This window comes from Lissotriton helveticus, chromosome 9, assembly GCF_964261635.1.
Source record: "Lissotriton helveticus chromosome 9, aLisHel1.1, whole genome shotgun sequence".
Taxonomy (NCBI): Eukaryota; Metazoa; Chordata; class Amphibia; order Caudata; family Salamandridae; genus Lissotriton; species Lissotriton helveticus.
This window is the reverse complement of record NC_136070.1, coordinates 147,187,476-147,307,615: the sequence shown is the minus strand read 5'-3', so window position 1 is coordinate 147,307,615 and position 120,140 is coordinate 147,187,476. Positions and strand designations below refer to the sequence as shown.

The 120,140-nt window shown below is 45.6% G+C and overlaps 1 protein-coding gene across 1 annotated transcript; it reads right to left on the bottom strand.

Moving 5' to 3' along the window:
• Positions 1–57,196: 57,196 nt before the first annotated feature.
• LOC144781042 (acyl-coenzyme A thioesterase 1-like) lies at positions 57,197–99,531 on the bottom strand. Its single transcript, XM_078659660.1, has 3 exons — positions 98,934–99,531; positions 98,628–98,830; positions 57,197–63,375 (listed from the first exon to the last, which is right to left on the bottom strand). Exons 1-3 carry the CDS (start codon positions 99,388–99,390, stop codon positions 62,776–62,778), a joined length of 1,260 nt encoding a protein of 419 aa, XP_078515786.1. The 5' UTR covers positions 99,391–99,531; the 3' UTR covers positions 57,197–62,775.
• Positions 99,532–120,140: the final 20,609 nt, after the last annotated feature.

Genomic DNA, 120,140 nt, shown 5'->3' with positions numbered 1-120,140 from the left:
ATTTATATAGCGCTTATTACCCCTGACGAGGCGTCAAAGCGCTTTTTCGGCAAGTAGCACGCTACTCCGGAACCCTTAGAGGATTAGTGTTGAATTGGTATAGTGAAACATGCAAGTACATTTTAAGTGGTGGATAGGTTAGTCAGTTAATTGGATTTGGAATGATAGCAAAAGGATAGAGGAGGACAAAGGTTGTATTTATAGCGCTTGTTGACGCACGCTATTCAGGATTAGTGGTGAATTAATATGGTGAAATATGAAGTAATTTCAGTGGTGGATATTAGTCAGTTACTTGGAATGAGAAGGTTGGTGGAAGGATACAAGGGGAAGAAGATTTGCATTCATATAGCACTTGTTACCCCTGATGAGTGTTGAAGCGCTTTTCTGGCGAGTAGCACGCCACTCCGGAACACATAAAGGATTACTGTTGAAAATTAGTATAGTAAAAAAAATGAAGTAATTTGAGTAGTGGATATGTTATTCAGTTATTAGGGTAGTATATTAGTATAGTTTAATTTGGAATTTGAGAAGTAAACATGTTAGTCTGTTAATTTCGATTGACAAGGATTGTGGAGGGATAAAAGAGTGAAGTTTTTTTTCTTTTTGGTCTTAGCAGTAGGAGGAGGCTTTTGGGTGAGTAAAAATGAGTTTTGGAGGGGAGGACTCAGATGGAAGAGTTTAGAAAGGTTTGTTTTAGGGGATCGGTATAGTAAAAGAGGTGTCAGATGATGCAAGGAGGGGTAGAGTAGGAGAGAGTCTAGAAAGGGTTATTTTGGCAATCATAGTAGTGGTATGGGGTTTGGGATAAATGAGAGAGTGGATGTAGAGGATATATTGATAGATGTATAGGATGAGAGATAGGGTAGTGCATTGGAAGGAGTAGTAGAAGAAGTTTGAGATGAGTCAGAAGATATATTGAGCGAAGTATAGGCTGAGAAATAGGGTAGTGCATTGGAAATGCTAAATTAGAAGAACGTGATCAATATATAGATCCATAATTACATTGAAAGTATATAGATACATAAAGGAGGTAAGTATATGTAGATTAAATTTATTGATAGAGGCACAGGATGAGAAATAGGGTAGTGCATTGAATATGCTTTTTCAGGAGAAAAGTAACAGACACACAGATCCAAGTACATGGAAGGTAGATAGATGCACAATGGAAGTATGTACATGTACACCACAGATGATTTTGTATTTATTTATTATTATTATTATTATTATTATTATTATTTTCTCTCAACAGCATAATTATTTTACATGTTTATACAAAGTAATACACAAAGATAGATACATATCTATAGTGAAACAAAAATGCTTGTATACAGGAGATATGCTGTAAATTTCTGTTTGCGTATGGTGCTTATGTTGGGATGAGCCAAATCTTGAGTAGTTTTCTGAAGATAAGGTGGTTGTCGGTGGACCTTATGTTGGGGGGTAAAGAGTTCCATAGTTTGGCTGCTTGAACAGAGAAGGATGTGCCAGCCATGTTTTTTTTCTTGTATGGTGGGATTTTGAGGCGAGATGCTCCTTTAGAGCGGAGGTTCCTTTGTTGAATGTGTTTGGTGATTTCATTCCTGATGAAGAGTGGTCCCATTCCATGTATTGCTTGGTGGGTGATACAAAGCAGCTTGAACGTGAATCTTCTGGCAACCGGCAACCAATGCAGGGCTTTCAAGGCAGGGGAGATGTGGTCTCGCGGTTTGATATGCAAGAGTAATCTGGCAGCCGAGTTCTGAATCCGTTGTAGTCTTTTCATGGTCGTTAAAGGTGATCCGTGGTAGAGGCTATTGGTGTAATCGAGTTTGGACAGAACAAGGGAGACGGTAGCTTGGACCTTGTGTGGAAATCCCAAATGAGGGAAAATTTGTTGCAGCGTGTTTATAGTAGCAAAGCTTGATCTTGCTAGTTTATCCACTTGGCATTCATCGCCAGCTCAGAGTCCATGGTCATTCTGAGGTTTCTTACTTCCTTTGATACTTTAGGCAGTGATCCCAATTCATCAGGCCATGCGGCAAGCGGGTTATAATGTTTCCAATCGCCACACGTGAGTAGTTCAGTTTTTGAAGCATTCAATTTGAAATAGCTCCAGGTCATCCACTGATCCACGGCTCTGAGACAGCTGAAAATTTGTGATTTTCCAATGTCTTTGGGGCATTCCAGTTGAAGGAGTATTTGCGTGTCATCTCCATAGTTATAGCACGTAAGGTGAAATGTATTGATCAGTACTGGTAATGACTTCATGTAGATGTTGAAAAGCATGGGTGAGATGATAGAGCCTTGAGGGACCCCTGCTTTTGTGGAGTACGGTTTGGACGAAAAAGGTGGGGTATGGATGACATTAGTTCTGTTTCGAAGGTAGGACGCGATCCAGACTAGAGCAGTTCCCTCTATGCCGGCTTCATAAAGTCTTTGTTTTAGAGTGTCATGGCCAACCGTGTCAAAGGCAGCTGAGAGGTCCAAGAGGAGTAGCGCAGCAACCCCGTTGCGGTCAACTGTATTCTTTAGGTCATCCCAGATGGCAAGGAGGGCAGATTCAGTGCCTCTTCCCGGACGGAATCCTGTTTTGAAGTCTGAAAGTATGTCATTCTCTTCAATGAATTGTGACATCTGGGCGAACGCTGCTCTTTCTATCAGTTTGCCCAGGTACGGTCCATTTGTAATGGGTCTGTAGTTGTCAGGGTTCAGTGGGTCCAAGTTTGTTTTCTTCAGTAAAGGGCTTATGTATGACTTTTTGAGTTCTTCTGGAAATATTCCAGTAGTTAAGGAATTGTTGATGATTCTTCTTACTGGAGTGGCAGCAGAGGTTGTTAAAAGAATTGTCTTGAAAGTTTGTGGCGGACAGGGGTCAGGCCCGCTTGCTTTGACCAGGTCCATAAATTCATCATGTGAGATGTGTTGGAAGGAACGGAGAGGCTTGATTAGAGCATTCTTGGATTGTTGTTTTGTACAAGGGTTAGTGCTGGTGCTTTGTTTCTGTTTTAAGTACGATTCCAATGTGTCTGCTTTGTCCGTGAAATGATTTGCCACTTTGTCTGTGAAATCTTGAGTAACAGGATGAGTTCCTTCTAGGCAATTTGGTTTGCGAAATTCATTGAGTATTTTATAGAATTCTTTATTTGCACATTTAGTATTTTGAATTCTGTCTGAATAGTACCTTTTCTTAGCTTTTTTGATAGCAGACTTGTATAATCTGTTAATTTTCTGTAGGTGAAGTTTGTCTTGTTTGTCGTATGTTTTGAGCCAGGTACGTTGTAGCTTTCTAATTTGTTGTTTTATGTCTTTTATTTCTATGTTACTCCAAGGCGCTTTTTTCTTTTGTTCTGTTGTGTGATTTTGAGTGGTATCAGGATGTCAAAAGCTTCCTGTAGCCACTAATATAGATTTTGAACAGAATTTATGGTTTCCAGATTTGTACTGGATGTTAGTTGTGTTTCCAAATGTTCCAAATTGAATTTGTTCCACGGCCGATAGGTGGATGGATGTAAGGTAGTTTTAGGTGAGTCGCTTAGCATTGTTTTATGTTGGAAGGCAATCAAGTGGAGGTCTGACCATGGGACTGGAGTTATAGTTTGAAAGGTAACTAGTTCAGTATTAGCAAAAATGACATCTAGGATATGTCCAGGGGTGTGTGTCGGATTGTGGACAATCTGAAGCAGGTTCAATGCGCCTAGGCCGGTGATTATAGTTTTTGGATGGGTCATATTGGGTTTATCAAACCAAATGTTAAGGTCACCCAGAACGCATAGGTTGGAGTGTATTGTTATCAGGTTTGAAACTGTGTCTAGAACTGCGTCTGGGATTGTTGCCTTGCTAGCTGGAGGCCTGTAAATGAGCAGGAAGTTACAGGAGAAGACGGTGTAGGATTGCATCTTGTTAGAAGAGCCTCACAATTCTTTATGGAGGTGTTGTCAATTTTAGTGATATGTATTGTTTGCCTGAATACAACAGCTAGACGACCTCCTTTTTTGGCTATACGATTTTGGGTGATTATTTGATAGCCTAGAGGAATGGCTTCATGCAGGACTGGAGCCATATCTTCTCCCAACCATGATTCGGTTATGAATAGTATATCTGGTTTTGCATCGATAAGAAGGTCGTAGATATGATGCGTGTTTTTAGAGAGGGATTGAGCATTTGTTAGTAGACAGTTTGGTGAGTGGCCTTTGGTGATAGTGGGACTTTGTTTGGTAGAAGAGTGATCAGTATTGTGTGGGTTTGTAGCAGGTGTGTTTTTAGTGCTGGTATTAGCTGTATTAGGATAGCAATCATGTAGCTGTTCTGTATCGTGCTCCTCATCCAGCATGCTAAGAAGGCATTTTGATGGGTCTGCATGTGTATGTGTTGGAGATGGTGTTTGAGAGTGAGTTGGAGTGCTGTGTTGCTTTTGTGGTGTAACATTGTTGTGACGTAGACATGGGGAAGCAAAGTTGTGAGGTGTGGCATGTTGCTTATATTTTTTGCGTGTGTTTAAGGCGGAAGGTGAATGAGTCAGGGGAGGTGGTGCAGCATGTGGGTCATGTAGTAATGTTCTAAATTGTCCAATGGATGAGAGGCGGTTAGAAGAGAGGTGCTGTATTGCTGTATCTGTGTTAGGTGTGGTGGAAGAGTGAAAGCTTGGCATTGAAGTTTGTTCCTTTGTGTGGTTTGAAAGGTGGGTATATGTTTGTATTTTGTGATGGTAAGTATTATGGGGTGTTGCGCTTTGAAGATCTTGTTGTGCTGGTGTGTGTGATATGTTTTGCTTTTGAGGAGTAGTGAAAAAAGGGTGCTGATGTATATGTTTCATGCAACGGATTTGGTTGTGTAGTATTGTTTGTGAGAGGAGGTTGTGACGTAGAGGGGTGGTGATGTGTTTATGGGTAGAGTGTATGTTGTGTGTAGGAGGGAATGAAGTAGAGGTGTTTATCTTAGACCGGTTTGTTACATTAGTTACAAAGTGTGGTGATGTGCATGGTGTGTGTTATGTGTTAGTGTTATTATGGTAGAAGGGAGAGGAGGGTGTTTGTTGGACAACTGATGGAAGGATGATTATATGTTTGTTAGTGATAAAAGATGGTCTGTTGGGTGTAATTACAGCAGGGGGAGTGTGTCTGAATGGGATGTAGTTATGTATGGTGTTGATTGGCGTTGTGTTAGTGATGAGTGTATTGGTTAGTGGTATAGGATAGTGTTGTGTACTGTTTGTTGGTGATGGTGGATATGTGTGGTAGTTGGGATAGTAGGGTGTGTAGATGTGGTTTGGTTTGGCATGGTGAGCAACAAAACGATGGACTTAGTCCCAGATCTCTGTACTGGTGTGAATGTATGACATTGTTCTGCATTCTGTCCATCAATTGTTCTTTTTACATTCAACATGTGGCATTTAACTATTTTGTAATACATATACTAGGCACCTATATGGAAAGTCAGAAGCAAGTCAATGTAACCATGTTTAATGGGTAGCACAAACACTGTACTCCATTTTAGCAGGGGTAACATATTTCTAATGCCAGCAAAAATAGGGGGCCAGAAAATGGGGAAACATTTGGGGTGACCATGCAGAAAAGGTGGATTTCCTACACTCTTCATTAACATGTCTACATAAACACTGAAAACAGAAATGGCATGCTAGAAAACAATAATTCTTGAAGCAGGAGCATTTTTCTAAATACCAAACTAATCAATGGAAAAACACCTTGTGGGGGTTCCCCTCATATTTAGAGGTGCCTGGTGGGAAGAGAATGGGCATACTAAGATTGCCAAGGGTGCAAGCTCTGTCTCTACTGTGGTCTGCACCACTCAGCTTTACAAATATTGCAAGACTCAAGGCAAAAGCTCCTTCACTAAGAATGTGGTCATGAAATTTCCAGCACAGGAATACTGCAGAATGGAACCATTCTACTGAGAGCAACGATCAACATAATGCATTCTTTCAGTGACAAAAGGATCTGTGATCGATCCAGGTACTTCTTGTACTAGGGTCCATCCAAGTACACTCCAGTATTTTGCCCTAGAGACATTTCTGCACCCCTATGCCATTAATCTAGGTTTACCCCAAAACAGGGATACACTATTCCGCCTTAGTAGTAGTAGTTAGTCACACCCATAACAAATATACATACATTAACAATAACAATAGTCACCCAAAAGATGTGTGTGGTGAGTTTCTCTCTTTTCAGACTGATGCTCTTACCAGTCGCAAAAATTAGAACAAGTAATGTGGGGTGTTGGGTGGATTTTTCTAGGGAAAGCTCTCTATTTGTAACATAAGACAATGACTTAGCGGGCAGTTTGCTAGCCATGGTATATGCTCTGTACATAGACTCTGCAGTGTTTGCTAGTGCTTGGTCAATCAACAGGGGTCTTGATAGGCAGGGTAGTAGCCCTTTTTTCCTCCCCTGCAGTCCCGCACATTTTGTTAAGTTTTCCAACATCTGTGGTCTCTTTTCAACCCCCTACCCAATGCTTGTGCCTGCGAGCTGAAAACGCAGGTTGCTCAGACTCAGTGTTACCGTTGTGGATACGAAGCAACTGTCAGCACCACAGAGAGACAACATGAAGCAATAATGAAAAACTAAAAAAAAAACATTGAACATTCATGGTTAATCACACTCTGTCATATAAAATAGTAACGTGCAAGACAGCTCATAGTCAATGTTTGTAGCCATTCAATATATATGAAAAGGAACCAGAGAGTGACAGTAAAATGAAAAGGCACTTCGAACAGGAATACACCCAACTAGACTTTATTTGTGTTACCCAAATATACTTTCTTTCTTATTAAAGTGATTTAAATTACCACTGCTTTCTCAAATTGTTTAACTTTTATTTTTTAAGAAATAGCAAAAATTAAAATCTCCACAGACGGACGGCATTAATGAATAGTCATTATTGTAAAACAGAGCCACTGAGGATCCAATTCTGTAAACATATGTGGTTGCTTTGAGTGATTATGCTGACATCTGCAGTTCTGTGATTCTGTAGGTTAGATTGGTTAATTAATGTTTATTCCTATCAATGTCCAGTAAGCTTTCAATTGCGAGCCTAATGTTACTGGTAAATTGAAGGGTTAAAATTTGTAATTGAAAAAGGAAAAATAAGTTGCCTTTATCAGCTTCTGAAACAAGGACTCAAATTAGGATAAAGGTAAGTGCAAAGAATAAATGTAAAGTCCATCAGCTTTAGGACACATCGGCATCAGACCTGAAAGGAAACATGCTTGCAGGCCAGGAGGCCTAAACTTAGGCATAAAGGCGTCGTCAGGCCATGGGGAAAAAACAGTAACATGAAATGCAAAACCATCAGTAGACAGACTTAGGGGAAAAACCTTATTATTAACATAGAGCATTAGGCCGGAACATCTGCAGTAGGCATAAACCTGTAAACATCACATTAAACATGCACATTAGCATTGGTATAATCATACGCAAGGATGCAGAATTAGGCAGAACTCCAACGATGTAAGCCTGCGGGGGAAAACATTACCATTAGCTTTAGGCAGGACCAGAAAGCATCCTTGCATGGCACTAGGCATAAAAGCACATTAGCCTGTGACATCTGGTTGACATGAACCCAACATCACAAGACATACACTATACAGCCTAAACAGCCTTAGCAGGGGCATAACACAAAATTAGCATATGCATCAACCTAGGAGCATGCGTCATCTCATTAGCGTAGATCACATTAGACTGGCCTTTAGGAAAGACCACAGTAATCCCCTGCTCGCCCTGTAACTGCATGAGGCATTGAATTACATTAGGCATGACCATCAGCATAAATACATTGTGCACAACCACATTGGCATGAGGCATAAAATTAACAGCATGAATCAAGGTATGAGCCCGTCCTAGGCATATAACATATTATACCTCTTATCAGCAGCAACATAAGTACATGGGGCATCTCCTTAGGCAATATTCCTATTCAGGTGGGGCACAAACCATGAACCTAAGTCACCCAGGGCCTGCACATGTGAGCCTGGGGCCATAATATGGGCAGAATCACATCCTGCATAACATTGGGTACGACCATATTAGCAGGGACCCCCCTTAGGGAAAATCATTAGGCAATATTCAGCAGTAGGCTAGACATGTCTTGCTACCAACATTGCGAATTAGTCTTTTGGCGCCACTGTGCCTGGGGAGCCCCCTCCTTCCAGGGACTCTAAAAGGAAAATTGCCCAAACGGTGCAACTGCCCACTGCCCGGTGAGGCAGTTGTGGAAAGCAACACTCAACACGGGTCGCCAACAGACTATTGTCAATGGGGTCAGGCACTGACCATGTGCCCAGACACACACCCCCAACCACGGGATGACTGAGCCCCACTCTGGGACTCGCTTCAAGTATGCCCAAAGTTTCAATAATGGAGGGCACAGGCGCACAACACTTGGAAGGCGGCCCCCTCCTCTTCTCCCAAATCGACCCCCGCAGCCCTAGCCATCCAGGCCCACTCACCAGCAGTCCGGGGCCTCTTCTTCTGCTGCTCCGGGGCTCTGCATGGCACACGGGGCTCCCCTCAGCTCCTGGGAGCCCTACCACAGCAAAGTTTCTCCTGGCTTCACCCGGGCCCCTCCTGGGACCCGGCTCTTGGGCAATGAGCCCTCCCGGCCTCCTGGCAGCCGTCCTCACTCGTGGCAGCACGCGGGGCTCCCCTTCCACTAAGGGAGCCCCGCCGACGACCGGCAGCACTTCTGCTTGCTTCCAGCTGGCTTCACCCGGCCCCCTCCTGGAACCCGGGACTTTAATGCGGAGCCCGCGAGGCTCCGGACTCTTCTTTCACTGCTGGGCCAGCGCGGGGTAGGCTCCCGCCTGGCTAACATGGGGCTCCCATGTCCCTCCTGGAGCCCTGCAACACCACCGCTGGATTCCTCCTTCCTTGCGGCAGGCCCCGCCCCCAGCAATGATGCGGCCGTGATCTCGGGCAATCCAGAAGTGCGGGGTGGCCTCCTGTTTACTTAAAAAATAATGTCAGGGGCGCCAAAACCGCAGGGTGGGCTCCCGCTGGTTTTCAAAGATGCAGGGACGCGGCAATAATGCAGGGTAGGCACCCGCTCAATGTAAGGCATACAGAGGGGTGGGCACCCGCTGTAAGAAAATAAATAGGCTGTGGGGTTTTAGGTTTAAACCTATAATAACTGATAAAACCCCACTGAAAGAAAAATAGCCCTCACCGGTGAAAACATATAAACACTGAAAAAACATCTGCACAACCACAAACTAAATGGCATTCAAAGAAAGGAAAAAGAAAGTGAAAGAGTCATTTTGTTCTTACTGAAGGGGTCAATAAAATGTAACTTTGTTATACAAGCTAGCAGTAAGAAAGACAGGCTAACATTATTCTGCTTGAGTTTTGTTCTTTCGGGATGCCACTAAAATATAGTTTCTTCTTCCTTTTACTTTTTTCAGTTTTATGGCCTTTGGTCTAAAGATGCAGGGTTGAGTTTCACGTTTTAGGTTTAGTTTAATTATTTTATAAACTGTAGAGAATCAGGACATATCAAACTCACATTTGATATTTTGGCTGCATTTGATTCTTTCACTGATAGGTAAAATGGCTAGTTTCATAGAAACTTTCCTAATGTGTGTCATCACATTTACCCACAGAGAATGGGTAAAAACCCTTAATAAATCAGACCATAGTTTCTAGTGGGTCAGTATTGATAGTAGGTGAATTGCCAACACCTCAGGGTTTAAACATTAAATGCAAGGTATAGTGACAAGTATATATATAACCAATCATCTGGGATAGTGGTGAAAACATGACACAGACTTTTGGAAAACATGGAACACAGTGTCACTTGTTATGCTCTGCAAAGAAGGTTCTTTCCAAGTTCAACAAAGATTGGAGTGATATTGTTTGTATTTGTAGTGATTCAGCTACGTATATAAAAAATGTGTGTGATGACCTGTCAAAATTGATACCCGAGCTGAAGTGATTCCCTGTAGGAGATCCTTGCCACTTGTTAGATGGTATGCTGAAAGCATCTTTACAACCTTCAAAGTTAACGAGGGATGCTATTGACTTTTTAGTCCATTCTGGTGCACTGTTTTCTTATGCCCAGTAACTAAAATGCAAATATTTATAAGTTCGTGCTTTATGTGGCATCAAAGAAAGAGTCTTTCCAACTGTGTCCCTTAGCTGACGGTTCTCAGCCCAAGGGGCTATGAATGCTTAGAGGGCCTTTTCACAGAAGTTTACATGGGAAGGAAAGCGCGAGCGCACATGACCAAAGACTCACTGAAGAAGTATTGTATGGTGTACTACAATAAGATTAATTTGAAAAAATCTCTTTGGACCTCATATACACTATACGTACACTATCTATATACCATGTTCTTTCAGTGCAGAAAGCAAGCAATGAAAAAAGCAAAAAGTTCCATAAACACCGGAAAAACACTTTTTCTGTTGTTTTTAGTGGCGTGAAAATGTGTAACGACTGATAACAAATGTTTTTTAAGATATTTAAAACACTGAAAAAACCCCACCAGAATTTACCAAAAATAGAAACTGAAAACAGGACAGCCTAAAAATAAAGTACACCGGCGGCAGAAACACGCAGTAGGCTCCCGCTGTTTCAATTTGGCAACAGGCAGCAATCACGCGGGGTAGGCACTCACTGTGAGAGATAAAATGTAGGTGCGGGGTGGGCACCCGCTATGGTTAAATCAGCCAAAAAAGCGGCGCAGATGCGGGGTGAGCACCCGCGAAAGCAGCAAACGACGGGGTGGGCTCCCGCTCGCAATTGCAGCACCATCAGGTCCTGTCCCACAGCGGCACGCCAGCACATCGATCGCAGGTTCCTCAATGGCAACAGCACTCTCAGGGCCACATCGTGTTGCAGTCCCAGTGCTGGGGAGGGCAGACACACCTCTTCTCTTGGCACTTTAGATGTAGCGCTCATGAGGAGCTAGGTCCCACCAGCAGCCTCAGGGACAAAAGATAGCGCTCCTCACCTCCTGGGAGTACAGGGCAGTCCACTATATAGCGCTCCCACGGTGCTAGGTCCCACGAAGAAGGGTTGTAGTGCTCAAAAGACGCTAGGTAGGAGAGCAGCAGGCACTACTGGGCAAGATCAGCAGTCAGTGGGAACTCATCAGGACAGGGTCGCAGTTCCTAGGGACCGTCATCCTCTGTAACGTGGCACTCCTCCTGGTACAGCAGTCTTTACTCCAGAAGCGGGGCTCTCCCCAGCCCTGTGGACAGCAGAGGGGTACAGTTGGGCACAGGGGCCAGCGCATAGGCCCATGTGGTGGTACCTCCTGGCAAAGTGTCCTCTCTCATTCAGGTCCCCGCTCAGACTGAGCACATGGCATCCCAGCTCTGCTATTTATACGCTCCACACCCCACCTACCAGACAGTGCCAGAAGCTTCTAGAAGCGTCTGGGGAAACTGGTCCTAACTGGTCTAGGGGGAGGTGTCCAGTACCCTGTCTGCCAGGTTTCCCTCCAAAAGCGGGGATTGCTGGGAAACAAACAACTAGACAGGCAACCCAGCTTCAGGCAGGCGGCACAGACACACAGCCATGGCGTCCATTTTAAAAGTAGCATTTCTTCACAAAAGTACAAATAAATCTGCGCACGTCATTGCGCAGCGGGTTTTACTTCACCAATGGTAAAAGGCTAGGGGACAAGCGAAATAATTCAGTGAAAAAGGGCCAAGTCCAATACAACCCCCTCCCAGCCAAAAGCCAGGGTAGGCCGATCAATGCCTTGATGGGCTTCCCTGCTTGGGGCGAGAAAACGTGGACGCGGGCCCACAACTACAGGGGCACCCACAGGTTCTCCGCCACTCTGGAACCCGATGGTTCCCTCTCTCAAACCTCCCTGGACCAACTAAACCACCCCACTGGTGCTCCCTAGTCGGTTGTGGCCTGGACCGGCCCTAGGTCATCCAGATGTCTCTGGCCCTTGCTCTGTCACAGAGTGGGGGGCAGTATCCCCAGGCCTGTAGTACCCGTTTGCCTCTCTCCTTCTCCTCTGTGCAGTTCCAAACTGCCACTAGTCCTCCCACCTGGGGTCTGCACCCTCAGGCTGACCAGCAATCAGAGCTGAGGCTCTCCTCCCTCTACCTCTCCTTCTGGGGTTCCGCACTCTCCTCCTAATCGGGGAACCCTCAGAACACCACTCTCTCCCCAGTCCAGGGCTTTGACCCTGCAACTGATCCACCAACCTAGGGTCTAAACCCTTAGGTTGAACCAGTGCCTGGGGCGAGTCCTCCCTCCCCCTGCACCCCCTCCCAGAGTTCCGCACCTCCCAACTGGAGAAGTACCCCTGGAGGACAATTCTGGGGGGACACTGCTTACAGATGTCCTACCCGCCAGGTCAGGCAGTACCTGCCCTGGCCTCCCAACTCAGGATCTAAGCCCTGTGGCTGAGCCGGTGCCAGAGGTGAGCCCTTCCTCACTCTGCACCCCCTCCCAGAGTTCCGCACCCTCCCACCTGGAGAAGTACCCCTGGAAGTCAACTTGGTGGGACCCTGACTACAGGTGTCCCACTCACCCACACCAGGTTCAGTCCCTGAACCTGGCATCCCAGCCCAGGATCTAAACCCTGTGACTGAGCAGACCTCAGAACCTCCAGAGCTCTGATTACAGATGCCCCTGGTTCCCCTGGCACTAGGGGCTCCCCTTCAATGGATGGCCTATCAGGACAGCCTAAGATCCCTACCTGGGGCTCCCTTATGAAACTCTCCAGGCCCTGAGGCAGTGGTTGGGGCACTTCGGGACACCTCCCCGTCTCACTCCTTCCTGTAGATAGGACTTAAGGCCCTACAACCCTCACTATCCTGTGGCCTAGCTGGGCTATTCTGCACCTCTCCCACCTCGCTGGGCTGGAAGATCCCTGCACCATTCCCTTCAAGATCACTTCCTAATGCCTTCTTAGACACTCTGGTGCTCACCCAGAGGTCTGCCTCCCATTGCAAGCTCCGTGGGGTCAGAGAGTCGACACTGTAACAGGTGTTGGCGCAACCTGGGAAAACAACTCCTGAGCACATGCTCCCTGATAATCTGATGGAACAGCCCTTCCCAATCGATCACCGCACCACACTCCATACACTCCTCCAGTGCGGTCCAACACACGTCCACATACTCCCCCGAAGACTGATGGAACAGTTTCTTGCCACCCCTAAATTCCAACCTGCCCCCTCCAACGGGGGATCAGGAACCATCTTCCGGGCTCTGGGAGTAGGACTTCCCTCACTGGAATCACTCTCGCTGCCACCACTGGATCCCACCCTTACTGATGAATCCAGACTCCTGAAACCACTCTCAGGGGACAACCTACCCTCCCGAGGTAGTCTCTCTCTAGCAAAGGCCCTTACAGCCTCAGCCATCCTTTCCTGTGCAAGGACCGTTTCGGTCTCCAGCTGTTTCTCTTGCACCCTCAGCTGTGCTATCTCCTTGGCGTGCTCTAACCTGAGCCTCTCCAAAGCAAGCTGGTGTTCCCTTTCTTCCCTCCTATCCACCCACTCCTCTGGGGACAGGGACAGGGAAAGGGATGGGGCAGTGCCCCCAGGACTGGACCTAGCACGGGACTCCCTGTCTATGGTGTCCTCATTAGCTATTGGCGTCTCCACCCTGTCATCTTCTTCCTCCTCATAGTCACCACCCTCCAGGGTTATGGACTGAGCACCCGCACTCTCAGGGTCCTCCTTACTCCTGGAATCCTCCTCAGGGTCTTCCCCTAATCCACCACTCAGATATGCGGAGGGGTAATCTGAAAGGTCCCCACAGAGCTCTACGGGTTCTCTCCTTTTAAAAACTTCAAAGAGGAACAATTTTCTGCGGAAGTCACCTTCTATTGGTATCCCCCTCTCTCTGCAGAAATCCATCACTGCCTCCCCAATCTACTCCCAAAGTTCATCCTTGTCATAGACCAACCCCATCCTGGCGAGATACACCCGGGGTACACAATCCACAGTGCAACAGGGGAACACAATTCAAAAACAACACTTTCATGAGGAAAGCACAATCAGGAAAAATAATCCCCGAATCCTGTGATTATTTTAAATGCTCAGTTTGCAGTGCAACCCGTTGTCGCTGTGGTACTGCGCAAACACAAGTCCTATCCCACCACTGAACACCAATGTTAGAAAAGGGCAGCGTGGTGCAGAGCGGGTGGGCCAAACTCCGGAGGAAATGTGTAAAGCATCCGCGCAGCACACACAGGCGACACACAAGGCACCCTACAAAAAGAGACTCCACACCAGGTTAGGTGAAAAACAGTATGTGTATTGTAAAAGAAACACATCAGAAGGGAATCGCAGGTGCAGATAAACTGTGCCAGCCTGCACCGGGTAACAATTCACGGGGGACTCTTTACAAGGCAGGGCCAATCGGGCAGCTGCCAGAACAAGCACAAGGTACAATTAGGAGAAAGGTAAGTGCAAAGAATAAATGTAAAGTCCATCAGATTTAGGACCCATCGGCATCAGACCTGAAAAGAAAACATGCTTGCAGGCCAGGAGGCCTAAATTTAGGCATAAAGGCGCCGTCAGGCCATGGGGAAAAAACATTACGATGGAATGCAAAACCATCTGTAGTCAGCCTTAGGGGAAAAACATTATCATTAACATAGAGCATTAGGCCGGAACATCTGACATAGGAATAGACCTGTGACATTACATTAATCATGCACATTAGCATTGGTGTAATCATAAGCACGGATGCAACATTAAGTAGAACTACAACGATGTAAGCCTGCGGGGAAAAACATTACTTTAGGTAGGACCATAAAACATCCTCGCATGGCACTAGGCATAAAAGCACATTAGCCTGTGGCATCTGGTTGGCATGAACCCAACATCACATGACATACAGTATACAGCCTAAAAAGCCTTAGCAGGGGCATAACACAAAATTAGCTTATGCGTCAACCTAGGAGCATGCTTCATCTCATTAGCGTAGATCACATTAGACTGGTCTTTTTTTAAAGACCACAGTAACCCCCTGCTCGCCCTGTAACGGCATGAGGCAATGAATTACATTAGGCATGACCACCAGCATAAATACATTGTGCACAACCACATTGGCATGGGCATAAAATCAACAGCATTAATCAAGATATGAGCCCACCCTAGGCTTATAACATATTATGCATCATATCAGCAGCAACATAAGTACATGGGGCATCTCCTTAGGTAAAATCCTATTCAGGTGGGCACAAACCATGAACCTAAATCACCCAGGGCCTGCACATGTGAGCATAGGGCCATAATATGCTAAAATAACAGTTGATGGACAGACTGCAGAACAATGTCATACATTCACCCCAGTACAGAGATCTGGGCCTACATCCATAGTTTTTTGCACTCCACACCACCCCAGTTCAGACATGGCAATATGCAAACCAGCCTTGACCCTGTGCCTCATGGGAACAGTCCAGCCCGAACTGCCAAGCCATGTCTCTCCTGGACCGGAATCAGGCATCCTAGGACCGGTTTCTGGCTATCAGCCGTCTTCAGCCAGGATAGCTTGACTCCAGTGGTGTGGAGAGCATGGGACTCATGTCTGAGCATACCCATCCCACTCTGGGTGACAAATGCAAAAATAACAGTTGATGGACAGAATGCAGAACAATGTCATACATTCACCCCAGTACAGAGATCTGCGCCTAAATCCATAGTTTTTTTGCACTCCACACCACCCCAGTTCAGACATGGCCATGTGCAAATCAGCCTTGACCCTGTGCCTCATGGGAACAGTCCAGCTCGAACTGCAAGCCATGTCTTTCCTGGACCGGAATCAAGCATCCTAGGACCGGTTTCTGGCTATCAGCCATCTTCAGCCAGGATAGCTTGACTCCAGTGGTGTGGAGAGCATAGGACTCACGTCTGAGCATACCCATCCCACTCGGGGTGACAAATGCAAAAATAACAGTTGATGGACAGAATGCAGAACAATGTCATACATTCACCCCAGTACAGAGATCTGGGCCTAAATCCATCGTTTTTTTGCACTCCACACCACCCCAGTTCAGACATGGCCATATGCAAATCAGCCTTGACCCTGTGCCTCATGGGAACAATCCAGCCCGAACTGCCAAGCCATGTCTTTCCTGGACCGGAATCAAGCATCCTAGGACAGTTTTCTGGCTATCAGCCATCTTCAGCCAGGATAGCTTGACTCCAGTGGTGTGGAGAGCTTGGGACTCACGTCTGAGCATACCCATCCCACTCGGGGTGACAAATGCAAAAATAACAGTTGTTGGACAGAATGCAGAACAATGTCATACATTCACCCCAGTACAGAGATCTGGGCCTAAATCCATCGTTTTTTTGCACTCCACACCACCCCAGTTCAGACATGGCCATATGCAAATCAGCCTTGACCCTATGCCTCATGGGAACAGTCCAGCCGGAAATGCCAAGCCATGACTTTCCTGGACCGGAATCAAGCATCCTAGGACCGGTTTCTGGCTATCAGCCGTCTTCAGCCAGGATAGCTTGACTCCAGTGGTGTGGAGAGCATGGGACTCACATCTGAGCATACCCATCCCACTCGGGGTGACAAATGCAAAAATAACAGTTGATGGACAGGATGCAGAACAATGTCATACATTCACCCCAGTACTGAGATCTGGGCCTAAATCCATCATTTTTTTGCACTCCACACCACCCCAGTTCAGACTTGGCCATAGGCAAATCAGCCTTGACCCTGTGCCTCCTGGGTATAGTCCAGCCCGAACTGCCAAGCCATGTCTTTCCTGGACCAGAATCAAGCATCCTAGGACCGGTTTCTGGCTATCAGCCGTCTTCAGCCAGGATAGCTTAACTCCAGTGGTGTGGAGAGCATGGGACTCAAGTCAGAGCATACCCATCCCACTCGGGGTGACAAATGCAAAAATAACAGTTGATGGACAGAATGCAGAACAATGTCATACATTCACCCCAGTACAGAGATCTGGGCCTAAATCCATCGTTTTTTTGCACTCTGGATTTAGGCCCAGATCTTCTGTCCATCACCTGTTGTTTTTGCATTTGTCACCCCGAGTGGGACGGGTATGCTCAGACGTGAGTCCTGTGCTCTCCATGCCACTGGAATCAAGCTATCCAGGCTGATGAGGGCTGAAAGCACAAAACGGGTCCTTGGATGCTTGTTTCCAGTCCAGGGAGGACCTTGCTTGGCAATTCCGTCTGGACTGTTCCCATTGGGCACAGGGTAAAGACTGATTTGCATATGGCTGGGTTGAAACTGGAATGGCATGGTGAGCAAAAAAACGATGGATTTAGGCCCAGATCTCTGTACTGGGTGAATGTATGACATTGTTCTGCATTCTGTCCATCACCTGTTGTTTTTGCATTTGTCACCCCGAGTGGGACGGGTATGCTCAGACGTGAGTCCCGTGCTCTCCATGCCACTGGAATCAAGCTATCCAGGCTGATGAGGGCTGAAAGCCAGACACCGGTCCTTGGATGCTTGTTTCCAGTCCAGGGAGGAGCTTGCTTGGCAATTCGGGCTGGACTGCTCCCATTGGGCTCAGGGTCAAGACTGATTTGCATATGGCTGGGTTCAAACTTGTAATCCCTGGCTGCCTGCGGGATTGGGTTATGATCGCAACACCAAGACCTCAGAACTATAACACAGAAATAAGGCAACCACAGACCGTATGTATGTAATACTGATTTATGGGACACCCCACCACGTTCCAGGTACTACGATGTAACATCCAGCAGGAATGAAAACGGGTTAACACCACCCGAGATCACACATGTACTTTCACACCGTCCTCCGCATGAGCGCCGTTCCTGACACTCCCCAACGGAGGGCACTGTGCTAAGTAGTGGCCGACAATGCCACTCGAGCCTGTACTCAGTGTAACTACTGGTACACCGTCTTTACCGTCCCCCGCAAGAATGCCGGTCCTGGCCTTCGCCAACGAGGGGTACAGTGATGCCTTGGTTAGAATCACCAATGGCGAATGGTTCCAACTCCTAGGGTAGTACTAACAACAGTAACTCCCACGATGGCCTTAAGTCTTTAGGACGGGGTTGGTTCGGGTATTTAGTCAATGACCCACACTGTGAGCAGTAACCCTCACTGGTTCCCCTCGCTGTATTCCTGTAGGGCACACCTTTAGGTTTGGCGTGTCATTGAAATGCGCAGGAGCAGCCGCTCGACTCGCGTCCGGTTACCCGGGATTCCGGCAAGGCTATGATTGACCCGGTCTAGGGCTAACATACAAGAACGCCATAGAGCTCACGCACTCTGCAGGTCGCTGCAAAGCTGCCGCTTGAACTACACGGAGACCCGATCTCGGCACACTACTTCAGATAAGCAGAAGGAACGCTGTTCCTTACCTCACGGTGTCTCCCCAGTCTTCGGCTCAGCTCGAAAATATCCGACGTTTGTTCTTGGTGCCGCCGTAGTTTTATACGCCTCTGGGGTTTGCGCATGCGCCGCGCATGGCCTCACAGGATTTGTAGTTTTTCTTGGGTCCAATAATGGGATTGGTAGTTCCGTTCATCTTGTGTTGCGGTACTGTTGTCTTCCTACCGCTTGTTCCCCTGCACTCGTCGTGAAACATGACAAAACTGGAATGGCATGGTGAGCAAAAAAACGATGGATTTAGGCCCAGATCTCTGTATGGGGTGAATGTATGACATTGTTCTGCATTCTGTCCATCACCTGTTGTTTTTGCAGAGGGCCATAATATAGGCAGAATCACATCCTGCATAACATTGGGTATGACCATATTAGCAGGGACCCCCCTTAGGGAAAAGCATTAGGCAATATTCAGCAGTAGGGTAGACATGTCATGCCACCAACATTGCAAATTAGTCTTTTGGCTCCACTGCGCCTGGGGATCTCCCTCCTTCCGGGGACTCTAAAAGGAAAGTTACCCAAACGGTGCAACTGCCCACTGTCCGGTGGGGCAGTTGTGGAAAGCTATAGTCAGCACGGGTCCCCAACAGAATACTGGCACCGGGGTGGGCACTGACCATGTGCCCTAACACACACCCCAACCACGGGATGACTGAGCCCCACTCCAGGACTCGCTTCAAGTATGCCCAAAGTTGCAATAATGTATGGGGAACTGGCGCACACACTTGGAAGGTGGCCCCCTCCTCTTCTCCCAAATCAGCCCCCGCAGCCCTAGCCGTCCAGGCCCACTCACTGGCAGTCTGGGACCTCTTCTTCTGCTGCTCCAGGGCTCTGCGCGGCATACAGGGCTTCCCTCAGCTCCTGGGAGCCCCGCCACAGCAACGCTTCTCTTGGCTTGGACTTGGGCAAGGAGCCTGCAGGGCTCCGGACGTCTTGGCCAGGCCGCGGGGCTCTCCTGTCTTCACCCCCTGGCCTCCTTGCAGCCGTCCTCACTCGCGGCAGCATGCGGGGCTCCCCTTCCACTACGGTAGCCCCGCCAACGACCGGCAGCACTTCTGCTCGCTTCCGGCTGGCTTCACCCGGGCCCCCTCCTGGGACCCGGGACTTTAATGCGGAGCCCGCGAGGCTCCAGACTCTTCTTGTGCTGCTGGGCCAGTGCAGGGTAGGCTCCCTCCTGGCTAATATGGGGCTCCCTCATCGCTCCGGGAGCACGGCAACACCACTGCTGGCTTCCTCCTTCCTCGCGGCAGGCCCCAACCCCAGCGATGACACGGCCGCAGCGGTGATCTCGGGCAATCCAGAAGTGCGGGGTGGCCTCCCGTTTACTTAAAAAATAATGTCAAGGGTGCCAAAGCCGCGGGGTGGGCTCCCGCTGGTTTTCAAAGATGCAGGGACACGGCACAAACGTGGTGGTGGCAATAATGCGGGGTGGGCACACGCTCAATGTAAGGCATACAGCGGGGTGGGTACCCACTGTAACAAAATAAAGTACACCAGCGGCAGAAACACAGGGTAGGCTCCCTCTGTTTCAATTTGGCAACAGGGAGCAATCACGCGGGGTAGGCACCCGCTGTGACAAATAAAATGTAGATGCGGGGTGGGCACCCGCAAAGGCGGCAAACGGCGGGGTAGGCTCCCGCTCCCAATTGCAGTACCATCAGGTCCTGGCCGACAGCGGCGTGCTAGCACAGCGCTCGCAGGTTAGTCAACAGCAACAGCAGGCTCAGGGTCACAGCACGTTGCAGTCCCAGCGCTAGGGAGGGCAGACACTCCTCTTCTCCTGGCACTTTAGATGTGGTGCTCACGAGGCGCTAGGTCCCACCAGCAGCCTCAGGGACAAAAGATATTTAAAACAGGGGGTAACCAAGTAACCCTTTGGCATCTGGGTAAAGACATACAATCAACAAAATAATAATGCCTCGGTATAGGTAATCACGCTAAACAGTAAGACGAAGTGATACCTGAATTATCTCTTCCTGCGGACATAAATCCCTAGAAACTTCTATATATTTCAACCATCCATAGTCAAAAGCAAAACAATATGTACACAAGTGTTCCTGAATAAAGCATATTTTGCTGTATTTATTCCATACATTCCATGAAGAAAATCATCTTTTTTCTTTTTTAAATATATATAAACAGATACATCACATAGATATATATATATATATATATATATATATATATATATATATATATATATATATATATTAAACACACAAGTTTGTCCCTCACTTGAAAGGCCCACAAGCAGGTAGGTGTAGATTCCGTTTTAATGTGCAGATGACATCGCATACAGAGAAAAACAAAGTCCAGTTTAAAATTACTGCAGCCTGACGCGTTTCATGCTCTCCTGAGCATTTCTTCAGAGGCTAATGAAACTCTGTGTGGAGCAAGAGTCATTTTAATCCATTGCCAACGCCCACCAGGGCAGGTGCAATGGATTAAAATGACTCTTGCTCCACACTGAGTTTCATTAGCCTCTGAAGAAATGCTCAGGAGAGCATGAAACGCGTCAGGCTGCAGTAATTTTAAACTGGACTTTGTTTTTCTCTGTATGCGATGTCATCTGCACATTAAAACGGAATCTACACCTACCTGCTTGTGGGCCTTTCAAGTGAGGGACAAACTTGTGTGTTTAATGTTTTACTGGCCGGTCCTGGTCGGGGAAGAGCCCTGCCACAAATCTTGTGGTTCTTGCTGGAGCCAGATGGCACACAGCGCGAGGTGAGCAGATGGGGCGTTGTGCAGATTAATACTGACATCGTTAACATGAAGGAAATAATTTCCGGGCCCACTGGGGTTCAATTGAAGTAACCTTTTATCTTACTCTGGGAGCAGCGCACAAGCGCAAAACATCAAACTTCATGTACCAGCAGGCTCAGGGGAGCCTACACCCACCAGGGCAGGTCCAATGGATTAAAATGACTCTTGCTCCACACGGAGTTTCATTAGCCTCTGAAGAAATGCTCAGGAGAGCATAAAACGCGTCAGGCTGCAGTAATTTTAAACTGGACTTTGTTTTTCTCTGTATGCGATGTCGTCTGCACATTAAAACGGAATCTACACCTACCTGCTTGTGGGCCTTTCAAGTGAGGGACAAACTTGTGTGTTTAATGTTTTACCGGCCGGTCCTGGTCGGGGAAGAGCCCTGCCACAAATCTTGTGGTTCTTGCTGGAGCCAGATGGCACACAGCGCGAGGTGAGCAGATGGGGCGTTGTGCAGATTAATACTGACATCGTTAACATGAAGGAAATAATTTCCGGGCCCACTGGGGTTCAATTGAAGTAACCTTTTATCTTACTCTGGGAGCAGCGCACAAGCGCAAAACATCAAACTTCATGTACCAGCAGGCTCAGGGGAGCCAACGACCACCAGGGCAGGTGCAATGGATTAAAATGACTCTTGCTCCACACTGAGTTTCATTAGCCTCTGAAGAAATGCTCAGGAGAGCATGAAATGCGTCAGGCTGCAGTAATTTTAAACTGGACTTTGTTTTTCTCTGTATGCGATGCCATCTGCACATTAAAACGGAATCTACACCTACCTGCTTGTGGGCCTTTCAAGTGAGGGACAAACTTGTGTGTTTAATGTTTTACCGGCCGGTCCTGGTCGGGGAAGAGCCCTGCCACAAATCTTGTGGTTCATGCTGGAGCCAGATGGCACACAGCGCGAGGTGAGCAGATGGGGCGTTGTGCAGATTAATACTGACATCGTTAACATGAAGGAAATAATTTCCGGGCCCACTGGGGTTCAATTGAAGTAACCTTTTATCTTACTCTGGGAGCAGCGCACAAGCGCAAAACATCAAACTTCATGTACCAGCAGGCTCAGGGGAGCCAATGCCCACCAGGGCAGGTGCAATGGATTAAAATGACTCTTGCTCCACACGGAGTTTCATTAGCCACTGAAGAAATGCTCAGGAGAGCATGAAACGCGTCAGGCTGCAGTAATTTTAAACTGGACTTTGTTTTTCTCTGTATGCGATGTCATCTGCACATTAAAACGGAATCTACACCTACCTGCTTGTGGGCCTTTCAAGTGAGGGACAAACTTGTGTGTTTAATGTTTTACCGGCCGGTCCTGGTCGGGGAAGAGCCCTGCCACAAATCTTGTGGTTCTTGCTGGAGCCAGATGGCACACAGCGCGAGGTGAGCAGATGGGGCGTTGTGCAGATTAATACTGACATCGTTAACATGAAGGAAATAATTTCCGGGCCCACTGGGGTTCAATTGAAGTAACCTTTTATCTTACTCTGGGAGCAGCGCACAAGCGCAAAACATCAAACTTCATGTACCAGCAGGCTCAGGGGAGCCAACGCCCACCAGGGCAGGTGCAATGGATTAAAATGACTCTTGCTCCACACGGAGTTTCATTAGCCTCTGAAGAAATGCTCAGGAGAGCATGAAACGCGTCAGGCTGCAGTAATTTTAAACCGGACTTTGTTTTTCTCTGTATGCAATGTCATCTGCACATTAAAACGGAATCTACACCTACCTGCTTGTGGGCCTTTCAAGTGAGGGACAAACTTGTGTGTTTAATGTTTTACCGGCCGGTCCTGGTCGGGGAAGAGCCCTGCCACAAATCTTGTGGTTCTTGCTGGAGCCAGATGGCACACAGCGCGAGGTGAGCAGATGGGGCGTTGTGCAGATTAATACTGACATCGTTAACATGAAGGAAATAATTTCCGGGCCCACTGGGGTTCAATTGAAGTAACCTTTTATCTTACTCTGGGAGCAGCGCACAAGCGCAAAACATCAAACTTCATGTACCAGCAGGCTCAGGGGAGCCAACGCCCACCAGGGCAGGTGCAATGGATTAAAATGACTCTTGCTCCACACGGAGTTTCATTAGCCTCTGAAGAAATGCTCAGGAGAGCATGAAACGCGTCAGGCTGCAGTAATTTTAAACTGGACTTTGTTTTTCTCTGTATGCGATGTCATCTGCACATTAAAACGGAATCTACACCTACCTGCTTGTGGGCCTTTCAAGTGAGGGACAAACTTGTGTGTTTAATATATATATATATATATATATATATATATATATATATATATATATAAACCGTTTCAATTTCCTCTACAAATGCCAGTTTAACATCAGGTAGTGAGGTGGAAAACGAGGCTGCAGGATCCTCCACGGTGGGATCGGTGAAGTTTTCATTGGCACAGGAAGTAAGTTATTACAAAAGGGGATGATGGACGGAGCGTTTGAGCAAATCAAACACTCACCCCCAGTCAACTGATCTGGGTTTAATGCATCACCATTCTTTAGCCCACTCAGCCACCCCAGTTCCGACATGGCCATATGCAAATCAGTCTGACCCTGTGCCTCATGGGAACAGTCCAGCCCGAACTGCCAAGCCATGTCTTCCATGGACCGGAAACAAGCATCCTGGGACCGGTTTCAGATTCATAATCCTCATCAGCCAGGCTATCTTGAATCCAGTGGCCAAGTGAGCAAGGGACTCACGTCTGAGCTTCCCCTGCCAATTTAGGGCGAACAAAAAGATACAAAAGGGGATGATGGACGGAGCGTTTGAGCAAAGCAAACACTCACCCCCAGTCAACTGATCTGGGTTTAATCCATCACCATTCTTTAGCCCACTCAGCCACCCCAGTTCCGACATGGCCATATGCAAATCAGTCTGACCCTGTGCCTCATGGGAACAGTCCAGCCTGAACTGCCAAGCCATGTCTTCCCTGGACCGGAAACAAGCATCCTGGGACCGGTTTCGGATTCATAATCTTCATCAGCCAGGCTATCTTGAATCCAGTGGCCAAGTGAGCAAGGGACTCACGTCTGAGCATACCCTGCCAACTTAGGGCGAACAAAGCGATACAAAAGGGGATGATGGATGGAGCGTTTGAGCAAATCAAACACTCACCCCCAGTCAACTGATCTGAGTTTAATCCATCACCATTCTTTAGCCCACTAAGCCACCCCAGTTCCGATATGGCCATATGCCAATCAGTCTGACCCTATGCCTCATGTCCATCCATCATCCCCTTTTGTACTTAACTGGTGAAAAATATCAATGTTGGTGTGATAGGGCTATATTGGTTTATAAGAAAAGCAATTTGCTAGCTCTAAAAGCCTCTTGGCAAGAACAAAACTTAAAACTAATGGCATGGAGAAGTGCCAAGTTGTTATCGGATGATGAGTACAAATTCATGAAAAAAGACCATCCGGTAATTCCGACCTTCTATTTAATACCGAAGGTGCACAAAGACATAACAGCACCACCTGGACGCCCAATTATATCGGCTATAAATAGTTCCACGGAGAATATATCACGCTACATAGACTTCTTTCTTCAGGAGTGGGTGAAATGTTTAAAATCGTACGTAAAAGACACTTCTGATTTTATCAGAAAATTGAACAATGTTTTCTGGAGCTCAAATTGTTTACTGATAACACTCAATGTAACTTCTTTGTATACATCAATTAAACACTCTGACGGAATGCGAGCTGTAGAATTCTATTTAAACAAGAGACCGATTAACTTTTCGGCACACAATAGGATGCTATTATCTATGATCCAAACTTGCCTTGAACAGAACTATTTTTTATTTAACAATCAAATGTACCAGCAGGTTAGAGGTGTCGCGATGGGGGCATGCTTCTCCCCGAGTCTGGCATGTCTTCACATGGGACTCAGGGAGGAGCAGGTCTTGGGTGGCACATTAATGGTGGAGATGCAGGAACACGTACTCTTATATTTAAGGTACATAGACGATCTGTTTATGATATGGCGAGGGTCTCTGACAGAAGCCCATGATTTTGTGGGGGAACTGAACAAAAATAATTTAAACTTACAGTTCACGTCACATATAGATGCCAGGTCAGTGGTGTTTCTTGATACAGAGGTATACATAACAGACACTGGAGTAGCCACTAGGATGCATAGAAAACCCACGGCTGGGAACACCGTACTGCATGCTTCTAGTCAGCATCCCCACCACCTAATTAGCAGTAATCCCTTTGGGGAAATGCTGCAAATTAGGTGGATAAGCAGCTCAGATATAGAGTGCCAAAAAGCCCAGGAGGAAAGCAAGGCTCGTTTTTTGTCCCGAGGCTATTCTGCAAAAACCATACAGCGGGCAATTAACAGATCATTAGCTATCACAAGGGAAGAAGCATTAGCGGTTAAGGACAAACCTAGTGTGTGTTTAACCAAAGAGACAACTATTAAGCCCAGAGTCGTTACAACATACAGTAAACAACATAAGGAAATCCGGCGGATTTTCTACAAAAATTGGAATTTAATAACAGGGGATCCTGTTATTGGCGAACATGTAGTGAGCAAACCCAACATAACATTCAGAAAATCCATATCCATGTCTGACAGATTGGTCAGCAATTTCCTTGAGAAACCGATTTCTGACACTTGGGGCGCCCTCGGTGGTGGTTTTAAGAAATGCGCTGTTTGTAAAGCCTGTAAAAATGGATGTAACAAAACCCAATATACGGTGCCATTTATTAGTAAACCAGTACTAATCAAAAAATGCATGTCATGTAGGACTGAATTTGCAGTCTATGTGCTGCAATGCCCTTGTGAGTTACGATATGTGGGCAGCACTCGCCTGCGGGTACACAAACGGGTATTGCAGCACATTAGGGCCATCGTGGGTAAAGATCAGTCATACCCGGTGGCCCGTCACTTTGAGAGTTTCCATAAAAGTGATCCATCAGTTCTACAATACTATGCAATTGACTGCGTAATGCCACTCAAGAGAGGGGGACATAGAGATGCAAAGCTCCGTCTGTTAGAAACGAGGTATATAATCGAACTGGACAGTAAGGCCCCGCGAGGTCTTAATGCGAGTGAAGATTTATATACATGTCTCTAGTTCTGTAGTTAAAAAATATACCTGAACAAGTGTGTCGACGTGATTTTTAACCATGCATTTTATTAAACATCATCCTTATTCTAATGTCTTATACAATGTCCATTATGATGAGGTTAGCTATTTTTACATCTATGGTGGTGTGATAACCTACAACAACAAAAATGATTAATAACCTCCTTTCACACCCTTCAAAGACTTTTATAAAATGAAATTTAGATTTATTATGTTAAGTACTGCACTTTTAGGCACTTATGTTTGGGGTTCACGATGAGAAATGGTAATATACAATTGGAGCCCAGATGAATTATGATGGATAAGAATTCTCAAATATAAAATTTGTTGGTGTCTATCAAATGGACATTAACATGTTTCTATGACGGTTTTCAAAAACATAACGTATATCAAAGGTTTCTTTTTGATAGAAATTTTATTTATATTGCTGAAATTTGCACATTACATTTGCTGCTAGGTTGTAATTTGAAATCGGAGGATTTTTTTCTAAAAATAGACACTTTGTCTTTTATTGTAAATAATGTATATATAATGAAATTTATAACAAATTGAGTATATATTTTTCTATATGCATTTTCCTCTAATTTGTGTTTTTTAAATACGGTACAAACAATGTATATAAAATGTTAATTTATAATTGCACAAATTTGCACAGCATTTATATTGCACAGTCATTGATAATCATGTCAGGTGGTAATTTAGCACTGTGCCAATTAAGCATGGGCGGATTTTGCGAATTGGCAATCCGCGAAATTGCGTATTTACGGATTCGCAATCCGCAAAATCTGCGAACTCTCGCGATTTTTTTTTTGTGTTCGCAAGTGTTTCTGCCATTTCGCAAGGGTTTTTTACCAGTTCGAAAACGCGATCTTACTTGTCGGGTAGCAACGGTCGCGACCATGTTGTTTCTACGTCTGGTTCATCACAGCACCCTCTGTTTCACCACTGCCACCCTTTGTTTCACCACTGCCACCCTCTGGCTCACCCATGCCACCCTCTGGCTCACCCATGCCACCCTCTGGCTCACCCATGCCACCCTCTAGTTCATCACTGTAGATTATGGGGGGAAAAGCACACCTGCCCTGCCTCAACTGACATGAATGAATTAGGGGCTGATTAATGTGTCACTGAATTTGAACATCCAGGCTGGCACCTGCTTCCTTATCTGTATTTGCTTTCTGTTGCAGTGTAATTTTTTTAACAGGACCTTTGTTGCATACTTGTAGCTATTCTCTGAGCCTGCTGTGAGGGTCAGAGCAGGGTCATAGAATAGTTGCTAGTAGGCAATTGAACTCTGAAGGGGCCCCTCAGGAAGCACTACAGGGAATGGTTACTAATGATAAGATTGAACTTTTGCACCTGCTGAGTGCTTTCAGTTTTGCAAAAATCCAAATATCCAGCAGCATCCACAAAAAGTAATCCTTCCAGGTCAAGATCCAAATCAAAGTGACCAGCACATGAAGAAAGCACTGGGAGGAGCCTGCTGGACAGGAACAGGAAGTTGGAGACTGTGGGGCACTTCCTTCCTCCCACCCTCCCCCCCCCCAAAATGGACTCCTTGCAAAAAAAAAAAGTGCAGGCAAATGTCAACCTGAGGAGTTATTCTGATAAAAATCATAATTTTAAAGGTTTATGCTGCCTGCTGGTGGATTTCTTGTGCGAAATTGCAAATTTTGCAATCTCGCAATTGCGAGATTGTCGCTGCCCGCCGCATCTACGTGTTCGCAAGTGTTTACTCCCGCGAAATTGTATAGTTTTCTAGTTGGCAAGTGCAACCAAGCAAAAAATCCGCTTCGCACGGATTTACGAATTTTCGGCAAGTTCGCAAGAGTTCGCGGATTGCGAATTTGCCGAAAATCCGCAGGCCCTTGATATTTAGCGCCACCCCCTTTTTTGTCTGTGAGCTCCATAAGTATCCTCATCACTGTTTAGCAATGTATCATGTGATCAAGCCTCTGGCTAGAGGCGAAACGCGTCATACGGACTTGCTGGGTGTTATTCATTAAGATGATGGAATAAAACACTGATTAGCACCAGAAAACGGGTCTGACTTGTTCGTTTTAAACGGTCCAAGCTGAGTGACTGTGATGCAGCAGCGTCGAGCGAAGTGAAGGGAATATATATATATATAGAAGAGATTCCCGGACTAAGAGGGGACGACATATCCAAGAGTATTTCTAGGATAGTCTGCATGGTGGAGAAGTTCCCGCCTGGCCTTTCCTCCTTTGTGACCGGAACGAGTAATGGATGCCGGTTAGCTCTAGAAGCACGACGGGGAACTGGTAAATTTGAAAATTATGCACTCAACTGCCCTAGTCCTGATGAGGCCCACAAGTAGTGTGGCTGAAACGCGTCGACAAACAATTTAAGACCCCAAACAAAATTAAAACAATATGTGTCTATGTGATGTATCTGTTTATATATATTTAAAAAAGAAAAAAGATGATTTTCTGCATGGAATAAATACAGCAAAATATGCTTTAATCAGGAACACTTGTGTACATATTGTTTTGCCTTTGACTATGGACGGTTGAAATATATAGAAGTTTCTAGGGATTTATCTCCGCAGGAAGAGATAATTCAGGTATCACTTCGTCTTACTGTTTAGCGTGATTATCTATCCCGAGGCATTATTATTTTGTTGATTGATTCAGGGATAAAATACAGCGCTCCTCACCTCCTGGGAGTACAGGCCAGCCCACTATATAGTGCTCCCACGGCGCTAGGTCCCACAAAGCAGGGTTGTAGTGCTCAAGAGGTGCCTGGTAGGAGAGCAGCAGGCACTACTTGGCAAGATCAGCAGTCAGTGGGCACTCATCAGGATAGGGTCGCAGTTCCTAGGAACCGTCATCCTCTGTAACGTGGCACTACTCCTGGTACAGCAGTCTTTACTCCAGCAGCAGGGCTCTTCCCAGCCCTGTGGACAGCAGAGGGGTACAGTTGGGCACAGGGGCCAGCGCACAGGCCCATGTGGCGGTACCTCCTGGCAGAGTGTCCCCTCTCATTCAGGTCCCCGCTCAGACTGAGCACATGGCATCCCAGCTCCGCTATTTATACGCCCCTCACCCCACCTACCAGACAGTGCCAGAAGCTTCTAGAAGCGTCTGGGGAAACTGGTCCTAACTGGTGTAGTGGGAGGTGTCCAGTACCCTGTATGCCAGGTTTCCCTCCAAAAGCGGGGGTTGCTGGGAAACAAACAACTAGACTGGCAACCCAGCTTCAGGCAGGCGGCACAGACACACAGCCATGGCATCCATTTTAAAAGTAGCATTTCTTCACAATAATACAAATAAATCTGCGCACGCCATTGCGCCGCGAGTTTTACTTCACACATGGTAAAAGGCTAGGGGTAAAAGCTAAAACATTCAGGGAAAAAGGGCCAAGTCCAACACCTTGTTTTCTTCTTTAATAGATATTGGTGAGCTGAAGTATCTTAGACACATTACTGCATTCTACTGTATAGTCCTTTTCTCACAACCTACCTGTACACCTGAGTACCTTGGCAAGAATCATCGTGGCACTCTTTCAACACAGAACCAAGTACATGTTACATAAACATGTGGCAACGCTGCGCCTCTGGGACTATCAAGCAGAGGGTAAAGTACACGGAAAATGGCCGAAGTATCCAACTTGCTTTTCTAACCAAAAGAGTCAATTCAATTAAATTAAATTCATAAAACGTTATTCAGCTGTTAACGCAGCCATAAAAATACAAGCATAAAATAAATTACAATTTTAACCCAAACAATCAGTGCATATGCAATACATCATAAAATCACATGACAAATAAAAACATTGACGTGCATAAAATCATGGAAAATCGCTGCGTAGATTGGCGATGGGCATGCAAAACCACCAGCGCCTGTCACCAAAATGCAGACTCCTATGTCAATTAAAGTGCAATTCGTAAGCCAGTCCTTATTTTTCGACAATGTTCCGTTTTAAAACTGACTGTTATTGTTCAGAAAAACCACGTTGAGCCAGGATAATAAAAGTGCTATTAAACATTGCTGGAAAGAGCGTGGTCAGAATGCATAGTCCCCCTCTTGCCATTGGGCGCAGGGTCAAGACTGATTTGCATGTGGCTGGGTTCAAACTGGAATGGCATGGGGAATAAAAGAAATGATGGATTTAGGCCCAGATCTCTGTACTGGGGTGAATGTATGACATTGTTCTGTCCATCAATTGTTCAGTGGCGTAACGAACCTTGAGGGGGCCCCCCTCCAGGGTACGTGAAGGGGCCGCCTCCGGACTCAATCTAGAGCTCCCCAGCAGAAGTGTGGTGCTGACGGGACCCCCTGGAGGGTGAGGGCCGCCCCGCACCGCGGGGGCTGCAGGGGCCTGTGTTACGCCCCTGCAATTGTTGTTTTAGCCTCGAGTGAACCGCAGCATGCAAAAATGAACGGACACAAAAGCATGTTTCAGCTTCTGGTAACGCCCTTAGATATTGACACACTAGCCTTCACGGTCTCTGATTCTTGATCTTCACTAAGTGGAGCAGGTGTTGCTTGGCAAATCTTATATAATAACCACAAAATATATTTAAATGCAGCATAGATTAGCCAGAACGATCATTAAAAGGGCACGGTTGAGGATCAAGGTTGTGCTGAAAGCACAGCAAGTATTTAACAGTGCCAGCTCTAAACTGGAATAATAATGCTCGATCAATCTTCCTCCAACATTCCACAGATAACTGGGAAGGGGCTTTTCTAGACATAATGGCAAATAGCTTGCAACCCTAGGTTTAAGGTATTCTACATCCAGCCTCTGACCTTGTGTCTGTGCTAGTAGGAAGGCTTGGACTTGATTTTCCCAGGTAAGGAGAGGTTTGCGGTCTTAGAAAAAGGCATGGCCTAAGCTGATTTCCTCAAAGGCGTTCTTCACATAAGCCAGTCAGGATATGGACAAACCTTTATCACATGGTAAGCAATTGTTAATTATATCTCTTGTGAGGGCAGTTCCTCCGTTTTCCACACAGACATCCAAAGCAAGGGCAGCGGGTATGAAATCTATCAATTACATATCCTAAGCCCAGTTTGTAATGGCAGATCAAGTGTGAAGTAGGACGGGGGATAGACAATATCTTCCTACAAAAGCAGATTTCCTCTATTTGGATAGCCACACACTCACCTATGCCCCTGATGTCTGGCCTACATGAAGCTACTTGGACACACTGGTTGGTATGAATCTTAACCAGTGGACCTAGAGGCCTGCCTCCTGGTGACGAAGGGAGCCTGAATAGTGATCCAACCGCCTGTGATGATTTCTCCGTAGGCTATGCTATATTTGGGGCCCAGGAACCTGCTGCACTAAAGGTAACCCCTAAGTATGAAAAAATGTGAATGCTGAAAATGTGATTAGAGTCCACTGAACTGCACTTTATACCGCACGCCATTACAAATGAGGTAGTAAAATGTGTTAAAACATCAAAAGTACCCATAAAATGTGCAAAGGAATAAACCAGGAGGCGTAGGGTTATCGGCGAGCGAGCAATTATCACTGGATCGTCCTCATACAACAATGCTGGCAAAGGAGCACCTTTTATCATGGGCACATCCTGGATTCCAGCAGCCAATTCGTGTTTCAGATTACTTATATACAGGATAAATAACAGGAGAGCAAGAACGCACCGCTGATGAACCTGACGCTTGATATCTAGTTTATTGTACAGTTCCTAATTATGGCCAAATCTGACCTTGGCTTTCGTGTTGCCATGTAAAATAGCTAGGAAACAAACCAATGTTATATTCAGGCCCATACCCAGTAGGAGTTGCCAGAGCTGTGACCGATTGACGTAGTCAAAAGCTATGGAGAAGTCCAAGAAGGCAAGATAAAGTAGAGTTTGTTTTCCCACTGTATATTTTCCCAGGATAAAGTTTTAGTTTAAACACTGTTCTATGGTGCCCACCCTCCTCCTTAAGCCATATTGACAAAGGTTTAAGATGTTATTATCTTCTGCCCATTCCAACACCCTATCGAATTCGAATTCCAAAGTACTTTATTTGGTTAGAAATATAACCATAAAAGCATAACACATAATATTACATTCACAAGAAAATAAAATAGCCGAAAATTTCATTAAAAAAAAAAGCACCCTATAATATGTAACCCAGCCCAGGATCTTCGCAGGTTCATCAATGAGGGAAATTGGCCGGTAACATCCTAACAGATGTCGACTGCCCTTCTTGAATATTCGAACAATAGTTGAAAAAGGCCACAAGATTGGTATGTTACAATGGGTTAGACTGTTTAAAATATTTGCATTAAAATATCCTGCTACATACTAAAGCAGTTGGTGGCCCTTACTGGAAGCGGTCTCCAACATGAATTTAACAAACTCAAATATAACAGGGCATCTCAGTTTAGGGGCACTTACAAAATCATTATTATAAACATTAATAAAAAGTAAAGTCCCAGCCCCCTTGAAGACACCTGCTTGAAATCGGAGCTAGTGATATTTACAGCTCTGCATGGCCACCGAGCAACAACTTAATTCACACACTCAAACCTCTGGACGGGCGACCAGAACGGGATGAAGTGGCTGGTACGCTCAAACATAGGAACCCATCATAGGCAATAGTATTGAGCTCCCATGTTTCCCGAAATAAAAGAATGTCAAAGTTTTTCACAAATGCTTGCCAGGTCAGGAGATTTATCTTAGTATGGATGCCAGCAATGTTCCAGCTCATTATGCTTAAGGAAGCACCTTATGTCACGAAGACTGGAGAGCTTGCTCTCAAGCATGTGCGGCAACAGTCGGAGATCGGGGCGGGTGTATCCGCAATCACACTATTTAAGTTAGACAGGGCTGTCCAGCCACACATTTTTTTTTTTTTTATATAGCGCGAACTAGAACCGAACCGAATCAGTTATCAGAGCGCTTTACATAGCACCAGTTACGTTACATGAGGACACACTTTCATTTTAGGCACGGGGAGATTAAGTGATTTGTCCAGAATCACAGGGGGTTTTTGGCGTCGTTACCGAGACTCGAACCCAGATCCCCAGGTCCGAGGTCGAGCGCCTTAGCCGTTAGGCCAACCCCTCTCATCATTTAGCCGAAAGACAAATCCTCATTCGAGATCTGGGCACAGACAGTCAATCAATTTAGTTGAGGCGTGAGAGGGGTGCATACCTGTTGTAGGTTAACGTGCGGTGACTCGGCCAAAGATAATGATTGATGGGGAATACATGCGGCAAATGGATAAAAGGTTTGCAAAAATAACCTTGGGGTAAGGAAGAAATTCTAGTGTGAACTGATGGTCTCTCCTCATAGTACCTTAATAATAACCCTGGGCGTAAAACTCCGCTCCACTTGTAGAGTTTGCTGATTTTTGGCAACTCTGCATTCCACATAGAGTTGCTGGAAAACTCTGCAATTTCGCAACAGAACAGAGTTTTTTTTGTGTTCGCACGCCCAAAATATGTTTTTGCGCACGCGGGAGCAACTTACCGGGTGCCTGTGAACGCTGGTGAGATTTCCCATCGGCTCGCGAGTGCCACGAAATCTGCTTGCCGGACGCACGTTTGCAATCGCGAACACGTCATTCGGGCGCACCATCGGACTTCCGGTGGAAGTTTTGTGGAGAACGCGAACCCGCAGAATCTGCATTCTGGAGAAGGTTTTTTTTTTAACCCCTTCCACGCTCATGACGAGCTGGGCTCGTCATGAGGTAGCCTCCTCGTACGCTCATGACGAGCCGAGCTCGTCACGTAACATGCGCTTTACAAAATCTCAGCGTGCGAGCGGAATTCCGCCCGCACGCATGCGGTTAAGCGGAAGGAAGGGCCCCAGATCTCCAACTTCCTATTCCTGTCCAGCAGGCTCCTCCCAGTGCTTTGTCCATTTCCTGTTCACTTTTCATTTGGACTTGGAGCTGGAAGGATCACTCTTTGTGACTGCCGCATCATATATCATTGGATGTGAGAACTTTTGAATTTGAGATTTCACAAGTAAGTTGTAAAATTGGTGTTGTTTGATTGGAGCATTGCACCTACTTTTTTTTGTACTTTTCATTGATTTTTTTCCACATTTATTGTGGTGGGTGGCCTGTAGTTTCAGTGGGGGCCTAGTTGTTTCTTAGTAAGTAATTTTACTTTTTTTAATAAAAGAAACATGTTGCACAGTTCACTACATTTTCTCCAACTTTTGAATTCAATTTGCAATATTTATTTAATTCACTAGCCCAGTAGGCCCAGAGCTACTTATAGGTGCATGAAACAACTGTTTCTGTGGTGTCTGTTGAATGTAAATATCATTCAGGGCATGGATGGCATTGGATTGAAATGCCAAATGTGTTTTGTTGGGTATTTCACTTTTCTTTATCTGTGTTAAATAAATGCCTTTGTTGAATGTGTGTGGTTGTTGTGTGACTTGCAAACCTTATTAGCCCTGTGGATTTTTGTTTTTCGCATTGTTGCATTAAAGCTGTGTTGTTTAGCATGCCTCCTTAGTCTGGCCAGAGTGTGAGTGTATTTGTAATAGTGGGCCAGCATTTGCCTTGGCTGAGCCTAACCATGTGGCCAGGGGCCATTTTGTAAAGTCTGTGTCCATATAGGCCTGCTTGAGTTAATTGTTTTTCAGGTTTCCTGCTTGCTGTTGTTGTGAGTGACCATGTGGCTGGTGACCATTTTGTGGTGGTAGTGTGCTTTTGCCATAGGCCTGCATGTCTTTTCTTTGTTTCTCTTGGCTTATTGCTTCTTGTTGTGGTAGCTTGGCCATGTGCCTGGCAGCCATTTTGTGAAGGCAGCCAGTGTGCTTTTGCCATAGTGCTGCATTCTCGGTCTTCCCTTTCTTGTTGTGGCCTGGCTATGTGGCTGTCTGCCATTTTGTGAAGGCAGCCAGTGTGCTTTTGCCATGGGCCTTCATTGTTTGTCTTCCCTTTCTTGTAGTTGTGGCCTGGCCATGTGACTGTCGGCCATTTTGTGAAATCAGCCGGTGTGCTTTTGCAATAGGCCTGCATTGTCGCTGTTCCCTTTCTTGTTGTGGCTTGGCCATGTGGCTGGCTGCCATTTTGTAAAGGATGAGAAGAAGGCTGTGGAACACCACAGTCTAAAAACGGAGCACAGCGACACTGTACGTCTCAATAAATCTTAATAACAAATTATTTTCCTTTGTTCAAAGGGTCAAAAGCCCATACTTTTAATCAAACTCCTTTGAGTGATTGTAAATCAGTATGAAAGCCCAAATTCATTAACATATGTAAAACACAATATTACAATCACATTGTGTCTTCATTTGATAAAGTTTCTACAGAAATCATATACTTATATCAATGTACATAATTAGCTGATGCAAACAAGTTCAAATACGAATCCCAATGCATTTCGGGTTCGACAAAAGAACCCTTCTTCAGGGGATATTTTGAGAAAACGACGAAGAACAGGTAGTTTCAGAGTGTGTTTCTCCACAGGAACCTGCAACACAATTGAAACATGTTGGTACTTTGTACCCATATTTGCAAAAAGTATATTCGTGGTTGTACATTAATGACATTCCTTAGATAGAATTTGCACTCTAAATGAGAAGAAATAAGAAAAAGGAGCAAAAAGGAAATGTGTATTAAAATGCGACCAAAAGTGAATGATGTGGACTCCTGGTTAGCAATAGATTCTACTAAAGATTGAATGCACACAACTGTCACTTGATTAAAAACAAGTTTCCAACATTCTGCCATGCTGCAAGCTTAGGTCATTAAAATGGAGCATGACACATTCTGTGAATGTCTTACCTATCGAAAAATGTGGTGAGATGCCAAATGTGACGATATGAGTGGTCAAGCCAGTAGCTCAATATCAATACGTCCCAGTGTGTGATGAAATTGGATCTTATCGCACCCTTCGTATCTAAACTGTAACGAATAAGATATATACAATGTAATTCCACTATTTTTGATGTGCACCAGTAGTCCTAGCAGTAACTTAAAAGACAAGAGCTCTTACCCCGATCCATCCAAAGTTAACAACCTGACCGTCGTCCAAAAGCGTGTGTTACAAGATCCCGAAGGTGCCGTACCAAAGTCTGTAAAGGACCAAAAACCGACCCAAAAGTGTTAATAAAGAGTGCTCACAGTCTGCTAACATTATCGTGCTGAATGTCCACAAATTGAACGTTAAAACTCACCGGGTTCATAACAAAATCCTAAGTTTAACAGCGTGGTAAACCAGCGTGTGTCATTATTCTTCTGTGTTGAGTCAAAGAGTCTCTCCCTGCATGCTTAGCGTTTAAAGGTATAGCATTTAAAGGCGTAGGCTGCCAAGATTGTTTTTTGACTCGCGTACGAGTCCCAGTTCGAAACCGTCGTTGTTAGACGTGATAGTAATGCAAAACAGTGCCTCCCTCCTGATTATAAAATAAAATAAAACATATCAAGAAAAATCAAACCCGACTCAGTGGCAATGAAGCCACATTCGCCAAAAGTGTCAACATGTTACAGCGATCTACGCTGCATTGCAAGTGCTGTTCAATTGGTAACTTTATTGTTCACTCAACTACACCATTTCGTGTTGCTAATGTTCCAAACCAACGAGACGCTGCCAAACTGTTTCCGAATTTCTGCCGTGTGAACTGCAAGGCGCTCCAAGCCCGTGATCTAAACAAAGTGACCAAATATCAAACAGCACGTGTGTCTATGTGTTTGGACACCAAAATTGCTAACTTATGTTGTAATAGTATCAGAAGTCACAGGCCCATGTGTGATGCTAAGAAGTATAAAAAATAACAAATGAGAAATGAAGTCGGAATGTAGAAAACAAGCTCTGAGGGTGTGAAAGTAGAGTGCAAATTCTTTACAAAGGTGGTGCATCTGTGCAGTGCATGTTACATTTTATAAGAAGCAAATCATTTCGTAATGATCCTTTAATCCTCCCGGGGTCACAGTACCCAGAGTTATGATCCAATATGTTTCTCTACGTGCTAACGCATTATTAATGTCAACACCAGATTTGGAAATGATATGTTCAAGTACCGTGAAATGTAATTGAGGTATCGTGTGTGATGCCTGCAACCAGTGAGCAGCTAGTGGTGATGTAGTGTTATGATTGCGGATTCTGCTCTTATGCTCAACTATCCTGGTTCTAATTTTGCGACTAGTTCTTCCAACATAAACGAGGCCACAAGGGCATTTGATGACATAAATAACTTGTTCAGTATTACAATCAGAAGTGTGTCGCAATTTCAACTGTTTGCCTGTCTATGGATGCATGAACACGTCACTCACAATTACATTGCTGCATTGTGCGCAATTGTAACATTTGCGCATGCCTTTGTGATTAGATGTACGTGTCTCTTTTGGTTTCAACAATTCCCTTAAGTTCCTTGGTCTCGTATGAGCAAAAACGGACCCAATAAAAGATTTTGAAAATCTGGTTCATGATCTATGATTTCCCATCTTGCTCTGATGATTCTTTTTATCTGAGTAGCTTGGTTGGAGTGTTTTAATACAAACACTTCTCGTTTTTGTTCACCTCTCTGGCAAGGTTGTAACAATTCATCCCTCTTTTTTTTGGAAATGCGTTCTGCTGCTTTCTCCAGTATTTGTTGAGGATACCCTCTTTCCTTAAATCTCATGGACTGTGCTTGAATCTGATTCTCACAGATAGTGTTGTCCGAGGTGATTCTCTTAATCCTCATGAACTGTGATAATGGGAGATGTTGTTTCAATGCCAAAGGGTGTGCACTAGAATAATGCAAGGCATTGTTTACATCAGTGGGTTTCCTGTATACCGATGTTACTAACCCCAAAGGTGATTTGATGATCTCAATGTCCAAAAAATGGATTCTTTTTTTTTGTATATCATAAGTAAATTGGATTCTTGGATTTTGTAAATTCAGTTGAGTAATGCAGTCTTCCAATTCTGTTTGGGAACCTCTCCAGATGACAAGAATGTCATCTATATACCTCAAAAAAACTGCAGTGTGGGATTGCCAGCTCTGGTTTGTCAAAATATGCTTGTGTTCGAAAAAAGTCATGAAAGTGTTAGCATATGAAGGGGCTCCGGGAAAGCCCATGGAAGTTCCGGTGCGTGCAAATAGAAATTCTCTTTCCAACTGAAATAACTGTGGTATAAAGCAAAGTGTAAAAGTTCAAGTAGGAAGATTGATTGATCAGTACTCAAAGTCAAATCAAGTAGTCTCCACTCGACAGCCTCAATTCCCTCTTTACACCCCTTGCTGGTCTGCCCTCTGGCTTTTTTTGCTTTTCCCCTTCTGGTGCGGCTTCTGGAACTGTTGTGACCTTTGTCGGGTGGTAATTTTGATGCTGGACCTTCCCCTAAAAAAGGCGGTTGTGATGTGGATGTTGAAGCCAGATCCTCAGAAGGTGCACTTCTCTGTGATTGTGCCATGGTTGGTTTAGGACGTTGTACCGTGAGATCTTGATCGGTTACTAAGCTCTCTTCAGATGAGTTAGGATTGGTGTTGTGTTTCTTGAAAAAGCGTTTTTGGGCATAACTCTCTGCCCAAGAGTAGACCTCATCTAACTTATAATCGATGGTATCCCGCCGAAATTTACGAATCTTCCTTTCATGGACTTCTTTCGCATGTCTGTCTAAGTTGTAGTTGATGTCTGTTAATACTTTGATCCAATCCTCAATATCCATTTTCTGGGAAATTTCGTCCTTCAACTTATCAATATCAGAGGTTAGTTCAATTAGTATAGATGAGATTTCCTCTATGATCAGAAGTATCAAGTCGAGAGAACATTTATTGAGGACGGCGTACCATCTCGACATGAATGCCTTGTTGAAATTGAACAGCATAGGTGTAAGAGCAATTCAAAGGCCTCTGGGGATTCTTTTAACTTTATGATACTCAATGAGGGTTGTCGCGTGAAGACGTTGATTGATCTCCTTCTTAAGTAGGTATTCCAATTGTCTGAGTTGTTGTGTTGTGTTACCTGTGGATGCCCCATAATCTCGTACCTTCCTGACTAAAGCGTATATGGACTCTGCTTCGTCTGTTGTGTAAGCCTTAGTATCTGCTTGATTTGTGGTTAAATCTGCAATATCTTTCCAAGACATTGTGTTATGCGGGTGCAAGTCACTGATGGGTCTGCCAGGAACAGTGTTAATACAGAGAATGTGACTGCACTCCTCTGAGTTATCAGTATAAACCAAATGTAATGCAAGTTGAAAATGAACTTATACTCATGTGCGTGCTACCGTTTGGGAGAGAGATCAGACCCTTATTTCTCTCTGTGCAATGAAAGGATGAGAAGAAGGCTGTGGAACACCACAGTCTGAAAACGGAGCACAGCGTAAATGGACGACACTGTACGTCTCAATAAATCTTAATAACAAATTATTTTCCTTTGTTCAAAGGGTCAAAAGCCCATACTTTTAATCAAACTCCTTTGAGTGATTGTAAATCACTATGAAAGCCCAAATTCATTAACATATGTAAAACACAATATTACAATCACATTGTGTCTTCATTTGATAAAGTTTCTACATAAATCATATACTTATATCAATGTACATAATTAGCTGATACAAACAAGTTCAAATACGAATCCCAATGCATTTCGGGTTTGACAAAAGAACCCTTCTTCAGGGGATATTTTGAGAAAACGATGAAGAACAGGTAGTTTCAGAGTGTGTTTCTCCACAGGAACCTGCAACACAATCGAAACATGTTGGTACTTTGTACCCATATTTGCAAAAAGTATATGAGTGGGTGTACATTAATGACATTCCTTAGATAGAATTTGCACTCATTTTGGAACGGCAGCCAGTGTGCTTTTGCCATAGGCCTGCATTGTCTGTCTTCCCTTTCTTGTAGTTGTGGCCTGGCCATGTGCTGTCGGTCATTTTGTGAAATCAGCCAGTGTGCTTTTGCAATAGGCCTGCATTGTCGGTGTTCCCTTTCTTGTTGTGGCCTGGCCATGTGGCTGGCGGCCATTTTGTGGAAGGGCAGCCCGTGTGCTTATGCAAGCCTTCTTTGTGGTGGCCATGCCCGGATGTTGGCTGTTGTTTTGTATGTAATTTTGTCCTCTTTTATCCAGCAAAAAATGTAACACAGTTCACAACATTTTCTAATAAATGTGCAATAATATTGATTCGAATTGATTCACTATGTGTCTAGTCTGCCAATGGGTTGTCCAACCAATAGGCCCAGAGCTACTCATGGGTGCATGAAACAACTGTTTCTGCGGTGTCTGTTGAATTTACCATCATTTAGGGCATGGATCTCATTGGATAGTTTTTTTGGGAATTTCACTTTTTTCATGTGTATTAAATAAATGCCTTTGTTGGATGTGTGTGGTAGTAACTTTCAAACCTTTTTTTAGCCCTGTGCATTTTAGTTTTTTGCATTGTTGCATTAAATCTGTGTTGTTTAGCATGCCTCCTTTGTCTGGCCAGTGTGTGAATGTGTTTGTAATACTGGGCCAGTATTTGCCTTGGCTGAGCCTCCCCATGAGGCCAGGGGTAATTCTGTAAAGTCTGTGTCCAACTCCAACTGCTTGAGTTAATTGTTTTCCAGGTCTTTGCTTGTTGTTGTTGTGACTCGTGAGTGACCATGTGGCTGGTGGCCATTTTGAGGTGGGAGCTAGTGTGTTTTAATGCTTTTGCCATAGACCTGCATGTCTTTCCTTTGTCCCTCTTGGCTTATTGCTTCTATCCATTGTCGGCTACAGCTCCCTGAATGCTGCATCCCACGTGATGCACAATGCCAAACCGGGTCCGTTACATTTGTATTTTTTGTTGTTGTTGTTCCTTCCTATCCTTCCCGAGTGTACTCTACAGTACACCAACCATAAAAGCCCTTGTTGTTGTCAAAGTCTCACAAATGGTTACACTCTATTGTGTTTTTTTTAGTAACAGAGGTAATACAATTTATAATAATAATAACACAAACAAGTGTGGCCCCACACTAAGTTATATATCATATTTGTTTGTTTGTACTAGTAGTAATTGATCCACAACAATGAATGGCACGTTTCACGGATGTTCTTCTTGCCTTTTTGCTTTTAGGTGCACAAAAGAGGAGGAGACAACATCATTCATTGTTCTGCCATACAGAAGTCCTGCTGCGCACAACATCATGTGACATGTTACCACAGACATCTCTTCAACTTGTGCCACTGTGTGCTGCTGAAATCTTCAAGATAGCCCCAACGAAAAGTACCAGCTCCAGGACCAAGAAAGTTGTCAGTGAGGAGAACGCAATGACACTTACCAAGACCGGTATGTCGCCCAAGACCTTTTTTGGGATACCAAAAATTGCACCTGCAGCAGCGGTGTCTGGAGAGCAAACTGTGAGCAGCATCCCGCATCAATGGACCCACCCCACCAACCTTGGCCCAAGCCCATGTCTGTCTCAGAGGCAGCCAGTCTAATCACGAGTCTAACGCAGATGAGCAGTTTTGTTGAAATTGACTTATCGTTATCGCAAAGTAATACCCAATCAATGTAGGAAACTCTGATAAGTGGGCAACAACAGCCGCAACCACCCCCAATAGTAGTTGTTCCTCCCGAAGTAGGGGCAGTTCAGGAGATCGAGCTTCCTGCAGAGGAAGAAGAGCAAGCCACTCTTTCAGAAGATCCATTGTCTTACAGATCCCCAGCAAGGAACAGGAGTGTTAGTCCATCAATTTCTTCTTCACGCCCCCCTTCTGAGGATCTAGACCCCACTTGGAAGCCACCTCGGTCTGAAAGTGAGACACATCACAAGACAAGGCTAGGGAAAAGGAAGGTTCCAGGAATCCTTAGAGTTATGGAGGTAGATGTAGAAGAGGAGGATGATGACGAGCCAGTCATCATTGACATTAGACCCGCCCCAGTGGAGACAGTCATTACCCCATCCCAAATTGCTGTGAGGGATGTGGCACGGATACCACCAACACAGATGATACCACCAACACCACCTCCAGCTTCCATATTTCGCCGGCAGCAACCTACATCCACCACAACCACCTCAGTGGAAGTAGGTGCGCAGCTACACATACCAGTTCATCCGACATTGCAAGTGGCACCAGCAGTCCCAGAAAATTGACCTCCCCAGTTTGGGACTTTTGTTCAGGTAGCAAGAAGGAGATGAACATTGCTATGTGCTCCATTTGGGGACAAGGTGTTAATCGGGGTAAGCTTGGTACAAACTATGGTACCAGAGGCCACACAACCCATCTGAGAAAACACCACTTGATCCAGTGGGAAGCGCACCTTAGCGGCCAAAAAACAGCACGTGTTATTGGTGTAGGGGATGAAGACAGGAGCCAAACACGGTGGAAGGTGAACAAGAGGGAGACATTTTCAATGTTACACAAAGCAGCCATGTCTCCAGCAGTGCAGTGGTACCGCTCACATTATCATCAGAAACATCGCAATTGCACAATGGTCAGGCTGAAATACCAAGCGGTCCAAGGCAAGAGTACTGCAACAAAAAAAGTGCATTTAGCATAACATCTGGCGACAAGAAGTCACCTGCATCAGTGGCACCAGAAAAGAAAAAAATCCAGGCTACCATTCTCAGCATGTTTAGGTCGGAAGGGCAGTACGAACGCAACCACCCAATGGCACGTTTGTACAACGCAAAGCTGCCTAAAATGTTAGCGCTGGACCTGCTCCCTTTTACTTTTGTGGAAGGGATGAATTTCCTTGAATTTGTGGCAGCCATCTGCCCAAAATGGAAGGTTCCAAGCCGGTCCTATTTCGCCAGAATTGCTGTTCCAGCACTACATCATGATGTGCTGTAATTGCTTGGACAAGCTTTGCAGCAGAGTGCTGTTCACACTATCCACCTGACAACAGACATGTGGACCAGTTGCCAAGCCACTGATTACATGTGCATCACTGCACACTGGATCTCTTTTGTGGGGGTTAGAGAAAAGAGATCTGCAGCTGTTGACACTGCTGAGATTTGTAATGCCGCTCGGAAACATGCAACTGTAGCCATGTTCGTCATGGAGAAATCTCATACTGCTGCAAACATTTTGGAAGATTTTGACAGTAAGGTCTTTGAATGGCTGTGACCAAGAGGGCTTAACATTGATTTTCTTTGCCACAGACAATGACAGTAATATAGTTAAGGCCATGGCCGATGGTGGCTATTTCAGCGTCTTGTGTTTGGTGCACTGCAATAACATAATTGTTCAAGACTTTCTGAAAAAAGAAGACAGAGTCAGCAACTTACTGACCGCCTGCAGAAGAATCTGCACACATTTCAGCCATGCTTTTAAAGCCCGGAAGCAGTTGAGGATCATTCAATGTGATAATAGAATGCCAGTCTAAGCACTCATCCAGGAGGTGCCAACACGTTGGAACTCAACTTATTACATGCTTGAACGTCTGTTTGAGCAGTACAGACCAATCAATGAATATGTCATGCCAAGAGGGGATGCTACTTTGAAAGGCATGGTCATTGAGATGGACTAATGGGGCCTAGTTATATGCCTGACAGAGATGCTACTTCCTTTTGAGGTCTTCACATGTGAAGTCAGCAAGGAGGACTGTACTATGAGATAAGCTATCCCATTGTTGTACATGCTACAGCAACAGTTGAAGGGGGTGTCTGCAATGTGTGGAGGAAAAAAAGAATCATCTGAGTGGGTGGAGAGCTTAACCCTTCGCTTTTCTGAAAATACAAGGGTGCAAAGAGGCATTGTGTCAACCAACCATTACATTTGTGCCACAATTCTTGATCCACGGTACAAACCATTACTGCACACTTTCATTCCTTTTTCAGACGGGGATGTTGCTGGCTACAAAACTTGGATAGCTGTGCAAGCCAGTCAGCTAGAAAAAGAACGGTCGGGAGTTGGAGGCCCGCTCGCCAGGGCAAAAGTACTGCAAGTCAGCCTTCAAGTTCAACTTCAGAGCCTGAGGGCTGTGCGGTTGGCTCATAGCAGCCAAAACGACCAAGAACAACAACAACAGGAGCATCAGCCTCAAGATTGGCAGAGGAATGGTTTCTACAGGCAGGGCTTAAGTCCAGTGTTGAGGCAAAGGCAAGAGGCCCAGCAAAGCGGAGCACCCATGAGCATTGAGCAGATGGTCCACGCCTAGCTGGATGACCCAACAGAGGTCTACTCTGATCAAAACCCATTACTGTATTGGTATGGGAAAAGGCGCCAATGGCCAGTGCTCAGGAGGCTAGCGATAAACTATCTGTCTTGCCCTGTCGTAAGTGTCTCTTCGGAGTGTGTTTTCAGTGCTGCTTGTGCCGTTCTGACAGTGAGAAGGACCAGTCTCTCGCCCCAAAAAGTGGGGAGATTAACCATGATCAAAATGAATCAGCACTTTATATCACCAGATTACACCATACCTGAAGTAGCATAGAAGGAAGAGGACGGCGACTCAGGTCATGGAAGTAGTGTGTTAGGTGACCTACTTCTTGGTGAACCACCAGAGTTTAAAGACAAGCTCTACTTCCCTGACAACAAGGCTATCAAGTTACTTTCTTTCTTCCTTTCATGTCCCAAAAAAAGCTTTCAAAAAAGATATAGCTAACGAATATTATTTACTTTTATTATTTGTGTGTATCACTGTCTTTCTGGTTCGAATCATAACAAATCCATCACCACTGTCTTACTCTTTTATTGCCTGATTGTAGTTGCATCTGTGTGCAGTCAGTGAAGAAGTAAGTCCACTCCTCTGAGTCCTGACTAGCCCAAAATCCATTTCCCTCAAACAAGACATTGGATGGAGAAAAGTACAACAAATGTGAAATGTGTGCCTGCCTTGAGTCCCTCCAAACCTGGCTATATATCTAGCCTCCTTTCCTCCAGTCCCTCTAGCCTCCTTTCCGAGCCTAGAGGGACAGCCCCGGAAGAATAGGTAAATGATGGCATACATTGCACGCTGACTGATTGGTGTTTGTGTTGTGCATGATGTCTACTAGTATTTAATCTACACAAAAAAAAGAGACTCAAGTCAATGTTTCCCTTCTTGTTGTTCAATAACAAAATTGTACTACTGAAGGCCGATCCATTGCATTTTTGATTCTGGACTAACTGGACACTACAGATTTGGACACCATGACCATACCATACTCACAGACAGTCAGTAGGATCAGAGATGATTGTTGGAATAACTCGGGCATTTCATGAAGTGGCCTAAAAGTTAAACAACAACACCAGACCTACTTGTCTGTGTAGTGATGGAGGCGAGTGTGGTGGTGTGACTGACAACGGTGCATTGATTTTGTTACTTAATTTGGAAAATACTATGTTGCTGTGTGTGTGTGTGTATGTGTGCTCAGTGCGGTCTGGCTCAAATTTTAAGCTACGTGGAGGTTGGGTAGGCGGCCTTGCTCCTGTTGTTGGAGGTAACTATGGAAACAGACATGATTTAGCCATTCCGCCTCTAAAAGTCTTCTTGCTGCACCCCTAGCTTAATTTATGCAGTTTAACTTTTCTCCTTGATTTTTCAATATCCTTTTTGTTTTTCCATCTACAGGCCGGCCTTCACCCTGTGCTATACTGGGAAAAACAGCTCACACTTACCTTACCAAAGCGTTTCTGCAGGCACCCAAGATTGACGGACGGAAAGTCCAAGGAAGGACCAGGAGGAATGTGGAGATGCAACTCCCAATTTGGCAATAATTATACTATCATTTTCATTTGATTAATTTTTTCTCTTCAATCATTACAACTGTGCGTGTTGTTATTTATTTTGATTATATATTTGACTCCTACAGGTTTTTTAAATTTTTCTTTGTTATCTTTCAAAGGAAGCCCGGTACAGCAAATAACATAAAATGCATGTAACTTGGGTCTCTCTGGGGGCAGGCAGGCAAGGCAATTGCATAATAATTAATAATATCATCATGCCTGCATGCATTTCCTTTTTCTCCCTGAACAGATTTATATGATGGTCGGCTGCCAAGATTTTGTGTGTTGTCCATGTGTAGTGTTTGTCTTTGTCAAACCTTTCCCTCAAATCCCCCTTCCCAACCATTCATCAAACCCTAACCCTCTTCTTCCGGGCTGTGTGATTTATATAGAGGTGTGACTAAATTAAATTTATACCAATTATTGATCACACACTTGCTGGGGCGGATGTGGTGAAAGTAACACTAACTCAAGGCAGGGTGAGGATGTTCTTCTGCTCTAATATATATACTATAGCCCACACTGGCAATATTAGATTGCCTACCCATGCATAGTATTCGATATTCTTTTTTTTCCCCAGGGGAACATAATACATCTATTTTCAATTCTGCAATTGGTTGCCAGCAGCGAATCATCCTAGTTCCAGGACTAAAGGTTATGAAGCCGCTTGTCTGCTTCATAGCTCAAGTCGACTTCAGTTTGTAACTTGTACTAGGCTAGCCCTTCAGGCATTTTGGTTTATTTTACTTTAGCATTGCTTATTATCAACGATTCATCATGGTTTCTTGTTTGGCAGTCTTCTTGTGTCCTGTACTTCTACTACTCCTTCCCTAGTCTCCCTCAGGAGACTGACTGTCTCATTTTCTTTTTTTGCAAATGCTACGGTTAGTATCCACTTCTACTACCATCACCCTGGCACCCTGGGAAAACAAACCATCGCCATGCAGGCATCGCTTCACCCAAGTATAAACATCAATCACAGGTAAGAGAAGAAGTTCGGGGTGGCATAATGTATTTACTATGGAAATTAATTAATTCACATACTCTCACCCTTCCAAGTCCATAGGGGTTTTAGTTGCAGACTGCATAGAGTAGGAGGAGAGACTGGCAGTACTAGTAGGACAAGTCACAAGTGAGGGTACTGCATCTATCTGTAGGTGTGTTACATTATCAGCAGATTTCAATCAAAAACTGGCTGCGGCCCTGCAGCAAAGGAAACAGTGTGAAGTAACAGCGTAACCCCCCACAAAGATTGACATCATATGTCAACTATAAATAATTTATTCTTCTAACAAATAAACTAACTAGAATGGGAAAAAAAACACAACACATGACCCACCCCTGTCCCTAACCCCAGCCAATATTCATCATTATTAAAATGTCCATAAAAAAAAACAAGTTTTCCCCAACGCCCAATTCCCATCCGCCCAAAAAAAAAGATAAAAAAATGAGCAAGCGACAGAGGTCTAGCGGCGGGCTCACCAGATCGTCCTCTCCAGAGTGTTTATCCGCTCCTCTAGACATGCCATCGAAGGAGCGTGTGGGGCTGAAATGTCTTGCAGTTGCACGAACAGGGGTAGGCGCAGTGTTTAAAGAAGTGCGGCGGGCAGCTGCCCGACCACGGCGCCATACCACTGGGGGCGTTGGAGTAGGCTGCAGGTGCTGCCTCTGGCAGAACCACCAGCTGCCAATATTCATTATGGAAGGCATCCAGCTTCCGTTGCCGGCCATGGCTGCTAACTCCTTCCTGTTGTGTTGTTGTTTCGGTTGGGTAAGAGTAGCTATATCAAGAAAGAAAAAAGACAATTGTAACCAATACTCTTAGCAAAACAGAAACACGAAATTAGTTATACACATAATATTATAGTGGCACAGTAGCACTATAACATTTGTGGTATCCTCCCACTTCCTCAGCCTCTAACATTTGCGGGAGTTTCAGGCATTACTAGGCACTATGGAGTAGACAAGTCTTTTTCTTCTCTCTTGTTTAGCTAAATTAACCTTGTAGGCATGCCAGCTCAGTCAGCTTGTGCCCTAGACAGACATACTCGAGTCGTAATCGCAGACTCACATTACTTTACTACTGTCTGCAGGTGGGGCAGCTGTAGTCCACAATTATCTTACTTTTCTATTATGGCCATACTCTGTTAAATCAATGGCAACTGCTCAATTTCACTTTCACCCTGACTACTTCAACAAGGTAGATCTCTGATATGAATGATTATATATGGGACTATGTGAGGTACTACTATTGTTTGATTGTGTACCCATGCAGCCGAAAGGCCACCCATGGCAGACACAGTCGAAATGACATAGGTAGGGAGTGGGCCTCAGAGTCGGTGGGAGGCAATTAATAATGGGTGGGTATGGGTACATACATACACAATATATATGTTGTGCTGGCAAACTACTGTGAGTCAAGGGAGTATTCTGAAATACAACCTTTAATCAAAAACCTTGCGGAAAAAAACAGTCCTTGTTTCTTCCCAGCGATTTTTCCATCTATCTTTGCATTGCTATTCTAGCATTTTTTTTTTTATTCTAATCTTATTCTTATCTTCACCCTTGGCTTTGCTACTCTGGCACGATTTATTTTTGTTTTACATTCTCTTCATTCAGTGACAGTCTCCACCTATGTATTCCGGGCCCACGCATCCTTCTCTGCCAGTCATATATTGCATGTCAACCGTCATTCCTCCTTCCATCATTCTTTCCCTTTTCGTTCAACCTAGCCATCAAAGTCATCTGACTCTTAGTTTACTTCATACAACTTTTCCCAACTGAGTTGAAGTCAGATAGAAGAGGCCAGTAGTTACTCAACTCCCGCCTCTAATGCTATTGCTAATGCTATTGCTATTGCTATTGCTAAGTAAAGGGTGTCTTCTTTAACCGCTGTTCACAACAACTTAGTCTCTCTCAACAGTACAGTTTACACCCTTGCAGTAAGTGTGTATTGTCAATAAGTAAGGAATATAACTTACCACCGCCGTCACTGCTGCTGGCTCACCCCCTGCAGCTGCCGCATCTGCTCCCTCCTGCCTGGCGTCGCCTTACCCACTGGCCCCGGGAATGGTGGTCGGTACGCCTAGAAAAACATTACACTTTTATTATATGTCCTATAAGCCTCCCCTTATTTATTTTTTTCCCTAGCAAGATTGAAAATACATTACATACGTACACCACTCACATCCCTATTGCAAATCAGGTACTAGAGTAGAGTAGACAGTATGTCCTATTCTATCTAAAATAATTAAAATATCTAGCCGGGCATTTTATTGGTGCCAATTTTTGAAAAGCCTCTCAAGAAGAGGACAACCCAAAGGACTAGAGTCAGTGGCTAGAGCTATTAATGAATTTGAGTTTTAAAACTTTTTAAAAAGAAAAAGATTGGCAAATGGGCGGACAATCGGACATGATGTCTCTCGAGTCCTCTTTCTTGGTTAGAAAATCTAATTGTGCCCTTATACTCCTCATACTTTCTTACAGCCATGGTGCACGGTAATTTGTTGTTCACAATCAACTGCTGCTAATAATAACAGTACTACTCTTCCTGAAATATAACTAACCACAGTCTCAGTCTACATACATGGCTGCCTTTGTCGACCTTAAATCCGCCTTTGACCTGGTCTCAAGGAATAAGCTGTGGGAGGTCCTGAACGAGATGGGGATGCTACTGGATTTACTTCCCTCGATTGTACGCCTCCATGAGGACAATTATGCGCAAATACGCTGGGGGGTGGCGGGAAATAAGACAGATCCTTTTCCCATTACGTAAGGGTGTTCGCCAAGGGTGTGTGCTGACTCCCACATTGTTCTCCCTTTTTATTAATGGAGTTGCACATTTTCTTGATGGCATTAACACTGATGCCCCTGTCTTAGTTGGAACAAAAATCCCCATTTTAATGTTCGCGGACGACACACTGAGAATCTTGAAAACACTGGGTAGATTGCAGCATGCCCTCCAGCGCTTTGAAGAGTTTTGTCTCCTGAGGGGTCTAAAAGTTAATTCCGCTAAGACCAAGTTCATGGCATTCAATCAGCACAGATCTTTTAAAGGGAAAATGATGATGGGTTACCCCTGGTGCAGGTTGATGCCTTATTCTATATAGGCATCAAACTTCAGAAGGACATGAGGTGGAAGCCACACATCAAAGTCATGGCCCTAAAGCACAGGCAGCTAGCTGGAACCCTTAGAAAAGAACTTAAAACCTATTTTACAAAACCCCTAAGCCCGGTACTCCAAATTTAGAACACCAAAGTGGTGAGTTCAGTACTCAATGGGGCCGAGCTGTGGGGCCTTGATAATTTGGTCCAACTAACAACAGCCGAGAATGTGTTTCTGCGCGCAATCACTAGTACGCCACAAAGTACACCCATGCTCCCTCTCAGGAACGATATAGGTAGGAAAGCCTTAAAAGATTTGGCCAGACTACAGACACTTTTTTTGTGGCGTAGAATTTGGTGCACACAGGAACTGGCCGTATTACACAGGGCTTAAGGGACATCTTAAACTTGGACCACTTTCATAAAATTAGGTGGCTGCGCGAACTGAGAAGTTTGCTAAATAAAATGGGCCTATCACATCTGTGGGATTCCCCTTCCACCGAAATGTTCCCAACAAAAAACAGTCTTAAAGAAGCCTACTGGGAAATGGTTGCGCAAGACGAGTTTAGGAGTTATGACCTGACTTCCCTCTCGGGGCTCTTTCTCCAGATTAAACCACGCCCAGGTTTTGAGCCATATTGGGATATCATTGAGAAGCCCGTGGACTGTAAATTTGATTTTCAATTTAGATCAGGATCCATCCAAATGGTTCACTACTAGGGATAACAAATGCCACATATGCACCACACAAGTAGAATCATTTGCGCATGTGATTTTGACAGCCCTGCTTATGTTGGCCCACGGAAAAACTGGCTGGTCCAGCTTTGTAAGAACCTGGGTACAAGATCACATACCACAGCCCTGCGCATCCTCTGTACTGATCCATCACCCAGGTATGCAATCCCGGTGACAATATTTTTGAGGTGGATGTGGCTTATACGTTCTAAACAAATCAGGGTGGATAAAGTACAGGACGAACTCCCCCACTAGAGCGTAGGACTGAGCTCATTTGACCCTGCGGGGTCTTTTATGCCTGTCAATGTGCTAGCGACTGTTTTATCTGTGCTGCTTTAACACTGTGATTTCATTTTAAGTGTAACACATTGCTGGTCCTGAATGCTTATTTCCACAAATGTTTTAACTTAGATTTTAACTTCTCATAATTTTGATTGTCTCAAATTTTTTATGACTTATACAGTCGAATAAAGCTTTCTTGACTTAATAACAGATTGATTAAAAAAAAACAGACACTAGAAATATAAATAACTAAGTTGGCAGGTAATGCAGGGATAACAAGAATTTAGGAACAGATAGATCGAAGAAAATTTGAAAAAAAAAATAGAATTAGGAAACGGAAATAATAGTTTGAAAAAAATAAGGTGCAGTAAGGGAAATTGAATTATTAATAGTAACAACAGGAGGGATTACTGGGGCCAGCAGCAGAGCCATTTGTAGTAGAGGAGCAATCCTGGGAGTCACCTCCAGCTCCCGCCTCGGCAGACCCTTTCGTGTTCTTGCCCCTGGATGCTGAACATGGCAATTGCAATAAAAATCAACAAATCTAAACTTAAGTACCACCTAGCCCACCTATTCCAAAGAGTTTGGAATGAATAGCCCAAAATTATTCGCAATCATCAATGAATCAGACCACTTTGACAGGCCAATTTACTAAGTCTGCATTTATTTTAATCCTGAAAAATGCATAGATGGACGCATGGATATTGCATACACCAAATTGTTGGTTGGTTGCTGACGTTGAGTTGCTATATTATTCACTCACTAACAAACTACAAAAGGTTCTACTAAGGAGTCAGCAGCACGTGATGGAGGACACGTCATGCGGACCGCTAAAAAATGGGCAACTAATACTAAGTAACTAACTATAACTATATCTTGGTGACGGGACAAAGGAAAGGAGTCTTTCTAGTCTGGATTACCTAGCTTAAGTTCTCTAACCTCTTTTACTTAATCAGCAAAGCCAGCTCAAAGTTGTAAACAAGTAAGCTTAGTGGTGCGGAGCACGTCTAAAAGAATAACAATCACATAATTTAAGATTTTTAAACGTAACTTACCTGTACGTAAGCAGCAGCAGCATTCTTGCTATTTGGGGAAAAAATATTATTTGCAGTAACACAGAACAGAACACACAATAGTAATAAAAATGAGCTACTCACCAAGCCCCATGCCCTCAAAACATAACAGGTCCAGCAGGTCCTGCTCCCGGGCCAGAATGTCGGACCAACAGTGAGTCAGCTGGTTGTAGGTGCGCCGGACCTCAGAGCAGCGAAACACTGCCAAGCGCACCATTGCCCAGCGGTGGTGACGCTCCTGGATCCCATAGCCTGAACCAAACCTGCTGCCTGCTGTCAAGGTTGAGGGGAGGTGGTGCTGCACAGATAAACACAAGGGCAGCACCTCTACCTCCGAGAATAAGGCCCGGACCTGCATCCCTTCCGGGTGCCGCCTTCCACGAGGAAGGCGGCTCCCGGTTGAACTCTACTTCGTCTTAGTACTCTTAGCCATGGTTCTGGGGTGCAGGCAAAGGAAAAGAAAATGTAGAAGTAAAAAATTAAGTCAGGAGAAGAAGCAGGGAAGTAAAAAAAGAAAAAAAAGCAAGTAATAGAAAAACAGTACAATAACACAGTAAAAGTAGAAAAAAACGCACAAAATATACTCTTAGGAAGAGAGAGGGATAGACAAATAAAAAAAGATCAGAATTTTTTTTTTAGAAAAGGTTGAAAAATATTGGGAGGATTCAAAACATGCCCCAGAATCATAACAAAGAGTAGAAAAACAAGATGGCCGTGCCCATTGGCGACCACGTGGTGAAGTTTGCGCGATATTTCCCCCCGAACACGCAATCCGCTTTGCCCAATGTCAGAAATATTTTGCGAGCATGCGGATCAAGCCACTCTGCATGCTCGGAGAACTCTGCGTAGCGTTGCAGTTTTTTTATTGCTTCGCGAACTCCGCCCGGGCTTACTTAATAATCTTCCCACTATGGATGGGTGACAAAAATTCACTACCAGTCTCCCTGAATGATCTTTAGTGAAGGACCAATCCAATCGACCCTGTGCATCGTTAGAATTACATTCCTCTCTGCTGGAGTAACACTTTTATGAACGCCAAGATAGTGTGTAACTTCATTATGAGCCAGTTCACAGTCTGTGGTTGGGTGAGCATTAAAGGAGGGACACCTGTCAGTACTTGCACATACAGATACGCCTCAGGGGGGGATTTAGTGTTACAGTGCTGGGTACGGTGTTTATGCCACTATTTGCTTCGAACTGCATATCTGTCCGCCTCTATAATCCTACTGTTGGTATTAAAGAAGAGGCCTGATTGCCCATGCCAGGGACTGCTCCACCCTGTGCTGCCACAGCAATCCCCACACCATCACCATTGTTCCTCCCTGCCTCAGTGGTTGTTAGGACCCTCTCATTCCATGGCAAGGTAGCTGCCCTAGGGGGGTTCTTCTGGCAATGGGCTATGAGGTTTGCAGCGGCAAATGTGCTCAAACTTACCCAGATTAGAAACATTCTGCCCATATACAGACGTTTGAGCTTTGGAAAGCTTAATCAAGTGAGCTTCCATGGCAGACAAACTTTCCTTAATTGGGCTTTGATGTTCTTGCAAGATTTTAGTATTCCCAAAATATTTCCTAGGAGGTTCAATGCTTCCACTCCCACCCCATTCTGCCCTTTACTGGACTTTGACTGTTGCAGCGATTGAAGTGTTTGGGCGTTGGGCCTCGTACGTTTAGCAGCAGGTTCTGTGGGTGAGTTAGCAATACTTGCACTCGGGGCACCAAATAAACACAGGGGTTAACCTTTTCTACTGTGACTGCGAGTAGGTACCCTGTTCTTCTTTGCTGGGCAGTCCTTCTCCAATTTTGGGGGTGCGTCCTCCGACATACTACTACTGGCTGGCATCTCCACCCCTTCACCCCACACTTTCCTCTCCCAGGCTCCATGGACAACCAATCGGAGCTATTTCATTTGAAATTACCCATATAACCCACTTAAGCATGGTATCTATGCTTGTGGGTCTCAGTCGGGGGTGGCCCAGCCCAGCCTCGTTCAACACAGACCGGCCCGGCCTTGGCCCGTGCAAACAACTGGTGCTTTGCAGCACTTGCAAGTCCATCCTCCTCAAGGTTCAGGTGTGTGTGTGTGTATGGGTGAAGGTAGCTTCTGGGGCAGCAAGTCCCTTCTGCTGCTCGAAACAACAATTCCCCCAACTCTGCAAGAATCCCATGTCACAGTAAAGCAACTGGTGTTCTGTAGCACGAGCAAGCCTCTTTTACTCATGGCACAGGTGTGTGAAGATGGCTTCTGAGGGCAGAGAGCCTTTTCTGCTGCTTGAAACTACAGTGACCCCAACTCCGCAGGAATCTTTTGTCCCCTCCAGCCAATTTTCAAAGTCGTTTTGAGATTAGTTCTTTTTAGAGGTGTAACTTCCAAAAAGGTTGGCTTCTGTGGTACATACTTTAAAACTCTGGTCTCCATGTTTTTGAAAGGAAGCTTGACAGGTGCCACTTTACCCAGTTTCTAGGTAAATGTTTACAAATCCCTAAGCAGTCGAGTTTCTGTAAACATGCGGATAGTGACGGAGAAGTCCAGTTCTATTAGGTTCAGGTGCCATGACTGCTTCCACTGAAAAAGCCAGAGAACCTCACCTGGAATTCATTGAAGTGGAAACTCGAGGGCCACTCTTAGTCAAAAGCAGACAAAAGCTCCTGGCTCGGTCAGAGTACCAACTGATGTTTATCGAGATGACTTGTCTACTTGGGCACCTGTCGTAACAACGGTGTTCAATATAGTTGATGACCACGAGGTGGATACCTGCATTCTAGAAACCACAATTAGATTTCACCTTCGCAAAAAAGGTCCTTGCAATGGCCTGGAGAACTATCATCCTATCTCCTAACTAATATGGGAAACACTTACAGTAAAATAGTACTCAAACGTTTGGAAGCAGGACGAAGACAATAAGATCCTGTCACTTCTACAAGCCAGTTTTAGATAAGCTCAAGGCACATTCAATCATGCCATGATAGTGTACAATAGAAGCTTGAAATATGTACGTATCATAAAATGTGACTCTGTTTAGGACTTTTAGTGACCGAAAAAGAGCCTTTCGCTGGGGTCAATAGATCTATTTTGAGGCAGAATTTGTTCAGCCTAGCCCTCACATATAAGCGTGCACCTACCCTAAAGCAACTTCATCTTGGAAACAGCTTCAGTCAAAGGTGATCACTCCCAGTTTTAAAATAAATCCTGGTGTATGGCAAGGTTGTGTCCTTGCACTTCTCTTATTCAATCTTTATATTATTGACGTGGACAGAAGTCTTTTAGATTCGAACCTGGGGAGATAGAATACCGATTCTGTTAGCCTATGATGCTCTTCTCTTGTCCTGCAGTACATTAGTGATGCACAAGTTACTCAGAGGAGTTGAGGAATAATGCTTGAAGTGGAACCTTACGATGAACAAATAAAGAAAACATATTTAGATTTTAAATGCACAGTGACATTTGAAGAATACATTCAAAACCCGTATCTCTTTGTATAGCGATGAATATTATGACTAGCTGGGGATTAGATTCGACGAGAAATTGTCTTGGGAAAGGAGCTAGTAAAAAGTGAAGCCAGTACGAGCCATTACGCTAATTGTCTATTCCGGCTGCAGATTAATTGATCCCAGTATTCAAGTCTACCAAATGAAAGCAGTGGCTGAAAGAGCGGCTACAGCAAAACTCTTGGGGCTTAAAAAGGCCACCAGAATGGGGTAAGTTGAAAACAGATTTGTGTGTAGTTTATTACACTTAGGACAAGGGACACTCAGGGCCCCATTAAGCATGCAACTGGGCATGAAGATTGTTGAGACCACTTTAGCTCTTAAACCAATCCTCTATTGGTTGCAAATTTGGTCCTTATTTACTTTGTTGAATGATTTAGTATGGATGAGTAGTTGTTTTTTTGAATATGGATAGGACTCATAGTCATTTTATATGTTATGGTAATTCATATCTTAGAATGTATGCCTTAGATTTGTAAAGCGAAAACAAGAACGTTGAAAGATGCAATATTTGACATTTTCCTTGACCATTGATTTAGACTCTCTAATGGTTTTATTGTTTCTTGATTGCGACAATACAAATGGAAGACAGCTCAATGTGTTAATTTTTAATGGTGCATTTGGCAAGTGAGCTCAATCCAGAAAGGGCAACTTCTCAGCTGGCCATCCTTTTAAAGTAGATGCACTTTACTATCATTAAGATGGGTAATAACAGCACCCATTACTGAAATCTCTAGAAATGTACCGTGTAAAAATACGTTTTTATTTATGGTTTTCCAAAGATTCCATTTTATTAACGTCACAAACGATTACGTTATTTAATTAAAGCAAACAATACTAAATCCGCAATGCAGGAACAACCAGCTGATTATGATCTATTTATTTAATATAAAAGGATTAGCCGGGGTCACTTAAAAACACATAGTTGGTAAAAATATATATATATTTATTATTTTAATAAAATAACACCAAGAACTTTTGCATGACGATACAATCTGGCATTGTCATCATGTAATAGCAATACATTGAAATGGTAGTGGTGAGGATATAAGAAAACACTCTTTTTGGAGACAGAGAAGTCCACAGTACTGGTGGGCATGCTGCTTCACTCCGCGGCACCGCATAATTGAAAAAACAGCCAATGAGATCAGGATTACCAAATAATGTATTAGCCATCGTTCCCCAAAACTCCTTTCCCTGTGAGGTAACTGCAAGTTAAGTTAAAATTTAACGAAGAAAAGAACACAGGAAAGAGATAGAGGGGGGGTGGATATAAAAGAAATGGGGGGGGGGGAGAGGAAACTAAAACTGATCTCTTTGTGGAATCACAGTCATGGGTACGTCTGACAAATAAGTGGAGCAATGAGTAACATTTATGTGGTTGCAGAGATGGGTTAGGTCATGCACTAATGTAGATGACAAGTATAAGGGGGGGGGGTGCTGGTGCGGGGGCCAGGAGAAGAAGGGAAGCAACGGGAGGAGGGATGTACAGTTGGAACGAGTCTATGAGGGAGGGGGATGTACAGCTAATTTAGTCTCAATCACAGTTAAATATTTCTGCCATTGTATAGGGGTCTGTCGTGGAGGTGCTGACGCACGTGCCATAGTCTCCAGCTGATTGGTGTACTCAGAGAGTAACGCCCTACGAAGGTCATGCATCCATGCGTTGACATTGGGGCCAGTTGCCGCTTTCCAGGCCATAGCAATCTTATTTTTGGCCAGGCCTAGAGCAAGGTATAGGTGGTACAAATACTTAAAACAGAATTTAGAGGCAAATGAAACCAGCTAGGAACTTAGAACATTTTATTTAAAAATAATATACAGATTCAGCTAAAACAATCTTCTTACATTAAGTATTAACATGCTTAAACATTCTAATTTTCTAATCCTAGAACATTCAAAGCTGAGAAAGTAAATAGTCAATATTGCTTCTCCTCGAGGTAGCAATTTTTCCAATACTTTTAAAATAAATTAAGGATTCTCGTTCTGACTATTTCTCTTTAATTGGTTTACCAAAATCATCCGTTGTTATCCCAACAAGGTAGTGCTGCAAACCAACTTTTGTAATACTTCTCTTCATATATCTTAGGTTTTATGCCTTAGATTTGAAAATCTAAAACAATAACGTTGAGAGATGCAATATTTGACAATTTCCTTGACCTTTGATTAAGACTTTCTAATCGTTTGATTTTTTCTTGATTACGACGATACAAATGGAAGACAGCTCAATGTGTTAATTTGTAATGGTGCATTTGGCAAGTGAGCTCAATCCAGACAGGGCAACTTCTCAGCTGGTCATCCTTTTAAAATCTATACACTTTAGTACCATTAAGATGGGTAATAACAGCACCCATTACTGACACCTCTAGGAATGTACTGTGTAAAAACAAGTTATTATTTATGATTTTCCAAAGATTCCATTTTATTAACATCACAAACGATTAAGTTTCTAAAGCAAACAATACTAAATCTTTAATGCGTGAACAACCAGCTAATTACGATCATCCATGTATTTAATATGAAAGGACTAGCCGGGGTCACCTAAAAATACATAGGTGGTAAAAATACAACAAACTTTAGAGGCAAATGAAACCAGCTACGAACGTAGACATTTTTATTTCAAAATAATATACAGGCTCTGACTATTTCTCTTTAATTGGGTTACCAAAATCCTCAATTAATAAGCATCCATTGTTTTTCCAAAGAGGTAGTGTTGCAAACCTATTTTTTTTAATACTGCTCTTCATATTCCACAAGAAGGCTGGCTGCAAACAAAAGGGCATCAGTAACAAAACTAATTTTAGTGCTAGTGTTTATAGCACTGTGTAGGTACAGTTTGGCCTTGACAGCTAGAAGCCATTGTACCAGTGGCTTCTGAGCTCATTGCTTCAATGGATGCCTGCACAGCAAGCTAAAAGGCATGACAAAAATCACATGTTTATGAGCATATGTGGTGGTTATTCATGCACATAAAAGCAAATGCATATATGTAAAATATAAATTTATCAATATGTACATATACCCGTAAACCTTTGAACTCGACTGTACAATCTGACAAAATGTTCTATAATCAATTGAAGCCCTGTTGAACTATTAATAGAGGATCAATGCATAAAACAATCCAGTTTCCCCACCAAAAACCACTACTGGATTATAAATGAATTTCTGTTGTTGGTTACCTTTCCATGAACAAGAGAAAGAATTATATGATTGTACTCTAAATAAGCAAAAGAGAAAAAAATACCCGTATTTTAATTTGCATATTAATGCCATAACAATCCATGCACAATTATGCAAATTGTAGGTAGGTAATATTGGTTTAGAATTTCTTATGACAGTATTTAAAGGAAAATAAATTGATGTTAATAAAATATTGGTGAAAACGCCTCAGGATTCAAGGAATCGTGGAAGCATGGTGATAATACCTGGAGGAAAGCTTTGGAGGCCATCCACTTTTTTGAATACATGAACTAGGACTTCGATCGAAGAAAAGTATCTGATATGGGCTACTCAGATGTTAGCAAGATGGTGGACATCATATCACAGTATTATGCTGTTTACACTAATTAACCTTGATGTGGGTGCCAGGTAGGTGAACAAGCCTATAAACTAGGATAGAAAGGTGGAATGATGGCAAGTTATCCCACTAGAGTATTACAAGCACTAGGTCTCTTCATCCTCAGTACCATTCTTGGGGACATTACATTAAGAGATGGACATTAAACAGAGGTCTGCAGCAGAGCTAATACTGCAAGGCAGTGACAAAATGAAGCCATGTCTCAGAAAAATGTGAATAGGAGTCAGAAAGTTGACATTACATAAAACTGGGGAAGATGTTGGAGGCCACATATAGTACACAGCTCTTGAAGTTATTTCACCTAGCTATCCCTAGGTTTCCAAACAGTAGCTCAAGGCTGTGTTGAGAGACAGGAATGATGAGTTGCATAGCCAGTTCTCAAGCGGAAGCCATGTTTCTATGGTCTAGAAGGGGGGGATATGACATGCAGTGCACTATTTGAGTAAACAAAGTGCCAGGGGCCTTATCACAACACAACTACTAACCATTACACACCTACAAGTGTGATAATTCAGACTATAACAGGTCACCCAGAGCTACAAGAATGGTATAGGTGGCAGCTGTAGGGAGGTGGATCCTTCTGCGTTGTTATCCCCACTTTTTGCCTGGTGCTATGCTGGTTTTTGACTAGTCTGACTGTGATCCTGCTAATCAGGACCCCAGTCCATCTGCTTTTTCCCTTGAATTGTTATGTTCAGTACTTCACTACATCCCAGAATGGATACTGGGGTACCCTTATAAGTCCCTAGCATATGGTACTAAGGTACCTAGGGCATAGGTACCCCAGAGGTCACCCATGGGCTGAAGCATGCATTATGCCACCCATGAGAGACCTTTCAAAATGGAACTACAGGCCTGCCATTGCAGCCTGGGTAAGCTGGCGCTAGCACCACTTACTAAAGATATAGGTTTCCTATATCTGGGGTCACTGCACTTAGAACCTATAAGTCACCCCTATAGCAGGCCTTATCAATCCTGAAGGCAGTGTGTTTGGTTCTAAGTGTGAGGGTGCCCCTACAAGAGCAGGACACCCCTACAAGAGCAGGACACCCCTACAGCGTCCATTCTCCCGGGTTGTAAGTGAAGCAGCCATATACTATATAGAGGGGCACGGTGTAATTACGCAATGACAATCTCGAAACTGGCGGCAATGATTCCTATCACGTTTGGTATCAAACATGTTGGAATCATACCCCCACATGGTAAACAGTGTGGGAGGTATGATTCCAACCACTGGAAGAGCCCTCCGTTAGGCTCTCAGTGTTCCCGGCACCAGCCTTCTTGAGCCAGACAGCACAAAATGGTTGCTGCCTACCAGTGACACGATTCTGCCCCCATGCTGTTGAGCCAAGCTCGAGCAGGGGAAGGCAGAACAATAGGCATTCTGTCACTGGGAGGTGTGACCACCTCTCAGACAGGATTTAGTGTATTGGGGTAGGGTGGGTGTGCTTACCAGCGTCACTCAATCTGCATGTGAGGGGCACATTTGGTGTCCCCATGCATAGTCCAGCTCAAACCAGTCCTGAAAGCCGTTGGACAAAGGACATGGGAGTAACGTGATCCCCCATCCAGACCCTCCCCTGGGAGGGTCTCCTGAATCGTCCCAACCCTTTCCCTAGGGTACTGAAGGGATTACCTGTGTGTAGGTCCTTAGATTCGCCATGGGACAAGATTCAGATCGGACAATACTTCTACTTCCACCATCTGAGCACACTGGACTTCATTTAGGCTCGACTTAGTCTCCCTTCCAATCTGCTGCATCGTCCGGGCCTGTCCACCATACAGGAAGCTTCCAAGGCCTATGGGCATCAAAGACACCTGACGGAATCTCCCTTGGAGTCAAGGAGTCACTCCCCTGCATTTGCAGGCACCACAACTAAGTCAACCGGTCTGCTGATCCGAGCTCCTACGGACTCCGTAAGGTTCTTCAACACAGGTGGTGGTTTTCTATAGCTCCCGGGGCCTACCCTCCCCCTCTCAGCAAGTTTGAGGCCAGTATCCCTTGTGGGGGTTGCGATAACAGACCCCTGTGCACCATGTCAACTTGCAATTGCAGAGGCTTGTTGGCTTCCTTCCAAGTAGATCTTCGGGCTCCAAGTAGCCCCAAACTCAAGCACCTCCAGCGACCAGAATCTTCAGCCACACCGCATTGTGGCCTGCATCTTTTGTTGAGCTGCTTAATGTCCTCGCCAGACTCCATTACCTCCAGCCTGTGGGTCCATTTGAGGGTCACAGTTGTTTCTTTTGGGCTCCCCTGATTGCTTGGAGCCTGCCCTGACTCCCCTGCTTGTGGTCAGTCCCCTGGAACTTGCTGTTCGCCCTATCCTTACAGCTGCAGAGTCAAGGTCATTGTCACCCATCTGCAAAACAGACATCGGAGGGCATTTGTCTTCCAACTCTCCTGGTCACCCGAGTGACACAGACTTTGTACCCTCTGCTTGCAGGTACCTCTCATCTAGAATCCACCTTCGGATTCCACCCGACACTTACTCCTTCACCAGCGGCACTTTCCTGAAGTCCTCCATTGGGTTAGACTGCGGTTTCAGACACCACTTCACACATATGCACCCGGCTTCCCTGGGGTAGGTAACGTGGGTACTAGAGTATCCACGGGTGGGGTGGCTCTCCAACCTTCTGTCTTCCAAGGGGTTTCTTCAGGGTCCACTGGGAAGGGTCCATCATCTTTAAAAATCCAACTGCGACTTACACGTAGAGTTGAACGGAGCACGCAGTCGTGTTTCCACACTGCACCGCTCTCAATGGGGTCCCCCATCTACTCAACTTGGGTGGTTCCTTGGGTCCCCAGCCCTTCTACGTCCTCTCGACCTTGTCTTGACCCGAGTTGTGGTTCTTATACCAATTCCTTAGTATATGGTATGGTATGGTATGGTATGGTATGGTATGCCACCCCCCGCCCCCCCCGGGTCTACTGTTTATTACGTGCTATTTTACTGTGTTTCTTTGATAAAGTATTGTGTGCATTGTGTTTATCTCTATGGAGGAGATATCTAAACATGTTAGAGAGTATAATATAATAAACACATATTTTTATAAATACCTTGTGTGGTTCTTTTTACTTAATCTATACTATAAGATTGCATTCCGGTAAAACAAGCTGCTTTACACTCCTTCTGGACTAAGCCTGAAAGCTGCGCTTCACAGCTACCACTTAGAGAGCTTTCCAAGGTTGTCTAGGACCTCTTAAATCACCATACATTAGGGTTGTCAGGACTGGTGCTAAGTGTCCACTGAACATAATATACCAGGCCAGCTTCTCACAGAAAGTATAATTCATTTCTAATGTATACTGAAGTATTAACACTTTTAAGAATTAAGTGCTGGTGCCAAACACTGGAAACCACTAGCCTAAATTGAGCACTGATGACAACTAATCCAATAGCACAGTGTTGTAAGGATGTCTAAACTGCTTACCAGCAGGAGTAACGAGGGGACAACATCAGTGACGGAATAACAATAAATGGGCAACTATTGGACTATTCAGTGTATGATTAAGCGTTGCCTCTATGGTGCATAGCTAAACAGTGAAACCATGCAACAGGAAATTCCCTTAAATCAATGTCATGAAAGAATCAGATTTGACATGCTGCATGTCGTACAAAAGCAATGTATGTTAGAAACTGTCTCCATTGTGTTACAATAGCACCCAAGTTCTCCGAACTTCAACAGTTTGCTTGGAAAGTAAATAAAACAGATCGGTAATTTCTTTGCCCCCCAATAGTAGCGTTTACCATTCAGGAGGACAGAAACGTGTATTAATACAAGCCCAATTATAGTTTACCGGGTAAAGGTTGTTCATTCGAAAGTTTTCTGAAAAAATCTTGTATTTTCTTCCAAGCCCCCTCCTGTGCCCGAGAATGGGCTCCCGGTTCTCCTCCCCACATGACAGGCATGCCCACGAGCAAATGCATTGAGGCAGCACACATTGGGAAATATGGAGGTTCAATGTAATGCCCCGCCCCGGGGTAAACAACAACCTCTGGTCTTTCTTTTCCATGTGCCTCTACAATGTCAGCAGCTGCATTAGCCATGAACTCACTCTTCCAATTCTGGTCATCCTCTCCGACAATAAAAAGGAATTTCCCTTCAGCCTTCTCGACTGGAATCAAACTTTTGCGGTTCTCTGGTGCCAAAGGGTCATCCAAGCAATTTATGATGTTTGCAATACCAGGCTGTGGTAAAGTGATGCGCTTTCTATCTGTGCCGATTGGGGCTAGAACTAGATCTTTGTAATGTAGCGCAGCGCCAACAGTGGTGATAGCACCATTAATGGTAGCAGTCGCAGTTATTCCTTTCAGGAGAGATGCCATGCTGAGGACAAGGTCACCTCCTTTGGAGTGTCCGAGAAGCCCGATTCCTGGACCCTTGACCTGGAGAGAAACACAAAAAGGTTAGACAACATTCGGAAAAATAAAGATTATCAAAGCAAAAATAAAGATTGGGTGATCAGAGGTTCAAAGACAATGCTGGTGCCAGAAGTATCCTGTAGGAAAAAGGGGCCTTTTAATTTATACATACTAGTTTTCCCGCCACATAATTTCTAACATATGCAGCAGTTAGCAGGACAATAAATGTGTTGTGGCAGACGGGTCAGGCTGTGTCGCTGAAGCATTACAATTTTTTTCTCACCTTTGGGAACAGCTGTTGGTTAGTTTCCTGGCCCTATAAATCGGCTCTACATTCGACCCAGACAGACTTAACGCAGCTTAAACGGGATGAGAAACTGCGATAAACCGTGACTTATACAGTAAGGAATGGGCCAGAATGCTGGAGCATGTCCATACTACATCACGCAATACTAGATCCTGTTACACCCAGCTCAACTTTCTCCATACGTCATATCTCACCCCACTCCGGCTCAACAGGATACAGAACACTGCTGACAAAGAGTGCCCCAGATGCAACAAAATAGATAAGGTGCAACGGCTTTTACTTGTTTTTTGAGTGAAACATGAGTAAAGCAGGCTTGAAACTCCAACGCGCGCTAGCCGCGCTGTGTTTGATTCTATTTAATTGCCCGCAACTTAGAAACTTTGACCGGAGCGTATCACAATATAGGGTCTGAAAGGAAGCTAGTGCGAGTTCACTTAGCGCTGTACAGTTAATTGCATGAGAAATGTTCATCACACTGACATTTATACCAATGTGAAACCATAAACTCTTATGTCGAAGCATTGAAATATGTTGCTTTGTGCATTGTTGAAAACGGGTATTGTTAATATGTATGTGTATGATCATTTGTGGTTTTCTTTGAGAAAGTGTGAATATTACATTGCATATATCTTTTTTATTAGAAACTGGGACTGATTAGCCTTTTGTTTATTTTTCCAGATCCCTGAAGAAGGGTCCTTTTGAGCTATACGAAATGCATTGGGTGGTTTAATTCATGGATTGAAATTCCAAAAAATCTGATAACATTGAAGAAACTGATAAACTTTGAAATAAAAGAAGGATTGAAACTTTGATCATATGGTCTTTGATTAACATTTGAAACACATGGCAATGAGTTGGGATAAGGAACCAGAGTAGTTCCCTCAAAAAGTGTGCACATTCTTCGGATAAGGGTCTTCCCTGACCGAATCAATTTGAGAGCACACACTAGACTGGGAAGATGGCAGTATGTCTTTTAGGTCTATCTCCCGCTTTGAAAACATTAGGCATGGGAGCTAGTTTCTTGAGCTTGGCTCTGGTTTTGGTCAGACGGGGCCTTGCCATGCACTAGAGGTCACTGGATGACCTCCTCACTGTAGGAGTAACAGGAAGGTCAAACAAGGGACGCTAGTGGAGAAACCTACACAAAGAGAGGAGGAAAGTAGAGGTCTGTGACACCGCCTGATCGTGGCGGACTGGGCCATTATGGTAGCTTTTTTGAGGGTAGAGGATGAAGAACTGTAGCGCTCCCTGCTCACAGACCAGTGCTGAGACAGACCCGGCGGAGAGGGGGGATGTGGTGGAGAGGCACTGTTGCCCAACCCCCTTCTGCCACACGGATGCGCACCAACACAGGTATGGTGGGGGGAGAAATAGGTGACCCTGGACAAATTCCTACAGTTACGTTATAGTTATCTGCTGAAATGACTGTGAAAGGACCCAGCCACAGCTGGCGTTGCCTTATGTGAATGGTTCTGCTGCTTATGGTTACACCTACCTATTTTTCATAACTTTTAGACTCTTGGCACCACGATTTAGGTTTTAGCTTCCCATCATGGAGCGAGCAAACCTTATTGATTGACTAATAGATATCGTACTCTTTTGTTTGTCATGATGTGCTTATACTGTACCGTCTACAACTACCAATACATAACGTTTTCTTTTTTTAAATTATAAATACTAAGCACGTTGAGCAGTAATTTTTCGAGTGCCATTTAGAGAACTCTTAGTCTAGTATTATGTAATCTGGATTTTGTAGCCACAAACAAGTTCTTAAATGTATTTATATAACAAATAATTAACAAGCATTGGCATAGCCAATAGGTCTCGTCTTTGGACCTTATAAGTGAGTAGCTATGCAGCATATTATCCAGGGTAAACTGCCTATAGATGGGGTCCTCACAAGAGACATAGAATGATAAGAATGAGATAACCTTTGGCCCCCACTAAAATGGAAAAATGAACCCTGATTTTGTCCTGGAATCAAAGAAAAAGCGGGACGAAGTTTGCATACCTCCAGCATTGAGGCAAAAACAAGCTTACATACAGATAAAAGGGTCACTACATCAGGAAATGAGAATTAACTATGTTAAACATCAAGGCATAGAAAAGGAAGCCATAAAGGCCCAGTATCGGTTTACCTGGCTAAGGGGAATCCAAGTCGCAAACACTTCTTGATAGACTATAGATGCAGCTCGGCCAACGCTCGAGGTGTCTTCAACAGAACAAGATAGAACAAGGCCTACAATCATATACTTGCAGGAAAACAGCCTACATGAGTTCATTCATTCAATAACTTTATTCGGTTATTATACATAGATAACCATAAAAGTACAATAATTTCATGACCATTTAAAATAAAAAAACAATCCATTTCCAGTAAAATAGGCTTATTAAATTTTATACAGTTATTGATTTCCGTGAGATAAAAAAATTTTTAAAAAACGCAGAGACAGATGCAACAGTTAATATATTATCTAACTTCTGGATAGCTAGAAAAGCAGGACGACACGGTCTAAAATCCATGTACTTCAGTATGGGCTATATCCATCTTTTCCTAGGGATTGTGTACAATTTGCAAAAAAACAAGATATGCATGTCAGATTGGTTGGACAAGTCATCGCATGGGCATTTAATTGGATTACCTACCATTTAGGAAAGCGCTGAAAACGCATTTGTTCCCGAAAATTGTTTGAGCAGTGAGTTGTGTGCCTGCCGAAGTTCAAAGCGCCAGGATGCCCTCTGGGTGATAGGTTGCGCTTTATAAGTACACAAATAAATAAATGAAATAAATAAATAAATAAATTTAATAGGTTGCCTTGTCCAATCATTCATAGTAGGAAAACTTAGTAGCCTAAATAAGATGTTTAATCTAAAACGTATTAATAAAAACCTTTCAAAGTCTCTCATCTGTAACTTAATATACGGTTGGATATCATGTAATGTAATGTAAAAAAAATGTATAAAGCGCAACTAACACCCAGCGGTTTCTTGGCGCTAAAGCATAAGGAAACAGACATTCCGTAGGGCGAAGAGCGTTAATTGTAGGCATTACAAAACAGGTGGGTTTTAAGAAGGGACCTAAAACGGGTAAAAGGAGAGGCAAGTCTTAGACCTAAAGGGAGTGCGTTCCAAAGAAGCGGGGCACGATATGAGAACCTCAGTCCTCCCTGTTTTTTGCGTTTAAAGGTCGGGACCTGAAGTAAGGCCAGATGGGAGGAACGCAGATTGCGGGAGGGGACGTATGGGTGCAGTAGTGAAGAAATAAAATAAGGGCCTATACTAGCAAGGGACTTAAAAATAATGCAACCTAATTTGAATTTGCAGCGCTCAGAGAAAGGGAGCCAGTGGAGGGATTTTAAAAAAGGACGGACGTGTTGGTGTTTGGGCTGATGATGAGCCGTGCGGCCTGGTTCTGGACAAGTTGTAGCCTCTTAAGTTGGTATGCCGGTATTCCAACATAATGGGAGTTGGCGAAGTATATCCTAGAGATGACTAAAGCCAACAGAACCAGGGTAAGGGCCTCAGTGGTCAGGAAGCGGGCAATCTTTCGGATTTTCCTTAACTGAAAAAAACTGGAGGAAAGTACCGCATTGATCTGGGGCTTCATCGTAAAGTCATTGCTGATAATAACCCCAAGACTTTTTACTGAGTTGACAGGATTGGGGGGGGAGGACCCAACCTCGTGGGCCAAAAGGTGGATTTCCATGGATTGGCAGCCCCCCCCGACAAGCACCAACTCGGTCTTGTCGGGGTTGAGTTTCAGGTGATTCACCCCCATCCAGTCGCTAATGTGACAGAGGGTAGACCGAAAGTTGTCGATGGACTGGTCCGCAAAGTTAATATGGAAGACCAGCTGAATGTCATCCGCGTAATTGAACGCGGTGACACAGCTACCTCGTAAGGATCGAATAAGGGGGGTCAGGTATAAATTAAAAAGAGGGGATAAGGAGGAGCCCTGCGGGACGCCGCAAGCCAGCCTGACCCCGTCAGCAGAAAACTGAGAGAACCGGACCGCCTGGCGGCGGTTGCTCAAAAAGGAGCGAACCCAGTCAAGGGCGGTGCCCCGGATGCCAGCCTCCCCGACACAGCCGACCAAGATATCATGGTCGACCGTGTCGAAGGCGGCCGACAAATCCAGGAGCACAAGAACCTGACTGATGTTAGAGTCCACCCCTCTCCGCAGTTCCTCCATAACTGAAAGTATAACAGATTCCGTGGAATGAGCGGGTCTGAAGCCGGCCTGTTGGGAGTCGAGAAAGTGGGAGTCTTCGATAAAAGTGCTCAAGATGTTAGTGACGTGAGACTCAAGAACTTTGCGGAGGTAGGGAAGGAGGGAAATGGGACAGAAGTTACTCATAACCGTAGGGTCTGCCGTAGGTTTTTTGAGGATGGGCACAACCTCGGCGATTTTGAATGACCTAGGGACTAGGCCAGAGGAAAGAGAATTGTTCAGCAGCGCCAAAGGGGGGGAGGGGCAGGCTGTGAAAGCCTCGCGGAGGATCAAGGGAGGGCAACAATCGGTAGGGGATCCAGAGGCAACCTTATTTAAAAGAGCTAGAAACTCCGTCTCCGGGATTGGAGGAATCTGAATCAGCTGCTTGGGGTTGGGGGGAGGGCGGGAAGGAGTCAGGCCTAAGGGGAAGAAGCGGGGCCGAGGACAGAATGCTGTTTTTAATATTGGCGATTTTTTCCACAAAGAACTGATTTAAGGAGTCACAAAGTGCGCAGGAAGAGAGAGGTTTAATAGTAACCCTATCTGGGTTTGACAGCTCCTCCACGATGGAAAAGATATCTTTGGTTTTGGTGGCGGAGTCAACAATCTTTTTTGAAAAATAAGGAGGTCTTAGCTTGTAAGACTGCTGCTTTGTACTCTTTGAGCAGGGTCGTAAACCGTAGTTTCATGTCGGGAGCATAGCCGCGTCGCCAGCGGCGCTCGACCTGCCTAAGACCCAACTTCAGGACTTTGAGGTCCTCGGTGAACCACCTTTGAGCATCGTGAAGGCGCTTAAGCTTAATCTGTCTGAGCAGAGCCACAATATCACTGGCTGATTCCAGCCAGTGTGTGAGGGCAGAAGCTTGGGTGTCAATGGAGCCGGAATTGGGAGGGGTGTAGAGGTTCTGAGTAAGGTGACAAATTTACTGAGATCGGCCCTATTCCAATTCCGGGCCGAGAGGTTGCCCTCCAAAGCTCTGCTAGGGCAGGGGGTAGGCGTAAGAGAAAAGGAGATTATAAAATGGTCTGACCATAAGAAGGGTGAGATGAGGGGGCAGATATGTCCAGGTTGGAGGTCCAAACCTGGTCCAAAGTGTGACCCTTAATGTGGGTCGCTGATTTTATATGTGAGAGACAATTCATACTAGATAGGAGCTCAGAGAATGTAACAGAGCAAGCACTCTCTTTATCATCGAAAGGCCAATAATTAAAATCACCTAAGACTAAGATTTTAGAATTATTAATGACAAGTTGGGAGAGCATGTCCCCAAACATCGTAGGGAAATCGGGCATGGACTGGGGAGGGCGGTAAACTAGGACACAGATAAAGGGGGTCACAGGGGATTCCAGTCTCAGCACAAGGAGGTCGACCGAGGGAATACTGACGGTAGTCAGGGCGGAGAATCAGATAGGATGTTTAACAATCGCTGCTACCCCACCTCCTGGCCGACCAGAAGCTCTGTTCGCTTGGAGGATGTAGTAGCCAGTGGGGATTGCAGCAAGAGTGTCAGGGGTAGACTCCTCATTGAGCCAAGTCTCCGTCAGCAACAATATATCTGGTTTCCCGGAATCTAACAGAGCAAAGATTTTCAGCTGGTGTTTTACCAGTGAGCGAGTATTAAGATAGCTCACTGTGAGATTGGGGTATGGAAGCCCTTTGTTGGATGGAGGGTTGATGGCTGAGAGAGGGACTGAGGACAAAGGGGGAACTATCTCAGGAAAGGTATCTCTAGCACAGATAAACCCCAGTGGCTCAGAGCTCGACAGTCGCGGGGGGAGTAGGCCAATAGGAATGCAATCGGATCAGATCTGCAGAAGAGAATTTAATGAAACCGGTAGAGGGACATGCCCCGTGCCCCGACCGGCCGCGGACGGGCGCAGACGGGCTTGCCTTAGGCGCGCCCGAGATATATACATTCTTATAGGGTGAGGAAAGGGGGCGTGGCCTCACATTAGTGGGCGTGGCCTGTGGGCTGTTCGAATAATGGCAGCAATGATTGAAATCCCAGCCCGCGCGGGGTTGGCCCGATGAGGTATAAAGTGCAAAGTGCCCAGAGAACTACAAGCGTACAGGTAAAAGCAACAAATGAAAATTAACAGTATTTTAAAAAACCACGAGTGTCTCTCCCGGCTTCCGCCTCAGGAGTGTCGATAGCCTCAAGCGTAATCATTGTTAACTGATGGGCAACCACCGTGTTTTTTGTAATTTCTAGTTTGGTCCTAAGATCCACCAGGTGCGTCATATAACGTTTTTTCAATTCTTTCCTGGGGATCTGGCACATCAGTAAAGGATCTTCATAATAATCTAGGCGGCCTATTTGTATGAGAAATGTCTTTACGTAACATAACCATTTCATCCTATGTACATTATCGAGACTTATTGCATCCCTCAAAATGAAACGGTGAAAAGAGCACTCCTCGGTGGTCCATACCCCATGCCACAGAAGAACCGGTTGTACCTTGATGACATCTTCTAGGTACGGTTGTCCAAGTTCAGCGTGGCAAATATAGGTGGATACACTGTCCGGGACTGCTAAAAGATATCTCATAAAACAGTTTTCTGCCACCTGCAACGATTTCACGTTAGCAGGTCCCCAGATACCCGCACCGTATATGGCAATTGCAACACAAGTTGCATTATAGATACAAAACAGTTCTCTGATCGGTTTTCTGCCCATTTTTCTACTAAAAGTTAGCAGGGCCATTATAGACTTAGAAAACAGCAATCTCTGTGTTTTTATTGCAGTGTTCCATAGACCAGATTGATCAAACAAAATACCCAAATATGGAAAAGTTTGAGTAAAATCCAAAGGTTTAGAATCAATGTAAATTATTTTCTTCTTTTTATCAGCCCCTGAACCGCAGTTCATACAGAAAGTTTTCGTACAATTGATTCTTAGATCCAAATTGGTCATAAAATTTGTGAAGGATGTTACCATTTTTTGCATAGACTGAGGAGTCCTAGCCATCAATACCGCGTCGTCTGCATATAATAATGCTGGTATTAATCGAGTTGATGCCAATGGCATATCCTGGCATTCCTGCAGCAACGTTCTTTCCAGGTCATTGATGTAAATGGTAAATAAAAAGGGGGCAAGGACACATCCTTGCCACACTCCTCTTGCTATACTAAAGGGCTTAGTACACTCTCCATTCTTACCAAATCTTATAGAAGCCCTTGCCCCTGTATAAAGGTCCCTGAAGAAAAAAATTATATTTTCCTCAACCCCCAGTCATTCCAATATCATCCAGAGCTTACTATAGGTGACACAATCAAAGGCGGATGATAAATCAACAAAAGTTAAAAACATCCGGCCGCCCTTTACTTTAGTATATTTTTCTAAAAGGATATGCAGGTTAAGGCCCTGATCAATAGTGCCAAGGCCTTTCCTGAAGCCATATTGAAGGTCACTAATTATTGTATGCTCGTCTGCCCAGGTTTGCAATCTATTTAAAATCACTCGGCCAAGGATCTTAATGGTTGAGTCAAGTAATGATATGGGCCGATAGCACGCGCAACTAGTTCTATCGCCCTTTTTATAAATAGGTATAATAATAGACTCAAACCAAGTCGATACCAGTCCGTTCGAACAGGAAGCATTAAAAATTAGCGTAAGGAGTGGGCCCCATTAAGCCATGTTATTTTTATAGAGGTCGACCGGGACACCATCAGGGCCCGGCGCCTTTCCTCCTAAGCTAGCTTTAATACCCGAGATCACTTCTTTCAGGGTGATGCCCAGATTCAGTTTCTTGTTATAAGGCGCAGTCACTTCCTCCTCTACATTTTCAATGGGTGTTCGTTCTGATGAAATTGGTGCACTATATAGATCTTCATAGTACCTGACCCATTCATTCTTGGCAATGGCCATCTCTATCCTCGCCTTGAAATTAACATTAAAAAACGAGGCATTTACTGCCTTCCGGAAAGCTACTGTATCTCGGCTTAGAGAAGTCTCACACGAGTCCCATGGTTCCCTTTTCAAAGCAACCTTTCTCTTTTTTAAAGCTACCTTGTAAACCTTTCGCAATTCCCTGATTAAGGTCCGGTCCTTGTCCGGGACATTTAAAGCGTGCTTAAGGTTAGAATAAGCCTTAGTGCAGGCTGTGTCAAACGAGCTTGCTAATTTTTCTTTAGGGTTTTTTATTTCTACCCACAGGCTAGTCTAGATTTGTGAGGCGATTATCATAAAATGTTTAATTATCACAGAATTTTCTGCTGTCTCATCCAAACAAACATTAATACTAAATTTGCATTTCTTAATCAATTTGCGTAGGAAATTATCAGGGACTACCTTTGTCCATTTTAGCGAGTATCCATTTTGGCTTTTTAAGGCAATGTTACCCAAATACTGCCAGGAATGCGATCTCGCTCCCGATCATAATGGGGTTTAAAACTTCAACACTTATTGGGAAATGGTCACTTAGAGGATTATCTAGCATTTTAAAATTTTGTACATGCTCTCTATAACCAGTCGATATCATTATAAAATCGATTGTTGAGAACATTCCTCTACCGTTAAATGTGGGGCAGAATGGGATCTCAGGTTGACACATTCTATTGGCAAAATCCAAAATCACAAGAAAAAATAATGTCATTCAGAAAATCCCCACACACAGGGGTCGATTCCGATTCGGGAAAAACCGCTCCGAATAGCCGTTCGGAGCGTTTTTCCCCATACGAATCGTACCCTGCAACGTTCCCCGTACGTACGACGAAGTACGATTCGTACCAGGAGCCGTACTCCGTACAAGACACCGTACGACTCTAATCTCCATACGATTCTCCCTCGGAACCCGCTGTACGTGACATCTGTACGGTTCGCGGCTGGTTTTTACGACCCAGCAAGTACGATACGTGTCGGGTACGCACCGTACGACCCTTTTTCTACGGGAGCTGAAAACAGCCGTAAAAGCAGAGTTTGCGCCAAAACAGGTACGGAACGGCCCCCCGGGTACGGTGCGTACCCCCATGATCGCAGGGGTACACACCGTACCCCTGAGATCATGGGGTGTACGAGCCGTACCCCCATTGTACGATCGGTGTACGACCGTACCCCATGTACGATGGGTGTACGAGCCGTTCCCTCATCGTACAATGGGGGTACGGCTCGTACACCCATCGTACATGGGGTACGGCTCGTACACCCATCTTACAACGGCGGTACGGCTCGTACACCGATCGTACAACGGGGGTACGGCTCGTACACCGATCGTACAACGGGGGTACGGCTCGTACACCGATCGTACAACGGGGGTACGGCTCGTACACCGATCGTACAACGGGGGTACGGCTCGTACACCCATCGTACAATGGGGGTACGGCTCGTACACCCATCGTACATGGGGTACGGCTCGTACACCCATCGTACATGGGGTACGGCTCGTACACCCATCGTACATGGGGTACGGCTCGTACACCCATCATACAATGGGGGTACGGCTCGTACACCCATCATACAGTGGGGGTACGGCTCGTACACCCATCATACAGTGGGGGTACGGCTCGTACACTGATCGTACAATGGGGGTACGGCTCGTACACCGATCGTACACGGCTCGTACACCGATCGTACAATGGGGGTACGGCTCGTACACCGATCGTACAATGGGGGTACGGCTCGTACACCGATCGTACAATGGGGGTACGGCTCGTACAGCGATCGTAAAATGGGGGTACGGCTCGTACACCGATCGTAAAATGGGGGTACGGCTCGTACACCCCATGATCGCAGGGGTACGGTGAGTACCCCTGCGACGGCTCGTACACCCCATGATCGCAGGGGTACGGTGAGTACCCCTGCGATCGGTGAGTACCCTTGCGATCATGGGGGGTACGGACCCTACGGTGTGTATGTGTTTGTGTTCTTTTCCGTACGATTTGCCCTTACCTGACGTGGACCGTACGAATCGCTTCCTCATACCCCGGTCCGGATCGTACTCGTCGGGTCGTACGGCATGTGTACGAGTCGTACGGTATGTGTACGAGTCGTACGGTTCACGGTTTCAGCCTTGCAATACGTACGGATCACAACGATTCGGACGGATTCACGGAATACGGATCATACTTCGCGACTCGGACGGACGGGTACTATTCGTACAGAGAGGGCTCCGGATACAAATCGTACGGATGTTTTTTTTCCCCCGAATCGGAATCGACCCCCATGTGTGATCAAAATGCGTTAGATTAGTTTCCTTATCCAACATTAAACCACACGTCCCCTGTTCCCCTCTCTTACATGGTGGACAGTTAAATTCACCTCCCTAAATGACTACAGTCTCTTTGGCTTTCCCTCCTCGCAAACAATTGATATCTATTTTCAAGGTTTTCAGGGTTGCTTCAATATCATCCACAGGAACATTATTATAAAAATTCACGATAATCAAACAAAGTGTTTTGTCAATATGTATCTTAACCATATGATAAAATCTTTTATACCGGGGTATCTCTATTTTTTCACATTTAAAAAGGTTAGATACGTAAGTGCACAGCCCCCCTTTAGCCCTGCCATGTACTGAGCCTATTGCTGGCAAAAATATTGTTTTAAAACCGCACAAATGATGCGCTTCTTCTGCCCAGGTTTCTTGTAAACTAATTAAATCATATTCATTTATAAGTTTAACCCAGGTATCATTAGTTACCTTAGTTCTTAGACGTGCGATGTTCCAGAACATAATCGACCAGATACTCTTATTCGTCTCAATTTTCTCGTTTTGTGCATTACCTAGACCATCATCTACTATAGGAATATTTCCAATTGGGGTATTGATTACTGTGTCCTCTTCTATTATGGCACCTATTTTTCCAAGGTTAGATGGCTCAGAACTTGCGCTAGGGTCCACTTGTGGAGATATTGCTCTTACTGAAGTGTCTTCAGCCACTGAGATCTCATTTAGAGAATTCAACATCGGTTTAACATTGACCTTCCCTATACTCAGTCAATCTACCCCCTCAAGCCCATATAGCATATTGAAACGATTAAATGTTGGAATATTAAAATAATTTTTATACAGAGTCATAGGGCCTCCTTGCTGTAGATCAGAGGGAAAACAATTTGATGGGGCAGAGAAAGAAAAAGGATAAAAATAGCTAGATCAAAAGTTTGAATGCCACCCAATCCTCTTTGGTGATAGGAATCACATATATATCGGACCACAAATTAACAATAACACAGTCCCCAACTAGGTCCTTTCTTCTGTGACCCACCCAACTCCCTCTACGAACATTCAAAATTTCTCCATGTATATCGGGTCGGAGGGGTCTGTTTTTATTTAACCAGAAGGTTACGTTATTTTTTAGTTCGTGGTAAGTTTCTGTTTTATCATTGCCTAACTCCGGAACCCCAGATAGGACAACTACGTAAGGATAGGAGTCCGGTGGAAGATCTATGCTAGGGAGGGTACTTTTTTGTTTATCAATATTTGTTATTTCCTTAACTGTTGGCATGTTTTTTCCAGCCTGTCCAACTTCACTTGTTCCCTTTACAGCCCCTATCCCATTGCCCTCTAGTCGCCCCCGCCCCCTTTCGAGGGCCATTGATCTACTTACTGATGTTAAATCACCTTGTTTCACACTATTTAATAACGGAGGTGATTTAATTATAAGTAGGAGTTTGGGCGATTGTGCTTGTTGATTCTTCTATTGTGATGCTTTCTGCTACACTTTGGGTTAATTTGGTCTCCGCTAGTTTTTTCAGTATGACAGAATTAGCTGTGGTTGCTTGTTCAAGTATCCCTAATCTTTCACTAATCCTTTTAGATCTCTCCATCAGTGGAAGCATAAGTGATGTAATTAATTGTTCAATTTTCCCCATAAGGCCCTCTACACTTTGAGCCATAATCATTGAGGGGGTCGACCGTTTTTACAGGGAGTACCTTTGGTGAAAGAATAGAGATCGGGGCAGGTGACATGGTAGACACGCCCAATGTCGGCGTTGCTACATTCCTACTTGTTTTAGATGCTTTTGTTTTTTTTGTACACCCACCCTTTTGTACGCCCCCTCCGCGTTTCCTCTTTACAATGGGTCCTGTACCCACAGGTTGTTTTAACAGTTGAGAGTTAGAATTAGATGTAAATGTGGACCTAGTAGAAAAGCGTGGCTCAAGAACATTAGGTGTATTATCTATGGATAGGTCACTTGATAAAGCAGTAACACTAGTCTCATTGGTCACCGATTGGTTTAATTGCTCCTGCGAGTGTTGACCATTACCGTCTACCGAATTAATATCGGAGTTCGGAATGGAGTTAATCGCCTGTTCTGGAGAAGGAGCCGTTGCTAAACCCCCCAGCGATAATCCTTTCAAATACATGGGTTCTAGAGAGGTGGCGTTCAGGCACAGCAATTTCATGCTCCAGGACTGAAGTAGCCCTAGTTATAAATTGGTCCAATGTCCCGGTAACACTCCCTCCTATACCCCATTCACTGCCTTTCTCTCCTTTCCTGTTCGTGACGCCATAAACCAAATATGCTGTGCTGTGTGTTATCAATAGTTATCCCCCTCACAAGACAAATAGAACATTCAATCGTTCAATCATATAAGTAGAATATAAAGTCTTACAAGAATAGCAATGTTCGGGGGGAGGCCCAGCCCAATCTCCTCCCGTCACGGACGGGCTCAGACAGGCCCGCCCTTGGCCTGGGCTTCGCCCGGCACATCTCGCGCTGCGGGGGGAAGAGGCGGCGCTTTATGTACAGAGATGACTCGGTGCCTCCCCCTCGTCAGCGAGTCCAGCAACAGCTGGGCAGATCCGCGTTGCACCCTGGGCAATGGAGTCCTCAGGGTGATGTTAGGACAAAACAGCGGCAGAGCAGAACCTCCAGGCAAGCGTTGGCTGGTCTTCAATGCCCGCAGGCAGAGTCAGAGCCAGTGTGACTTTTTCCTTTTGGAGATTGTCTCTTGCTTTAATTAAATCACTTTTTTCCTTCTAGAGAGTGTCTTTTTCTTTTTGGAGGTTGTCTTTTTCCTTCTGGAGAGTGTCTTCAGTAGTAAGCCCCTCCAGTCCTCCTCCTCCTAGTCCTGCTCACCTTCCATCTTAAGACCGCCTCTAGGCTCCGATTTCTGTTTCCATTTCTATTTTCTTTTTCCGTTTTTTTTGTCAAAAAAGACATCTTAGTAGCCAAGACAGAGTACTTCTCGGGCGTATTCTAGCTGCGGAAAGCCAGCCGCGTGAGATTTTTGCCACCGCCCACGAGCTGGCCTCATCGGATAGAACTCTGCCTAAGATCCCCCCTTCTCAGGCCCTATGTGACTCACTCAATGAGTTTTTTATTGAGAAAGTAGTTCACATTAAGGCTAATATCCCTCCCCCCTCGCCCACCTACACTGATCCCCAACCGCCAGGCAATAACCAGACCCTCCTTTTAGCCTATCGTGGCTAACATAAGTGCAGTTACAGCTTAAAGGTAAGGTCTATACAATTCTAAAGGCATCACTCATCAATCAAAGGGAAACCAAAAAATAAAAAAACACAAGTATAACCAATAGTATATCATCATAAAAGATATCTGGCTTCGCAGGTGCAGATGCCTCATGTATGAGTTCATTGTTCACCATTTCGCTAGTTCTGTAATTTTCCAGTCTGGGCGTGGATGTGGTAGCAGCAGTCAACGGAATAACCACTGATTTTTGCCAATTAATACTTAATCCGGAATATAAGCCAAACTTTATGTACTCCCTCAATAATGGTGATAGGTACACTGCCGGCTCACGCACATACAGGACCATATCGTCAGCATATAACGATATCCCTACCGGTCTATTATCGAACTTCAGCGCCGCAGCACTGTGTAACTGGCGCACCTTACACGCTAGAGGTTCTAGGGCGATAGCAAATAATAACGGGGAGAGCGGGCACCCCTGTCGTGTGCCTCTGCCTATTTGTAGTGGCTCAGACGTGTCTCCGCCGACCCGGACCCGTGCCGTAGGTTCCGCGTAGAGCAATTGTATCCACCGAACGAACATAACGGGAAAGCCCATTCTATGCAGTACATGTATCCTGTAGCCCCACTCCACCGAATCAAACGCCTTTGCGGCGTCTAACAACACCGCGACTGCTTGGAGTTCAGGGTTGAACACATGTAGCATGGCAAATATGGTGCGTAAGTTCAGTGACGTGGACCGATCTGGTATAAAGCCCGCCTGATCCGGTAGGACCAGCAGAGGCATCAGTGGCTGCATCCTGGTGGCTAGAATCTTCGCTAAGATTTTAGCATCTATGTTTATAAGCGATAAAGGGCGATATGAATCGCACCTTTCCGGTGGCTTGTCCTTTTTCAAAAGTGTTATTATTAACGCCTGTCTGAGTGACGGGGGCAGCTTGCCCTCTTCATAGGCCTCAGCGTACATTGCCAATAGATGGGGTGCAAGGAGCTGAGCATGCGCTTTATAAAATTCTGCCGTCAGCCCATCTGGGCCAGGCACCTTCCCATTCGGGAGTGATTTAATAGCCGCCACTACCTCTTCTTCATCAACCGGTAAACTGAGGTATTTCCTATGGGCATCGGACAGCCACGCGCATGCGACGTCCTCTAGGTAGTCATTCAGAGCCTGACCCTCAGTGTCGCCCCTGGAGGTATATAGTGTTCCGTAAAATCGCCTAAACGAATCTCCCACTTCCTTAGGAGTGTTGTGTTCCACCCCCTCATCGTCTACTATACGATCTATAGGAGGCTGCATGGCTCGTCGCGTTAGCTGGGCCACTAAAGATCTGCCCGGTCGTCCACCTTCCCCATATCGTCTGGCCATGTACCGTTTGGACAGGTATTTAATCTCTGAGTCTGCAAGTTCATTATATTCATCCACCAACTCTCGCATATCCATCAGCGTCTGCGCATCATGCTCATCATCATACTGCGTTTCAAGCTCTCTCAATCTCCTCTCAAGCCTTTGCTATCTATTGCCGATATCCTTCAAAATCCCCGCCGACGTGCCAATACACACCCCTCTAATCGTGACTTTGAATGCCTCCCATAGCGTCCCTTCACTGTCCACTGATCCCACATTCTCTGCAAAATACATCTCGATGGTCTTCCTGATCCTGTCCGCATATAGAGGGTCTAATAAAGCCTTTGCGCGGAATCTCCACGTGAATGGTGGCCTCTGGTTTTGGGGGATGTTCATCGTTCTCAGTACTGGGTTGTGATCGGAGAGTGTTCTGGGCAGAATAGTGACATCCGCCACCCAACAGTTCACTTCATCACTGACTAGTCAGTAATCTAATCTAGACCACCCAATTGTCGTGGGTGTTATGTGTGTGCCAGCCAGTGCCTGTGGATGTCTCATGCGCCATGCGTCCTGTAGCCAAAACTCTAACATACCATCTTTTACACACTTGGCAACTCTGGCCATTCTAACCCCTAATGGATTCGACTTGTCCAATGCAGGATACAAATGTGTGTTCAAGTCCCCACCCCATAATATCGCTGTAACTGGCCATGCCCGCAGTACTCTGTACATATTCAAATAAGCAGTCGTATCGTCTACTACTGGGCCATAAAAGTTTATGATTGTAACTTGTACATATCCTAGCTGCCCCAGCACCATCGCCCATCTGCCCTCCTTGTCAGTTGCTGATTTCAGTTCCTGAAATATCACCCCCTTCTTTACCAAAATTAGCACACCCCTTGCGTATGAGGAATAGGAGGAAGCCAATCTGTACGCCGCCCATCTTTTCGCCACTCTAGCTTCTGTTAACCCCGTTAAATGTGTCTCTTGAAGCAGCGCTATCGAAGCATTCTGCCTGTCTAACTGCGCCAATACCTGTCGTATTTTCCGTGGTGTGTTCAGGTCGCGTACATTCCACGACATTGCCTTGTATCCTGCGCCCCTCACGTTAGTGGTGCTCCCCATCCTGGGTGATTCTTAGTCGAATAATTGTACAATATGCATTCCCCCCTAGTACGTGCCACATAGAAGATGTACAGTCAAGTGCCCCAACACTGCAAACTCTGACAACTGTCCTCCCTCCTCCCTCCACCCACTTCAACACACCCCAATCGCTAAAGACATGTCCCACGCTGTCTGTACACGATGTAGGGGTCCTTTTATGAGCTGCAGCACCGGATTTTTCGGGAACTGGATTCCCTCCTAGTCCTCCTACTGCGGAACGGGAAGAGATGTAGGGTGAGTCTGGAGGTCCTGAAGCGTAAGTGGGGAGCGGGAGGATTGGAAGTCCCCGATCTAGAGCTGTACTACTTCGCATCACATTTACAACATGCTATTGCATGGTTGGATACGGACCCCTCCTGGGAGCGGTCCTTGCTGGCAGGAGCCTATGGGAGTGGGCAACTGGGAGCGCTGCTATGGCAGGAGGGGGGACTGCGAGATCACATCCCCCCGCTGGTACGGTTGGTGGCCACAATCTGGGATCGTGTGAGGCGACGCCACATCTGCAGCACGCCGTTCGCTCCTAACATGGATTTGTGGCTGATGCCGCCCTTTGCCCGAATTGCACGGGTCATGTCCATAGATAAATGGGTGGAGGGTGGTTGCCTGATGTTGGCTGATCTGTATCCAAATGATAAATTTATCACCTATCAAGAGGCGGTCACCGCCTTCAAGCTTGGTCCAGGGCAATTCCCTCAATACGCTAAACTAGTGGCGACTGCGCGGCAGCTGTGGCCCTAGTTTCCGGAGGCCCCGGCGCACACCCAAACCCTAGTCACTATGTTGGCGATGGCTGGGGGCCGGAAGTTCGGGACTCACCTCTACAGGGCTTTGCGGGAGGATAAAAGGTTACGGCCCTTGGCGATAGAAGACAAATGGCAGCAGGCGTGTCCACAGGAGATCACCCCCTGTGAATGGGAAAAGATACATGAAAGTGTGCGGAAGGTGTCGGTGAGCAACCGCTTTAAGCAAATTCAATATAATATTATACACATGACCTACCTCTCCCCTAAACGACTCCAGGTTATTGACAATGCCAGGGATTCCCGATGCCCGAGATGCCGCAGTCCCATGGCGGATTTTGTGCATATGATGTGGACGTGCCCCATCCTCCAATCCTATTGGATGTCGGTTCTGGAGGTTTTGGCGAGGGTATAGGGGTGGGTAATAGATTTAGACCTGCGCCCTTGCCTCCTGGGCTTAATCCCCCGAGACCCTAAACGGAAGGTGAGCAGACGGCTCCTTATACTAGGCCTGGTTACAGCTCGACGTCGTATTGCAATTCACTGGCGGTCCCCGCAGGGTCCGATGCTGCAGAAATGGAGTGCAGATCTAAGGGAATTGGCACTAGCGGAAGAAGCGCACGAGACATACAAAGAGGGATGGGAAGCTACATGAGGTCCTACAGGCTTGGGGAGTGATGTTTCAGGAGTTGGTGGGACTAGATGCCCCATTGACGCAAAACAGTTCAGACTCAATACACACGGGACAGGGGGAGGCCCATACTCAGGGCGACGTGACACATGGTGACCCATCATAGAGAACGGGTGGCATAGACCCTAGTCTTCTTTCACACCCTTTTCTAGACCCGGCCGCAGGGGGGTTAAGGGGGGGGGGGAGGGGCAGAAGTTTGGAGAAGGGATGGGGGAGTGGGGAAAGGAGAGTTCCTATATTGTTCGGTACTGCTTTCAAGGACAAGGTAACTATACAAGAGGCGGACCAAGTGCACTTCACCATCCTCGCTGTTGTTATGAGATCGGCCGATTACTGGACTTGATATGTGGATTTTCATGAATAAGGCGAATAAGATGTATGTCTGTACCTTACTTGATTTATTGCGTTGGAGATGTAAATTGGAAAAAATGACAAAAAGTAAAAAAAACAATAAAAAGGGGGTCTGTAAGCACACAGGGAAGGGTGGGTGGGGCTCCATCCTAGTGACCAGTGTTTGTATAATTTTCTTACAATGGGTGTACGTGTGCTGTCAGATCCTTTCCTGTTGTCTGAGGCATATGCTAAGGAACGAGAACAGAGAGGGTTGCTGAGGGTATGTGACTGAAATTCGCAGAATCTGGTTTCAGTCATGGGCACCGGCTGTTTCGTTTTGATGAGCTATTGCTCTGTTTCTTTCACATAACATCCCATTGAGGCCCATGGAGCTGTTAGGCTACAGATTGCATCTTTGTTTTGAGTTGGTCGAACGTTGAGGCCTTTAAAAATGATCTGATGGATTCATTCATGTTCCACAATCAGGCACCGCAGACACAGTGGGTTGTTGGTCATTTTGCCTTGCTGCACAGGCACATCCAGACAACACTGTTCGGATTCACAGTTTGATTAAAAACTTGGTGCAGACTGGGACCAGCTCAATCCTTCAATAGACGTCACCCAGGAAATACACTCTCATGATTACATATTTAATAGAAGTCTCCCACTCTCCTCTGTTATAGGGAGAGGTGGACGCACCTGTGGCTAACTCAGGGGGGAAAGATATTTCCGGCTGGGCCTTACTGGTGCTCCTGGACACGTCATCTACTGGCAGACAGGGGGTTACAAGTGGGCCGAGAGCAGACACAGTGAACTGCTCACCGTGAAAGGGGGTGGGTGCAACTGTAAGGTTGGTATGCTCATATACGCGAAATAACTTGTGTGTGTGTGGGCTGGGGGTTTGTGTGGGGTTTAGATCAAGGGGTTGCCCTTAGTGGGGGTACTGGGATACATATTTACTTTATACAACTTGCTACCATTGACAATGTCAAGGGCCCTGGCTTGCTGTAGGTAATGTTACGGGTTGATTATATATATATGGAGGCAATGACAGAAGAGATTGAACTATGCAGCACGCTACGCTAAGCATAGATTTCAGCTTAAATGTGTTAATCCAATGACAAAGACAGAGCAAGTGCTCGGGTCGGAAGGATTAGGCCACAGGGTGGCACGACAAAATATTTTTAAACCTGGAGATGGCACAGTTGAATAGGTGCATGCTAATTATGCTATCTACAATGTGGTATCTTGTGTTTTATCTGCCCCCCATTCCCCTAACCCCTCGCTATCCTCGTAAGGGAGTTGCAATCTTATTGTGATGTAGACCATAGATGGTTCTTGCTTTCGTTAGTGGAATAACACAGCAATACTTTAAAGCACCATTGCTTAGTTGCTCAAAATGTTGAACGTTTCGATGAAATAGCGTTAACGTTGTAGTCAGTTTCTTTTAATTAGGACATACAGAGATCCTTGAACACGAATAGGCACGGGGTGGCGCTGTGGACTCCGAGCAGTTTGTTTCGGTTGGGTGCAGTTGTTGGTGGTGTTAGGCGCGAGCGGTGCACTTTACAGAGCTGGTGATACTACAAAGCATTCCATGTCTTATAGGAAGCCAACCGTTTGAGGCATTCTCATTTATCTAAGGAGTTATGAGTAAATATTCACCCCATGGCACCAGGCAGAATCAGACCTCTGGCATGCTGCCAGTGAGGAGGCATTCTAGGTGGGAAAGTGAGCAGTCGGGCTCAGGTGCATGTTTTTTGGAAGCACTATTGCCAAGGTGTAGGTTTAAGTAGTTGGAGTTGTCAACTGAATTTGACAAAGCGCTCGATGCTACACGAAGGCATCACTGCATTGCGGCCAGTGCACAGGCATTGTGTTTCCCCAGGGGGCGGCAAGTGACGGCAAGGCTCTTTCCAAATCTGGCACCAGAACACAAGGTTCGTCAAGGCCAACTTGTAGGTTGGGTGCCTTGTGTAGGCGAAGACGCATTGCAGCTCTTCCACAGTCCCATCATGTCAAAATTGAAGCATTGCCTTGGGTATATCTGGGCATATAAGAATGCCAGGCAAGAATCCAGGGGATTGCAGAGCAAGTGCACTCTGTTCTGAGCCTAGTATATGCAGGCGTAAGTAACTTGGTAGCTGCCAGTTCAAACGTGCATCACCTCCTTCAAGATAGTAGGCATTTCTTTAAGTGTGAAGAAGGCCCCATACAGGTTTCAAGGGAACAATCACCTAAGCTAACCTTGCCAGTGCAAACAATTAAGATAGATTCGGGGGGATTGGACGCTGCGCGTGGGGGTATTCCTTGCTTTAGAAAGATGGAAGCATTAGGACTATTGCACTCCCAGTGGGGGACCATCTTTTACCCATGGTCACAGGTGCAGCTCCCAGGAGGTTCACCTAGCCTGTCAGCCTCCTTAGGTCGATAATATGACTACTGTTAAGTTAGGTATCAACAGACATCTGTTAATCAGAGCCAACAGACCTTTCAGTGCGATGGTGTGCTTAAATACATGTCATGTGTGGCACATACATACAGGTTTCTTAGGCAAAAGCCACAGGTTTATGCTTTAATTAGATAGAGTCAGATCTGAAGGGCCATTTTCTGCAGCACATGTATCATAAATTGGTTAAAACAATAAGCTGGTTCTTCGAAGGCAGGTATTAGTCTTCCTACCCACCTCAAGATCCCCCAGACTCTAAATAAAGGAATAAAATGTACGTTCAACAGGCCTGGGCAAACAAATGTAATGCATTTAGTCGCAGCTTCAGCCAGCTGATATCATTGAGAGTTTCAGGGGTGGAGGGGTTGTACTTCCAGGCAACAGTTTCCCAATTCAGGAACAGGGGGAAGCAGATTTTGGGGCAGGTTAGCATATCTCAAAGGTGTATCTGTGGGTTTAATGCATGAGTATCTCTGGTCTTATGGCTGGGTAGAGCCATTCTCACTTAGAAGTATGTCCATGTTAAAACTGTGTGCTATTGACGGTTCTCATGACCGATGCGGTTTATTGTATCTTTTCAAGGGGAGCTGATATAAGTTAGGTACTTCATCGCTTACAACGTAGCGTATTAAGGTAGGCGGTGTATACGTTTAAGTTGCAACAGGGAGATTTCCTCGTTAACGTCAGCAGCTGCTCACATGGTTAGCAGTAAGCAGCCTGGGAAGTCTGGGATCAAACACCACAGATAAACTGAACAGGCACAATTCCTCTAAGAAAGGAGGGATACATGGCAAGTACAAGAAGACTCCCTTGCCTAATGTCACATAGTTCTAAGCACATCGGATAGTTGAGCCTTAAAACATCATAGTAGGATAGTCACCATGGTTGCACAGGCTATTGGGTATGCCTTGCCAGGACATTGAATCACTTCACACGAACAGGAGCCTCCATAAAGGGTAAATGCGGTAAACACAGACTGGGGTATGTTTGGATCATGCATCCTCTTCACCAAGCTGCAGGGCATCTTATTGTGGTCTTTGAGTGACAGGCAAGTGCAGTAAGGGAGCTGTATTACGTAACGAGGTTACTTACAGGGAGACAGATGGGTCCCAGCGGCCCCACAAAAGGTGGGCTGCGGCAAAATATGAAACTGGGAATCTTGATTCCGACATTATCATTGGATTAATAATATGCAAGACTCTCTGGCTATGCGGGGTAAAAAAATTCCAACATGAAAGCTGAACCCAGCTTTGATTCGATGGAGGGCAATCAATTCCGGTGAAAACTAAGTGAACTAGGTCTATTGATGGTTCAAGCATCCATGGTGACAGCTGGTTAACAGGTAGTATGCATCTGTGATCTGACTGCAGTTAAGCAAGCCTGGTGGGCTGAGTAAGTTGCCACTCCAAGAAAGGGTGCAGTGACGGCAATAGTGGGCACAATACATACATTCCCTTTAATCAGATTTGACACCATTAATGTGTTCGGCTTGGTTTAGCAATCAAAAAGGTCTGTGCAAATGTCTGGTCAAACTCAGCAAAGTATGTACATTCTGGAACCGAGAGCATGTTACAGTTGCTTCAGTTACGCAAAAAATCCCCCGCTCTTATAGCCTTAGTAGCCAGGCTGGGGTGAAAGTTGTCAGCTAACAAGGGTGCTGCTGTCCGAAGGATGGGGAAACAAAGAGTAAAAGCACAAAAAGGCTACAATGTATTAAGAACACTTGGTATGTCCATTATTCAAGAGTATTCAAATTTGGAAGGAGCAGGTAAATTTCCACTGATGGTGCAGTACATGGTTATCAGTGTGAACTCCCAAAGTTTGGGAATAAGCAAGTACAGGGGTAAATCAAGGGCTTAGTCAACCCTGAATGTTAGGCACTATACTGAACGCAGTGCACATGGATTAAATCAGACAGAACCAGGGTTAGGAAGAGCAGTAGTTTTGCATTCCATTTGGGTAAGAATTCTGGCTGGCGTGGTACTCTCATACAGACGGAGGCTGGCAGGTTGGGAGGTGAGAATCCCAGTGTTTCAAGCGTTACATCCACCAGTGAAGCCTTCAAGGGCTGAATGCGCTTGTGGAGCACCATGGGTTAATACGTGTGCAGAGCAACATCTGAGCAAACTAAGTGCAATCTTGCGCAGCTCCATCTGCTAAGATGTGTGCAGGGTGATTTCTGAGCAAACTATGCACAATTTGGCGGAGCACCATGTGCTAATATGTGTGCAGTGTGATTTCTGAGCAAACTATGAGCAAACTTGCGTAGTAGGTATAGAATTGTGTTTTGCAACCCTGCATTTCTTTATTTTTCAAGGATCGAAGGTTTAGGTGTTTGGCCATTCTCACATCGCAAGAGTGGTGCGATGGGCCGAAAGTAGGAATATGAGGCATGGTTTATCCTTAACTGAGATAGTCTGGTTGGGGTTCCCAGGCATGCATTGGCACGGCTTGCTGAAGAAGCTAGGAAACAGACTAACTAGCGGGAGGCAGATCCCCTCCAAACATTTTGGTCATACACCGGGGTGGCAATGACTTGACTTTCACGGGTAGGAAGGTTCTGCTGCAAGCGATTAAATCCACTCTGTGCAAGTTGAGCAACCAATTAGGCGCATGTGAATTATGGTGGTCTGAGATCACTCCACTTTTAGTATGGGACCAGGTCTGGAGAGACTGTGGAAATTTCTTGCAGGAGAGTAAACAGTGCCATGTGCAGATTCATGTAACAGAGGGGGTTTGGCTTTAACAGACACAGACTCTTGCATGCCAAGTCCACTTTATGTGTCGATGTGGATCGGGTTCATTTGTGTAGAGTGGGCATGGACCTGTTTCTGTGGGACCTGGGTGATGCCCTAGAACCAGCAGGGTTTAAGGAAGAATGCCTGCCTTGGTGGTGGGCCCTGGGTGTGACGGGTGCCACACCCAGAGCTATGGCAGAGATACAGGGCGATCCAGAGGCTGAATGGTACATAGAGGTACCCTCTTTAGGAGCACAACAAGGGTGCAAATGCCTTCGGGCAGTTGTAAACCTGAGCAACTGGGGGCTTGCCTTGATATGCTCTGCCCCCTCAAAGGGCGTGAATAAATGGGTGGACTGGAGGTCCACATGATGTAAGGGGTGATCCTCCAAAATGGTGAGCACCGATTGGTTAGGCCACAGTGCAATTTGGCACTTCAGGTAGGCCGGGCAGCTTAGGGGTGTCATTGCTGCCTGCCCTTAGAACGCCCGTTAAGCAGACCCACCATGTTGGCAGAATTTGTATGCAAATAAACCTGCAGCAATGTTTTCTCCAACAAACAATGTGTCTTGTGTGTTTTATGATGAGATTGCGGTGTTTGCGGGTGGGGTGTGTTGCTGATATTGGCACTAAGAGGGACCCGAGACGACAGGCCAAAATATGTAAACACAGGGGTTAACTATTGATCCTGGACATTAGGTTAGCATAGGTATAGTTGAGGAACCAAACGACCAAATTATATTTCAATGACACATAGAGGATATAGATATGTAAGGCACTACAACAAAAACTGCAGTTGGGAAAGAGATACAATAAATACACGACTTGACCGATGGACATTACATAGGGCGTGATTTAGAGTTTGGTGATTATCACATCCTCCTTATTTCAAGTGTATAAGGATACAATGCACCTGTAACTGGCGATGGAATATCTGCCACATGCATGACGGAGTCCTCTTCCGCCAAACATTAAATCAAGCACTTATGTTTGAAAAACTGGGCACAAAATATGCAAATTATGAATTACATATTATGTTAGAATGACATGACACAAGCCGTCTCCCAAGCTTGATGAAAAGAGATATATACACAAGACGTTAAGTACCCCATTCTGTTGTTTTTGTTTTATTGGTACTGATTAATGGACTGCAAAGATTCTATATCGAGAGACAGACAAACACACTAAATGTTCTGAGATTAAGATAACCTAATATGAGGAAGTCAAAGAGGGTCATACAGAGTACTGCCCAATAAAATGGAGAAAAGAGCCAATGCCTTCTTCAGGAACTATAAATACAATCATAACCACACTTGAAGTAAACTTTTGATACGAAGACAGCTTTAAAAGGACTATTAGCAATTCAAGTTCAAGGGACTAGGTGCAGAGTAGGAAATCAATAGACTAACGGTTACTGCAGTCCACTGAGATGTCGGAAGCAACATAGGCAGAGTCCTTGGGTGCCACTTCCTTATACTCCTATCCCTTTTATGCATACGGGCTTTGTGATTGGCTTCTTGCTTTGCCCAAAATTAAGGCAAGTCTTTAAAAACTATCTATGAGGGGTTACATGGCACAGTGGCAGTATTTTGGGCAGGGGCTTTTATCATTATGTAGGAATGAGAGAGGTTTTTAACCCTAAAGAAATAACACAAAAATGTACACCATGAAAGACCAACAGCCTGTTTACACCTTGAGGTTCCCCCGTGAGAACCCATGCTTTGATCTCGCTGGCATGCTTCCTGAAATGAATTATGAAGAGTGGTGTAGGTATCTGTATCATCAGGACTATGGAGACACACATACCGGCTGAGCAGTGGAGGAGTTCAAAGAGAAATTGGAGTGGCAGAGCAAGACTGGCAGGTCCACGTGAAGAACCTGTATTCAATGGCCCATTCAAATAAAGGCAACACAGAAGAGCCCAATTGTGAGGAGGACCCTCCCCACCAATCCAGCAAAAGACCAGAGAAACGGCCTCTAGCCCCCAAAACCCTTAGAGGGTCAGGGAGACCAGGCCGAGATGCATTGCACACCGCTAGCCCAGATAAACCCTCAAATGGTCATCAAGATTCTCAAGAACATGACGAATTACGGTGCCCCTGGGCCAAATTGGATTCCTGCACCGGTTTTCAAAAAGGCCCCTGATTTTTGGGCAACCGTCGTCACTCCCCTTTACAAGCACTCTTTTATGACAGCAAAAACCCCCGATTCCTGGAGGGGCTCCATACTAGTCCCAATCTTTAAAAAAGGGAATTGATTAAAGCCATCAAACTATATGCTCATTGCTCTGCTTGACCTTGAAGCCAAGGCCTATGCCTCCCTTTTATTGAAGGACCTGGAGACTTGGGCCGAAGAAAAAAAGGATCATTCCCCCTTACCAAACCAGTTTCAGACCACAGTCATTGACAATGGATAACATACTGGCGCTAGTGCACCAAGCAACCCAAGCAGCAAAAAAGAAAACTCCACCACTCTTTTGCTGCTTTATCGACTACAGCACAGCCTTTGACAAAGTGGTACAAAATAGGTTATGGCGGAAATTATAAAACTGGGGCATCCTGTCAAACCTACTGAAGGCTATCAGATCACTATATGTAGACACCTGGGTGCGGGTCAAAACCAGCTTCGGCAGTGTCCCCCAAAATAACAACAAACAACGATGTGTGCTGGCCCCCATCCTCTTTTAACCTGTACACGGCGGAGTTGGGGGACCCCCTGAAAGTACCCAGCCTAGTAGCACCATGACTAGTCAGCATGAGGCTGCAATATGCCGATGACTCAGCTATAATGGACCACACGAGGGTAGACCTACAGAGAGCACTAAACGCACTGAATCAGTTCAACAACGATAACAACCTTACAGTCAACCAGGGGAAAACAAAGGTCGTCATTTTTGGGAGCTACCACCTGAAAAAGAAAGCGCAGTGGCTAATGGGAGATCTGTAAATCAGTACGGTGGCATCCTACAACTATCTAGGAGTTTGGTTCACGGAACGGGCCAAGGCAAATGTCCACTTGAAACAGCAGTCTTCCAAGGCCAACAAGGTCATATTCCTGTTAAAGCAATTGAGTTTACATCTGATAAGCCCCACCGCTGGACCAATACTGACTGCCCTAAAAGCATAATTGCTGCCAGCCATTAGTTATGGCCACCTGGACTTCCCTGGGATGCCCTCTCATCTCAGCCCAAGCCAAAGTATATAAATCAGTCTTCTTCATCCCAAGGTCGGCAAAGAAGTCAAGGCCAAGACTGGAGCTTGGCCTGGTAAGGCCAGACCTGACGTGCCAAGGGGATTTTATAAAACTATACTTAAGGATTCTAAGGGCCCCAACAAATTCCTTAAGAAAATAACTGAGAGTTATCTTTGAGGGGCCAAGCTCAGCAAGGCACTCCAGTCTCGGCAAAGCGCTCAGCACATTGAAGATCGAGAGCATGCCATTGCCGGAAATTCCATTAAACGCCTGGAAAAAAGCCATAAATAGACACGTCCGACAAACATCATTGACTTGGATCTTAAATCTCACCGCTCTAGCCTCCACTTAGACCCGCTGAACAACTCCTATACAGTAGGCAAGGCACAACCCTACCTAAACGAGGCCCTGACAACACAAGCCTGAACCAAAATTCTCTTCATGAGACTACGTATATTAGGAATCATCAACTTCAACACTGCATGGGCTCGCAAAGGGGAATCCACAAAATGCAGACAGTGAACCTACATGAGGGAATCCTGGTTACATCTCATATGCCGCTACCCCGCCCTTAGGAATGAACGCCGACGACTGCTTTGCCCAATTTGTATCACCAAATTTGACTGGTTTGATAGAAGCATGTCATTCCCAGATTGATTGATTTCCGGTGAGCAGTGGAGAGCAGTGGAGCCGTCTGTGAGCAAGCCAGGTGCGGAGCGCGGAGCCCCCGAGGAAACCAGGAAGCCGGGAAAGCCGAATAACGCAGTTTAAAAACGGCTTGAGCGGAAAAACGAAAAGACCCCGGTAGTGGCAAAAGTCAAAACTTGCCGTGTTAGAGCTGCATGAGCCCGGGAACCACGGAACCACGGGAACCACGGGAGCTGTTGGGCGGCGGCCGAGCAGAAACAAGCGGAAAGTGAGCTGCAGGACCTGGATCAGCTGTGAGAGCCGTGAGAGCCAGAGCGCAAGCCCGAAACTACGGGGTTCCCTGAGGGCGGAGGGCTGAGTTCGACGCTGCACGGACGCCACTGCTTCTAAGACCAAATGGCAGCAATTTACACTATAACTGAAGAAGCAGAAAGCTTACAAAATCCAATAAATCCAACTTATGTAACACCATCAAGTAAAAAGGAAGAAAAAATGAGGCACACCAGGTTTCTTTGAGAGGAAAACCAGAACTACCAATACAGTCACAATACAAAAAAAGAAATGAATCAGAAGTTAGTCTGGGTTCACAGACCAAAGAAAAATCAACAATTAAAAACTGGTTGCTAAAAACTACGGCACAGATTCACGCTCCTTCTTGCCAAGTCATGTCTACACCAGACAAGACAAACATCGAAGAAAATGGAAAGAGTTTAATAGCGGCAAGGCTGGCCTATAAAACCCCGAAGTGGCAATCTGCGAGACCTCTACTTCACAGACTCCACTGGCTGCCGGTGGAGCAGAGGACTGCATTCAAGATCGGCTGCTTGACCTTCAAAGCTGTGTTCGGGACCTCCCCTGCCTTTCTCAAATCACTGGTCATCCCCTACCGTCCGGCACGTAATCTTCGTTCCTCCCATTGCCTCTTGCTAGCTGTCCCTGCTACCAAATTTTTAAAAAACGGCGGTCGGAGATTTGCCTACCTAGCCCCCGTCCTCTGGAACCAGTTACCTCTCCCTCTTAAATCTGCCAATTCCGTTCTGGCTTTTAGAAAACTTTTGAAAACTCACCTCTTCACACAGACTGGCTAGACACTCGTCTCTCCATCTCACCGGCACTCAGCCAGCGCCAGAAAACCTTTCGGTGTCAGTGCGCTATACAAGTCTCCCCTAAGATAAGATAAGATAAGATATTAAATGACCAAAGCCAAATTGGACCCCAAATAAAATCACAAGGAAACCTACAAAAGATAGATTGGTCGAGATCTTTTTCTATTTTCGAGGAAGCAGAACTTCTGAAAATGCTCGAAGTTAATACACAAAAGGAAGAGGAACTGGAGCAAAATAGTCAAGTAGAAATGAAAGAAGCCGAGCCATTGGAAAGTAGAGGAAATTAAGAGAAACGGGAAATTACCCTTTCATCGAAAAAATTCACATCCAGCCCCATCAGACGATTGAATCGCAAAATCAAGGGAAGAGGCCAACCACAAGAGGCGTCAAAAAAAGACTCGCCAATAACAATCTCTTCTATCAGTGGTTTTGACTATCACAGGGGCCCAGCTGCAATCAACCAATACACAGTCTGCCCCCTGGGGCGATTCTCTACTAAAAAGCTTACAACAAGCGATCAACGTCCTAAATTTCCAATCGGATAAACTTGATGTTCAGGTGGATTTAATTGCAACACACATATCGGAAATAAACTCAAATTGGACAACATTTCAGAATATATCACAAAAGAAATAGATAACGAAAAACAACTGAAAGCCAAATCAAGGGAGCAAAATTGTGTCTGTGGGGAAATAATAGATAAACTGGTAACCCTACCAGACATCTTGTTAGAAATACTATCGGCGACACGCTCAACAAAAACTCCAGGTAAATCCACCGTCCAAGAAAATAACGGTGAGGCCCTAAAGTTTGAAAAGCAAAATAGAACAATTTCCCCAGTTAAGGAAAAAGCCTCAAACGGAGCAGAAGTGAGTGATGTAACCGAAAATGACCAATGCGAAAACAAAGCACTGAGGTCACCTGGTACAATAGAACCCCAAACCAAAAGGCAGCGCAAACGGGCACGGAAGGCAAGGAAAAATGCCACTAAAACCAAGCGAGAAAAGCAATATTATACCATATTTGAACAAAAAAAAGAAAGAGAGCATAAATGAACAGGGCAAAGAATTGGACACAAAAGATGCAAATAACCAAGAGGCAATCAAAGGAGGAGCCGAAGAACTGCCGAAAAAATCAAGGCATAACGCAAAAACGTCAAACTCAAAAGGGAAATCAAAAACCGAAGAGAAAGTTGAAATAATCCCAACATATAAAATAATAAATAAAGTAGATGAGATAGTAAAAACTCAAAAAGGACCTGTCCTTGAACAGCAAAAAGTACAGGTAAAGGCTCTAACACAAAAACCCCAGCATGATTTACCGGCACATAATTTCTCAAAATGGCTTATAGGCGGAAATGAGGTAAACCAATTGAAGACAACTGAAAAAGATACAAGCTATAAAGCCCAAGTAGAACAAGCCCTGGAAACTAATACACACTTAACCATCATTGTAGGAAAAAAAGGAAGGCTATGTAATGCCCCGCTAGGAATTTCACAAAGTGATATGGAGGGGCCGACCACAAATCACGCACTAGCTGAGCATGAATTAAGGTATCACAATGAATTGGTGACATTAGCAGGGTCCAGTCCCCCAGAAGTACCGTCAGTGGAGCAACAAAGATCACATAACCCTCGGGATCAAACAGAGGGGAAAAAGTGAACTCAATCAGAAACAGAAATTCCGAACGATCTCCACAGAGACAGGCTGTAGACTAATATTTAGGCCAGAATTCCAAACTAAAGGAAAAATGGACACGCTGAATCGGGGGAACATACTGAGATTGTTTGGAGAGATCCCTAAGCTGAGCGGAATAACATCAAATGACCTCAAATTAGTAGAATTTGTCCAAGCACACAAGGATAAAGAAGAGGAAACAAGTAGCACCACATGGGCATCAAAAGAAATAGTGGAGCTCATCTTTTCAACAAGAAAAGATTTTGCAGGATGGGGAATAATATTGGAGTACCCAATGCCCATAAAGTATCCATTTCCTTTATTAAACAGTATGGTTCCCCAATCAATAAATACAACGGGGAAAACGCCTTCCGTTTTAATGGGAGCAAGAAACAAAACAATCATGCAACATACAATAATGGAACCCGCGCTTAACAGTGAAAAAACAGGACAACCGAACCATGGGTCGAAAGAAGATCAGGATTGGTCTTGGATAGCACAAGTCCTAAATTCTCATCGATCCTGATGGAAGCAATACAGTACAAAACAAGCAAGCGCGAAACATCGAGGTATGCGAAAAACCAGAGAGGAAAATAAAAATGTGCTCTTGGAACGTTCACGGTTTCAAAGAAATGGCACAAGATCAAGAGACAATTGCCTTTCTGAGTAAATTCGAAATAATACTACTCCAGGAAACATGGAATGTTATACCCAGACAAATCTTGGGATATGAGGAACACCACGTAATGGCGGAGAAAATTGCAAAGTATGGGCACCCTAGGGGAGGATTATCAACTTTCATAACAAACGATCTTGATTGGAAAACAGAGTCACTTGATCCAGGGGTAAACTGGATACAAGTCACCAAGCTGGAAAATAAAAAATGTAAAGACGGAGTAGGGTGGAAGTTATTGATTTTAAATATATACATCCATCCTGAGAAGGCCACAAAAATTAAAAAACTGTTAACGTTACTAAATCTGATAAAAACCTTACAAAAAACACACCAATTCCATGGGATGTTCATCTCAGGCGACTTTAATAGCAATTTGACAAGAGTCACTGGTAACATAAGTAATACTCAAAAAATATGGAACGAGCTGGAATCGTTGGGATTAATGATCCTAAATGGAAATACGAAGGGCGATCAACCCGCAAGAATTACCTTCTCGAGTGGAAAGAAAAATTCCACAATAGATTTCACATTAATCAGTAAAGATCTTATACAGATGGTCAATCACTTCGCAATCATACCCCGACCAGAAAGCGACCATTTCCCGCAAGAAACCATACTAAGCATAAACATTGAAGAAAAAATGCGTACAGCATTACTAGCAACAACCCCGGAAATATACAATCTGAGGAAACTCAAATGGAGAGGTCCCATAATTAACGAAATAATGGACACAGTGTTTAAGTATGTAAAAAACACTGAGGTCCTTGAAAATCAATCACTCGAAAATAAGTGGGAGAACTTACACATGTTTGTGTTAGGAAAATTTCCGGTTAAAAACAGTAGTAAAATATGGTCAAGATTCTAACAAAGATCCATGGTACACTGCAAAGTTAAGAGACAAAAAAAGGGAAATCGCTAAAAAACTAAGAAAAAAGGCCGCAGATAACAGGTTGGGAAAAGATGTAGAAAACAACGAGATACTGAAAATGAGAAAAGAATATGAAGAGGAATGTAGAAAAGTGAAAAGGCTACACACTGGGAAAATCTGCTACGGACAAGCAAACTACCTAACAGTAGTGAATTCTGGGGCATAATAAATCAATTATCAAAAGGAATGGGAGGGCAGCAAAACATCGGAATAAGTGAAACTACATGGCTACATTATATCGATAGCCTGTATAATACACATATGTATCAACTCCCGCCCGAAGAATTGAATAAAGACACAGTAAAAGGAACAGAGCTGGGATACGTAGCAATCGGACATGGAAAAGTCGACCAGTACGAAGATCCGCTCAGTGGCGAACCGGAAGATCTGTCCTTACTGACAACAATAAAGCAAACAACCACTCTGATAAAAAGACTGAAAGCCGAAGGAGCCGCAGGCCCCAATGGGCTTCCAAACGTCTTATTCAAACATGACCCCGACTTTTGGGCAAAGTACCTCACTCTACTCTTTAACCAATTGTTCACGGAAAATAAGATACCCCGGTCCTGGCATGGTAACATCTTCCATCCAATATACAAAAATGGGTGCAGACTGGAACCCGGGATCTATAGGCTGATAGCCCTTATTGATGTAGAGGCAAAACTTTTTGCATCCTGCATACTGATTCATCTACAGGAATGGATAAATAAAAATAAAATAGTACCGAAATTCCAAACGGGATTCAGGGAAGGCATGGGTTGCACAACAAATCTCTCAGTACTGGCGTTGCTAATTGAAAGAGCAGGAAAAAAGTAGGCAGGATTATTGGCATGTTATATCGATTTAAAATCCGCCTTCGACCGAGTTCCAAGAGACCGTTTGTGGAAAAAACTTGAATCATGGGGTCTCCCACAGAAACTAATTGACATTATAATAGCTCTATACAGTGAAACATGGGCAAAAGTAAAGCTTGGAGACGGGAGAAGGATATCGGCAGAAATAAAAACAAGAAACGGCCTAAAACAGGGCTGTGTGCTCTCTCCAAGCCTATTCAATGTATACTTAGCTGACCTAGAAAGTCATCTGCAGAATGTGATCGGACATCCACCAAAACTGGCCAACGAACCGATCCAGTTCTACAATATCCCGATGATATCGTGGTCTTAAGTCAAACCCCGATAGGCCTGCAAAGGGTCATAAGCAAATTAACTGAGTACTTTGACTCAGTAGGCCTGGAACTGAACACCAAAAAAACAAAGGTTGTGAGATTGGCGGGTCCAAGCAGAGGATCATTTAAATGGTATACAAAGAACAAGCAAATTGAGGAGATAACCTCATACAAATATTTAGGGGTTACACTAAGCAAAAATATGTCCCTACTGAATCAAAAACGGGATATTACAGCTAAAGCTCAATCACTTACCTTTGCCTATAAAATACTGCAAAAGAAACTACAATGCCCTTCATACGATCATCTTTTAAAAGTAATGGCAGCCCAAGTACTACCATCTTTGTCCTATGGGCTAGAAATATGGCATGGGAGAGAATCGGATATCTTAAACAAATTACAGACAAAAATATATAAATCTGTGTTTAATCTTTACAAAGGAGCATCCCCAGCGCAAATACGTCTGGAATTTGGCCTGCAAAACCAAATATACCAAAGGAAAGCTGTCTTTGCAAAATAGTGCAGGAAACTCAGATCAGCAGAAACAGGATCACTAAACAATATATGTTGGCTGGAAATTAAGAAACAATATGAACACCAGGAACCAAACTCCTGGGGTGACGATTTACGAACAGCCCTAGAAACCCTCAACACCGAGGAGATCTGGAACAGCCAACTGGACCAAGCGTCATTTAATAAAATCTGTAAATTGAATGCAAAGGCTTTATCCTTGGTAGAAGATAAAAGGACTCTGGCTAAACGTCGACACGCATGGACCGTAATAAATTCATATAAAAGATTAAAACCGCAACCTTATCTTGTAGCACACTTTCGGTTACTTTTAAAAATGAAATTTATGGCATTTAGACTGGGCGACCATTGCTCCAAAGATTTGATTCCATTGTGGAAAAATAACCAACAAGAAACAGCATGCCGATTATGTGGGTACCACACAGAATCCCTATGCCATCTAATGTGTACGTGTGAGTCAATAAAAGAAGAGAGAAGAACTTTGCTGAAACCAATTCTAAATGCCCTACAAATTCGCACCTGCAGGCCGGCAGTCACTAGCTGGACGGGTGCTGTTTCGAACATTTTTATATGCCGCAGTGTAAAATTCATGATGCAAGTAGAGACCCTTCTTTCAAAAGTCGAATGAGTTAAGACGGGGGCCTGGAAAGTAAATGTCTCTTTTTAGAAATATAAATATTTTAAGAATATGAATTTTAACTATTTTTACACTAGACCGTTATTTGTATATGTATACTTTATGGTTGTGATATACCAAATAAAGTTAAATTTGACTGACTGAATTTGTATCACCAAGGGATCCAAGACACGTAGCGAAGTGTCAGCCTTGTGCTTTTCTAAAACAACCACGATGTCCTTGGCGAGCCTGGAGAAATGTATTCATCAGATTAGGATTGCTTTAAAGGCTGAAAATGAATATAATCAAACCATGATGTCCAGCACGGTACAATAAGGGGGATAAAGCAGTCTGGCCTCAAACAAGTATAGAGCACTGCACCCTCTTACCCGTCCAACTGAGACTGCACCATATTATGGTTCTCAACGGCAGGCCCAAGGAGACTGGCCTACAGATTGCTGAAGTTGAAAATTACCAAGGTCCATTGAGGTGCCTCAGAAACTTTTGTGCAAAGACACATGACAATGACCACTGGCGCTGGCTGATCGAGTGGGTGCCGCAGTGAGGTGGACGGGGGGTACATCAATCAAATTTTATCTAAAGCTTCTATACTTTTACTATGACTATTCTTTCACCTGCTCGTTTTTAAATTCTTTTTACTGTAATGATTTTAATTAATTGTACAGTCAATAAACATATTCAAATACTGATTAATGCACTGCAAAGATTCTATATCGCTAGAAGGAGACAGACGAACGCACTAAATTTTATGAGATTAAGACACGCTAATATGAGGAAGTCAAAGAGGGTCATACAGAGTACTACTCAATAAAATGGAGAAATGAGCCAATGTCTTCTACAGGAACTATAAATACAATCATAACCACACTTGAAGTAAACTTCTTGATACGAAGACAGCTTTAAAAGGACAATTAGCAATTCAAGTTCAAGGGACTAGGTGTAGAGTAGGAAATCAATAGACTAACGGTTGCTGCAGTCCACTGAGATGTCGGAAGCAACATAGGCAGAGTCCTTGGGCGCCACTTCCTTATACTCCTATCCCTTTTATGCATATGGGCTTTGTGATTGGCTTCTGGTTTTGCCAAAAATTAAGGCAAGTCTTTAAAAACTATCTATGCGGGGTTACATGGAGCAGTGGCGGTATTTTGGGCAGGGGCTTGTATCAATATGTAGGAATGAGAGAGGTTTTTAACCCTAAAGAAATAACACAGAAATGTACACCATGAAAGACCAAAATGCCTGTTTACACCTAGAGGTTCCCCCGTGAGAACCCATTCTTCGATCTCGCTGGCTCGCTTCCTGAAATGAAATATGAAGAGAGGTGTAGGTATCTGTACATTTAGAAGTGTAGTCTACCTGAGGATGTCGCAGCATGTAGTTTACAGCATCCTCAAAATATTCCAAATGGAATTCTTTCATTTGCTTTGGGAGGTCCTCATAGCCGTAGTACGCTAAGGCCAATGTGGCAAAGCCACGACTGGCTAGAAGACTCGCTCTGTACTCAGGAAGGCCCCCACCAGTGCCATAAATGTCAATAATACCAGGGAAGGGACCGGGCCCTGTAAGAACAAAGAAAGATTTAGAAACTCCATGTTAGCAGTTAGTCACTATGGATTTGTTTCAAACTTTTTTTTTTAACCATAAACATTACCCATCTCTCACCTGGTGGCTGGAAAAGGGTTGCTCTGACCTTGCCCTCACGCACGGGGACCCTCTGCACCCCCTCTCGCAGGAAGTTTCGCTCGTTGGTGACCTGGGCAAGGAGCTGACCTGGGGGGTCGTGACCCTCGTACACTTCAAAGTCCACAAAGAAGGGGGTCAGGACGTCTCTCTTCACCAGGCGCCGGTTTGGGGTCTCTGGAAGCAGCGACCACACCAGCCCCATGGGCTCCACCCCCGTGTAGCTGCCCCCCAGGGCTGGGGAGCTAGTCAGGTCCAGCCCCCCGCTGCTGTCCGCCCTATACTGGGCGGAGGATCGGAAAGGCACCCCCGTCTCATCAATGAGAGAAGCCCTGAGTGTGACGTCCTGCAGCGGCGAGAGGCCACTCACTGAGACCCGCACAGGGTCATCAAACAGGCACTTGGCTGAGGGAGCGATCCGCACACTCACTGTGGACATGGTAGCTCTGCTGAGGGCGGCATGAACCCCCTCCACCCTGCTCGCCCGAAGACAGATAGTATCCTGTGCCTTTCAGAGAGGAGCGGCGTTTCTTAGTGCTGTGAAATGTGACCAGTCTGTGAGTAGCGTCTGCTGGGGCACGCGGGGTCATGGAGGGTGATTTGACACCTGTTAGCGCAGACGCTAATCCCACCCTCTTTGGTAGCAAACATCAACATAAAAGAGAGACTACACGAACCACGTCCATCCGGAACTGTCGAGCGTTCGAACGTCAAGTTGTAGGTCCCAGAACAACAAGCATTGGCTTAGCCTATAAGTCTCGCCTTTGGAACCTTATGAGTATTCAGCCGTGCTGCACATTACTCCGAGTGCTATAGCTGGTAGCCTGTACTTATATACATCTGGAAGTGCTTTCATAGGTCTCGCCTTTTGGACCTTACAAGCGTCTAGCTGTACAGCACATTATTCAGGGGCTGCTCCGTGGGAGGAAACAAATGACGACAAGGAAGCAAGTCAATCATTATTCTCGCACTTGGACTTGACTTTGGGTAGGAAAATTGCCACTGTAAATGCATTTTAGGGCACACTCAAGTTTAACTTAAATGTATAAACCGCTTTAAAAATTAGTTTCTACATTTCACAAATGGGCCGGTACTCACCGGTACGGAGTACCGGCACTTCTTTTTTTCTCCCCCAAGAGTACCGGCACTTCTCCTTTACCAATTAGAGTACCGGTACTCACTGTCATACATTGTCATGTGAGCACGCATCGCATTTCTACTCTGCGGGGCATGCTCACATATTAGTGATTTCACAAGTAGGGCAGTAACGCCATGGCGCCAAGGAAGAGCAGGTGCGCAATGCCCTTTGGACTTAACACCAAGCCCCTACCCGCCCCCGTCGTGTGTGGCAGCAGGGGCTGAGACAGCCTCCCGGGCACACGTACAGCCGCACCCCGAGCACTACAAAGGTCTTTGGAAGACCTTTTTTCTTGTTAACGAGGTTTTGATGTGTTTCACGCCTTTTTAGAGAGTCCCTGCAGAGCCACTCTGACTTTTTTGCTTTAAGAATCAGTCTCTCCCCCCGCCCCCCGAACTTTTTTCCTAGGCCACCGCTCCGAAATTTGACTAAAGTTTCTCCTCTGGTATGACCTCACCCACCAGGGAGCTGCGCGCAGGAAGAAATGGAAGCTCTTTTAAAAGCACAATTTGCTCTGGCTTTCCCTTTCTATGCGAAAAAGACGGAAAGGAAAGGATAGCACAGCAGCTGGTGGGTAAGAAAGGTGACAACTGAGGAGAGTTTTCAGGAGTGAAGGGGTGTAAGCACAGTCAGCTGAAGAAATCGAGGGGTTATCTGAAGAAGAAAGGGGCAAGCAAATTATAGTAGAAAATACTCTGTGGGCGCGGGGCAGTGGGTTTAAAATGGAGCACCCGATGGATGAGATGAGGATCATCTGAGTCGGGGGTGGGGAGGTGTCCCAAGAAAGAGCCAAGGCTTTCGAGAATGGCGCAGGTGGGTGGAAGGGGCCTGTTGAGTGAGGACAGAGTGACAGCTGTAGTGGCAGAGACTGGTATTTGAAGTGGGGGAGGGGTATCCCAGAAAAGCAAGAGAAGGAATTTGATAGGATCAATGAGGGGACATTTAAGATGAAAGGTGGGGTGACCACCTGAAAAAAAAGAAAAGATAAGAGACGCATGGGGCATCGGAGGGGACATGGGGCTAGTAAGTAAGGGCTAGGGACATCAGAGGATAGAGGCAGGCGAGGATCTCTTCATCCCAAAAAGTGTTATCTAAAGCGGGGGCGGCAGCTGGATAGAAAAATTATTTTGAGGGGAGGGTGGTATTTTTAAGTCGTGTGTTTTTTTATCAGCTAATATAACGTTTACCATAATGTGAATATACAGGTGCCTCTGACAAAAAGGGAAATCTGATAGTTACCTTTCAAGTCTGTCAAATAGTACAACTTAAGACATGCAAGAGCATCAACAATAAATTGCGGAGGGAAACAATTTGTCACCAATCGCGACCGAAAAAAATCTTGCACCCTTCAAAGGTTTTTTATTAGACCCGTCTTTAGCCCCGCCTCCTTGCCACGCCCCCAGCTCAATCCGATGAGTACCTGCACTTTTTCCCCCCCATTTAAAGCACTGATGTTAACATAACTTGTATAGATACTTCACAAACGCCTGATGCATTAAAGAATGGGTGTCTGCCAACTGCTAATAACTTAATAACAAAAACAAATCTCCATTCCTAACAATGGGTTCAAAGGAGAAAATCATCAACACAGAGCGAACAATAATCACAAACTGCCCCCTAGTAACAGACATTCCTGAAAACGACATGTAGATAGAACAAGTTCAAGTCCCTACTCCACTTGCTAAACACTGCCTGCACCATTAAGACCTCCCTCCTAAACTTTGGGCCTTCTCCTACGATTAATACTGAAACAAAATAATTTTTAGGAATCCATGGAGTGAATAAGATGCACTTTAGCTACTTGGGAATACTTTTGTAAAGCTCACAGAATGCTTTGGAGTATTTAGACAGATGGGAGTGTTGTAAACGAATCTAGGACCCTAGTGTAACTTTTCCCGATTCATGCCCTTATATAGGTATACTTTACCCTATCCTTATATAGGCATAGAAATCGTTACCATATTTAGCATGAGCCTTACAGCCCAAATACGGCGAGGCTACTTCCACTAAGTTCCGAGAATTCACAACGATTTCTTGGAAAAACCCGCCTTCAGCAGCTAGGATCTTCCCCCTGCTTGAATATTAAGTTATCCAAGAAATCCTGGAGTTTTCTGGGAATTGATCCTTTGAGTGAAGTTATTAAGTCCAATCATGCGTCAAACTCGGCACCTTCATGGTATAAATATGCCTACATTTGCCCTAACTAACACACGGTGGTTCTTGGAGCAGATCGACTAACTATTTGCCCGACGCCCTGCAGCAGCAAGTGCCGAAGGAAGCCGACCCTCCAGCAGACGCACTGAGAGACGCTGTTTCTTCTCTTGCCGAGAAATCCAGCTCCAGTGTTTCCAGCTTACCCTTGCGGGTATCTGGGAGATCGAGTCCTGAGAGAGAGATACAAGATCTCCTTCATTCTAAACCAAGGTACGGAGCTGATTAGACCCTTAGAAAATTCTTGATTAGACTCTTGGCAGATTGTAGGCAAAGAATACTAAACTTAAAACTATTCCTAAACTTATTTCTTCCCTTGTGCTAGGCTTAGGTCAGGTACATCGGGGTGGGCGTATTTTAGAAGCACCAGTTGAGTACTTTTAGCCATCTCTTTTATCGTTGTATGTATTTGATGCATTTTATCTATTTAAAGCAACTTATGGCATAGAAACCATATCATGCTTTTACAGTACTACTTTATAATACTGTTTGTGTTATACTTTATAACCAGCATTACTATTGTAGCAGTACATTTCTCATGCTTGAGATAGAAGACTGTTCAATAAATACCTTTTATTGAAAACGCCCGTCTCTCTAGTTTCTCAGCAACTCTGGTAAAACGAAGCATGCACGATTGACTGAGTAAAATAGTTATCTATTGTTTCCACGACTCTGAAGATTGATTTCTTATTCTTGGGAAACAAAGTTGTCATGTTATATGGTTGTCAGAAACTAATCCCTTCTTGTACTTTTGAGAAAGTTTCTAGTGACCTCTGAGCTAGCTGGCACATACATAATTAAGTCTAATATATTCGGCAGAGACCTAGTTGACCTCAGTCCTACTTCTAAGCTGCAGTATATATTATTGCAATACGCAGAGCCTAATGGAAATATAGGAACTACACTACAGGAGTTACAACACACACTGCCCCCTGGCTGCAAATCTGTTCCTGAAAACCATTGCTGTGTTATTACATTTGGTACAAAGCAATGCACACAAGGAAGTGTTCACAACCAGGCCACAATTTGACACAGATTAATCAGAAGAGCAATGAAAATATACACTCAACAACAAAAGTGAGCACAATGAACCATGGTTTCATGGCAGATGGCCAAGACCTGTCAAAATTAAATTCTGTCTCAAACCATACTCATTACATAGCGCAATAAAAAGGTAAATGGAACAAATAAGTTGTCTTTGTTTTCAAGTACTAATACACAAATTGCCAAGGTCAAATTGCTTTCATATTATCTTCAGTCACAACTGTAGGCGGAGGCTACATCCTCTCCTGATTTCTCTAAATCTAATACTTCCTTGCTATCAGTCCACATAGGAGAGAAAACCCACAGCTTTTGTACTTTGCCCTCGACCTAATATAATTCAACAAATTGGGGTGGTAAGGGCCCTTTCTATCACATAGGGGCAGAAGAAACCCCTAGCAATGGAGGAGGAGAGGGGCTGCATATCATACAGAGGGTTGGAGTCAGCCCATGACGGCAGAGCAGGGACCTTGCTGCACATTACAGCAAAGGAAACAATACAGGAGGGAATGGATGTTATCAGTGCTATCACACACATAAGAGTACACACATGGGCCTCAAATGCTTTAAAGCCATAACCATTGTGGTGCTGACCCCATATTAAATGCCCCTGTGGCACATCTGCTAAAGCAGAAACTGCGTAAAGGTCCTTACTGCTATCAAACTAAATGAGAATCATCAATGCAACCATTACAATAAGGGATTATAGAATACAAATTAAGGGGCCGATAAGGATGGCGGACGGATTTGCGTCCGTCCGCCATCCCAGAGGTGGAGGGACCGTCCGCATGGACTGCGGAGGTCCCTCCATGCAAATCAGGATGTGACCGCCACCCTGGCGGTCACATCCTGGATATTTAACATTGCGGCGGTTGCTGCTTCAAGCAGCACCCGCCGCAATGTTAAAAGTGCATGTGTAACATTTACATGCACAAAGCGGCAGGCACCGTGCGGTGCCTGCCGCTTTGTGCATGTAAATGCTGGGGGGTACCATAGGTACCCCCCATGTGCACCCCCCACCCGCCTACGCCCTGGGGGGCCCGCAACGGGCCCCCAAAAGCAAAAGTACACATGCTTTTCCACGGCGGAAAAACCGCCGCGGAAAAGCATGTTTACTAATGCTTCCTAATTTGGCTGACGGTGTCTGATAGACACTGCCAGCCAAAGGAGAGCTTTTCCGCCGCGGTTGTAATCCGACCGCGGCGGAAAAGCAGCGGACAGAATCCAAGACCCACCAGCCATCGTAATGCGGCGGTGGGTCTTTGGTGACTCCGCAGAGGATTTTCCGCCTCCTCCGGGCCGGAGGTGGCTTCCGCCGCCCCGGAGGAGGCAGAAAATCCTCTATCATAATCGGCCCCATAGAGTATAAAATTATTACAGCCTTCCCTGACTTTAAAATAATTCAAAATGACAGTATACCAATTGTATGGGGGCTGTTAGTGGGGAGGCATTTTAGTAATGCTTATTACAGTGGGGTTTAATGAAGAGGGGTTTTAAGTCACCATTCAAACTCAATGAAAATGACAAAGGTGTGTGTGCCCTAGTTAAAAAAAATCACATTCAGCCGGCCTGTGTAAGGCACTCCTTGTTATGGCACTCTGTTTCACCAACCATTCAGCCACAGCATGTACATGCGACTAACAACATGAAAAGGCAACAGCAATTCCTGACACAACCTGAACATCTGGATGTCCTATTGTAAACTAAGGGGACAGGGTGTTTTGCCAGTGAAGTGCGACCGCTTCGTGTTTCATGTTTCCCGTACTCCCTGCATTTATTAATTTGTTAAATCTTTCTGCATAAATCAAAATCTCATCCCAGAACTCCTCTGAGCCACTCCATGCATATTAATGCCTTAGCTAAAAGTTGGTTCATCAAAATGGTGTGCCTGCTCCTCTGAGGTGATGGCAACAGATGGGGCGCGTTGTGGAAGCGAAAGCTGGCCAAGCATCTATTTCATCAAGATGTCTTGTTCATGACCGTCAACCCTCCTGAAGCTCGAATTGGTGGCTGCCTGCTTTTCTGTGCAGTCAGTGGTCCAAGTGCTTTAAAAACAAGCTTCATGTGTGATTGCAGCAGCTCTGATCAGAGCACAACAGCTGGTCTTTTTCAGCTACGTGCCACGAGGGAGTTAAAAGCGAAGTGGAGCAGGAGAATTGTTTAAGGGGCAGGCACCATAGCAAAATGGGATGGGTTTGAGGGGGTAAACAGACATAATATCGCCTACAAAATATCAAATAGACATAATATCGAGTCCAAAATATAGGCTGGACAAAATATCGAATGGACAGAATATAGACATCAAAAATATCGTTTTGAAGGTAAGTAATGTAATATCGAATGTTAAAAATATAGAAAGTTAAAATATCGAAGTATATAATATAGGTTATTAAAATTATCGAATTTTTAATAATATCAAATTTTTTATAGTGTTTGTTATGTTATTATATGTGTGAAAAGTGTGTATTTATGTTATAATTAATTTTAATGAATGAATTTTGTTTTTTAAATTTTTGCGTAATTTAATTCTGTAGCGGGTTGTGGGTTTATAGGAGAATAGGGGGGGAAGTAATTTAATTATAATTAATTAAATATGTAAATTTATATATTGGTATTTATTTTTAATTAATTGTCAATTTATATTTGGTAATTAATTAAATTTTAATTGGCAATTCATTTTAATTAATTGATTAACTGCTAATTATGTTAATTTTACTAATTTATTTTCTGTAGCGGGTTGTGGGTTTATAGGGGAATTGGGTGGGAAGTAATTTGTTTATTATTAATTAAATATGTAAAAATATTTATTGGTATTTTTTTAGAATTAATTGTTAATTAATGTTTATGGGTAATTAATAAAATTTTAATTGGCAATTAATTTTATTTAATTGATTAATTGCTAATTATGTTAATTTTACTAATTTATTTTCTGTAGCGGGTTGTGAGTTTATAGGGGAATAGGGTGGGAAGTAATTTATTTATAATTATTTAAATAATTCAATATATTTAATTGTTTTTAATTTTAATTAATTGTTAATTAATTTTTAAATGTTAATTAATTGATTGTTAATTTGTAATTAATTTGAATAGGTAACTAATAGTAAAAATAATTGTAAGTTGTAATTTTAATTGATTAATTAGTATATTATATTAAATTGGTAATTACTTTTATTTAATTTTTTATAGATATTATTTTATACTGTTTTTAAATAATATAAGAAGTATTTACTTTCTCTACTGTTGCACTCTCTGGAGTGGGAATAGTAATTTTTACCCCTACGCTATCCAACGCTTTCCCTACTGTTGCACTCTTTGGAGTGGGAATAGTAATTTTAACCCCTACGCTATCCAATGCTTTCCCTACTGTTGCACTCTTTGGAGTGGGAATAGTAATGTTTACCCCTACACTATCCAATGCTTTCCCTACAGTTGCACTCATCGGAGTGGGAATAGTAACTTTTACCCCTACGCTATCCAACGCTTTCCCTACTGTTGCACCTACTGGAGTGGGAATAGTAATTGTTACTTCTACGCTATCCAACGCTTTCACTACTGTTGCACTCACTGGAGTGGGAATAGTAATTTTTACCCCTACGCTATCCAACGCTTTCCCCACCGTTTCACCCACTGGAGTGGGAATAGTAATTTTTACCTCTACGCTATCCAACGCTTTCCCTACTGTTGCACTCTTTGGTTTAAAGCATTTTATTATCGTTTCCACAACAAAGAAAAACAATACATACAAGGAATACGGTAATCACGATAATGCAAAGCAAATACTCTCATCAGAGACGCCATCAGCATTAAAATATGACCAACTATACGCCCACAGAGCCCCATCAGGAGCATAAGTGACATGATTTACCCATCCCAAACCTAAATTAGAAAACACCCCCCCAACTCCCTTCCCTCCCTGCCCGAACTCCCCCAACCCTCCCCGTGCCTGTGCTAGTGTCCAATAGCCCTTCATATCCTCCAAGAAGCACTGCTTACATCCCATCCTCCCCCCCTCACCAATCACGGAATCGGGGCAGTCAATCGCATCAGCCTGAGATATCGTGGACAAGTGATCTCCTTGAACTCTGATTGTAACAGGACTCTAAAAGGCTGCCACAGGTCATCAAATTTGTCCACATCCCCCGCCACCGTGAGGGACATCTTTTCCATCCCCAAAACATGCCACAACCTGTGCAGCCAGCCCGTGATAGTGGGAAGAGTGGTGGTGCGCCAGAATATCAGTATGTTTTGGATCGCGGAGCCTAAAGCGATCGCAATGTGTCTCCCCCTTCTAGATCGCAGTGGGTACATCAGACCATTGGGTAACCCCAGTAGAACATAGGCAGGAAGGCGTGGCAGTTCGATGTCAAAGCACTGGTCCAGCTCATCTAAGACCTCCCGCCAGTACGGACCCAGCAACGGGCAATCCCATAAAATGTGTGTGAGTGTACCTGTTTGCCCACATTCGCGCCAGCACGTGTCCTGGATGTTATGGGTCATGTCGTGCAATCTCTGAGGCGTGTAATACCAGTACGTGGATACCTTCGTAAAGGTCTCCGTGAGACCAGTGTGGTATGCCGAGTGCCGTGCTCTATAGGAGATGTCGTCCCATTCCTTGTGACTCAACGCCCTCCCCAGCTCACGTTCCCAGCGAGCCCTCCCGGGGTTGTAAAAGTGGTGTGCGGGGGGTTGTAGGAGCCGATAAATGTCCGAGATGAGCTTGGCGTCCGAAGAACGTGTCGCAAGCCACATCTCATATGGAGTGAGTTTGCGATCGGCCAGCTCCCGCACCTGCGGCTGTAGCGCCCAATGGCGGACCTGCATGTAACGCATACGTTCCGTCTCGGGCAAATGGTATTCCCTGCGCAGATCATCAAACGGCACAGCGCCCTCCGAGCCATAAATATGAACCAATGCACAGCACTTGGCCGCTTGCCAGAGCGAAAACGCTCCAGGTTCCGTCCCGGGTCGGAAGTCGGGGTTCCCCGCCAACGGCGTGAGCGGCGACGGGAAGGTGGTGAGCTCATTCCTAACACTCACGGCATCCCAAACCCGAAGCGTGGTCTGCGTGACTAAGGACGCATAGAGATTAGGGGGCCGATGAATCCGGCGCAGGAAGGGTATCTCTTGTAGAGTCCTACCCGCCACCGCCTGATCTTGAAACAGCCAGTGTCTGTCAGATTCCCATTTACTCCACTCCACCAAGTATCTCAGCTGCGCCGCCTGGAAGTATTTGTGCAAGTCCGGGATGCCAAGGCCACCAGACTCAGGCGCCAGCGTGGAAAGGGCTCTCCGGAGTCTGGGCTTACGACCCTGCCAAACAAATCTTGCGATGTCGGCCTGGGTCTGCCGTATCCACCCTTTCGGCGGTTGTAGCGGTAAGGCCCGAAATAGGTACAGCACCTGCGGTAGGAGAGTCATTTTTACAGCAGCGATGCGCCCCAACAGCGAGAGCGTACCTTTGCTCCAACGGAGCAACTCCTCCTTTAGCTTCTTCCCTAGGGCCGCATAGTTAGCGGTGACCATGGCAGGTAGGGATGGTGCCAGCAGTACCCCCAGATACGGGATCAGGTCTCTAGACCACTGCATGGGGAATCTTTCTTGTAGTTCCAGCCTGGTAGCGGAGGCGAGCGAGACGTCAAGGGCCATAGACTTGCTCATGTTCATTTTAAACCCCGCCACTGCCGCAAAAACGTCCAGCTCAGTAAGACAAGCAGGGAGCGCTTCCTTCGGGTTGTCCAACATGAAGATCACGTCATCCGCATACAGGCTGATGGTGTGAATGTAACCCCCCATCCGGACACCCGTCACTGCCAGGTTTCGCCTAATCCTCTGAGCAAACGGCTCCATGTACAGAGCAAAGAGCAGTGGGGATAGAGGGCACCCCTGTCTGGTTCCCCGTTCTATTGCGAATCGGGCAGAGTTGCAACCGTTGACCCTCACGGTCGCAGTAGGAGATTTGTAACAGTTGAAGATGAGGGTACGGAACTTCTCACCCATCCCCAGTTTGCAAAGCACCTTCTCAAGGTAGGGCCAGTGCACGCGGTCGAACGCCTTTTCCGCGTCCACCGAAAGCAGCATACGTTCCCCAGGGACCCGGGAGGCCTTCTCCAAAACGTGGATCACCCTCTTGGTGTTGTCCACCGTCTGCCGACCCGGGACAAACCCGGCCTGATCCGGGTCCACCAATCCCGGGAGATGAGGCGCCAAACGCGCCGCCAGAATTCCCGTGTAGAGCTTGAGGTCCACATTGAGCAGCGAGATCGGTCGATAGGACGCGCATTCAGTACGGTCCTTCCCCGGTTTAGGGATAACCGAAACCGTCGCCCCCAGTAGGTCCGGGGGGATAGCCCCGGGCTCTGCAAAGGAGTTAAAAAGTCGCGTCAGGGGGGGAGGAGCCTAGCTCGCGACCGTGATGGCCGCGCTTTAGCTCGGCTCCGTTCGCCCGCCTGTGTTTTCACATTTATCCTGTTGTTATCCTGCCCCGGGAAGCCCCTTTTGCTGTGTGCTGGTGCTACAACGCTCTGCAGGCACTTACCTCTTGCTCCGGTTGTCCTGGCTGCTGTGGTTCCGGTGCAGTGCCTCCCCGATTGTCTTGGGGAGTGGAGGGCGGACTGGCCTGGATCTTCTTCCCGGCTCCCGGGCCGGACAGAGCCTGCGGATCTCCCCTTCGGGGCGCTGTGGAGGTGGTCGGAAGGCCGTTGTTCGTGTGGGCCGGAGGTCCTTACTGGCCGCATCCCGTTGGAGGGAGACCTATGTTGGAGGTGCTGCCTTCCGTTGTCGGAGCTCCTTGTGTGTCCGGCTTGCTCTCCCATTGTTCTCCGGTCCGGCCATTTTGATTTTACCGCCCGGGCTCGGAGAACGGGACCGGCGGCGTTGGGCGGCCGGCGCACCCCTTTCTTCTGGTGGCCCTCCTTCCTGCCTGGGGTGCTCTGTTGCCGGTCGGCGGGCCTTGCTGCCGCCCCGGCGGAGTTTGTCGACCGAGCGGCCTTGTTGGACTCTCAAAATGGCGACCGGCCCCGGGTGTCCTGGCCGGGCCTGGGCGAGCGCTGGGGGCCCGCCGCATGACCCGGGTGCCGGACACTGTAAAGGTTTTTCTACACTTAATGAGATCCTGGACGCCTTGCTCTCCTGGCGACTCTGTACAACCGCGCCTGTTATGGCTTCGGAGGTGGTTCCTCACGACGGGCCTCTGGGGCCCCCACGGCTGACTGCGACTTCGCCGCCGCGGGGTGCGGCTGGAATTATCCTGGCGGGATTGGCTCCGGTCACGACCGCGTCTGCGGATGTGTGGGACTTAATGGCGCCTCCTCCTCCTGCGCTCTCTCCTTTTTCTCGGGCCCGGGAGCTGGATTTTGTTTGGCCGGACCTTCATGACTCTCCCGCTTCCTTTCGGCCGCCGCTGCCCGGCGATGTCTCCTGTTCTGGCCCAGATGGGTCGGTTTCTCTGGACATATCCTTGGACTTGTGCCTGCATCGTTTGCTCCACTTAGTGACTTTCCTGGATCTTCCGTGTCTCATTTCCCGTTCCTTTTCTGGACTGCCGTCGGATCTTCCTGCTGTCTGTCTCCTGTTCTTCGTGGCCTGGTCCTCGCTGGATCGGGAAGTTTCCACTTTGGACAAACAAGGACAGGGCTGATGTATGCCTGAGTCTGTGTGCGGTAGTCTTGCACTGATTTGGAGGGTCAACATGTCCCGGTATGGTTCTGTATGACTGGCTAGTGCTCCTGGACTTTACCCGATGATTTTTGGCTTCCCGGGTACCTGGTTCTTCATTCAGGCGGGTGATGGGGTACGTTTACTTCTGTCTCCCGGCCCTCCCCCGTATATGTGTGTGTGTGTGTCTCCCATCCCCTGTTCCCTTCCCTCCCTTCCCATTTTTGTCTTTTGATTCCGACTTCACTTTGCTCCGCTATATTTCGGGTTCTATTTAGGGCGACAGGCACGCTGCCGGGGGGTTGGCCGTAGCCTTCTGCAGGGGTGCAGGGTGGGCTTTCGGGGTGGGTTGGGGGGGTCTGTCTGCATTGGGGGGTCTTTTTCCTCCCTTATTTTCCCTTTTTCTGTTCTATGGCTCTTGTGTGTTCACTTTTTCGGGACTCCGTTTCCGCCTGTGTCCCCCTGGGGAGTTTCTGTGACCTTTGTAATCCGGTGGGTGTCTGATGGTGGCTCGCTGGGTTATTCGGTATCGATTTTTGATACGTTGCTGGCCGGATTCTATTATCCTGTTTTATCTCCTGGGGGTGCATGGTTTGGTGGGAGTCCCTTCTTTTATCCCTTTTTCTCTCTCCCCTTTTTCCTCCTTTATGAGGGTCCTTTTATTTCTGTCGGGGTGCGTTTCGTATTGTTTTTACACTGCGGGCCCTTTGATCATGCCTCCTCACTTTGGGTGGGGGCGGTGATGGATGGGCGCGGTTTGATTATTGCCATTCTCGTTTCCTTATATTCCGAATTTGTTTCTATTTTGGATAGCGATGTTTGTATGGCTTCTTTTCATTCTGTGTTCCTAAGATGGCGGCTTGCCGTGGCCCCTCCTCCCTGGTTGTTTCCTACACGGCCCGTTGTTATTCTGTACCCCGCCCCGCATTAGAAAATTAACCTTTTATTATCCTGTTCTTTCTGATTGCTCGATGTCTTTTATTGTTTTACCTATGCTCCTGATATCGTATCCTGTAAAGAACTTATTTTCGGTTGTTATGTTTTCTACCATGTGGTGGCCAGCCCTGGTGGGTTGTAGGCCCGTATTTGTGAGCTTCATTGTACAATAAAGGTTTTAAAAAAAAAAAAAAAAAAAAAAAAAAAGTCGCGTCAGTAGTGGGGTTAGTTCCTGGCAAAATGTTTTGTAGAAGAGTGGAGTATAACCGTCGGGTCCCGGGGCCTTCCCATGTTTGAGTCGGGAAATAGCCCCGATCACCTCCTCCGGGCGGATATCCCTTTCCAGGTGATCCGCCTGTTCCGGCGTGAGTATAGGAAGGTCGACCGATGCGAGGTATTCGGTCTCGGCCTGGGCCGAGGGAGGCTCACCGGCGTATAGATCCGCATAGTATCTGCGGAAGCCGTCTGCAATCTGGCTGTCCTCAGAGGCCAACCCTCCCCCGGGCACTGACAGTTCCTTGACCTTCTGGAGCTGGTGTCGCACTCGAAGTTTATTCGCCAGCAACCGGCCGCAGCGGTCACCACCAGTATAGTATGCGTGTTTCAGGCGTAGCGCAGCATATTCCGCCCTGTCCAAGTCCAGCGCAGAGAGAAGCTTCCGCGCCGCCTTGAGTTGCCTCCAGACTCTGGGGGCCCCCGTCCTCTGGTGCACCAGTTCTAGCTCCTGAACCGAGTTAGTAAGCTCGTCCCTCTTCCGCTGTCTGTCCCTATTCTCAGCCGAGGAGATAGAAATGAACTCACCCCGGAGCACCGCCTTCAGGGCTGCCCACTGCGTCGCCAGGGAGGTATCATCGTTCTCGTTGTGTTCCCGGTACCCAGTAAGCGCAGTCCGAATCTTAGCCAGTACGTCTCGCCTATGTAACAGGGTATCTCGGAGGCGCCAGACCCCGCGTGAAGGAGATACCGGCGGCAGCTGGAAGCAGCCCGACACCGGAGCATGGTCCGACAGCGTGAGAACCCCTATGTCAGAAGCAGTCGCTAGCGCAGCCAGCGGTCCCGACACTAGGAGGTAGTCCAGTCTGGCGTAAGTCCTATGTGCGTGAGAGTAGTAGGAGTAGGCTCTAGAAGTGGGGTGTAGGTGTCTCCATAAATCGTGCATGTCCAGGTCCCCCAAGTGTGAGGCGCTAAGCTGCGAGAATTCCCCAGTTTGGGGGTGGCGCTGCGCGGACCTATCTAAAGATGAATTAAAGACCATATTCAGGTCGCCGCCAATAAGTATGTGCCTGTCTGGGGTAGTCGCGATGTCAGCTAAGGCAGACTGCAAAAACAAATCCTGGCGATCATTAGTGCTATATGCTGAGCCCACCGTGAAAAAGAAACCCCCTATCCTAACCCTGTAAGCCAGGAGCCTCCCCTTTTGCTCCGCCACTTTGTGCAGTACCTCCCCTTTGAACTTCCCAGACACCAAGATGGCGACCCCCGCTGTTTTAGACGTCCCAGAGGAAAAAAGCTGAACCGGGAACTTCGGAGACCTCAACCTGGGACAGTCACGGGCCAGGAGGTGAGTCTCCTGCAAAAGGCAGATATCCGCCTGGGTGCTCTCAAGGAGGGACAGTATCGCCCTGCGTTTGACCGGGTTATTCAACCCCTTTACATTAAGGGTCACAATCCTCAGGGCCATGAACAAACAGTGAAATCACAGCGGTAAGTGGGCCTGAATGCATTATCACCTCACAAGGCGGGAAAGCAGGTCGAAACAAGTGCCCCAGAGGACCATTCAAGGGCATCAACAGGTCGGTGACAAGTGGGCCAGAAGCATCAGAAGGTCCCAGCCAGCTAGGCAGCACGTGATGGAACCAAAGCCCTGCAGAGCCAGCCCGACAACTCACCCATCGGCCCAGCGTGGAAAGGACAAGACAGTAACAGCTACATGGAACCTCAGCGGGCACCCAACCTACAGACCGAATCCCCACCCGAGTGGACCCCCCCCCACCCCTGTGAAGCGGCAGAAGAGCACAAGTAGCACAACATGAGACAAATGAGGCACAACCCGAACCCCGAACCCCCCCATCCCCACACCCCAAACAATCCCCAAACACCCCAACTCCCCACGTCTCCCCTCCACCTCCGCAGACCTACCCAGTTCCCCTCCCACTCCCCACAACAACAACCCCAACTTCACGGAAATCCCCAGTGTCCCAGTCCAGCCCCTAACGGGCAAGTCTGTGGTAAAGTGTCCGAGTGGACGTCCAGCCACCATCAATGCTCCCCCAGAGCCCCCCCCCCCCCCCCCCCCGGAACCCTCAAACCTGCAGTGCCGGTGATGCCAAGATGATCTCCCCCCGGATGATGCTCAGGCCGTCACGGCCACGTCGCTAGGCGATGTGGAGCCGGATACCTCCCTTATGGCGCTGTCCATGTCCGCCCTGATCGTAGGAGAGTCCGGCCTAGATGGTTGAGGTGTGGTCCGGCGCCGACGAACTGTCTGCCAGCCCTCTCTAGAAGTGCGTCGGCGAGGCGCTGGTGTGTCTTCATCCGTAGCGGTGATACCCAGCACTCCACACGTGTCCTGGAGGGATCTCATTTGATGCAGCGTTCCGTTCCACCGGAAAATAAGCCTGAAGGGGTGCCCCCAGGAGTACTGCGTGCCATGCTCCCTCAGGAAATCCGTTGCGATTTTGAAGGATTTGCGTTTCTGCAACGTGATCGTGGACAGATCGTGATATAAAGCAATTTGGTGACCTCCGAAGCTCACCGGTTGTTTCTGACGTGCTTCACGGAGGATCCTCTCCTTCAGAGGAAAGTCCGGCAGAAAGGCCAAGATATCCGGAGGCGGCGCCGCAGCTCGGCGCGGCGGGCCAACTCTATGCGCTCTGTCAATCCTCACCGGAAAGTCCTCCGCTTCTCCAAGGATATCCCGAAACAGACCCCGCAGGTAGGCCGCGACGTCCTCCCCTTCTTCGTTGGACGGGACGCCTCTGACCCTGATGTTGTTGCGCCTGGACCGGTTCTCAAGATCCTCGGCATGGGCCTGCAGGTCGATCTGTTGATCCCTGAGCCGTAGTACTTCCTGTTGCAGCTGCGTGATCTCCTCGTCTCTGGCTTGATTAGCGTCTTCAATGGTGGCGACCCGTTCTCCAAGCGAGTCGACTTCCCTCCTCACCTCTCGGACCTCGCCAGCAACCTCCTGTTTCAGCGTTTGAAAGTCCTCCCTGAGCGTGCTAAACAGTGACTCCAGAAAGGACCTGGTGACCGGGGGCTCTCCTCCTTCTGCTCCACGAGAGCCGGTCGAGGGGCTCGGTACTGGTTGGGATCTGTCCTGCCTCGGGGCGCCCCTGTTCAGCATCTCGGGCAGGGTACGCTCACCCTTCTTACCCCCTCTGTTGCCCGACATCGCAGAGGCGACGGCGCTCCGCAGCAAGAGAAGGCCGGTTGAATGTGAGCGCGTCCGTAAAGCACGTGGGCTCCAGCAGCAGGCCTCACCAGTGCAACCCGGGGGGTCCGGGCAACGACCCCCGCCCGGGCGACGTAGCCAAAGCTCCCCAGCCAACTAGACAAAGGAGGATCACGACCAGCCCCAGTTGCAATACTCTCCCGGCACTCCTCCGCCTCCTCGAAGCGGGTCACCCCCCCGCCGCCAGGCCTCCGGCCGTCGCTCTAGTCCACAGTCGTCCGGGTCAGCTTCGCTGCTTCGGGTGACTCAACACCAGACAGGCGCACTCCGGCCACCATCTAAGGGGCCCCAGGGCCAGCACCCGGGTCCAGGAAGCCCACCAGGGGGCTAGGGCGGAGGACAGGCCCAAAGTGCCGTGGCCCGGCGTCGGGCAGAACCGTCGCTGTCAAACCAATGAACCCCTGCAGGCGGGCGAGGAAGGGTATCCAACTGCAATGCCCATGTGAAGGTCCACTGCGGTCCAGAAGCAGAGCAACACAGCGTCACAGGGGCGTCAAGCGTTTCGTCACGCAACCGCCACTGCCCGGGCGTGCCCCACCACACTCAGCACGGACTGGGCCCCTCCAGGCCAGCATGCACCAGATGATCAATGTGTGAAAGGCCCCGGGGGCGGTGCGCCGGCACTAGATGCCCACCAGGGAGTGAGGCCGGCAGCTCAGGGACAGGGGCCAGGAGCCCGGGTGCGGGCGGGATCGCCAAGTCACGTCGTGGCCCTCCGCTAACTGTTCCAAATGCTGTGCCACAACCGGCCGGGCGGGCAGAGGCGCCCACCAGGCCCCCGCACGGCTCTCTCGCAGCCGGGGCCCCAGACAAGAAGTCCGCTGGCGTCTTCGGCCGACAAGGCCTCTCGGCTCCGGCAATCCCCGGGGTCGCGTAGCGCACCTCACCGGCTCCTCCTCCAGGCAGGCGAGTGAGGCGCCGCTCCGTCGTGTCCTCCTCCACTGCCCGCTAGGGCGCCCCCGGCGTCACAGGAGGGGGGCGTAGCAGACTCCTCGCTGGTCGGCGGCCCGGAAACTCACCACCGCCCCGGGTCACCGCGGGGCAGCCGTTCCACTCTCGGTGCGCCGCGTCCGGGCCGCAACGGCCGCCCGGTCCAGGGGCCAGCGCAGCTAGACGCCGCTCCCTGCTCCAACGCCCCTAGAGGCTACAGCACAGCACCGACCAGGCTCTCGGTCGATTCCGCCGTCCCCTGCGCCTGATCCGGGGGAGATCTGCAGCGCAGGAAGGGTCAAGGGCTCCGGGGCTTCAGGAGCTCACGGGAAGAGCGTCTCTTCAGCCCGCCATCTTGGCCACGCCCCCCCTGTTGCACTCTTTGGAGTGGGAATAGTAATTTTTACCCCTACGCTATCCAACGCTTTCCTTACTGTTGCACCCACTGGAGTGGGAATAGTAATTTTTACCCCTACTCTATCCAACGCTTTCCCTACTGTTGCACTCACTGGAGTGGGAATAGTAATTTTTACCCCTACGCTATCCAACGCTTTCCCTACTGTTGCACCTACTGGAGTGGGAATAGTAATTGTTACTTCTACGCTATCCAACGCTTTCACTACTGTTGCACTCACTGGAGTGGGAATAGTAATTTTTACCCCTACGCTATTCAATGCTTTCCCCACCGTTTCACCCACTGGAGTGGGAATAGTAATTTTTACCTCTACGCTATCCAACGCTTTCCCTACTGTTGCACTCTTTGGAGTGGGAATAGTAATTTTTACCCCTACGCTATCCAACGCTTTCCTTACTGTTGCACCCACTGGAGTGGGAATAGTAATTTTTACCCCTACTCTATCCAACGCTTTCCCTACTGTTACACTCACTGGAGTGGGAATAGTAATTTTTACCCCTACGCTATCCAACGCTTTCCCTACTGTTGCACCCACTGGAGTGGGAATAGTAATTGTTACCTCTACGTTATCCAACGCTTTCCCTACTGTTGCACTCACTGGAGTGGGAATAGTAATTTTTACCCCTACGCTATCCAACGCTTTCCCTACTGTTGCACCCACTGGCGTGGGAATAGTAATTTTTACCTCTACGCTATCCAACGCTTTCCCTACTGTTGCACTCTTTGGAGTGTGAATAGTAATTTTTACCCCGACGCTATCCAACGCTTTCCCTACTGTTGCACCAATTGGAGTGGGAATAGTCATTTTTACCCCTACGCTATCCAACGCTTTCCCTACTGTTGCACTCACTGGAGTGGGAATAGTAATTTTTACCCCTACGCTATCCAACGCTTTCCCTACTGTTGCACTCTCTGGAGTGGGAATAGTAAAGTTTACCCCTACGCTATCCAACGCTTTCCCTACTGTTGCACTCTCTGGAGTGGGAATAGTAATTTTTACACTTCCGCTATCCTACGGTGATAATATTGCATATTATTTAATTATATTATGTTACTATATATATATGTTTTAACAAATATGATTGTAAAAATTTCTTTTTATAACTTTCATAAAATATTTAATTATTATAAGGTAATTTAAGTATTGTATATTTTAGTAATTAATTTTTAATATTAATTCAATTTAACATTGTTTTTAATAAAGTCGATATTTTTATAAACTATATTTTTGTAAACGATATTTTTTACTCGATATTTTTGTACTTACCTGTTTGTAGATACAAAGTCGATATTCTGTCTGTCGATATTTTGTCGCCGATATTTTTGATAGTCGATATTATGTCCCTCGATATTATGTCAGTGATCCGTTTGAGGGACGTGGGAAATCCTCTTACTTTCAAGTCATTGGAACGAAAGGGAAAGGGAAAAGTTGTCCCTAAACAGATGGTAAAATGGGATACGTGAAAACCTACAAGTACTGGGGGCCTACTCTTTGGGAGTGAACAACCAACGAAAAGGAGGGTCTAATAGGAAAGATTAACCACTTGGAAGCACGGATTTTGTTAGAACACTGAAAGAAGCCAATGAAAAGTAGATAAGGCTACAAATAAGTATATACTAAAGTATATACAAGAAGTCTCCAATGCTCGACCTAAAACAGAGTTTCAGAGAAAAAAGATATAACAGAGGCACATTAAATCATGACATATTCAACACCCAAAACCCTAAAGCATTAAAAATGAAAATATCGCATTGACTAAGCTCTACTTAAAGTGGAGGGTCTGATGTCTTTTTCTCTCTCTCTCTCTCTCTCTCACCGCCAGGAAAAAGCTTGCAGTGATGGATAGAAAAAAACAATCACCCCACACCCTGTAAATAAACCTCCAGGGTGTGAGCACGAAAAGTTTTTTTGTTTTTCAATAACTGTGTTTTTTAAGAAGAAATAAATGTTAAAAGTTTGTTGGTCAAAACCAATGGGCCGTCCACCAAACTTTTTTACACCTTGAAGGAAACTGCAGTGACTGAATTTCCCTTCAACGTACAGAGATGACCACTGGGCTGGAGCTCATCTCTAGATAGGGCGGGCTATCGTCCGTCAGGGTGGCAGACGTTAGGTCCTAACCACCCTGATAGATGATACTCTGTAAGGCCATTTGTGTTTACAAGTGAGTACCGGGTGGAGAATCTAGAGCAGTGGTCTTCAAACCTTTTAATGCTGCATCCCCCGTGGAAAAAAAAATCACGGGCCCCCCTCAAATCTTTTCACAATTATTCTGCTAAGCTGGCAATGTTTAAATATGTCTAGACTTATTTAAACATTGCCGTTAACTTCTTTTTTGTAGATTATTTGGAGTCCGTTCCCTTTTGACACCTTCTCCCAGTCCATTCCCTTTTGACATTTTCTCCCAGTCCCTTCCCTTTTGCCACCTTCTCCCAGCCAGGATATACATGACAAATATGTTAGTGATGGCCTATTACAGAGCGGATTATTGCCACTCGTTTTCTTTTTCTGCTGAAAACAAAGCACTGTTATCATCAAATTGGTTCTTTTAGCCAGAGTTAATTTCTCTTCCTTATTTTGGAAACTGGTGAAGAGTCCTTGTTCATTTTAGGGAGTTTATATGATTTCTTTAAGAATTTTGTGAAGGGGCAACATATCACCTTTTAGCTTCTTCTAAGCGCTAAGAGACAGGCAATGCAGATTAAGATCCTGAATTCCATTAGATTGGGACCAAATCATGGGATCTCTCAGACATAGACAGATGGCATGTTAACTGTCCAAAGTCTCCTTGAATAGATGTATCTTCAAACCTCTTATGAATTCTGATATTCTCTGTAGTATTGTACAGCTGCCTGTTGATGGCAGAGTGTGAAATGTGTGTGGTTTCAATATTGTATTTTATTGTAGAAGTTTCTTAGCTTACTATACCACTAAGTATTGTGTTGAAGCACTTGTTGGCATGCTATATCATGCAAGGTAATTGATTAGTGGGATGTTGTCCAGTGCTTTAAATGGGCAGGTACTGTCCGGTACTGAGTACCTGCACTTCTTCAATTTGAAAGGGAGAGCACCTGCACCTCTCAGCACTGCTCTAGTACATTTAATGGGAAAGTACTGGCACTTCACAGGAGCAAACACAAACTCTAATTAGTGAGAAGCAGCACTTCTGTATTTCTGTTCAAAGTACTGGTTTTGTCCTTGTTTTGATCCTGTGTGGAAGTGTTTCTATGTGGTATGTGATGACCACCAAGGTCGCAGCCCATAGCCGTGCGATGGATGAAGAAGTGTGAGAGATAGACGCGCCTTCATGGCTTGCATCATACAGCATGCTGGCAGCTCTGATCAGCTCTTCAGGTTCCTATCTCTTGCTTTGATTTTTTTTAATCTTCTCTGCCTAGTTTTCTGGTTGA

Excerpts from the sequence above, each read along its gene's own strand:
- LOC144781042 (XM_078659660.1), bottom strand. The coding sequence starts at position 99,390 with ATGTCCACAGTGAGTGTGCGGATCGCTCCCTCAGCCAAGTGCCTGTTT. Across the intron at positions 98,831-98,933 it reads AACCCTTTTCCAGCCACCAG|GGCCCGGTCCCTTCCCTGGT; the intron begins GTGAGAGATGGG and ends TTGTTCTTACAG. Across the intron at positions 63,376-98,627 it reads ACATGCTGCGACATCCTCAG|GTCAAGGGTCCAGGAATCGG; the intron begins GTAGACTACACT and ends GTTTCTCTCCAG.